Source organism: Dendrobates tinctorius, unplaced genomic scaffold, assembly GCF_039654945.1.
Source record: "Dendrobates tinctorius isolate UK_male_01 unplaced genomic scaffold, ASM3965494v1 ptg000028l, whole genome shotgun sequence".
NCBI lineage: Eukaryota > Metazoa > Chordata > Amphibia > Anura > Dendrobatidae > Dendrobates > Dendrobates tinctorius.
The window spans coordinates 67878561-68022739 of NW_027361696.1; the positions used below are offsets into that span (position 1 = coordinate 67878561).

The 144179-nt window shown below is 47.1% G+C and overlaps 4 protein-coding genes across 4 annotated transcripts in view; 2 read left to right on the forward strand and 2 right to left on the reverse strand.

Annotated features, from left to right (window-relative positions):
- Nucleotides 1-864: 864 nt before the first annotated feature.
- On the reverse strand, nt 865-5771 carry LOC141085501 (ferritin heavy chain B-like). Its single transcript, XM_073570913.1, has 4 exons — nt 5502-5771; nt 1895-2041; nt 1632-1757; nt 865-1190 (listed from the first exon to the last, which is right to left on the reverse strand). The coding sequence occupies exons 1-4, from the start codon at nt 5601-5603 to the stop codon at nt 1035-1037; spliced, it is 531 nt and encodes a 176-aa protein (XP_073427014.1). The 5' UTR covers nt 5604-5771; the 3' UTR covers nt 865-1034.
- Nucleotides 5772-9611: 3840 nt separating this feature from the next.
- On the forward strand, nt 9612-107099 carry LOC141085503 (ferritin, lower subunit-like). Its single transcript, XM_073570915.1, has 5 exons — nt 9612-9732; nt 22142-22178; nt 104089-104235; nt 106015-106140; nt 106808-107099. The coding sequence occupies exons 2-5, from the start codon at nt 22176-22178 to the stop codon at nt 106943-106945; spliced, it is 414 nt and encodes a 137-aa protein (XP_073427016.1). The 5' UTR covers nt 9612-9732; nt 22142-22175; the 3' UTR covers nt 106946-107099.
- On the reverse strand, nt 23365-27236 carry PPP1R15A (protein phosphatase 1 regulatory subunit 15A). Its single transcript, XM_073570914.1, has 3 exons — nt 26987-27236; nt 25077-26173; nt 23365-24168 (listed from the first exon to the last, which is right to left on the reverse strand). Exons 2-3 carry the CDS (start codon nt 26160-26162, stop codon nt 23944-23946), a joined length of 1311 nt encoding a protein of 436 aa, XP_073427015.1. The 5' UTR covers nt 26163-26173; nt 26987-27236; the 3' UTR covers nt 23365-23943.
- A 34578-nt stretch (nt 107100-141677) lies between the features above and the next one.
- The window catches only part of LOC141085504 (ferritin heavy chain B-like), a 2782-nt gene continuing 280 nt past the window's right edge, over nt 141678-144179 (forward strand). Inside the window, exons 1-4 of the mRNA XM_073570916.1 lie at nt 141678-141942; nt 143271-143417; nt 143558-143683; nt 144129-144179. The exon at nt 144129-144179 is cut by the window's right edge and continues 280 nt beyond it. Coding sequence (XP_073427017.1) covers nt 141841-141942; nt 143271-143417; nt 143558-143683; nt 144129-144179 — 426 coding nt within the window. The 5' untranslated portion in view covers nt 141678-141840. The remainder of the gene's footprint in view (nt 141943-143270; nt 143418-143557; nt 143684-144128) is intronic.

Here is a 144179-nt window from a genome sequence, read left to right on the forward strand (position 1 = left end):
CCCAGCCATTGTCTGCCCCCCCAAAACGGATGAGAGCACATGACAAATGAATCCCCCCTTCCGTGCCCATGTACACCTCACACATCCTCTATCCCATGCAGGCACATCTTCCCTCTTAAATGGATAATTGGTATGGAAGTCAGAGAAAATCCAGCGCTTTTGTTTTGACCCCAGGCCTCTGTATAAGGGATCCCTGGTATGGAAGTTAGGACCATTCCACTCAGCGGTTCTGACCCCAGAGTTCTATTAAAGGGATCTCCGGTATGGAATTCAGGGCAAATCCATCCAGTGCTTTGGTTCTGACCCCAGGCTCTCTTAAAGGAATCTATGGTATGGAAGTTAGGGTAAATCCACTTTGTGCTCTGATTCTCACCCCAGGCTTCTATTGAAGGGATCATTGGTATGGAAGTCAGGACAAATTCACTCAGTGCTCTGGTTCTGACACCAGGCTGACGGAATGATGTGGGATATTAGTGGTAGTAGTCCAGTGGCTCTGGCTGACGGGATGATGTGGGGTATTATAGTGAATGCGGCGCTCTACAATCAGCTTTATATCTATATATAATCATAATTTGTTATAACTAACCGTAGTTAGTTTATGCCCACACAGCAACAGGCTCCTCAGCTAGTTTTAAATAAATGTATAAAATTAAGCAATTGTGAGCATTTCTGGGTGTTTATTTTTTTGTTTTATATACTCATGTGAACTTTGCCTCAGGGTATGTGCCAACCGTTTGCCATTGACTTTTCTGGCAGCAAAATACAAACCCCCCCCAATCACTGATCAATTGCTTCCCCCCCAATGTGCTTAATAATCACACATTTGAAGGCTACCTCTGCATAAACTAGAGATTTGACACATGCTGAAATGCAGAAAGATTTTATTGGAAAGCTTGCTGACAAGCACAGTCACGTCTCATCGGGGAACAAAGATCACACCAGGTATAAGAGAAGCCCAACATCGCAGGGGGCATTACATTTCAGATGGACAAGGAGATGCAGACTAGACTGGTGGTATCCAGGAAGGAGACATCTTAGCTGCTCTCTCCCAGGGTGTGCTTGTCGAACAGGTACTCGCCCATGCCGTTCTGGGGTACCCCAAGGCGCTTCAGGTTGGTGATGTAGTCTCCAAGCTGCTTCATAGCCTTCACCTGTTCTTCCAGGTATTCAGATTCCAAGAAGTCACAGAGCTGGAAGAGAAGAGGTCGGTCATTCATATGCAATTACTAGCCCCATTATGGGAACAATATAGCTCAAGTTGATAATACACAGCTGTCTGCTGTCAAAAAAGCCAAATTGTCCAGATGAATTAGACTTGGCTACAATATCCTAATCAACTTCAATAGAGCCCTGCTATAACAATATCAACACTAGTGTAGCACCAAGTTCAGAGTTAACCAGCCATGCTTTTCAAATACTGAGCTGAAGTTTTACTACAAGATGAAGCAAGTCTAGAAATGGGAAGCTTCAGCCATAAGCATTCTAAGACTGTAGTAGCAAATATTAGTGTGCAGAATATACAGGTTGTGTGCGCTGCATACACGAGGAGTACAACAGGGGACACACCATATCAGAGGGTAGGGCGGTGTAGTCCACCTTCCATAGCAGACAGTTTTTCCAGCAGCACTTACATGAGGGTCAACCTTGTCAGAAGCAAATTTGTGAAGATCCAGGAGAGCCTGGTTCACAGTCTTCTCCAGCTCCAGAGCAGCCTGCATGGCCTCCAGGGTGTTTGCCCACTCATCACGCTCAGGTTTCTAAGACAGAAAAAGACAAAATGATCCTCAAAAGTCACTTCACCTCTTGTAGCTTGAGAACGAGGCTCCATGCCTGACAAACCTACACTAATATGTATTAATTTTAAGTCTACTTTCTACATGAGCACAAAATTTACCTTAATGTCCTGTAAGACAACGCGACCCCCACGCTTGTTCTGGTACTTCAGGAACTTCTCCGCATGCTCCCTCTCTTCATGGCTCTGCTCCTTGAAGAATTTAGCCACGTGGTGAAGGGCGACATCATCACGGTCAAAGTAGAAGGACTGAAAAAGGAGAGAAGAGAGTGGTGAGCAACAGTCTGACATGCTGGGGTCTGGAAGCGCGCCGCATGTCTCACTCTGTGGGCCAGAGTGCACGTATAGTGAGCATGGGGTTCCTTGAAATCCCATCCACTATGCTGTAACATCTGGACGCTGCGGATGTATGCAGCGTCCAACCCGCAGTGTTACCGACCATGGGAACAGACCCCAAGGATATGTGCGCACATTGTGGAAATTTCTGCGTTTCTAGGCAGAAAACGCAGTGGAATTTCCATGCATTTTTATGTTAGGATGTTAGCTAAATAAAGTACATAAAAAAAAAAAAGTTTAAAAGTCATTTCCTTACCCAGCCTTCATTGTTGATGTGCATCAACCAAGATGGGCACTATTCTATATTATCCAGCCACACACACACACTTCCTGACATCATTTCCTTTGACAAGTCTGCTGCGTTTTTGGCATCAAGTCCAAAAGCCTTTTAGGCTACGTGCACACTGCGGATTGGTCTGAGGATTCTTATCTGCGGAACCGCAAGTAAAGTGGCCTGAGTTTTGCCACCTGGACAATGGAATAGGTGGCAAACCGCAGCAGAATCCACAGAATCAATTGACATGTCAATTCTTTCTGCGGATTCAAAACCGCAGCTTTTCTGCAGTTAAAAATCCATAGCATGTGCACAGCAGAATGTAAGTCCCATAGGATAAAATGCTACTGTCAGCAGAACTGCTGCAGCCAAAGCCGCAGCGGGACCGCAGGGTGTGCACATAGCCTTACTCCTGCGTTTTTTGCTGCAGATCTGAGTGACTCAATGGAAGTCAGTAGGTGGAAACCGCCGCAAATAAAGACGGAAGTTTCCGCAGCATGTGCACAATTTAGGAATGCCGTTTATTATCGTTGCTTTAAGTAATCCATTGCATTTTTAGAGCATTTCCACTCGGGAAGAGACGCAATGTGCACAGCCTAACAACTGCATCATACTCATGGAGAAGAGGACTACATGTTCATGTGAAACTATTAGGCTAAGTGCACACGTACCGGAACCCTCACGGAAATTACCACAAGAATTCCGGAATTCCAGTCCGCGGGAAAATCGCATTTTAAATTCCTGCGATTTTCCCACGGAAAAACTAGCATTTTGCAAGCGTATTGAGCTTGCAAAATGCTAGCGTTCTCCAAGCGATCTGTAGCATCGCTTGGAGAACTGATTGACAGGTTGGTCACACTCGTCAAACATAGTGTTTGACAAGTGTGACCAACTTTTTACTACTGAGGCCGCCTATGCAGCATCAGTAGTTAAAGATAGAATGTAAAAAAAAAAATAAAAAATAGTGTTATTTATTCTTACCCTCCGACGTCCCGCGCAGGCGTTCCCAGTAATCCTTTGCGAAAATGCCCGCGATGACGTCAGTTTTTGCGGGATCGCGATGACGTCGCGAGAATGACCGTGAGACTTCGCAATCCCGCGAGAACGGACGTCATAGCGGGCATTTTCGCAAAGGACTACTGGGAACGGGAGCGTGGAGAGAAGCAGGAAGACTGCGCGGGACGTCAGAGGGTGAGAATAACAATATTTTTTATAGGGATATGGTACCCAAAGCCCAGAGGACAGTCTCCTCTCCTCCGGACCGTGGGTACCATCCGCAAATGTTCTGCTTACTTCCCGCATGGTGTGCACAGCCACATGCGGAAAGTAAGCGGAACAATGCATTCCTATGGGTGTGGGATCGCCGCGATTCCGCAAATTAATGAGCATGCTGCGGTTTTTACCGCAGCATTACGGAATCCCATAGGAATGCATGGGATGCTTATTTTTCGCGGCAAAATCGCGCGGTTAAAACCGCCGCGGAAACGCGAAAAAAACGCCACGTGTGAACTCAGCCTTAGGGCATGTTCACACTGGGCTTTATGCCAATTTTTACAGTACTAGCAGAGCCATATGAGATTTCCAGAATCTCATGCAGTTATTTGTCATCAGGATTGTGCTTTGCCGCTTTTTTATTTGGACAGGGCATGTCACTTTCAGCATTGGCTTGAATGTGTGTTTAGGAAAAAAAAAAAACAAAAAAAAAAAACACACACATGCATTTTCATTTGCAGTGTTTTTCCTGCAGAAAGTTAATGGACAAAGAGGCACAAAACAAAAACACCTAAACCTGCATTATTGCCACGAAATTGGGTTTTGCTGCAGAAGATTAAAAAAAAAAAAAACGCAGCAGAGACGCCCTGTATGACAGTTTAGGCTAGTTTCACATTAGCGTTTTTTTGCGCAGCGCATCGGGCGCATAAAAAACGCAAAGAAATACGCAAAACAAACGCGCGTTTTTTTAACGTCATGCGCACGCTGATGTGAAAAAAAAACGCAGCGTTGTTTGCGTTTTACATGCGTTTTTTGCATGCGTTGGCGTTTTTTATGCGCATGCGTTTTTAAGTGTGACGTTTTTTCCATTGTCTAGAGAACATTCTAGACTTGCTTCACTCAAAAACGCATGCGTAAAAAAACGCAACCGTGCGCAAGACCATGCGCACGCATGCGTTACCATAGACTTCAATGTGTTGTTTTTGCGCATTCCGTGCACAAGCGTTTTTTTGCCGAGACAGGGCGCACCAAAAAATCCAACATGTTGCGTCTGGCGCACCTGGCGCAAAAGACAAAAAAACGCATGCGCACGAAAACGCAAGTGTGCGCAAAAACATGCGCACGTCATGTTAAACATAGGTGCGCAGTGCGCATGCGCACGGGTGCGCACGATGCGCTGCGCACAAAAGCGCGTATGTGAAACCAGCCTTACTGTAAGGCTATGTGCACACGCTGCGGATTTTTCCACACGGATCCGCAGGTAAAGTGATCTGCGGTTTCACACCTCTACTATGTTAAAGGTGGGAAACCGCTGCGGAATCCGCACAAACAATTGACATGCTGCGGTTTGAAAACTGCGCGGAAATAACCACAGCAGATTTGAAATGCCATAGGCCAACATGGTACTGCACCACGTCTGCGGAACTGCTGCGTTTCCACAGGGCCAGAAACGCAGCAGAATCCACAACGTGTGCACATATTGTAAGGATTATAATGTGCAGTTGACTACTGGGGTGTTCTTATTTTGCAGAAAGGACCCAACAGCTTTAGTAGAAGCCCCAGAGATTGTAACAATGTTCCTTGATTAGTTCAGGGTTTACAGAACAGCTACTGTGAACTGTAGAGAGGAGATTCCATGGAGTCATCATGTACAGAACTGCTGTGCATCACACGAGGGAGTGTACAGAGATCCCAGCAGTGAGCTCATCACTCCGGGGAGGGAGAGGACTAGAAGCACAATGGAGACTTACTACAATGGCTGCAACACAAGGACAGAGGGAGAGGTGGAGACCACGAGAGAAGGAGAAGCTCAGTAATGGCCGCTCTATGCTACGGATGCAGAGAAGACGCCGGCACCATGGACAGGAGACGATGCAGAGCACTCACCATGGAGAGGTAGGTGTAGGAGGCATAGAGCTCCAGGTTCACCATGCGGTTGATGGCAGCCTCGCAGTCGCGGTGGTAGCTCTGGCGCACCTGGGATTCCATTGCGGCTTCTTGGTGGTTTTAGTGGCGCAAAAAGGTTGCAAAAGTCTTCAGGTATTGAAGAGATGCGAGTTTGGAGCCGAGGACTCGGAGAGGGTTCCGTTCAAGCACTGTTGAAGCAAGAACTCTGCTCAGAGTCAGGGATCGTCTGATCTCCGCACCCTGGAGCTCGGGATTTATAGGCTGGGGAGGGGAGTGACGTCATCTGTGTGCAGCCAATCACAGCCAGAGATCGGGCGGAGCGTCCTGCAGGCGGCGTGCACACTCCCTCCTCTGCCAGCTGGGGTCACACACAGGCACCTAAGGCTATGTGCACACGTTGCGGATTCCGCTGTGGTTTTTTCCGCGCGGAAACGCAGGTAAAACCGCAGGTAAAGTGACCTGCGGTTTTCCTGCGGTTTGGTCTGCGGTTTTGCCCTGCGGTTTTGCACCTCTACTATGTTAAAGGTGTGAAACTGCTGCGGAATCCGCAGAAACAATTGACATGCTGCGGTTTGAAAACCACAGCAAAACCGCGCGGAAAAAACCGCACCGTCAGCACAGCGTTTTTGAAACCCCATAGGGTTTCATTGTACTGTACTTGGTCTGCGGAACTGCTGCGTTTCCTCAGAGCCAAAACCGCTGCGGAAACGCAGCAGAATCCGCAACGTGTGCACACAGCCTAAGGGAACATTTCTAGGGTCACATTACTGAAAGTCAAGAGTTTTTTCCAAAAGCTTTACAAAATTGCAAGAAAGTGCATGACTAGCAATCCCCTAATCTGTAATAATAATTATTATCGTTATTGCATTCATTACTATTAGTCTTATAATATCGCTGGGAATTTCACATCAGATAACAAAAGTCTTTTCTCTTTTCTTAGTGAATTGTCTATGTGTCTGTATTCTGCTGCAGATTTGGCGAAAGAGACTGAGGCTGTGTGCACACGTTGCGGATTCTGCTGCGTTTCCGCAGCGGTTTTGGCTCTGTGGAAACGCAGCAGTTCTGCTGACCAAGTACAGTACAATGAAACCCTATGGGGTTTCAAAAACGCTGTGCTGACGGTGTGGTTTTTTCCGCGCGGTTTTGCTGCGGTTTTCAAACCGCAGCATGTCAATTGTTTGTGCGGTTTCCGCAGCGGTTTCACACCTTTAACATAGTAGAGGTGTGAAACCGCAGGCTAATCCGCAGACCAAACCGCAGGTCACTTTACCTGCGGTTTTACCTGCGTTTCCGCGTGGAAAAAACCCGCAGCGGAATCCGCAACGTGTGCACATAGCCTTAAATGTCAGGTCTCATTATTATCCATTGTGTGTTCAGTGCAGATCTTCCAAGGTGAAATCTGAAGCGTTTATTCTGGTTTATGTGCACTTTTTTTTTGTACCCTCCGGAGACTCAACAAAATTAAAATCCCTATTTAAATTAAAGGGAAAAAATCTGCAGCAAAAAACCTGCGTTTTTGGAACAGAAATTGACGTTATGCGGATTTATTAAAAATAAAGAAGCCAATTTCCTCTTGGGTTCCGGCAAAAAAAAACCCAAAACATTGGGAGTCATAATATGGCATCCGTGCACTTTTATTGGGCCGTACTGGACATCCTTGTGTCCCTGATGTCACAGATTTTTTTTACCTTGCCATTTTATATTAATCCAACAGACAAAGGCCATGGCAGTTAGGATTTAGTCTCAGGGCTCCCGCAGACGTGCGGACCACCGCAGCTCTCCCGACCCGAGCAAGACCCTTGTTGTATTGAAGAACTGAAACAAAGTAACTTTTCGATGATATTCTGATTTTGTGAGAAGCAGCTGTATATACAGACGATTTCTAGCATGGATTATAATAAATCACTGACCGCTGTGTAATAATGCAGCTATGGAATCTTCGTGAGATGTCCTGCACTCGCCTTAGGGCGTGAAAACATTTTGTGGCAGTTAGGCCATGTGCACACGGTGCGGAGCCTGCTGCAGTTCCGCAGTGTTTCAGGCTCTGCGGGTCCACAGCACTTTCTGCTGCATTGTACAGTACTATTGTTTCCAATGGTAAAACCAAAAACGCTGCGCACATGCTGCGGATTTTTCCGCAGGTTACAATCCACATCATGTCAATTGTTTGTGCGGAATCCGCTGCGGTTTCACTTCTCCTCCATTGTAGAGGTGTGAGACCGCAAATAAACAGCAGGACTTTTTGACCTTCGGTTTTTACAAAATCCGCACAGAAAATTCCGCACCACCGAAAACTACATGTGCACATAGCCTAAATTGGATTCTTTGCACAATTATGAGAGGTTCTCTTCACTCCTGGATGTAATCATGACTCAGCGGGGAGTGCACAGATGACAAGAGCGGCATGACTAGGCAGAAATGGAGAGCACAATAGTGGAAGTGGGGAGGGACACTGACGGCGCTGCATGTCCTAGTGATTGAGGAGGAAACTACTGATTCCCCGCAGCCGTCACGAGTTTTACCCAAACCAGAATTGTAGCATTTGTCTGTATATAAAATATGCAACGAGTCTAAGGGCCCCGCCACACATAGCGACTCACCAGCGATCCCGACAACGATATCAAGGTGTCAGGATCGCTGGTGAGCCGCCAAACAGAAAGCTTCACCAGCGATCAGCACAGCGACGCCGAGCGGGCGCGTCGCTGTGTACATTAGTTACCAGCGCGCTGATACAGGGAGCTGGTAACCAAGGTAAACATCGGGTTTATAAGCAGCGCGCGCTGCAGAAACCCGACGTTTACCTTAGTTACCAGCGCGCTGATCGCTGGTCTCCCGCCTGTCACACGCAGCGATGCGTGCTGGCCAGCGGGAGACCAGCAATCAAAAAAAATGTCCAGGGCTTTCCAACAACGATCAGCGATACCGGCAGGGGGGCCGGTCACTGATAGGTGTCACACGCAGCGATCTCACTGGTGAGATCGCTGTTGCATCACAAAACTTGTGACTCAGCAGCGAGATCGCTATGTGTGACGGGGGCTTAATTGTATTGATGAAAGATCATTAATAAAAAATGATATATTTATTTTTTGCCACCATAAAAATAATCGTTAGGGCTCATTCAGGCATCAGTTTTTCATGCACATGTTCTAGCTTTGATTTTCACTAACAGAACACGTATCCATTATAACCTATGGAGGTTTTCACGTCTGGGACCCTTTTACATTGTCCGTTTTCCTCCCACTAATAAATGAATATTTTTTTTTGGGGGGGGGGGCGTCACTTCTTAGTCACGTATTTGTTCCCAGAATTTCATGATTGTTGCCTGTGTTTTCATCTCCTTTTATTTGCATAGACTGTAAATCTTCATCCGTGTTCTCACATCCGGAGGTGGAATTTGAAGATTCTGGGTGCCAGATTAATGGTGTCTTCTTTTGTCACAGAGGGTTTTTGGCCCCCTCAGGCACCAGGGCTTGGTTGTGACTGCTATTTCTGAACCCCCCACTTAATATTGAATCTTACTTCTGAAAGCTCTGTTAACATAGACGTGCACCTTACTAAAATATATGTCTGCTCACTTAAAGGGTTATTTCCCAAATCAGAATGTGGTCTAATTCTTGTGCCCACACAGAAGTAATTGTACCAATACAACCTATTTTTCAATCAGCACTGATTTGCAGCGATCTCCGCCAAATGGTGACCCCCAAGGCTCCCTATTCCCTTGGCTGCCTCTGGATCCAACCTCCACTAGTTCTATTGCTATGGAATGAGCATGCTCAGATGCATTTATTGACCCTGTCTAATAAATCATCTGACAGACAAGGTGTGGCACGGCTCAGAGGTGTATCTAGGCTTTCTGGCACCCGAGGCAAGAATTTGGCTTGGCTCCCCCCCAAGCACACATGTGATTTGCTCACTGACTTAGTCATGTACCAACGAGCTGCTCTTCCTAATGCTCTCAACAGAGGCATGACTACCGCGGTCACAGCTGCAATGGGGCCCGGAGTGCTTAGGGGCCTGATCATGGAGCTGCAGCCGCTCATTGGCTGTGCAGCTCCGTGCTTTGATTGGCTCAGGCTGCCAGGCTGCAATTGGCTTGACGCGATGGCTGCTCTGTGCGCACAGGACCTGTGATGAGGTCACAGGAGGGGAGGAGTCAGAGGTCCTTGTATGCAGGACTCTGCTGTGCTGGTTGTCATGGAGCTGGATGAGGGTAAGTGTGTGTGGGGTCAGGAGGGGTTTACAGGGTGGATGTAGCAGAGCCGTGTTTGTACAAGGTGTACGGAGCGGAGCCACATGTGTACAAGGTGTACGGAGCAGAGCCTTGTGTGTACAGGGTGTACGGAGCAGAGCCGTGTGTATACGAAGCATATGGAGCGCAGTCGTGTCTGTACGAGGTGAGCGGAGCCGTGTGTGTACGAAGCGGTGCCTCGTGTGTACGAGGTGTACGGAGACAAGCCGCGTGTGTACGAAGTGTACGGAGCAGAGCCGCGTGTGTACGGAGTAGAGCCGCTTGTGTACAAGGTGTAGGGAGCGGAGATGTGCATGTACGAGGGGTACGGAGCGCAGCCGTGTGTGTACGAGGTGAGCGGAGCAGAGCCGCGTGTGAACGGAGTAGAGCCGCATGTGTACAAGGTGTACAGAGCAGAGCCGCATGTGTACGAGGTGTAGGGAGCGGAGATGTGCATGTACGAGGGGTACGGAGCGCAGCCGTGTGTGTACGAGGTGAGCGGAGCCGCGTGTGTACAAAGTGGTCACCGATGAGGATGGCAGGAATAGGCTAGGCCACCAGGAAGCCAGAGAGGTTGGTAACTTAGCGGATTGCAGACCCCTAATCCTAACAACACAACAAGCAGTAGCCGTGTGGCGTACCTACGATGCCCTAGATGCCTCGGCACAGCCAGAGAGCTAACTAAGCCTAAAGCAAGAAAGGTGAAATCTAAACTGCCCCGGAGTAGACCCCCAAAGGAATAGATAGCCCCCAAACATATATTGTCGGTGAGACAAGATGAGACACAAACGCAGGCAGAAAATAGACTGAGCAAATGATAGGACCCGAACTGATGTACGAAAAACACTGAGGTCTCTCGACTGCTCCCCCACTATATCAGCATTCTGGTATGAACTGTCAGCAAAGCAAAAGAGACTAATATAACAGTATAACAGGGGACTGAACAAACTGACACAAGCTGTAACATATGAAGCGGGGTCCAACAGACGCCAGCAGGGAGCACGCTGAACCATTGCAGCAAAGCAGAAAGAGGCAAAACCAGATCAGATGCAAAGGATTAGCAAATGAACAACTTAACTGAAAAATGCAGGATCAGGCAGGAGACATCAAACATCAGAATGCACAGGAAAAAAACTAATCACCAGCAGGGAACAGGAGGAAGCTTGCACACTTAAATACTCCAATCAGTGACCCCTGATTTCCCATCCTCGTCGTCAGGTGGCAGACTTTGGACAGCTCCACTACCCACAGTAACCACCTGAGGGAGCCCCGTCTAAAAAGTCCAATCGAGATAGTTCACAACAGTACCCCCCCTTGAGGATGGGTCACCGAAAGCTCATCCACACCACCAGGCCGATCATGATGGGCCCCCTGAAAAGCACAAACCAATATCTCGGCATGAATGTCAGAAGCAGAGACCCAGGAATTATCCTCCTGGCCATAACCTTTCCACTTGACCAAGTACTGGAGTCTCCGTCTAGCCAGATGAGAATCCAATATCTTCTCTACCTCATACTCCAAATTACCCCTAACCAATACAGGGTCAAGGGGCGCCTCCTGGGAACTTGTTAGGGGCGGCGGAACGCACTACATATTAAATAACAGAAAGTGCGTTCACCGCCCGGGGTCCACCATGCAGAGGTGTTTAACAGCTGCTATATAATGGCAGACACACAGTATAGCGGTATGGCACACGCGGGTTGAAAGGTCAACCGGCGAATGGTGGCGAACTCTGTTATAATCACAGAGGCGCCTAAGGCATAAACATAAATGCCGAGCCTGTTGACCTCACAGGACTCAGCGGTGTGCATAAACGGTATATGGTCACAGGACTAGGCCCTAGAGTCTGGGTAAAAGTCCGTCTAGACCTACCGTGCGTGCGGCGTCGCTACCGCGGACGCCAGCAAGTGCTGCTGACTGCAGCGTGGCGACTGATCCAGCCGCAATACGACAATGCCCAACTGTATGTGGGACTTCTGGCCATACCGACCGGGAGAGCCAGCCATGGAGAGAAAGGTTGGGTGAAGGGGTGTACAGCAGAAATGTGGAGACTAACAAGGATCTAGTAACACAGTTGGACTGTGACTTAAAGGCCAAAGCTCAAGGCCGACATAAGGACTGCTGGGGGCGGGGGATGCCTAACAGACGGACTCTGAAACGTGAAAGGATAAAATCCGATAATGTGTTGGTCACAGAGAGGGATACAGTGGCAGTGTTGGACTACGTCTCGGGAGCTCAGGCTCAAAGACGACTGAGGGCCCTCTCGACTGGTAGGGCAAGGGGACAAGGGTGCCCGGTCTCGAGGCCCCCGGTTTGTGACAAGTGTTTAACCCCACAAGTTTGAACAGGGGGGGGGGGCATGTGATGCAGTGACCCCTGTGACAGCTAGGGGGCGCTGTATGGGCTTCCCAGGACATGCATGCTGGCGTCTCCTTTATTGTGATGGGGAAATGGTGAGAGGCAGGATTGTAAATTGCCGATATGTATCACAAGGGTGGGTGCCTTGTGATGGAAGCTGGAACGTGTATTGATCAGCAGAGGTACTGCTGAGGGTCTGTTACTGTGTATCAGGGAAAGCTTCCAGGTGACTTGGTGAGATGGATGGGACCAGGCACCTACAAACCCACCCAGGGGCATGTGTCTGAACGCCCAATGTAAAGCCTGTATGTGTGTGGCTGTGTGTGGAATAGGACCTGTAGTGAGGTCATGACCATGTGATCCATACCTCACCTGTGGGTATGGTTATGTACCATATGATGTAGCTGAGGTCTGGTCACAGGGGGAGAGTGTGTACCTGAATGGTTCAGGGTGCAAGGTCCTGGAGGGTCAGTGTTGGGAGATTCTGGGAGAAGAATCGGATCCCTGGAGCACGTGCTGCGACCTTGGACCTGGTGAGGCATGAGTGTTGGACGGTTTCAGGAGGGGACGGACGTCCTGAATAGCACCCGCTGAGGCCCTGGACCTGGTAGCCGGTGTGATGGGAGACCCTGGGAGGAGGGTTGGATCCCTGAATAGCACCCGGTGAGGCCTGTGTGTTGGACGGTTCCAAAATGGGGGCGGACGTCCTGAATAGCACACAGACAGGCCACGTGTTTGCAGAGTCAGTGACGGCACTGCATTGGGGGAGCTACTGTCCGTCTGTGGATCTGGACTGTCAGGTGGCCTGGTGAGCAAGGCGTTGTCCGGGACGGTGATCCCAGTTCGGCAGCTTCCCTGAGAGAGCACTGACAGGAGTCAGCGTGCGGAGCAGGAGCTCCTAAAAGGTAACCCCTGGACAGGGGGGAAATAACTGTTGGTGCTTGTGAGGTTTTATGAACGTTAATGAACTGTTTGGCATGCGGTCGCCCACGGTCACTGGACAGAGAGGGCCAGCGTGTTTAGGGACTGCAAGGAAAAGCCATAACCTGTAAATGTTCTGGACTATGTGCTAAGCCTGTGAAGTGTAACATGGCCTACAGCGGTTTATGCTTGAATAAACCAAAATTGACTGTTTATGTGGAAAAACCTGTGCCTGACCCTATTAATCTGCTGCCAAGTGAGTGTCCCCCAACACAAACAATAAGCGCTACCTTACAACAGTTACAATTCACATGTACAACGTGTCTAGTTTCATAAAGAAGGTGCGCAGAGGAATGCAGGGCACAAGCTAGCCTCCAGCACACCCCCTACATATCAATATTTAGTGTCATGGGGAAAGATTCAATATAACCTTGTATGAGTCCAGTGGGTGGTTCTACTTACTGATTACTCCTTGAGAAAGCCAAGGTGGAAACGTGCGTCGAGGTCTTGGTGTCCTCCTAACTTATGTATTGTTCTCTTTTTCACGGTATGTCGTCTTTTTCTTGATATATAAAGTGTATTTATTCATATTGATTACGTATTTACTGTATATATACTTTTTGCTATATCTTATATACACACAGACTAATTTTTCGGAGAATACAACGCTATTATTTATATGTTACCCTTTCTGATACATTTATCATGAACTTTCTTTTGTCTATTGCTCCCCCCCAAATTTTAATATGTATATTTTAATCCTTATGTACTAATGAAATTATATGTTTTTAAGAAATGTCTATCTTTTTTTGGTTATTCACTTCCTCCCTCTATGTGTAGAATACAATATACCCAGTGTGAATATCCACCTAAATTAATGACATTTATCGCTTGGTGTATTTCTATAACCTTGTATGAGTACAGTGGGCGATACTATTTAGTCATTGACAGCTATGTTAGCACGGAGGGCTGTCAATCACTAAATAGGTCCGCCCACCGGACTCCTATGTGTAGAACGTGCAGATATTTAAATGGATAAAATACAAGTTATATTGAATCTTTTCCCACAAAATTGTATATCAATCAGCTCAGCTCCTCCTGTTCTATACCCTGCGATCTTCAGTTACTGAATTTCCACTAGTGATTTAAAATTCCCCTAGTGTAATATTTACCTGTTATATTCCACCACAGGAAGATACCATCCTATCTGTGGTTCAATCCGTAAAGATTGAAATTATGTATTCCTTGACACATGAATACACCTCCAAATTGTGCATTATACTGACTGGGATTTATCTTTACCTCTGGAATTTTTTGTAACTGTGCACTTGCCAAACTCAGTTTATCTAAGCAGCCCTTTGCAGCATATGGCCTTTTATGTTAGTAGCTTCCCATTTGTAAAGGAAATAACTGAACTGGTTTAAGTGGTGTTTTTTCTCAATTTTGCCGGCCTATAGTGCATTTTTGTGCTTTATTTGCTACCTTCCTCCCTATTATTGGAGGCCTTGCCCTGTCTTTTTAATCAAGTTTTTTTTATATTATTGGTATTCAATAAATATATTAACTTCCTCTCAGCAGTTATCATTACAGCAGTGTAACTGTCACGGCCCCCGATCCCCCTGTCACGCTCCCAGCCCTGCGCCCCCGTGCGCGCAGCTATACTTACCTCGCCCGGCAGCCGCGCTCCCTCCAGCAGCCTCGCTCCCTCCAGCCCCGGCGTCGGCTTCTCTCTTCCTCCGGCCCGCGGCTGGTGACGTCACTGCGGGTCTCGCGCATGCGCTGTAGGTCGCGGCCGGCCCTCCACAGCTAAGCTGGTCTCCGGCGGTGCCCTGCCCCGATTGCACCGCTGGACCAATGAGGGCACAGCGGCAGCCATATCAGGCCGCCCTCCACTAGTGGAGGCGCCTGACCGTGGTTGTTTCTTACAGTACCTCAGGCACTGTGTTCTCGCCTGGAATCAGGCTCCCTGCCTAATCTCTGTGTTTGCTTCCAGCCCTGCTCCTAGTCAGCCCTGCTCCTAGTCCTGTGTCCGTGCCTGCTCAAGTCCTGTGTCCGTGCCAGCTCCAAGTCCTGTGTCCGTACCTGCTCCAGTTCTGTGTCCGTGCCTGCGCAAGTCCTGTGTCCGTACCTGCTCCAAGTCCTGTGTCCCTACCTGCTCCAGTCCTGTGTCCGTACCTGCTCCAGTCCTGTGTCCGTGCCTGCGCTAGTCCTGTGTCCGTACCTGCTCCAAGTCCTGTGTCCGTATCTGCTCCAGTCCTGTGTCCGTGCCTGTTCAAGTCCTGCGTCCGTGCCTGCTCAAGTCCTGTGTCCGTACCTGCTCCAGTCCTGTGTCCGTTCCTGTTCAAGTCCTGTGTCCGTGCCTGCTCGAGCCCTGTGATCCATTCCGAGCCGCCCCTCTTGGTTCCGGCTGCCGTGGCATTCGAGTCTCTGGTCTTGCGCCAAACGATCCCTGTATAGGGGTCGGTCACACCTGGTTGCTCGTCCGGGGCCCCTCGGTGCCACGGTCCAGAGGGTCCACTCCAGGGAAATTCCGCCTTACCGTGTGCGGTGCTAACAGTAACATAATAGATTGTCATGTTTAATCCCAATATGATGCATACAAGAGGCAGGGGATGTGATGTAAGCAGAACTCTCTCCCTGTCAATATGAGGGGTGCTCGATAACCCCATTACAGTTCCTCTTTTCCAAGGGAATGTATAGTAGATAATATAGTCCTATATGCCAAAATGTACTAGCCCAAACTACCATAAGGACACTCCTCTTGGCATCGGAGACCATGGACAAATCTGAGGTATATATTAACCCCTTCACGACCCATGACGCCTACGTAGGCGTCATGAAAAGTCGTGCCCAAACGACCCATGACGCCCCCGTAGGTGTCATGCTATAAATAACGTTCCTGCGGGTCGGGTGACCGGGGTCATTGAAATGTCACCCGACCCGCAGATACAGGACAACATGCAGTTAAGCCCGGGGGGGTGGCTTTGCACCCACGTGGTTAGGATCGCTCTGATTGGCTGTTTCACTTTTAACAGCCAATCAGAGCGATAGTAATATTTCATCAATGAAAATTGATGAAATACTACAATCCAGCCACGGCCGTTGTCATCTGCCCCCCTCCCATTCCCTCTGCTCCCCGCCAGCTTCCGATCCCCCCTCGCCCCCCTCACCCCCGGTACCTTCTGAGTCCCCCTGTCGCTCCCGGTGTCCCGCGGGCCCGGCTCATGGGCGCCGCCATCTTGGAAAATGGCGGGCGCATGCGCAGTGCGCCTGCCCGAGTCTGCAGGCTGCAGATTCCATTCTTTCATTTTGTTCACTCTCACAGTGATCAAAATGAAATAAAAAGTAAATAAACCCCCCTGATTATCACCCCCATAGGTAGGCACAACTAATAAAATAAAGAAAATATTTTTATTTTTCCACTAGGGTTAGGGTTGGAAAGAGGGTTAGGGTTGGAAATGCTGATACATAGGAGTGGAAATTCAGCATAGCCCCAGCAGGGGCAGGCTGACCACACAAGAAACTGAACTGACCAACAAGCGCAAGTGTGAACAATAGCAAAAAACAAACTTAACTTGAGAAGACTGGAAGAGAGCTGAAGTCCAGGACCTGAGAAGCAGACTGAATCACCAGCACTAGAAGAGGGCGTCGGCTGTCTTATATCCAGTCTGATACTCCAGAAATCCAATCGTTATCTTCCTCATCAGGTGGCAGATCACTACCACTTAAACCAACCTCACTACCTCCTGTCACCACCAGAGGGAGAACGAGAGGGGAACTCTCAACTGGCGGAGCCGAAAATGAGTTCATAACAGTTAGGGTGGAATTAGGCTTAGGGTTGGAATTAGGGTTAGAATTAGGGTTAGGGTTGGAATTAGGGTTATGGTTAGGATTAGGGTTAGGGGTGTGCTGGGGTTAGGGTTGGGATTAGGGATGTGTTGGGGTTAGGGTTGATGTTAGAATTGTGGGGTTTCCACTGTTTAGGCACATCAGGGGGTCTCCAAACGCGACATGGTGCAACCATTGATTCCAGCCAATTTTGCTTTCAAAAAGTCAAACGGTGCTCCCTCCCTTCCAAGCCCCGACGTGTGCCCAAACAGTAGTTTTCCCCAACATATGGGGTATCAGCGTGCTCAGGAAAAATTGCACAACTTTTGCGGGCTAATTTCTCCTGTTACCCTTGGGAAAATAAAAAATTGGGGGCTAAAAAATTATTTTTGTGGACAAAAAAATGATTTTTTCATTTTCACGTCTCTGCATTATAAACTTCTGTGAAGCACTTGGGGGGTTCAAAGTGCTCACAACACATCTACATAAGTTCCTTGGAAGGTCTAGTTTCCAAAATGGGGTCACTTGTGGGGGGTTTCCACTGTTTAGGCACTTCAGGGGCTCTGCAAACGTAATGACGACCACAGACTATTCCATCAAAGTCTGCATTTCAAAACTTCACTACTTCCATTCCGAGCCCTGACGTGTGCCCAAACAATGGTTCCCCCCACATATGGGGTACCAGTGTACTCAGGACAAACTGGACAACAACCTTTGGGGTCCAATTTTTCCTGTTACCCTTGTGAAAATAAAAAATTGCGAGCTAAAAAATCATTTTTTGAGAAAAAAAAAAAAAGATTTTTTATTTTCAAGGCTCTGTGTTATAATCTTCTGTGAAGCACTTGGGGGTTCAAGGTGCTCACCACACATCTAGATAATTTCCTTGGGGGGTTTAGTTTCCAAAATGAGGTCACATGTGGGGGGTTTCTACTGTTTAGGCACACAGGGGCTCTGCAAATGTAACATGACGCCCGCAGACCATGCCATCAAAGTCAGCATTTCAAAATGTCACTACTTCCCTTCCGAGCCCCGACGTGTGCCCAAACAGTGGTTCCCCCCCACATATGGGGTACCAGCGTACTCAGGACAAACTGTACAACAACTTTTGGGGTCCAATTTCTCCTGTTACCCTTGTTAAAATAAAAAAATTGCGGACTAAAAAAATATTTTTTTTAGGAAAAAAAATTTTTTTTTTATTTTCACTCGTCTGCGTTATAAACTTCTGTGAAGCACCTGGGGGTTCAAAGTTCTCACTATGCATCTAGATAAGTTCCTTAGGGGGTCTAGTTTCCAAAATTGGGTCATTTGTTGGGGAGCTCCAAAGTTTAGGCACACAGCGGATCTCCAAACACGACATGGTATCCGCTAACGATTGGAGCTAATTTTAATTAGCATACTCAGGACAAACTGGACAACAACTTTTGTGGTCCAACTTCTCCTGTTACCCTTGTGATAATAAAAAACATTGTGCTAAAAAATCATTTTTGAGGGGAAAAAAAGTGTTTTTTTTTTATTTTCACTGCTGTACATTATAAACTTTTGTGAAGCACTTGGGGGTTCAAAGTGCTCACTTCACATCTAGATAAGTTCCTTAAGGGGTCTAGTTTCCAAAATGGTGTCACTTGTGGGGGAGCTCCAATGTTTAGGTACACAGGGGCTCTCCAAACGAGACATGGTGTCCAATAACGATTGGAGCTCATTTTCCATTCAAAAAGTCAAATGGTGCCCTTCCCTTCCGGACCCTGCTGTGCGCCCAAACAGTGGTTTATGACCACATATGAGGTATCCGTGTACTCAGAAGAAATTGCCCAACAAATTTTAGGATCCATTTTATCCTGTTGCCCATGTGAAAATGAAAAAAAATGATGCTAAAAGAAAATTTGTGTTGGAAAAATTAAAATGTCCATTTTTTCCTTCCACGTTGCTTTAGTTCCTGTAAAGCACCTGAAGGGTTAATAATCTTCTAGAATGTAGTTTTGAGTAGCTTGAAGGGTGCAGTTTTTAGAATGGTGTCACTTTTGGGTATTTTCTGCCGTATAGACCCCACACCTGACTTCAAATGTGAGGTGGTCCCTAAAAAAATGGTTTTGTAAATTTTGTTGTAAAAATGAGAAAGCACTGGTCAACTTTTAACCCTTATAACTTCCTAACGAAAAAAAAAATTGTTTCCAAAATTGTGCTGATGTAAAGTAAACATGTGGGAAATGTTATTTAGTAACTATTTTGTGTCACATAACGCTCTAGTTTAACAGAATATTCATAATTTGAAAATTGCAACATTTTCACCAAATTTCTGATTTTTTCACAAATAAATGCAAAAATTATCGACCTAAATTTACCACTAACATGAAGCCCAATATATCACGAAAAAAAAACAATCTCAGAATCGCTAGGATGCGTTCCAGAGTTATTACCTCATAAAGGGACACTGGTCAGAATTGCAAAAAATGGCCCGGTCATTAAGGTCAAAATAGGCTGGGTCATGAAGAGGTTAATACATCCAATGTAGCCAAAATCAAGAATTGAATCTAAATTGTTTAAAACAAAAATATTCTAGTATTAACATTAACTGCATAGAGGAGTCATCTTCTGGCATACACAAAGCCTCATATGATTACTAATCATTGTAGTATACAAAAGTAAGAGTCACCCAGGTGTAGTTTCCAGTCACTGACAGCAAGCATATTAAGTAGACTTGGACAAACATGAAAAAAAAAAAAAAACACACACACACACTACCCCCCCCCCACACACACACACACACACACACACTACCCCCCACACACACACTACCCCCCCCCCCCCCCCCCCACACACACACACACACACACACACACACTACCCCCCCCCCCCCCCCCCACACACACACACACACACTACCCCCCCCCCCACACCCACACACTACCCCCCCCCCCCACACCCACACACTACCCCCCCCCCCACACCCACACACACACTCTACCCCCCCCCCACACCCACACACACACTCTACCCCCCCACACCCACACACACACTCTACCCCCCCCCCCCCCCACACACACACACACACACTCTACCCCCCCCCCCCCACACACACACACACACACACTCTACCCCCCCCCCCCCACACACACACACACACACTCTACCCCCCCCCCCCCACACACACACACACACACACACTACCCCCCCCCCACACCCACACACTACCCCCCCCCCCACACCCACACACTACCCCCCCCCACACCCACACACACACTCTACCCCCCCCCCACACCCACACACACACTCTACCCCCCCACACCCACACCCACACACACACTCTACCCCCCCACACCCACACCCACACACACACTCTACCCCCCCCCCACACACACACTCTACCCCCCCCCCACACACACACTCTACCCCCCCCCCACACACACACTCTACCCCCCCCACACACACACACTCTACCCCCCCCACACACACACACTCTACCCCCCCCCCCACACACACACACACTCTACCCCCCCCCCCACACACACACACACTCTACCCCCCCCCCCACACACACACACACTCTACCCCCCCCCCCACACACACACTCTACCCCCCCCCACACACACTCTACCCCCCCCCCCACACACACTCTACCCCCCCCCCCACACACACTCTACCCCCCCCCCCCACACACACTCTACCCCCCCCCCCACACACACTCTACCCCCCCCCCACACACACACTCTACCCCCCCCCCCACACACACACTCTACCCCCCCCCCACACACACACTCTACCCCCCCCCCACACACACACTCTACCCCCCCCCCACACACACACTCTACCCCCCCCCCACACACACACTCTACCCCCCCCCCACACACACACTCTACCCCCCCCCCACACACACACTCTACCCCCCCCCCACACACACACTCTACCCCCCCCCCCACACACACACTCTACCCCCCCCCCACACACACACTCTACCCCCCCCCCACACACACACTCTACCCCCCCCCCACACACACACTCTACCCCCCCCCCCCACACACACTCTACCCCCCCCCCCACACACACACTCTACCCCCCCCCCCACACACACACTCTACCCCCCCCCCCACACACACACTCTACCCCCCCCCCCACACACACACTCTACCCCCCCCCCACACACACACTCTACCCCCCCCCCACACACACACTCTACCCCCCCCCCACACACACACTCTACCCCCCCCCCACACACACACACTCTACCCCCCCCCCACACACACACACTCTACCCCCCCCCCACACACACACACTCTACCCCCCCCCCACACACACACACTCTACCCCCCCCCCACACACACACACTCTACCCCCCCCCCACACACACACACTCTACCCCCCCCCCACACACACACACTCTACCCCCCCCCCACACACACACACTCTACCCCCCCCCCACACACACACACTCTACCCCCCCCCCACACACACACACTCTACCCCCCCCCCACACACACACACTCTACCCCCCCCCCACACACACACACTCTACCCCCCCCCCACACACACACACTCTACCCCCCCCCCACACACACACTCTACCCCCCCCCCACACACACACTCTACCCCCCCCCCACACACACACTCTACCCCCCCCCCACACACACACTCTACCCCCCCACACACACTCTACCCCCACACACACACTCTACCCCCACACACACACACTCTACCCCCACACACACACACTCTACCCCCACACACACACACTCTACCCCCACACACACACACTCTACCCCCACACACACACACTCTAACCCCCCACACACACACTCTAACCCCCCACACACACACTCTAACCCCCCACACACACACTCTAACCCCCCACACACACACTCTACCCCCCCCACACACACACACTCTACCCCCCCCACACACACACACTCTACCCCCCCCACACACACACACTCTACCCCCCCCACACACACACTCTACCCCCCCCCACACACACACACACTCTACCCCCCCCCCCCACACACACACACACACTCTACCCCCCCCCACACACACACACACACTCTACCCCCCCCCCCACACACACTCTACCCCCCCCCCCCACACACACACACACTCTAGGGACTATTTTTTTTTACAGTGGCAGAGGAATACAGTGCAGAAAGATACCAACCTTCCAGAGCCCCTAGAGAGCAGTGACATCAGCAGATGCTGCTGTTCACCACAGGAGATCATGGGACACTGGTTGATTTCTGCAGATCAGGGCATTTATCAGTTGTTTGTTATTTTAATTTTTTTTTTTTTTTTTTTAAAGATGACACTGGCTTCAGGGATCAAAGTGACAAGTGATGGTGAGTATGTACTCAATGTTATATGTACTGTATGTTGCATGCATGAAGCATGTATGTAAAAAAAAAAAAAAAAAAAACTTTTAACACATTAGCCAGATGATGGGACTACTACTGTCCCATCATTGGCTAATGTGTCAATCACTGTCATTGTAGCAGGTATAGCCTGATGGGACTTGTAGTCCCATCAGACAATGCCTGCACACACCCCCAGCAGGCCCACACAGACTGGATGTACAAGTAAAGGGTTTTTTTAATTCCGATATTTCTGTCCCATTCACTTGAATGGGGTTTCTGGTATCAGAATCAGCAATACCCAATACTTTTTGGGTATCAGTCCAATCCAATACTTCACAATATCAGATGTTATTGCTCAACACTAGTAACCAGTGGTCTTAACCATGGATACCTGAGGTCCAGCAATACCTACACAAAATGAAACCATGCATCAGAAAAACCACCACATTTCTAATTGGAGGCATTTGCTATTATTACCTACTTACTGAGATAGTATCTTTGAGGTAGTTATCCCCCTTTAAGACATTGCTTGCTTTAATAGCTAGTACACCAAAGCCTCATTTGCATATAATTTTTTTGTATTGCAACTTAACCACTAAAAACCCATACTACAGGTGTGACCACATTCATAGGGGGCCAAGTCCTTACATGTGTATAAGTTGTTTAGGGGACTTTTTGGAGGTTCCCTTGGACAGCTTACTGTTCCTGCATAATACTATATCTTATTGCTTTCACTAGATATTGAGGCTTTTCTAGACTCTTGTGACTGATGCAGACATTGACTTTAACACCTTACTTTTATATTTTGTTTTACAAAATTTCAAAAAGCCATCCCCCACTCCACAAAGGATGCACCAGTGCTGCAGTACTGTGGCCAGATGCCCTCTTCTACGGACACACGTAGGCTAAAAACCCCCCACCCAAGGTCACACCTAATGCTGCAGTCAGCCAGCCCCCCACCATGTGTAGTCAAGAGGAGCGCTACACACTGGACTAGATGTCTTGGCTCAACACAGGAACTGCAGCACATCATGTAGCACTGACCAAGCCTCAAGACACTTAAAGCATAAGGCTACACAAACCCTTAGGAAACCAGATCAGCATAAAAAAAAGCCAGAAATGGCCTTGATCTCCAAGAGACAGACCATAATAAATCACCATATCAACAGGATAACAAATTAAATATTTACTTATAAAATTATTATACAAATATAATAATCACATTAAATAAAATGTTGCAGCAAACCTTCCTAACCGGAGTAAAAAAATTGCAGTTTGGCACAGGTGATTTGTGACAACTTTCTTGGGAAACAAAGTGGATAGTGGTCAGATTTACTGCAAGTGTCCATCTGTTTGGAGCAGCCATTTGTTAAGTTTTAGTGCACATTACAGCAATGCCCATGTAATGGCCCAAGTACGGGCAGGGCGAGGTAGATGCAGCCAAGCTCCCTGAGCCACTTGGCTAGTAAGTGTTGTGCCATTTTTTTTGCATTGTATTGGGATATGATCAGTAACATTTATGGGGGAATCAGAACATAAAACAGGTCACATTTTGGTGCTTTCTGGCACATATACATGGAGTTAATGCAAAGTAAATAACACTTTAAAACCATCCACTAATGAAAAACATCTCCCAATAATACTGTCAGAACTGAACTTCCCACCCAGACCCAGTGCAAAGTAAAAGATTACTACAAAGGAGTGCAAAAAAAAAAAAAAAAATAGAAAATCCAAAATCTGACAGAAGAGTTTACATGTCCATAACTGGATACGTGGAGTTTGCATATAATCCAGCCCAGATGTTTTCTCTGTGATGAGGTTTCAGACAAAAGCCAATGGCAGCCTCTGTCTCGGCGATCCGTTTTTGGAAGCGGCTGCGATCTCGGGCGTACACTTCCCATGGTCCTTTCCGGGCCATTCTGTGAGCAAAGCTCCAGGTAATAGGGTGGACAGTGACTTTGGACGAGAAGCGCACCTGAAAGAGAAGGGGTTAAATATAAGATTAAGTTATATAATAAAGCTTAATTATATCAGAGTCTATACATAGCAGGGCTGTGACTCTCTGGGGAGGACAGGCCGCACCATGTGATAATTACAGTCATTACACCTTTAACGAGCCAAGTCATGACGATGACAGCAGTCACCGACTGTCTACTCCCCGAAGTCTCCCACCCATCACCTAATTGTTTCAGAAGATGGCATCATGCCTCATGAGAGACCTTATCCAAAGACCTGAAACTTTAGATCTCAGCACTGACTAAGACTAGTCCCCAGGTAGAAAAGAATTTCTTCCCAGACTTGCCCTAATTATCTCACAGCAAAGACAGCAGGGACTGAATATAGTATATTTTTGGCCACCATCTTTCCTGTAAGCAGAGAGGGTCTCCTTACTCAACCCTCAAGAGTTTGTCACTCATTGGATGTTTGTAGTTTACCATAAAGCCATCCTTGTATTTCCTACTATCCTAGCATGTATTGGGGGTAATCTCCAGACTTTCTTACAAACGGTGGGACGATCAGTTTCAGCCACTCTGAATTTTAGTACCTGATCCTTTGATCTTATGGAGCCAGAGGTGTTGAACACCTGCAGACTCAGCTGATTTACTTGGGTGAGAGAATGCTGTCAGGTGGGTATACAGCACCCCAATGCCTTTACAGGGTCATGAGATGACTACCATCCCTACGTACACAAATTGAGCCATCTGTTGTCAACTTGGGTACACAGGGGTGGGGCAGACATTAGGGTGCTTAAATACCCCCCCCCCCATCACTCCCAAGGTACCCAAATTTGGCTGATTAAAAAAAAAAAAAAAAAAAAGAGGCAAAGCAAGCCTCCCAACAGTTTACTTTGGAGGATCACACCTACTATATCTTATCACTTACTTTCTTGGCGCTGTGGTCCGCATCCTCCTTGGTCTCTTGCTTGGGCAGCGTGCACTTGTGAGTAGACTTGTATCCAGACAGCACTGGTTTCTTACACAAATTAGTCTTCAGTTTTGGTTTTTCAGTAACAGTCCCACACTCCATTTTGACATCACGAGCTTCAGTACAGTCCAAGTTACCCAGGATCTGCTGTGTTTTACCACTTTCAATGGAGACCTCTTTATTTGACCGCTTGGGACCTTTTATAGGCATGGCAAAAGAGAGCGGATTATACGGATCATCAGTGTGACAGAAGGATGCCCACAGGTCATCACTGTCTTCCTGGCATGAATTACTCTCTTCGTCCCAAGAGTCCTCGTCAGACCAATCACTTTCTGCACTGAGGTCCTCTTCACACTTGGACCCTGGAGTCCAGGACTCTAGCATACTGCTGTCCATAGAGATCTCTTCTTGTGAGAAGTCTAAACCTTTAACACTGTCCATTTCAGACTCCTCGGAGGAGTCTGTCTCATTGGTTGGCATGCAGACCATGGACATGACTGAGTTGTTACAAGATGGTAGAACCTGTTCCTTCAACATCTGCTCACATTCACTGACCACCTCCATCTTTGTGATGTTTTCTGCCGTCTCCATAGTTAAACTGCAGATCTCCCCATCCATCATCTTCTCCGGCTCCATCGGACCTTCCCAGTGACACTTAGTGACCATATTCATTGGCTGCTCACTTCTAGACATGGCCACCCTCTTGTAAACATACATGCTCATCAGAAGTGGTAACAGAGCGTCTAGAACACTCCAGCACAGCTCCACGACGGCACGCAAAGCCTTGCTCAAGAATATGTTTGGGAGCATCGTCCAGTACAAGGTGCGCTTCTGCAGCAAGTTCTTGCCCAGGGAAATAATGGTCTGCACGATCCTGGCGGCCATAGTGACTAAAACCACGCCTGACCCAAAGTCTGCAAGGACAGCTGGCAACTGTGGATGATCCTTCAGGATGTCAAACTGAGAAGCCGTGCCTCTATGCCAGCGGCTCGGAGAAGTCAAGTTTTTCCAGTATAAGGAGAAGTTTAGATTGTCCAGTCCCATTCTGTAAAATACTAAAAAAAAATATAAAAGGGGCAAGTTAGAAAAGGGTCGTGAGCAATGTATGAATAGAGCCAGACAAAGGTCCCTGAGAGAACAGAACGCCGAGACCACCCTAGTTTATTAACCTACACTCAGACAGGCATTTTCTGGATTACAGGCAGTCTGGTGGGTTGTGAGTGATCAGACAGAAGTGCTATACAAATCTGGGGTCAGAGGGGGAATAATGGCTCAGTCACCCGTGTTACCACAGTTATGAGTAGTTATCACAGCCTGGACTACACCAGTGCAGCATGTGCCAGTCACACGTGACCCAGCCAAACGTGCCATTCACTTCTGCTATAGAAAGGTAAGGAGTCATTGGCACACCTTACCCAGATATGAGTGAAGTTCCGCTATGAAATGGCGTCATCAGGTGTTCTACCCACAGGACCCCCAGCGACCACAGTGGGGAACACTAATCCCCATTACAGTGGAACAGTAGTGTATTCCGTACCACAGCCCTAGCTCTATGGGGGCTACTGAAAAACCAAGCCCAGTAGCCCCATAGAAAATAAATGGAGCAGCAGTCACTGCCAGGGATAAGAGGGCCACATTGTCAGTGCAGGCCCCAGCAGTCAGGTCATCATGTGGAGAAGGGGCAACTTGTTCCACCCCCATTACTTGCCCTACGTAAAGGGACACACCCTAACATCAATGAATGAGCGCACATCAGCCCCATAGGAAGTAAACAGTCACGTCATCGATTTGTAACAACCCCAGAACCTAAACACAAGTCACATCCGGTCAGGAGTACTACAAATCCCAGAAATACCTCGCATACATACCAGAAGGCGCTGTCAGCCTGTGACCACGGCGCTCCAGCAGAAGTTAGCGGCGGTCTCCTGGGCGGGAGGCTCCTGAATATTCCGGTGGAAGGCAGCGGCGGGTCGCACTTCAGCTCTTCCGACTAGTCTCTTGCTCAGGACACAGCACATTAGGGAGAGGCGGCGACTGTGCGGAGGGCAGCTATCAGTGTCGGCCATGCCTGGTCATCGGGACGCTACGGGTCTCTTATCATCGTGTTTGTGATTCAGGCGTTAAATGACGAAACAGCAGCGGAGCGGTGCTTATATAGGATTCCGAACGGACCAATGAGCGAGCAGGAGGCGTGGTCGTCGGGAAATTACGTGACGTGCGGCTCGTTGTACGATAGTGGGGAGAGCCCTTGTTACCAAGGAGACGGGACGGAAATATCACGTGCTACGTATCGTAACGGTGACGTGAGGAGAATCGAGAAATGACCGGAGTTTGGATGTGATTTCCAGGGGAAAGCCGAGGTCTCACTTTACGGTTGTGATCGACTAATATCAGTCATGGTGAGGAGTAGAAAAACCTCCATGTCTGACGTGTGGCGATAAGATCTTATAGCTCGTGTCTTACCTCAGAACACAGAGAGACACAGCGCCCCCTAACAGAGATACACTGCCCCCATACCGCAGAAACACCGAGACCCCATAATAGAGACACAGCCCCCATACCGCAGAAACACCGAGACCCCATAATAGAGACGCAGCCCCCGTACCTCAGAAACACCGAGACCCCGTACCGCAGAAACACCGAGACCCCATAATAGAGACACTGCCCCCATACCGCAGAAACACCGAGACCCCATAATAGAGACACTGCCCCCATACCGCAGAAACACTGAGACCCCATAATAGAGACACTGCCCCCATACCGCAGAAACACCGAGTCCCCATAATAGAGACACAGCCCCCATACCGCAGAAACACTGAGACCCCATAATAGAGACACTGCCCCCATACCGCAGAAACACCGAGTCCCCATAATAGAGACACAGCTCCCATACCGCAGAAACACCGAGACCCCATAATAGAGACACTGCCCCCATACCGCAGAAACACCGAGTCCCCATAATAGAGACACAGCTCCCATACCGCAGAAACACCGAGACCCCATAATAGAGACACAGCTCCCATACCGCAGAAACACCGAGACCCCATAATAGAGACACTGCCCCCATACCGCAGAAACACCGAGTCCCCATAATAGAGACACTGCCCCCATACCGCAGAAACACTGAGACCCCATAATAGAGACACAGCTCCCATACCGCAGAAACACAGAGACCCCATAATAGAGACACTGCCCCCGTACCGCAGAAACACCGAGACCCCATAATAGAGACACAGCTCCCATACCGCAGAAACACCGAGACCCCATAATAGAGACACTGCCCCCATACCGCAGAAACACCGAGTCCCCATAATAGAGACACAGCTCCCATACCGCAGAAACACCGAGACCCCATAATAGAGACACAGCCCCCATACCGCAGAAACACCGAGTCCCCATAATAGAGACACAGCTCCCATACCGCAGAAACACCGAGACCCCATAATAGAGACACAGCCCCCGTACCTCAGAAACACCGAGACCCCATACCGCAGAAACACAGAGACCCCATAATAGAGACACAGCCCCCATACCGCAGAAACACCGAGACCCCATAATAGAGACACAGCCCCCATACCGCAGAAACACCGAGTCCCCATAATAGAGACACAGCTCCCATACCGCAGAAACACCGAGACCCCATAATAGAGACACAGCCCCCGTACCTCAGAAACACCGAGACCCCATACCGCAGAAACACCGAGACCCCATAATAGAGACACAGCCCCCATACCGCAGAAACACCGAGACCCCATAATAGAGACACAGCCCCCATACCGCAGAAACACCGAGTCCCCATAATAGAGACACAGCCCCCATACCGCAGAAACACTGAGACCCCATAATAGAGACACTGCCCCCATACCGCAGAAACACCGAGTCCCCATAATAGAGACACAGCTCCCATACCGCAGAAACACCGAGACCCCATAATAGAGACACTGCCCCCATACCGCAGAAACACCGAGTCCCCATAATAGAGACACAGCTCCCATACCGCAGAAACACTGAGACCCCATAATAGAGACACAGCTCCCATACCGCAGAAACACCGAGACCCCATAATAGAGACACTGCCCCCATACCGCAGAAACACCGAGTCCCCATAATAGAGACACTGCCCCCATACCGCAGAAACACTGAGACCCCATAATAGAGACACAGCTCCCATACCGCAGAAACACAGAGACCCCATAATAGAGACACTGCCCCCGTACCGCAGAAACACCGAGACCCCATAATAGAGACACAGCTCCCATACCGCAGAAACACCGAGACCCCATAATAGAGACACTGCCCCCATACCGCAGAAACACCGAGTCCCCATAATAGAGACACAGCTCCCATACCGCAGAAACACCGAGACCCCATAATAGAGACACTGCCCCCATACCGCAGAAACACCGAGTCCCCATAATAGAGACACAGCTCCCATACCGCAGAAACACTGAGACCCCATAATAGAGACACAGCTCCCATACCGCAGAAACACCGAGACCCCATAATAGAGACACTGCCCCCATACCGCAGAAACACCGAGTCCCCATAATAGAGACACTGCCCCCATACCGCAGAAACACTGAGACCCCATAATAGAGACACAGCTCCCATACCGCAGAAACACAGAGACCCCATAATAGAGACACTGCCCCCGTACCGCAGAAACACCGAGACCCCATAATAGAGACACAGCTCCCATACCGCAGAAACACCGAGACCCCATAATAGAGACACTGCCCCCATACCGCAGAAACACCGAGTCCCCATAATAGAGACACAGCTCCCATACCGCAGAAACACCGAGACCCCATAATAGAGACACAGCCCCCATACCGCAGAAACACCGAGTCCCCATAATAGAGACACAGCTCCCATACCGCAGAAACACCGAGACCCCATAATAGAGACACAGCCCCCGTACCTCAGAAACACCGAGACCCCATACCGCAGAAACACCGAGACCCCATAATAGAGACACAGCCCCCATACCGCAGAAACACCGAGACCCCATAATAGAGACACAGCCCCCATACCGCAGAAACACCGAGACCCCATAATAGAGACACAGCCACCATACCACAGAAACACCGAGACCCCATAATAGAGACACTGCTCCCGTACCGCAGAAACACCGAGACCCCATAATAGAGACACTGCCCCCATAATAGAGACACGGAGACCCCATAATAGAGACACTGCTCCCGTACCGCAGAAACACCGAGACCCCATAATAGAGACACTGCTCCCGTACCGCAGAAACACCGAGACCCCATAATAGAGACACTGCCCCCATACCGCAGATACACAGGGACCCCATAATAGAGACACTGCTCCCGTACCGCTGAAACACCGAGACCCCATAACACAGAGAGACATGGAGCCCCCATAATAGAGACACTGCCCCCATACCGCAAAAACACCGAGACCCCATAATAGAGACCCAGCCCCCATACTGCAGAAACACCGAGACCCCATAATAGAGACACTGCCCCATACCGCAGAAACACCGAGACCCCATAATAGAGACACTGCCCCCATACCGCAGAAACACCGAGACCCCATAACACAGAGAGACACGGAGCCCCCATAATAGAGACACAGCCCCCATACCACAGAAACACCGAGACCCCGTAACAGAGAGACACGGAGCCTCCATAATAGAGACACTGCCCCCATACCGCAGAAACACCATGACCCCATAATAGAGACACTGCTCCCGTACCGCAGAAGGTGAGGGAGCAGAGGTGATGAGGGTTATTGGACAGTGAGGTGATGAGAGTGTTGAAATAGACTTGTTTGGAGAGGTGAAGGGCAATGTTGTATGTTCTAAGCATAAACTTAAAATGGATGAAATCTTCGGGTAGGTTGGATTTTCTCCACAGACGTTCGGCGCACCTGGAGCACCGCTGCAGGAAACGTGTTTGCACCGTGTGCTAGGGTTGTCGCCGTCTGCGTTGTGGTGTTCTATTTATAGGGGGTGCAAATTCATCCAGGGCACTTTGAAGTGTTTCATTGTAATGCTTCAATGCAGAAATACCCCGAAACAGCTGTCTGTGGATGGATACCATGTTTTGGCATAGGTGGTTTCCTTCATTGGAGACTGCCCTTCCCGTGGTTGTTCCTTCCCGGTGAAAGACCTGGCTGGTCATTGCTTGCGTTGAGAAACGTGATGGTGTCTCCGTGGCTTCTGTTTTGCATGCTTCTGCATATTTCCCATAAGGGATGGGGGCATTGCTCTAGAATCACTGCGTTGAGAAACACGTGATGGTGTCTCCGCAGTGTTGGATGTTGATCTCCATGAGGTCAATCAGCCTCATTTTTCAATGCAGAATCAGGACATGAGAGGGAGGAGATAGGGGCCAATGAAGACTGCAAGTTCTTCATAAGTTTCTGGGTGTTAATGGCCTGTATGTTTCTATAAGTCTGGACAGTGGGGGTGACCTGAGCAGCCTGGCAGTTCTTGATAGAGAATGAAAGAAGATTGTGGTCAGAGAGCGGGAGAGGGGAGTTTGCAAAATCATCCACTGCACAAAGCCGAGAGAAGACCAAGTCGAGGGAGTTTCCGTCTTCATGCGTTGGAGAATTAGTAAGCTGCGAAAGGCCAAATGAGGAGGTTAGAGATAAAAGGTGAGTAGCAGATGGTGAGAAGGGAAGAGCAATGGGGATGTTGAAATCTCCCATGATGAGGGTAGGGATGTCACAGGAGAGAAAATGTGGAAGCCAAGTGGCAAAATGATCCAGGAACTGAGGAGAGGGGCTGGGAGGACGATATACCACCGCCACTCGCATGGAGAAGGGAGTGTAGAGTCTGACGGCATGGACCTCAAAAGAAGGGAAGACTAGTGAGGGTAGTTGAGGGATAACCTGAAATGTACATTTTGGTGATATTTTAAAAGGGAGTGCTACTAGGTACTAACTATGCAGGGTGCCCAAACTTTTGCATTGGCCTATTTTCCTTATTGTAATTTAAAAATGTAAAAAAATGACAATATATAATTTTTTTGGCCTAAAATACAGAGAAAATGTGTCATCTTTTAACTTTAGCCCTTTTAGAGATCATTCCATCTTCAACTTGCTTAACTGGTCACAATAACAGTAATTTTGACCAGGGGTGCCCAAACTTTTAAATGCCACTGTAGATCCTCAGAAAGAAAGAAACAGAGTAAAGGGGGCTTTACACATAGCGATATTGCTAGCAATGTCGCTAAAGCGTCACCGATTTTGTGACGCAGCAGCGATATTGCTAGCGATATCGCTGTGTGATACTTACCTCCGACCAGTTCCCCCGCTGGTTATTGCTGATCGCGCGAGAACGTCCTGGGCCGTTTCTCGTCAGCCGCTTCCTGCTGGCACCGACGAGCGACGCGTGGACGCGGGCGAGAGGACGTCTTCATTGCCGCGTCTGACAGGTAAGTGACGACCGCCGACTGCTGCCTGTCTGGCAGCTCGCTAGCGACCATTTAGCGATGCACCAGCGATCCAGACCGGGTTGTATCGTTGTCGGGATCGCTGGTGCATCGTTAAATGTGACGGTACCCTTAAGCCCCCTTTACATTTAGCGATGCACCAGCGATCCCGACCACGATATGACCCGGTCAGGATCGCTGGTGCATCGCTAAATGGTCGCTAGTGAGCTGCCAAACAGGCAGACTCACCTGCGATGTAGCGACGCAGCAGCGGTCGTTACTTACCTTTCAGACGCGGCGATGAAGGCGTCCTCCCGCCCGCGTACATGCGTCGCTCGTCGGCGCCAGCTGGAAGCCGCCGACGAGAAATGGACCTGGACGATCTTGCGTGATCAGCGGGAGAGGCGGTCGGAGGTAAGTATCACACATAGCGATATCGCTAGCAATATCGCTATAACGTCACAAAATCGGTGACGCTTTAGCGACATTGCTAGCAATATCGCTATGTGTAAAGCCCCCTTTACTCTGTTTCTTTCTTTCTGAGGATCTATTTTGGTGTTTTTAGATTATTGTATGGTGAATGCATCATCTGAGTCTGAAAGCTGCTTCTTTCTCTCTTTTCAACCATTGTTGCAGAGTGTTTGCATCACTTGGAGGTAATTGCATTGCAATGAAATGAATTGCACTGTCTACCCTCTTGTGTATTTAGATAACAAACCCCCCACAGATAGGAATCCCTAGATGATTAGTGTTAGGCTGTGTGCACACGATGCAGATATGCAGCGTTTCCGCAGCGGATTTTACCGCGCAGAAACGTTGCATATCCGCATTGTGATGTACAGTACCTTTAAAATGAATGGAAAAAAAAAACGCTGTGCAGACGCTGCAGATTTTTCCGCGCGGTTTTCCTGCGGTACAAAATCCGCAGCATGTTACTTCTTTTGTGCGGTTTTCTATCTCCCCTGTCTCCAAATCCGCAGGGGGAAAACCGCAATGGAAAACCGCACAAAAACCGCATGAAAACCGCGTGAAAAATGGAAGAAATCCGCAGGAAAAATGCAGGTCATTTGACCTGCGGTTTTCTTCCATTCTGCACGGAAAAATCCACAGGGCTCAAAACTCCGTCTGCACTCAGCCTTAGGGTATGTTCCCATGTAGTTTTTAGTCTCTGCGGATTTTGTAGAGAAAACCGCAGGAAATCCGCAGGACAAAGTGCTGCGGTTTTTCTGCGGATTATCTGCGTTTTTTCTGCGGTTTTGCCCTGCGGTTTTACACCTCATAATGGATGAGGTGTAAAACCGCAGCGTTTCTGCACCAAACAATTGACATGCTGCGGATTGTAAACCGCAGCAAAACCGCGGGGAAAAAAACGCAGCATGTGCACAGCTTTTTTTTATTTCCATAGGAAATAAAGGTACTGTACAACGCAGCAAAATCTGCTGCGTTTCTGCAGAGCCAAAAACGCTGCGGAAACGCAGCAGAATCCGCAGCGTGTGCACATACCCTAATGCAATTACTCAGTAATCTATGAATAATAGATTAGATACTCAGGAAAACAATTTGTGTACACTGAGGAGCAAAAGATCACCATCTTTTTATAGACCATCATCTTGGTTATTTTGTACGTAAATTTGACTTGCCACTATTTAGCTTATGATTAGTTATGCAGATTCTTGTCATGTCACTGTATTGTTATTGTTTTGCTCTTAAAAATCAAAATTTATCTTTTTATTATTTTGTTAGTATTTTGTAAATCCACCTTTTGGCTTTCGACACTTCCCGAATCCTTCTGGACATGTTATCGATCAGATTCAAGCATGTCGTGAGCGAAATCTGATCCCAGGTCTCTTTTACACATTCCCAATGTTGGTGCATACTGGTCGCCTCACTTGGGTTGTGTACAGCTTCTTCTTCAACTCTGCCCACAAGTGTTCGATTGGGTTGAGGTCTGGGGACTGTGGGGGACAATCCAGCACCTCTACTTCATTGTCATTGAACAATTTCTTTGCTAATCTTGATCAATGCTTCAGATCGTTGTCCTGCTTGGAACACTGTTTCATCATTTTCACACCCATAGTGTTCGAGAGAACGAAGTAACATAACAACATAGTTATTAAGGTCGAAGGAAGACTTTATGACCATCTAGTTCAACCCATATCCTATCCTAACCTTCCCTAACATGTTGATCCAGAGGAAGGCAAAAAAAAACCCATGTGGCAAATAGTAAGCTTCACATTAGGGGAAAAAAATTCCTTCCCGACTCCACATACGGCAAACAGACTAGCTCCCTGGATCAACACAATATTAAAGAAACTAATGTATATAACCTGTAATATTATACTTTTCAAGAAAGGCATCCAGTTCCTTCTTAAATTTTAGTAGGGAATCACTCATTACAACATCATACAGCAGAGAGTTCCATAGTCTCACTGCTCTTACAGTAAAGAATCAGCGTCTGTGAGTATGCTTAAACCTTCTTTCCTCCAGACATAGAGGATGCCCCCTTGTCCCCGTCACAGGTCTAAGAGTAAAAAGATCATTAGAAAGGTCTTTGTTCTGTCCCCGCATATATTTATGCATTGTAATAAGATCACCCCTAAGCCTTCGATTTTCCAAACTAAATAACCCCAAGTGTAATAAACTCTCTTGGTATTGCAGACCCCCCAGTTCCCTAATAACCTTGGTAGCTCTTCTCTGCACCCGCTCCAGTTCAGCTATGTCTTTCTTATACACTGGAGACCAGAATTGTACACAGTATTCTAAGTGTGGTCGCACTGGTGACTTGTATAGAAGGTAAAATTATGTTCTCCTCATGAGCATCTATGCCTCTTTTACTGTATCCCATTATTTTATTTGCCTTTGCAGAGCTACCTGACACTGGCCATTAAATGTGAGTTTGTCGTCCACCCATACACCCAGTGTTTTACAATTAAGCACATAATTATACATCTTGTTTGTTCTACCCAAGTGCATGACCTTACATTTATCCCCATTAAAGCTCATTTGCCATTTATCAGCCCAAGCTTCTAGTTTACATAAATCCTCCTGTAATATAAAATTGTCCTCCTCTGTATTGATTACCCTGCAGAGTTTAGTGTCATCTGCAAATATTTAAATTCTACTCTCTATGCCCCCTACAAGGTCATTAATAAATATGTTAAAAAGAAGCGGGCCCAATACTGACCCCTGTGGTACCCCACTGCTAACCATGACCCAGTCCGAGTGTGCTCCATTAATAACCACCCCTTGTTTCCTATCCCTGAGCCAGCTCTTAGCCCACTTACACATATTTTCCCCTATCTCCTTTGTTCTCAATTTATGTATCAACCTTTTGTGTGACACCGTATCAAAAGCTTTTTAAAAGTCCATGTACACCACGTCCACTGCATTCCCTTGGTCCACTCCGGAACTTACCTCTTCATAAAAGCGTATCACATTAGTCTGACAGGAACGGTCCCTCGTAAACCCATGTTGATATTGGGTCATGAGGTTATTCTTCTTCAGATACTCCAGTATAGCATCTCTTAGAAAACCCTCCAGGATTTTACCCACAGTAGAGGTTAAGCTCACAGGCCTATAATTTCCAAGTTCAGTTTTTGTCCCCTTTTTGAATATTGGCACCACATTTGCTATACACCAGTCCTGTGGTACAGACCCTGTTATTATGGAATCTTTAAAGATAAAAATAATGGTCTATCTATGTCTGTACTTAATGTCCTGCAGTACTCGGGGGGTGTATCCCATCCGGGCCCGGGGATTTGTCAATTTTAGTGATTTTTAGACGCCGCCATACTTCCTGCTGGGTTAAGCAAGTGACATTTAATGGAGAATTTTTGTTATCCATGATCATGTTATCCGTCATGGGATTTTCTTGTGTAAATACTGTTCAAAAAAAGTCATTTAGCATATTGGCTTTTTCTTCATCCACCATTTCACCCAGACTTTTTAAGGGGACCAACACTATCATTTTTTAGTTTCTTATTATTTATGTAGTTAAAGAATATTTTGGGATTATTTTTACTCTCTCTGGCAATGAGTCTCTCTGTCTCAATCTTTCCTGCCTTGATTTGCTTTTTGCAGAATTTATTTAATCTTCTGTATTTATTTAATGCCTCATCACTACCTACTTGTTTTAATTCTCTAAATGCTTTATTTTTGTCACTTATTGCGCCCCTTACAGCTCTATTTAGCCATAGTGGTTTCCTCCTATTTCTAGCATGTTTATTCCCATACGGTATATATTGTGCACAGGTCCTATTCAGGATGCTAATAAATGTCTCCCATTTTCTTTGTGTATTTTTATGTCTAAAGATATCGCCCCAGTTAATTACACCAAGATCAACTCTCATCCGTTGGAAATTTGCTTTCCTGGAGTTTATTGTCCTTGTAACCCCTCTACTACACATCTTATTAAAGGATACATGAAAACTTATTAATTTGTGATCACTATTACCCAAGTGACCCCCAACCCTTACATTTGATATGCGGTCTGGCCTGTTGGTTAATATTAGGTCTAGCAGTGCCCCCCCTCTTGTTGGTTCCTGAACCAGTTGTGAAAGGTAATTGTCTCTCATAGTTGTCAAAAACCTATTACCTTTGCTGGAACTGCAGGTTTCGGTTCCCCAACGTATTTCAGGGTAGTTGAAGTCCCCCATAATAATGACTTCTCCTTGAGTCACTGCTTCATCTATTTTCTTTATGAGGATATTCTCCGTTGCTTCCATTATTTTTGGAGACTTGTAACAAACCCCTATCAGTAATTTATTATTTTTTCCCCTCCCCTTATCTCCACCCACAGGGACTCTACATTTTCATTAGATTCACATATGTTATCACGCAGGATGGGTTTTAAGGATGATTTTACATATAAGCACACACCTCCCCCTCGCTTATTTGTATGGTCATTTCTGAACTATAGCCCTTTAAATTAACCGCCCAGTCATTGCTCTCGTCCAGCCATGTCTCGGATATCCCCACCATGTCATAATTATGTTCCAACAAAATTAATTCTAATTCCTCCATTTTGTTGGTGAGACTTCTGGCATTAGTATGCATGCACTTTATGTAACTCTCTGTACCTCTATTCTTTCTTAAATTATTAACTGTTCTAACCCCACCCCCCATGCCACCCCCACCCCCAATTTCATTATTTCTGCCCAGGTCTCTATCTGCAGTGTCTTCCCCTCCTATAAAATGAATACCATCCCCCCAGTTCCTAGTTTAAACACTCCTCCAACCTTCTAGCCATTTTCTCCCCCAGCACAGCTGCACCCTCCCCATTGAGGTGCAGCCCGTCCCTAGCGTAGAACCTGTAGCCAACTGAGAAGTCGACCCAGTTCTCCAGGAACCCAAACCCCTCCTTCCTACACCAATTCTTGAGCCACTTATTAACCTCCCTAATCTCCCATTGCCTCTCTGGCGTGGCACGTGCTACAGGAAGTATTTCCGAAAATACCACCTTGGAGGTCCTTGCTTTAAGCTTGCAGCCTAAATCCCTGAAATCATCTTTAAGGACCTTCCCCCTACCTCTAAGTTTGTCATTTGTGCCAATGTGCACCAAGACCGCTGGGTCCTCACCAGCCTCTCCCAGTAATCTGTCAACACAATCAGCGATGTGTCGGACTCGAGCGCCAGGTAGACAGCACACCGTTTGACGATCCCTGTCTTTGTGACAGATTGCCCTATCTGTTCCCCTAATAATTGAGTCCCCCACTACCAGCACCTGTCTGGCCTGCCCTGCTCTCCTATTTCTCCCCATACTGGAGCAGACACTCCTTCGGCTTTCAGAGGACATGCCTTGCTGCAGCAGTGCTACCCCTGCACTGACACTCCCCTCATCTGCCAACTTAGCAAACTTATTGGGTTGTGCCAGATCAGGACTAGCCTCCCTAGTGCTCTTCCCTCTACCCCGCCTTCTAACTGTCACCCAGCTAGCTGCTTCACGGTACTGCAGCTCCAACCTAGCATTCCCCGCCTCATCTATCCCATTGAGCGTCTGCTAAGTGAGCAGAAGACTCCTTTCAATATTGTCTATGGATCTCCGTGTTGTCAGCTGCACATTTAGATCCGGTATCTGGGCTTCCAAATGCACAACGTGCTCACATCTCGCACAGCAGTATGCACCCTCGACTGGCTGGTCAAGGAGAAGTAACTCGTCTTCTAGGATATTCACATATAGATCAGCATTGAGACCATCATCGATCTGGGTCAAATATCCAATGCCTTCGGCTGTGAAACAACCCCACATCATCAGGCTTCCTCCACCGAACTTGACAGTTCTCTTCCAGACCCATTTGCACCTATCAGTGCCTAGTCTATTGACTTTCGTCTCATTGCTCCAAATCTCCTGTTTCCAATCTTCTATTGTCCATTTTTTATACTTTTTTACAAACTAGAGCCGACGCTTCTTATGATGATAATGAAGTTGAGGTTTTGTCACCTATTTTCTGGCCACCACCAGACTTGTGTAACGTGTCGCACGGTGCTTGCTTGCATGGATGTCTGCGATCTCACTATTACAAAGCATTTGAGCCTCCTCCACTGCAGTCTTTGTGACGTCAGAACTGATAGTCCTTGGGATGAGCCTACTTGCTGACTTTGATATTTTGCCCGGACGTCCACCTCTTGGCTTTTGAACAGATGGATGGACTTAATTTCGTATTCTTCCAATTATCATGGGACTCACATGATGCAGTTTGTCAATTTTCTTGGCCAGATAACAGGAGGATTCCCCGGTGGACCAGGCACTGACACCTGCTGGCACACTGGCCAGCAGCTGCCTAGGGCACCCACTGCTCCAGGGGCCCCCAGCCAGTGGAGAGAAGTGAATATTAATTTCACTTTAATAGCGGGCAGTGTTTTCCGCAGTCTGCACAGTAAACAAAAGTCACGTGTGCCAGCAATGCGCATACTGACCGCTCTCCCCTGTTGTCTTACTGGGCGGAGCAGTGACAAAAATGTCTTTTTATATCACCACTCTTGGTAAGGCCAACACTGATTGTCCGCAGCGCAGCCAAGCAGTGTTAGCTTTGTTTGTGTCCTCTTCTCCCCGGCTGTACAGCACCACTCAGGTAGTGAGCTGTGCTGTCATCCATTACGCACGCTCCCCTCACCCACAGTGTAAGCAGCAGAGGGAGATGTCTCCTTGCTACTGCTGCAATGGTTGAAGAAGGGCCCCCTTGCCAGCATAATAGTAAGTGTAAATGGGTGGCCTTCAGTCTGAGGTGATGGAGGGAAAGGGGCTAAGTTACTTAGGGATGAATGAGGGCCCCATTGCCTCATCTCTCCTTTCACTCCTGACTGACTGCACCCCCTCCCTCTATATCACCCATGACTTCACCCCCTCCTCCGTATCACCCCTGACTGAGCCGCCTCCCCCTGTATCACCCCTGGCAGTGCCACCTCCCTCTATGTCACCCCTGATTGAGCCTTCACCCACTATATGACCCCTGACTGAGCTCTCTTCCACTATATGAACCTGACTGAGTCCCTTCCCTTGTATCACCCCTGACTGCACTCCCCCCGTATCATCCCGGACTCAGCCCCCTCCCCCTATATTACCTCTGACTGTGCCACCTCCCTCTACATCAGCCCTGACTGAGCCCTCTCCCACTATATCACTATATCACTCCTGACTGAGCCCCCTCGCTTGTAGCACCCCTGACTGCCCCCTCCCCCGTATCACCCTAGCTGAACCCTCTCGACCCAAAATCACCCTGACTGAGCCTCTCTACCCCTGTATTAGCCCTGACTGCACCACCTCCCTCTGTATCACCCTGACTGAGCCCCTCTCTCCCTGTATCACCCCTGACTGAGCCCCTCTCCCCATGTATCACCCCTGACTGCGCCACCTTCCCCTGTATCATGCCTGACTGAGCACCTCCCCCTCTGTCTTACCCCTGACTGCACCTCCTAGCTTTGTATCACCCCTGACTGAGCCTCTCTCTCCCTGTATTAACCCTGACTGACTGTGTACCCTTCCCCTGTATCACCCCTGACTGAGCCCCTCTCCCTGTATTACCCCTGCCTGTGTCCCCTCACTCCTGTCTGAGCCCCCTTCCCCTGTATCACCCCTGACTGAGCCCCTCTACCCCTCTATTATCCCTGACTGAGCCCCCTCCCCCTGTATCACCCTTGGCTGTGCCACCTCCCTCTGTATCACCTTGACTGAGCCCCTCTTCCCCTCTATTACCCCTGACTGAATGTGTCCCTCTCCCCCTGTATCATCCTGACTGAGCCCCTCTCCCCCTGTATTACCCCTGACTGACTGAGCCCCTCTCCCCCTGTATCATCCCTGACTGAGTCCTCCCCCTGTGTCACCCCTGACTGCGGCACCTCCCTCTGTATCATCCTGACTAAGCCCCTCTCCCCCTGTATTACCCCTGACTAACTGTGTCCCCTCCCCATATCACCCCTGGCTGTGCCCCCCCCCGTTTCATCTCTTACTGATCCCTCTCCCCCTGTATCATCCCTGACTGAGTCCTTCTCCTCCTGTATCACCCCTGACTGTGCCACCTCCCTCTGTATCACCCTGACTGAGCCCCTCTCTCCCTGTATTACCCCTGACTGATTGTGTACCCTCCCCCTGTATCACCCCTGACTGAGCCCCTCTCTCCCTGTATTACCCCTATGTCCCCTACCCTGGAATCACCCCTGACTGAGCCCCTGTCATTAACTCATTTTCTGCTCCACCAGTTGAGAGTTCCCCTTCCGTTCTCCCTCTGGTGGTGACAGGAGGTAGTGCGGTTGGTTTAAGTGGTAGTGATCTGCCACCTGGTGAGGAAGATAACGATTGGATCTCTGGAGTATCAGACTGGATATAAGACAGCCCACGCCCTATCCGGGTGCTGGTGATTCAGTCTGCTTCTCAGGTCCTGGACTTCAGCTCTCTTCCAGTCTTCTCAAGTTAAGTTTGTTTTTTGCTAATGCTCACACTTGCGCTTGTTGGTCAATTCAGTTTTTTGTGTAATCAGCCTGCCCCTGCTGGGGCTTTGCTGAAATTCCATTTGACAATCTGCGTTTTGTCCCTTATTAGATTGGCCTCTTTTTTGCTCTGTCTCAGAATATTTCAGAGTGCTGATATAGGTTTAGAAGTCTAGTGACTTCAGGGTTAATTTTGCTATCAGAAGTGTTGGACAATATTTTTGTAGTTTTTTTTTGGCAGATTGCAGACAGTGTCTTTCCTTTTCTGTCCTTTTTAGTTAGCCGGGCCCCATCGTTTGCTCAGCCTATTTTCCTGCCTTTGTTTGTATTTTCATCTTGTTTCACCATCAATACATGTGGGGGCTGTCTTTCCTTTGGGGTCTGCTCTGGGGCAGTTAGTTTTCCTCTTTTCCGGCTTTAGGCTTATGTAGTTCTCCGGTTGTGACGAGGCGTCTGGCCCCATTGGGTCGCTGTGGAGGGCCAATCTCTATATCTCAGGTCCCAATGCCCTCACCGACTCAGGAGTCACACTGCCAGGTGCGCGATTTCCTCAGGGTCACTCGGATATTTTCCATGAGTCCATAACTCGAAAGATGTGCTCATAATCCATGATCCTAGGATGGAGTCGGGACGGCTGGGAGAGACAATGGATGGGTATTTCTGTGTCTAGCTGACAGGTATATTCTAATTGAAGCCCCCAGGCCCCTTAATGCCCCATGCTGGCGTGGCTCCTGGTCAAGCTTTGAAGTTCTGTTTTGGGCCTTACCTCATTATCATACTAAAAGGCCTTGCTATTCAACATTGGAGCACTAAATCCTGCTTTGTTCATCACACCTCCCTGCTTTAGAGGGCGCTAGGGGGTATCACATTCCTGTGTTCTCCTATGCGCCCTTCCGCACCCTCTCCTTGCCGTGACAACCCATCAGCGTTACCATGGTCCCTGCCTCTTTTGTGGCGAATGGTGAAGTGATACTGCTGGAGAGCGAGGCTCCAGTGTAGCACATTCATCCCAGAGACCGTGTGTAACCAGCTGAGGGGGTTGTGGTCTGTTTCCACAGTGAATTGGCATCCGTACAAGTATGGCTGCAGACGCTGCAGGGCCCACACAATTGCCAGACATTCCTTCTTCATCGTGTAATAGGCCACTTCCCTCGGCAGGAGCTTCCGGCTCAGGTACAGAACGGGGTGTTCATGGTCCGTAGTGTCGACCTGGCTGAGCACAGCACCGAGGCCGAAGTCGCTGGCGTCGGTCTGCACTACGAACAGCCGCGTGAAGTCGTCCGCCTGTAGTACAGGAGAGCTAGAAAGGGCGGTCTTGAGTGCCTGGAAAGCTGTCTCGCAGGCGACTGTCCAGTCGACTGCGACGGGCAGCTTCTTGGTGAGGTCCGTCAGGGGCTTGGCCAGGGCACTATAGTGTGGAACAAACCTATAGTACCCGGCAGTCCCCAAGAAGGACATCACCTGCTTCTTGGTCCTGGGGGTGGGCCAGGATGTGATGGCATCCAACTTCCCGGGCTCTGGCTTCAGAGCTACCCCACCTACCCGGTGTCCCAGGTAGTGGACCTCACTCATACCCAGCTGGCATTTTAACGGCTTAATGGTCAAGCCTGCTCGCTGGATCCGCCCGAGCACCTGCGCCAGGTGCTCTAGGTGATCCAGGTGGGACTGAAGATGGCGGTCATCTAGGTATGCGGTCACATACCCTTCCAATCCCTCGAGCAGCGTGTTGACCATCCTCTGAAAAGTGGCAGGAGCATTCTTCATGCCGAATGGCATCACCGTGGACTCGTACAGTCCAAATGGGGTGATAAAGGCAGAGCGTTCCCGTGCCCCAAGGGCAGGGGAATCTGCCAATACCCTCTGCTCAGATCCATGATGGTCAGGTACTTGACCCCGGCGAGCTGATCGAGCAGGTCATCGATGCGCGGCATTGGGTACCGCGTAGTTCGGTCCTTTTTAGGGACGAGGACTACAGGCGAAGCCCACGCGCTCTTGGACACTTGGATCACCTCCAGCTTCAGCATCTCGTCTATCTCTTGGCGCATGTGCTGCTGCACCTCAAGAGAGACCCGATATGCTGAACGCCGGATCGGGGGGTGATTGCCGCTGTCCACGTCATGGACGGCTGTCTCAGTCCTTCCGGGCAGGCTGCTGAACAGCTCCCGAAAGGGGTGTAGGGTGACCCCCAGCTGGGAACATTGGTCCTCCGAGAGCTGGTGGCCAACCCCCACATCCTCGATGGACCCACCCGCCTTGGCTTGGGTGAGCAGAACCAGGAGGGTTTCTACCTCTCCTTCCTCGGGAAGGTTGCACACTGGGTGGGCACAAGCCCCCCGCTCATGATGGGCCTTCATCATGTTCACGTGGAAGGCCTTCCTCCTTCCACGGGCGTGGTCCAGGGTGACCAGATAGGTGACAGCGTTGAGCCGCTGGTGCACGAGGTATGGACCCTCCCAGGCCGCCTGAAGCTTGTTTTGAGGAATGGGGACCAGTACCCACACCTTTTGACCCACCTCATAGGTCCACTCACAAGCATTCTGGTCGTACCACCACTTCTGGTCAGCCTGGGCTTGGGCCATATTGTCATGCACCAGTCGTGTCAAGGCCATCATTCTGTCACGGAAGCGCACGACATACTCAATGACCGACACTCCAGGGGTGGCCAAATCCCCTTCCCATGCTTCCTTCACCAGAGCAAGGGGCCCCCGTACACGTCGCCCGTACAAGAGCTCAAAGGGGGAGAACCCCGTTGAGGCCTGTGGGACCTCCCGGTAGGCAAACAGCAGGTGTGGGAGATACCGCTCCCAGTCTCTCCCGTGGGAGTCGACCAACATCTTCAGCATCTGCTTTAAGGTGCCATTGAACCGCTCACACAGGCCATTGGTCTGTGCGTGGTACGGGCTGGCTACCAAATGTTGCACCTGTATCTGCTTACAGAGAGACTCCATCAGCTGCGACATGAACTGGGTCCCTCGGTCGGTGAGCATTTCCTGGGGGAACCCCACTCTGGAGAAAATCTCCAGTAAGGCAGTGGCCACTTTGTCGGCCCGAATGGACGACAAAGCTACTGCCTCTGGGTACCGGGTGACATAGTCCACTACCGTTAGTATGAAGCATTTCCCGGAGCGACTGGGAGTGGACAGAGGTCCAATGAGATCCACAGCCACCCTCGAGAAAGGCTCTTTGATGCTGGGCAGAGTTACCAGTGGGGCTTTGAGGCACCGCCCCGCCTTCCCCACCCTCTGACAGGTGTCACACGAACGGCAGTAGGCAATCACCTCAGTCCTCATTCCCAGCCAGTAGAAATGCTGAGCTAGCCTGGCCCTGGTTTTAGTGATCCCTAGGTGTCCGGCCATGGGAATCTCGTGTTCGATCTGCAATAATTCTGCTCTGAACAGATAGGGTACCACTAACTGTCGGTCCCTGGGCCACGCCTCAGGTGAACCCTGCTGGATCGTTACTCGGTACAGCCGTCCCTAGTCCCAGACCACTCGCTCGCGGTCGGACTCCAGGGGAGGCTGTGCCGCCTGCTCCTTGAGAGCTTTCAGGCTAGCGTCAGCTTCCAACGCTGCCTGAAATCCCTGACTCGATGTGGCAAGAATTGATGAAACTGCCACATCCTCTGTCAGCTCCCCGGGATCTATCTTGACTCGGCAGCCACTTGGTCGGAGGGGGGAACCGTCGGACCTCTGCGAGACCCCTTGGGCTCCGGCGCTCCCACTCCTGGTAACCGGCCACGACCGCTGAGACCACAGGTAGCGCCTGCTTCCCCTCGGGCTCTGACCAAGTCGCCGGGTCAGGCAGACTTCCCTGGCCTCCCGACATCCCGGATGCGGGGAACACCTGCCCTGGGGTCTTACCTGGTGGCTCCTCTCCCGGGACGCCCCCTCCCCCATGGCCTGTTCCTCTTTCTGCAGAGGCCCTAGACTCAGCAGGCTGGATTCACTTAGGGGCCCTACACTGCCCATAGCAGCCCCTCCCTCCACCTCTGAGCTCCCCCCTGAAGTCTTCTCACCTGTCCTCACTGTGAGCACTGTGTGTGTAGTGTGAGTGCATGGCTTCCCATCAGGTTTCACTCCCTCCTCCACTGTTGGAGGCACATTCAACACATTAACATTAGCATTCACAGTAGAGTCATGACATTCTTGGGGAGCCAGACTTGGGGGTTCAGTGGCCACATACTGAGACACTAGCCGCCCCAAATCGGTCCCAAGCAACACATTGGCAGGAATATTACATTACTCCCACCTCCCGCATTCCCCTCCCAGTGCCCCAGTCCAAAAACACCTTGGCGACGGGCAGCGCCGGTTCAACGCCTCCAATTCCGGAGACGTAAAGGGTTTTCCCAGGCACCAAGTCTTGAGGGGACACCACCTCAGGACGTACCAGGGTTCGTTCAGCGCCTGTGTCCCGCAGTCCCATGACCGCTGAGCGGCCGATGGTGACGGGTTGGTAATTGTCCAGGGACCTCCCACCACCCCCTCCCACACACAAAACAGTGGACGGTTTCTGAGATAGGGATGGGGCCTTATGGCACTGGGGACACACAGCTTTAAAGTGTCCTGGCTGGTTGCAATGATGACAATGTCTGGGTTCTGCTCCTGGCCTGGAGAGGGCAGCAGGGGGGGTACACCCCTTGCACTCTGGGGGCTGGGGGGACAGGGGCAGGATTGGTGTTACCCCCTCTCCAGGTGCTGCTGGAAGGCTTCTCTGGCTCAGACGCCCTGTTGTTGGCATACTCGTCTGCCAGGGCGGCTGTAGCAGAAGCCCTCTTTGCTTTCCGGAGGAGCTGCTGGTGGTCCTCTGGGCAGTTCCACAAGAACTGCTCCGTAACGAACAGTTCCTGGACCTCCTGGCGGGTGGTGAGCTCTAGACCCGAGGTCCAGTGCTCCGCAGCTCTCAGCAGTGCCCGCATGTGGTCGGTCCAGGTGTCCTTTGAGCCCCGCTGCAGGCTCCGGAACTTCCTGCGGTACGACTGGGGTGAGGTTGTAGTGCTGGATCAGGGCCCGCTTGATGCTGTTGTAGTCCTGCTCCTCCCCGGCAGGTAAGTCCCCCAAAACTTCCAGGGACTTACCCCTCAAACGGGGGGTCAGGTACCTTGCCCACTGATCCAGGGCCAGAGAGTGTTGGAGGCAGGTTCTCTCAAAGGCCAGCAGAAAGTAATCCAGGTCTCCATCCTTTTCAAGCAGGGGGAAGTCCTCCGCCCGGACCTTGGAAGCCTTGGTCCCCGGTGGGGATGGAGCGTCCAGCGGGAGCCCGTGCTGAGCCATCTCCAGTTGGTGCCGGCGCTCCGCAGCTTCACAGTGTTCTGCATCCTGCAGCACACGTTTGGCATGCTCATGCTCTGCCGCCGCTTGCTCACGCTCCGCTGCTTTCTGTGTCGCCACCAGGAGTCTGTCATGGGCAGCGTCATTACCAGCCTCGAGCTGTGCCATAGTCGCTTGGAAAAGGGCCTCCGATCTGGACAGGCTGGGACGGGCAGGTGGTGGACAGTCCACTGCAGGACTGAGCAGGGGGTCTGGCTCCTTGGGGAGCCCTGGCTGAGCTCCCCCTCGCCTTCAATGGTATTGTCCTCCACCACCTCCTCATAGACCATAGTATTGGCCTCCCCCTTTGCCTTACTCCTGGTGCCTTCCGCCATCTTGGGAACCTCTGGTTACTGACACAGCTGCAACCCCTGACCTCGCACACAACTTATTATATTTGAACTCTGACCGTCTAGTGCTGGGCTGTCCTTAAGACCCTAGCAGTGAAAGTTACCGCTGATAGTCTCTATTGTCTGGGAGTAGGGGTCCCATGCACAGTATTACTCTGATCCCGCCACTGCCACCAATGTGGAGGAACAGGACCCGTTCCTCCCACGTCACCAATGTGACGTAACTACACAGGCACAGCTCTCTGGCGCCCTCTTTGTCTCTCAGGTCAGTAAGGGAACTGCACCTAGAGCAAATGGCGCCGGGGAGGATGTCTAGTTACCCACTGGGTATTCTAAGATTCATAATCAGAGTAAAAGCATCAGCCCAAGATTAATTTTATGGTTTAATTGCCTTAAGGGCGCACTAGATAATTACAGAAATATACAGTAAGCTATACAATGGAATTACAGTGGATTTGCAGTCAGAGTAAAACATAGCAATAAGGGTACAAGACTTAGAGATATTAAGCTGGAGGTCAATTTACCAGATTGTAGGTTGCATGTGGGTGCCGGGAGCTCTGCAGTCCACAGGTACAAGAATCTTAGTTGCCGGACAGACCCCAAAGCGTGGCCGCTGCTCCCCTTGGCAGATCTGTCCCCAGTTCCTTCTTAGATCATCATCGTCTGGTTCTTCTGAGAGAGAGTGAGTGTCTCTGCCATGTGCTGCTGTTCTTAAGCATGCTGGGTCCTTCCCCCTGTGTCAGAGGGTGGGCTAATAATCTCCACCCTTTAGCTCCCTGCAGAACTTATTCCCAATATCTAAGAAAGGCGGTAACTTTCAACAGCATGATCGGATCAGGACATGAGAGGCACCAGTGGATGCGGTTTGTTTTGCCTGTGGAGAGCAAATATGGCCCCATTGGGTCGCTGTGGAGGGCCAATCGGTCCCAGAGCCCTCACCGACTCAGGAGTCGCACTGCCAGATGCGCGATTTCCTCAGGGTCACTCGGATATTTTCCATGAGTCCATAACTCGAAAGATGTGCTCATAATCCATGATCCTAGGATGGAGTCGGGGCGGCTGGGAGAGACAATGGATGTGTATTTCTGTGTCTAGCCGACAGGTATATTCTAATTGAAGCCCCCAGGCCCCTTCCTGCCCCATGCTGGTGTGGCTCCTGCTCAAGCTTTGAAGTTCTGTTTTGGGCCTTACCTCATTATCATACTAAAAGGCCTTGCTATTCAACATTGGAGCACTAAATCCTGCTTTGTTCATCACATGGGCACATAGCCTTAAGCCCCCGTCACACAGCGATCTCGCTAGCGAGATCGCTGCTGAGTCACAAGTTTTGTGACGCAACAGCGATCTCATCAGTGAGATCGCTGTGTGTGACACCTATCAGCGACCGACCCCCTGCCGGGTATCGCTGAATGTGCTGGAATGGCCAGGACATTTTTATGGTCACTGGTCTCCCACTGGCCAGCACGCATCGCTGCGTGTGGCAGGCGGGAGACCAGCGAGCAGGAGCTTGTAACCAAGGTAAACAGTGGGTTTCTAAGTGCCCCGCGGCGCTTAGAAACCCTTTGTGTACCTTAGTTACCAGCGCGCTGATGCAGGGAGCTGGTAACCAAGGTAAACAGCGGATTTCTAAGCACCGCGCGGCACTTAGAAACCCGCTGTTTACCTTGGTTACCAGCTCCCTGCATCAGTGCGCTGGTAACTAACGTACACAGCGACGCTGCACGCTCGGCGTCGCAGGTGCTGATCACTGGTGAAGCTGCCTGTTTGACAGCTCACCATCGATCATGTAGCGACACACCAGCGATCCTGACAAATTGATATCGTTGTCGGGATCGCTGGTGAGTCGCTATGTGTGACGGGGCCCTTACTTTCATTTCTCCCTCACCAGATTGTTATAAAATTCCCTTCCTCCAGGTAGCTTCCTTGCTCTAGCTGTGTGAAACCTGATACCACAGTTGGATTGCAGAGCTTCAGGAGGGCAGCTATAACTGTGCTGGCATCTCAGGCTCATTGTTCCCGAACACATCACACTTTATAAGGTTGGTGTTTATGTTTTTAGTCATCCCAATTGTTTATTTAGGTTGTTTTATGAATGGATAGTGCGAAGTGTGTGGCTATTTCATAGAAATAAGGCAGATTACAAATGAAAGTGTGCTCCTCAGGCACATTGTTCCCTAACACATATTCTTTCTCTTGCTTCAGATTATCTGCTGAAATGGAAAGGAAAATGTATAATTTATCAGAACCCCTTCATGTTGAGGAAGTGAGAGACACATGCTGTTAGATGATGATGATGATGCAGATCCCACACTGAATCAGGATTTAGGAGAAGAAAGTGAGATTGATTCTCATGATGAGATGGAAGTATGTGAAATTGATTCTGAAACAGAGCAAGATGGTGACAGTGATGAGGATGAAGAAGATGGAGAATCATATTATATGGGAAAAGATAGAAAAAAACAAATGGAACAATAAGCTACCCATGAAAAAACGTAGGGAACCTCAAAACATCACTCACCTTCCTGCAGTTATAGGAACAGCAAGTAATGCAAAAACTGCAGCTGAATGCTGGAATAGTTTTCTCACAGATGACATTCTGGACTCTATTGTCACATAAACAAACCAATATATAGACATTATAAAGGACAAGTTCATCTGCAACAGAATCATCAAGGCCACAGATGAAATAGAACTGCGTGCTTTTTTTGGATTGTTATACATTGCTGGAGCTTATAGGGCAAATCGACAAAGTTTGGAGGAACTTTGGAGTAAAGATGGTGATGGAATTGAAAAATTTGGCCTTGTTATGTCTCTAAAAAGATTCAAGGTTCTAATTCGTTGCCTTTGGTTTGACGACAGAACTACCCGAACCGAACATAAAACATATGACTGACTTGCTCCAATTCGCGATTTATTCCAAAAATTTGTGGAAAACTGTAAGAAAAGCTATTGCCCTGGGGCGATTCTCACTATTGATGAAATGCTCCCTGGTTTTCGTGGTAGATGTGCATTTCGTCAATATATTCCATCAAAGCCTAGCAAATACGGAATAAAAATTTATGCCCTTGTTGATGCCAGTAAAGGGGGTTTTACACTAAGCAATATCGCTAGCAATATCGCTAAAACGTCACCGGTTTTGTGACGTTATAGCGATATTACTAGCGATATCGCCATGTGTGATACTTACCAGCGACCGGCTCCCCCGCTGTCCATCGCTGATCGCGCGAGAATGTCCGGCTCCATTTCTCGTCGGGCGCTTCCTGCTGAGACTTCCTGCTGTGACGTCCAGCGACGCTGGAGGCGGGCGGGAGGACGCAGGATCGCTGTGTGTGAAAGGTGAGTATCGTGCGCTGCGTCGCTGCTGCATCGCTGTGAGATCTTTCTGTATGAAAGCTCACTAGCGATCATTTAGCGATGCACCAGCGATCCTGACCGGGTCGGATCGCTGGTTGGATCGCTGGTGCATCGCTAAATGTAAAAGGGCCTTAAGACTTACACATACAACCTTGAAATTTATGCAGGAAAACAACCAGAAGGTCCTTACTGTGTCAGCAACAAACCCAGTGATGTTGTAAAAAGAATGTCTGAGCCGTTATTTGGATCGGGTCGCAATATAACAGCTGACAATTGGTTTTCAAATTGTGATCTGGTTGATTATCTGAAAATGCAGAAGCTTTCATATGTCGGAACTGTAAGAAAAAATAAAAAAGAATTGCCTACACAGTTTGTAAGTATGAAAGGGAGAAAACAGTACAGCAGTATGTTTGCATTCCATATTGGAAAGGTTTTGTTTGACTATGTACCACGCGAAAAAAAAAAAGTACTTCTCTCAACACTTCATGATGATGGTGCCATCGATCCTGAGTCTGAGGCACAAAAAACCTCAGAGATAATTACATTCTATTATGCAACCAAAGGGGGTGTTGATACATCTGATCAGATGTGCTCAACTTTCAGCGTCAGCAGAAACACCAAGCGCTGGCCAATTGTCATTTTTCACTATGTTGAATTTGGGTGTGTGAGGTAGCGCTGTCATTCAAGGTTGGGGGACACTCGCTTGGCAGCAAATAAATCACATCCGGTACGGGTTTTCCATAAAACCATATCAGACCATGAGGTTTATTATTTAGCATAATCCAAAGGAAGCACCACAAAGTTCATATCAGCATAGCGTCCATTATATAGGCTATTCAGCCTCATTATTATCTCACCCATCAGGGTTCCTTATGCAGCTTCACCATCGCATACGTTCCCTCCAGGGAGCTCTCAGGCACACATCGCCAATGCTCACACAGCCGCTCCACAGGCTGTTAGCCAGGAGATCCTTCTCACGGGACCTTCCAAACTGGACCAATCAGGTCCCAGCATTCACCCATGTTACCCACCCTGGCCACCATATATGGTCCGTAGCCACGCCCACCAGGTCACATGGCTATGACCTCATCACAGGTCCTTCACATAGCCTTTTACTATAGGTGTTATCAGACACACCCCTGGGTGGATTTGTAGGTAACCAGAACCCGCCCATCTCTCTAGTTACCTGAAGGCTTCTCCCTAACACAGGCACGAAAGATCAGCTCTGCTGATCAGCACATAACCAATCCTTCATCTCAAAGCCACCCACTTTGAGATACACAACGGCCACTCAGTATTCTGCCACTCATCCTCTCTCTTGGGACATCCACACAGCGCCCCCTAGCGGACACAGTAGTCATTACACCACATACCCCGCCCCTGTGTTCAAACTTGTGGGGTAAACACACAATCTTACACCAGGATCTCGAGACCGGGCACTCATTACACCTTGCCCCATAGGTCGAGAGAACCGTCTCCCTCTGTCATCCGGCCTCATTTCTACGTTAGGTCTCCCCCGCCCCCCAGCGGTCAAAATATCGGTCATTGTCTTTGACCCTCCAGTTGCAGTCTCTGTGTCATCAGACACTGTTTAGTCACCACCCTCCTAGAGTGCGCTTCGTCACCTGACCGTTCTCCAACTGACCGGCTCTCCTGGTTGGTATGGTCCTCAGTCTTAATCGGTCCTACTGTCTGGCCTGAGTCTGACTCAGCGTCTCACAGGAACTAATTTCTCTCAGCTTCGCACGGCCCATCGAACTGCCACTTGCTGACATTCTTCGGCCACCTGCCATGTCACCATTTGGAGGAACCCTTCGGGTCCTTACATCTTGGGTTGGAGGCGGCCGCCACCTGGTATTCCGTATTTCTTTATTCGCCGACGGTCCTGCCTCAACTGCTCAATCTCTTGCAGGTACCCCACTCGATACTCTACGAGCATCCGAAAGTCTCTCAGGCTCTCCGCGGAGCCAACCACCATGATGGGAATTCTACCCACTTCACTGGATACCTGGTCTTCATCATCAGGAGGGATCTTCACCCTCACTACACCTGAGATATTCACAAGGTCTTGCATTACCTTCCCGGATCTTCCAATGATTCTCCCAATCAGAGCTTTGGGTACCGGAACCACGTCTTTCCGCAAACCCAGCCGATCCATAGCCTCCCTGGCTAACTCCAGGCGTCGAGCAGCTTTCACATTACTCTGCCTGACCACTGTTTGACGTGGAGACACTGCAAATGCATCTCTCTCAGGACAGCTACCCGGTTTGCTGTATCTTCTCTGGCGGATATTATCACTAACTGCAGAGTCTCAGGTGCCCAGTGCACCTCACATGCCTTGACCGCCTCTTTGAAAGCCTCATGTACACCTTCCTCCACACAGGCGTCTTGCATGTCTTCTGGAACGTCAATCATAGTCTTGAAGGACGTGGTCTTGCTCTCTTCCAGGCCAGGAGGCTCTGGCCTTACCACGGACACTTCCCTCACTACAGTTGACCCGACCGGGTGACTGTCTTCTTCAGTTCTTAACTCATCAACTTCACACGATTGGATCACTTCATGACCCTTGGCCACTATGGCTACTGGCAGTTTTGTCTTACTATCACTCACGCTCACCCGCGGTAAGTCTTCGTCCAATTTCTCGATACTTTTTACTACTCCTCTGAGTTCCTCCATCTCTTCCTTGAGGCTCTTGTTCACACTTTGCCAGGTGGACAGGTGACCTCTGAGCTCCAAGATCTCTTTCTTGAGCTCCTCAACCCTGTGCTCAGCTGTTTGTCTCAGGACTCTTTCTCGTTTGATACATTCTTCCACTTCCTCTCTGAGGGCCTTATTCAGTCCTTGCCACGTTACCATGTGGCCTTTGAGCTCAGAGACTTATTTATGTAGCCCTTCTAATCTGTGCTCCCTTTCTTTCTCAGAGCCACAGTCACCCCCAGAGATTAAGTCATCCCTCCAGTTACTCACTAACCGTGTGACTACTTCTGCCATCTTATCCACCAGGTCAGGGTCAGTTTTGTCACGAGTTTCAGTCAGCACAGCACTAGATTTTGTCCTAGTGGTGGCTACTGGCAACATCACGTCACAGTCACACCACATCGTACGGTGAACCCCCAAGACACTATCAGTGTGTCAGCTCCGCTCTTTTTGTTTACCACACCATTCTCATTCACACTGTGGTACCCTTCAGGTGACATCAGGTCAGTAAACTCATCTAACGCAATTCTTTCTCTGGTCGCCCCTACGTCTGGCCTGTCCACGTTAGGAGGCGTCAGTGTCTTCGTATTGGTTAGTCCAACAGTAGGAACATCTCCACCCTCGTGGCATATATCATCAAACCTGACAAAGTCCCGGCCCCACTCCAAGGCATACACTAAGTCTGATGGTATACTGCCCCCTTGGCACTCACTGCCTCCAAGCCCCTCAAACATTATTCTGTCTACTGCATAGTTCACTGTGATCCCATGTGCACAGCGAACCTGGACCAATTTCTCGGTCAGACAGAAAGTGAGAGGAGTTCCTACCAGAGTCACCTGACTCTTTGAGTCCAACCGTCCCGAGATTCCTTCCTGGTGCAGCATCACGGTACACACTTGCGGCCAGTCATCACTCGGAAAGAATATCCGACATTCTGGAAATGACATAGATGAACACTGCAGCTTCCCAGACATACCCAGTGAGCCAACCAGTGCTGCCATTTCTTCAAACTCGGCCCCTTTCTGGACCACCACCCCAATTTGGGTTACCTCCTCCTGAGACTCCACCCCTTTTTGGGTTACCACCCCAACTTGGGACTCCACCCCCTTTTGGGACTCCACTTCTTTTTTTGGTTACCACCCCAATTTGGGACTCCACCCCCTTTTGGGCTACTACCCAGATTTGGGTCACCGCCCCCTTTTGGGACTCCACCCCCTTTTGGGATCTCCCCATGTCTGTTATACCGGTCTTCTCAGACCACAGTTCACACCACACAGTTTATGTCTCTTACGATACCACACAAGTCTTTGTTGGCACCACCACAGCTCCTGCTGTCACCGATCACCGGCACCACCGGCTGCTGTTCACAAACACAGAGGCTGGAGTCACTGCAGCTCCTGCTGCGCCGTCTTCGTGGACCCGCCGATCCACCGGAAGCCGCTTGTCACCTTCGTGACCCCACTGAGCCACATCAAGCCGCTTGTCACCTTCTTGCCTCCCACTGAGCCACCGCAGGCTGAGTCGAGAAAAAAGAAGAAAAAACACCACAAAAAACTCACGTGTCCTGACTGTGTGCTATTCAGGACGCTTCTGTCTCCACCTGAGACCGTCCAACACACAGGGCGCACCGGGTGCGATTCAGGGAGCGACCCTCCTCCCAGGGTCTCCCCACACACCGGCCTCACCAGGTCCAGGGGCTCGGCGGGTGCTCTTCAGGACATCTGTCTCCGCCTGAGACTGCCCAACACTCGCGCCTCACCAGGTCCAAGGTCACACCACTTGCTCCTGGGATCCGACTCTTCTCCCAGGGCTGACCCTCCAGGACCTTTCCTCACTGAACCCTCCAGGTACACTGTCTTCCTCACTGACCCAGGTCAGTACCACATGAACACTTGTCCGATACCTGTGTCGGCCACACGGGTCACCGTTTTACTCATTGACCCAGGTCAGTACTGCACGAACACCAGTCCGTTTCTCCTGTGTTGCCCACACAGGTCCTCGAGTACCTCTTCTCCGCAGAGGCACCCTAGCAATTAGCAGTCTCTTTCTCCTGGGGAAGCAGCCGCACTGGGCTCACCAATCCGGACAGTGCCTTACTCACTTGCAGGCCGTCACAGACTCTGCTCACACGTGGCCGGTCAGCAGCACATCACACGGCTTCGACAACCGTCAGCCCTCCTGGCTCAGCGTTGCTCGTTGCCACCAAATTTTGCAGTCCTTATCCGTTGCTCACAGAAACAAGGCTACAACACTGCCCGCATTCTCCACCAATTGTGAGGTGGCGCTGTCATTCAAAGTTGAGGGACACTCGCATGGCAGAAAATAAATCACATCCGGTACGGGTTTTCCATAAAACCATATCAGTCCGTGAGGTTTATTATTCAGCATAAACCAAAGGAAGCACCACAAAGTTCATATCAGCATAGCGTCCATTATATAGGCTATTCAGCCTCATTATTATCTCACCCGTCAGGGTTCCTTATGTGGCTTCACCATCGCATACGTTAGTTCCCTCCAGGGAGCTCTCAGGCACACATCGCCAATGCTCACACAGCCGCTCCACAGGCTGTTAGCCAGGAGATCCTTCTCACGGGACCTTCCAAACTGGACCAATCAGGTCCCAGCATTCACCCATGTGACCCACCCTGGCCACCATATATGGTCTGTAGCCACGCCCACCAGGTCACATGGCTATGACCTCATCACAGGTCCTTCACATTCTCACATAGCCTTTTACTATAGGTGTTATCAGACACACCCCTGGGTGGATTTGTAGGTAACCAGAACCCGCCCATCTCTCTAGTTACCTGAAGGCTTCTCCCTAACACATAGGCACGAAAGATCAGCTCTGCTGATCAGCACATAACCAAGCCTTCATCTCAAAGCCACCCACTTTGAGATACACAACGGCCACTCAGTATTCTGCCACTCATCCTCTCTTGGGACATCCACACAGCGCCCCCTAGCGGACACAGTAGTCATTACACCACAGGTGGTATAAATTCACAAGTCATTTACGTTGAAACCAGCTTGAACCACTTCGTAGACGAGTCTATCTGAAAAAATTGGCCCATGAACTAGTGCTTGGAGAGCTACGGAGAAGTATGAAAACTATCGGTATCCCCTCTCGCCTTCAAGTTCAGCTCAAAAGATTCTGCCCAGATTCTGCTCAAAATCCACCACCTGCACCACCTCCCAAAAGGAGATGCACCACCTGCACCACAGAAAGCGGAAACAGAAGGCTTTCTAATTATGAATGTTACAAATGTCAATGCAATCTGCCTGACGCATGCAAAAATGATGTGTAATTCTTGCTCTTTGCTCTGAAAATGTGTTTTTTTTCTGGGGAAACTTCAGGATCTAATTCTGAATGAATATGTGGGTAATATTACTTTAGGTACCTTTACCCCTTTCCTACATTGGACGTAATATTCTGTCCATGTAACCTGGGACCTAAGTCCCAAGAACGGAATATTATGTCACAGGTGATCAGCGGCGCTCACGGCGGGAGCACCGCTGATCGCGGCCGGGTGTCAGCTGATTATCACAGCTGGCACCCGGCACTATGTGTCAGGGGCGGTCACGGACCTCCCCCGGGGACATTAACCCCTGGCACACTGCGATCAAACATGATTGTAGTGTACGGGGGGCACAGGAGAGAAGCGCGCAGGGAGGGGGCGCCCTGTGTGCTTCCCTGCGACCCCCGGAGCATCGCGATGTGCTGCGTCACTCCGAGAGTACTCCTTGCAGGCCCCCGGATACAATATGGCCGCGGGGGACTTCAGGGTCCTGAAGGGAGGCGTCTTCCTCACTGTCTGCTGAGAGCAGGCAGGAGGAAGCCTGCAGAGCGCCTGTCAGATCGCTGATCTGGTACAGCGCTGTTCTAAGTGTCCGATTGGCGATCTGACAAAAGACTGTGATGTCCCCACCTGGTACAATATAGTAAAGTAAAAAAAAAAGAAAAACGTGTAAAAATAATTTAAAAAAAAATTACAAAATAAATTAAAAAAAATTCCCTAATTCTTTTTTCTCTAAATAAAAAAACAATAAAAGTACACATATTTAGTGTCGCCGCGGCCGTAACGACCCGCTCTATAAAATTATCCCACTAGTTAATCCCTTTAGCGAACCCCTTTAAAAAAAAACAAAGCAAGACGGGGTTTTGTCTTTGGCCAGTCCTGGTCAGACAGGGGTTAATTGTTTCTGCCTCTCTCTGGCAGAGGGCGGCTATTTAGTGGCCTCTCGACCTAGGTCCAGTGTCAGTTATACTCCTGCCCTCGGCTGATTTAGACCTCTTGCGTACGTGTACCTTGTGCCTGATAACTTGTTGCTTGTTTGGTTTTGATCCGGTTCCGTCCCTGTTACGAGTTCTGCCTGTCCCTCTTGTACTGCGCTACCCTCTCTGTATGACTCTCTGCCTGTGACTTGACTATTCTCTGCTCGTCCCTCTGGTACCGCACCGCCCTCTCTGTGTAGGACCTCTGCTTGTCTGACCTGCGTTTCCCTCTCCTCTACTACAGTATCTTTGTAGTAAGTATATTACATCTGCAGCAGTAGGACGCTAAGCCACTCCCCCTGCAGTCACATGATCATAGGTCCTTGTACTCCTTACTACTTTCAGTGTCGCAGGTCCTGTCTGCTTGAACTTTCACTGTAGTATCGGACCCCGGGCCCACCCGTAGTGTGGGTAAGTCACCCTGCTCAGCCGTGGCAGTTTGCCGACGCTGACAGGATCCTGACACAATGCTTTATTATCATACCGCCGAACAAAAAGTGCAATAACGCGCAATCAAAAAGACAGATATGAATAAACATGGTACCGCTGAAAACGTCATCTTGTCCCGCAAAAAACGAGCTGCCATACAGCATCATCAGCGAAAAAATAAAAAAGTTATAGCTCGCAGAATAAAACGATGCAAAAATAATTATTTTTTATATAAAATTGTTTTTATTGCATAAAAGTGACAAAACGTACAAAAACGACATAAATGAGGTATCGCTGTAATCGTACTGACCCGAAGAATAAAACTGCTTTATCAATTTTACTGCACGCGGAACGGTGTAAACGCACCCCCCCAAAAGAAATTCATGAATTGCTGGTTGTTGTTCATTCGCGTCCCAAAAATCGGAATAAAAAGCGATCAAAAAATGTCACGTGCCCAAAAATGGTACCAATAAAAACGTCAACTCGTCCCGCAAAAAATAAGACCTCACATGACTCTGGTTCAAACTACGGAAAAATTATAGCTCTCAAAATGTGGTGATGCAAAAACTAGTGTTACAATAAAAAGCATCCTTTAGCGTGTGACAGCTGCCAAGCATTAAAAACCCGCCATAAGTAGTAAATCAAACCTCCCTTTATCACCCCCTTAGGGAAAAGTAATAACATTTTTAAAAAATGTATTTATTTCCTCTTTCCCATTAGGGTTAGGGCTGTGGTTAGGGCTAAAGTTAGGTCTAGGGCTAAGCTTAGGGTTAGGGGTGTGTTGGGGTTAGGGTTGGAGTTAGAATTGGGGGTTTCCACTGTTTGGCACATGAGGAGCTCTCCAAACGCAACATGGCGTTTGATCTCAGTTCCAGCCAAAAAAGTCAAATGGCGCTGCTTCCCCTTCCGAGCTCTGCCATGATCCCAAATAGTGGTTTACCCCCACATATGGGGTATCGGCGTACTCAGGACAAATTGCACAATATCTTTTGGGGTCCTGTTTCCCTTGGAAAAATAAAAATTGGGGGTGAAAAGATCATTTTTGTGGAAAAATGATTTTTTAATTGTACGGCTGTACGTTATAAACTTCTGTGAAGCCCCTGGGGGTTCAAAGTTCTCACCACCCACACAGCTTAGCAACCAATATGAAGCCCTCATGCTGGAGAACGAAAATGGCACAGCTCAGGATGATACCGTATTTACAAGAGAAGACACACTATCAACAAAAGTTACTCTGTCAACAAAAGCGGAAACAAATGACACTCAAATACACTCACGAGCAACAAGCAGTGCGTCTGGAAAGAAAAGAAGAGTGGTAGTTGTGGGCGACTCACTACTAAGAGGCACTGAGGCAACTATCTGCAGGCCGGACATAACCGCACGAGAAGTATGCTGCCTCCCAGGAGCAAAAATCAAGGATGTGGCCAACAGGATACCAACTATCCTCAATCCAAGGACGACTACCCTTTCCTACTGATACATGTAGGCACAAACACGGCAAGAAATGACCTACCAACTATCTGCGAAGACTTTGAAATTCTGGGGAAGAAAATAAAGGAACGAAACGTACAGGTTGTTTTCTCATCAATCCTCCCAGTCGATGGTCATGGCATCAGAAGATGGAATAGGATACTAGAGGTGAACAACTGGCTACGACGGTGGTGTAGGCAGCAAGGATTTGGATTCTTGGACCATGGCGTGAATTACCTCTACGATGGACTTCTCGCAAGAGATGGGATACACCTCACAAAACCTGGGAAACACACATTCGCCAGAAGACTTGCCACACTCATCAGGAGGGCTTTAAACTAGAAGAAGAGGGGATGGGAGGAAAAACAGCAGACAAGAACATGCAACAGAAGGACAAACTAATCAAGGATACTAGATGTGGTAAAGAGGACCCAAGACAGGGTACTCCGAAGGAAGCTAAGAAAAAGGAAGCAAAACTTTCCTGCGTGCTGACTAACGCAAGAAGCCTGACCAATAAGATTGAAGATCTGGAGTTGGTAATGTATGAGGAAAAATACGACATAGTAGGAATAACTGAGACATGGTTAGACGACAGCTATGACTGGGCGGCTAACTTGCAAGGATATGATTTGTTTAGGAGGGATTGTAAAAAAAGGAAAGGGGGTGGAGTCTGTCTATATATAAAGTCCACTTTAAAGCCCACACGAAGAGAAGATACACAAGAGGGAAATGAAGAGGTGGAGTCTCTATGGGGGGAGATACAAGGAGAGAAAAGTAATAAAATCCTCATAGGGGTTTGTTATAAGCCACCAAATATAACAGAAACCACTGAAAATGTATTATTGAAACAAATAGACAAAGCAGCAAATCACAATGAGGTGATTATTATGGGGGACTTAAACTACCCAGACATAGACTGGGAAACTGAAACCTGCGTATCTCAGAAAGGAAACCAATTTCTGTCAGTGACCAAGGATAATTATCTGTCACAACTTGTGCAGGGCCCAACTAGAGGGACAGCCCTTCTGGACTTAATTTTAAGCAACAGGCCACATAGAATAACAGAAGTACGAGTCGATGGGCACCTAGGGAACAGTGACCACAATATAATACAATTCCACTTGTCCTTCAGTAAGGTGCCCTGGAAGGGGGTTACAAAAACGCTGAATTTCAGAAAAGCAAAGTTTGATCAGCTTAGAGAGGACCATCGCCGAATTGATTGGGACAATGTCCTCAAAAATAGGAGCACAGAAAATAAATGGGAAATATTTAAATCAGTTTTACACACCCACTGCGAGCTAACCATACCGTACAGAAATAAAAGGGCTAGGAACAGGAGAACACCAATGTGGCTAAATAAGGATGTAAAAAGGGCAATAAATAGCAAGAACAAGGCATTTAAGAAGATAAAACAAGAAGGCAATGAAGAAGCATTAAAAAGTTATAGAGAAAAAAAATAAAATGTGTGAAAAACAAATACATTTAGCAAAAGTGGAAACTGAGAGACTCATTGCTAAGGAAAGTAAAACAAACCCCAAACTATTCTTTATTTATATAAACAGTAAAATGATTAAAATTGATGGTGTCGGCCCTTTAAAGAACAATGAGAGTGAAATCATAGAGAGTGATGTGGGAAAAGCAAATGTTTTAAATACTTTTTTCTCAACAGTGTTCACACAGGAAAAGGATTTGCCAGGGGAAATGCAGAGTGATAATGTAAACTCCCCATTAAGTATTACCTGCCTAACCCAGGAAGAAGTGCAGAACCGCCTTAGTAAGATTAAAATTGACAAATCACCAGGCCCTGATGGCATTCACCCTCGGGTATTAAGGGCGTAAAGTAATGTGATAGGCCTCTATTCCTTATATTTAAAGACTCTATAGAAACAGGGTCTGTTCCTTTTGATTGGCGGCAAGCAAATGTGGTACCAATATTCAAAAAGGGGTGTAAAAGGGAACCTGGAAACTATAGGCCGGTAAGCTTAACATCTCTTGTGGGTAAAATTTTTGAAGGGTTTCTAAGGGATACCATTATGGAATATCTCAATGTTAATAAATGTTTAACTCCATATCAGCATGGATTTATGAAGGATCGCTCCTGTCAAACTAACCTGATCAGCTTCTATGAGGATGTAAGCTCTCAAATGGACCAAGGAGAATCATTGGATGTCATTTATCTCGACTTCTGTAAAGCATTTGACACTGTCCCACATAAAAGATTGGTAAGATGAGAAAGCTTGGGCTAGGGGAAAATGTGTGTAGATGGGTAGGTAGCTGGCTTAGTGATAGAAAACAAAGAGTGGTTATTAACCCCTTCCTGACATCCGACGTACTATCCCGTCCACGGTACCCGGGCCCGTATGACCGTGGACGGGATAGTACGTCTACCGCGATCAGCGGCGCCCACGTGGTGAGCGGCGCTGATCGCGGCCGGGTGTCAGCTGATTATCACAGCTGACACCCGGCACAATGTGTCAGGGGCGGTCACAGACCGCCCCCGACACGTTAACCCCTTGCACACCGCGATTAAACATGATCGCGGTGTACCGAGAGTTAAAGGGAAGCATCGGCAGGGAGGGAGCTCCCTCCGTGCTTCCCTGAGCCCCCCACGGCAGCGCAATGTGCAGCGCTGCTGCGGGGGGCTCCTTTCCTCCAGGCCCCCGAATCCAAGATGGCGACGGGGGCCTGAGGAAGCTGGCTTCCTCAGTGCCTGCAAAGCGCAGGCATGAGGAAGCCTTCGGCACTGCCTGTGACAGATCGCTGATCTGTCACAGTGATCTGTGATGTGACAGATCAGCGATCTGTCACAGGACAGTGATGTCCCACCTGGGACTATGTAATAAAGTAAAAAAAAAATTTAAAAAAAATGTAAAAATAAATAAAAAAAAATCGCCAAATAAATTAGTAAAAAAAAAAAAAATATTCCCCAATAAATTCATTTTTTGAAAATAATAAAAAAAACCACAATAAAAGTACACATATTAGGTATCGCCGCGTCCGTAACGACCTGCCCTATAAAACTGTCCCATTAGTTAACCCCTTTAGCGAACCCCTTAAAAAATAAAAATAAAAAACGAAGCAGAAAATAATGATTTATTATCATACCGCCAAACAAAAAGTGTAATTACGCGCGATCAAAAAGACGCATATAAATATCCATGGTACCGCTGAAAACGTCATCTTGTCCCGCAAAAAAACGAGCCGCCACACAGCATCATCAGCGAAAAAATAAAAAAGTTATAGCTCGCAGAATAAAGCGATGCAAGAATAATTATTTTTTATATAAAATAGTTTTCATTGCATAAAACCGACAAAACATAAAAAAAGACCTAAATGAGGTATCGCTGTAACCGTACTGACCCAAAGAATAAAACCGCTTTATCAATTTTACCGCACGCGGAACGGTGTAAACGCACCCCCCCAAAAGAAATTCATGAAACGCTGGTTTTTGTTCATTCTGCGTCCCAAAAATCGGAATAAAAAGCGATCAAAAAATGTCACGTGCCCGAAAATGGTACCGATAAAAACGTCAACTTGTCTCGCAAAAAATAAGACCTCACATGACTCGGTGGGTCAAAATATGGAAAAATTATAGCTCTCAATATGTGGTGATGCAAAAACTATTTTTACAATAAAAAGCGTCTTAGCGTGCGACAGCTGCCAAACATAAAAACTGCCATAAATAGTAAATCAAACCCCCCGTTATCACCCCCTTAGTTAGGGAAAAATAATAAAATAAAAAAAAATGTATTTATTTCCATTTTTCCATTAGGGTTAGGGCTAGGGTTAGAGCTAGGGTTAGGGCTAGGGTTAGGGCTTGGGTTAGGGCTAGGGTTAGGGCTGAGATTAGGGTTAGGGGTGTGTTGGGGTTCGGGCTGGAGTTAGAATTGGGGGTTTCCACTGTTTGGGCACATCAGGGGCTCTCCAAATGCAACATTGCATCTGATCTCAATTTCAGCCAATTCTGAGTTGAAAAAGTCATATGGTGCTCCTTCCCTTCCAAGCTCTGCCATGCGCCCAAACAGTGTTTTACCCCCACATGTAGGGTATCAGCCTACTCAGGACAAATTGCAAAACAATTTTTGGGGTCCAATTTCTCCTGTTACCCTTAGGAAAATAAAAAATTGGGGGCAAAAATATCATTTTTGTGGAAAAAAATGATTTTTTTATTTTCACGTCCGAGCGTTATAAACTTCTGTGAAGCACTTGGGGGTTCAAAGTGCTCACCACACATCTAGATAAGTTCCGTGAGGGGGTCTAGTGTCCAAAATGGGGTCACTTGTGGGGAGTTTCAATAGTTTAGGTACATCAGGGGCTCTCCAAACGCACATGACACCCGCAGACCATTCCATCAAAGTCTGCATTCCAAAACGTCACTGCTTCCCTTCCGAGCCCCGACGTGTGTCCATACAGTAGTTTTCTCCCACATATGGGGTGTCAGCGTACTCATGACAAATTGGACAACAAATATTGGGGTCCAATTTCTCCTGTTACCCTTGGGAAAATGAAAAAATTGGGGACTAATTGATCATGTTTGTGGAAAAAATACGATTTTTTTATTTTCATGCCCGGGCATTATAAACTTCTGTGAAGCTCTTGGGGGTTCAAAGTGCTCACCATAGATCTAGATAAGTTCCTTAGGGGTTCTCGTTTCCAAAATGGGGTCATTTGTGGGTGTTTCCACTGTTTAGGTACATTAGGGGCTCTCCAAAGGCAACATGACACCCGCAGACCATTCCATCAAAGTCTGCATTCCAAAACGTCACTACTTCCCTTCCGAGCCCTGACGTGTGTCCATACAGTAGTTTTCTCCCACATATGGGGTGTCAGCGTACTCAGGACAAATTGGACAACAACTTTTGGGGTTCAATTTCTCCTGTTACCCTTGGGAAAATAAAAAAATTGGGGACTAATTGATCATGTTTGTGGAAAAAATACGATTTTTTTATTTTCATGCCCTGGCATTATAAACTTCTGTGAAGCCCTTGGGGGTTCAAAGTGCTCACCTCACATCTAGATAAGTTCCTTAGGGGGTCTAGTTTCCAAAATGGGGTCATTTGTGGGGGGTTTCCACTGTTTAGGTACATTAGGGGCCCTCCAAAGGCAACATGACACCCGCAGACCATTCCATCAATGTCTGCATTCCAAAACGTCACTACTTCCCTTCCGAGCCCTGACGTGTGTCCATACAGTAGTTTTCTCCCACATATGGGGTGTCAGCGTACTCAGGACAAATTGGACAACAAGTTTTGGGGTTCAATTTCTCCTGTTACCCTTGGGGAAATAAAAAAATTGGGGACTAATTGATCATGTTTGTGGAAAAAATACGATTTTTTTATTTTCATGCCCTGGCATTATAAATTTCTGTGAAGCCCTTGGGGGTTCAAAGTGCTCACCTCACATCTAGATAAGTTCCTTAGGGGGTCTAGTTTTCAAAATGGGGTCATTTGTAGGGGGTTTCCACTGTTTAGGTACATTAGGGGCTCTCCAAAGGCAACATGACACCCGCAGACCATTCCATCAATGTCTGCATTCCAAAACGTCACTACTTCCCTTCCGAGCCCTGACGTGTGTCCATACAGTAGTTTTCTCCCACATATGGGGTGTCAGCGTACTCAGGACAAATTGGACAACAACTTTTGGGGTTCAATTTCTCCTGTTACCCTTGGGAAAATAAAAAAAATGGTGACTAAAAGATCATGTTTGTGGAAAAAATACGAATTTTTTATTTTCACGCCCGGGCGTTATAAACTTCTGTGAAGCAGTGGGGGGTTCAAAGTGCTCACCACACATCTAGATAAGTTCCTTGGGGGGTCTAGTTTACAAAATGGTGTCATTTGTGGGGGGTTTCCACTGTTTAGGTACATCAGGGGTTTTCCAATCGCGACATGGTGTCCGATCTCAATTCCAGCCAAAAACGTCAAATGGCGCTGCTTCCCTTCCGAGCTCTGCCATGCGCCCAAATAGTGGTTTACCCCCACATGTGGGGTATCAGCGTACTCAGGACAAATTGCACAATAACTTTTAGGGTGCTGTTACCCTTGGAAAAATAAGAATTGAGGGTGAAAAGAACCTTTTTTTGGAAAAAATATGATTTTTTAATTGTACGGCTTTATGTTATAAACTTCTGTGAAGCCCTTGGGGGTTCAAAGTTCTCACCACACATCTAGATAAGTTCCTTAGGGGGTCTAGTTTCCAAAATGGTGTCATTTGTGGGGGGTTTCCACTGTTTTGGTACATCAGGGGTTTTCCAATCGCGACATGATGTCCGATCTCAATTCCAGCCAAAAACGTCAAATGGCGCTACTTCCCTTCCGAGCTCTGCCATGAGCCCAAATAGTGGTTTACCCCCACATGTGGGGTATCAGCGTACTCAGGACAAATTGCACAATAACTTTTAGGGTGCTGTTACCCTTGGAAAAATAAGAATTGAGGGTGAAAAGATCATTTTTGTGGAAAAAATATGATTTTTTAATTGTACGGCTTTATGTTATAAACTTCTGTGAAGCCCTTGGGGGTTCAAAGTTCTCACCACACATCTAGATAAGTTCCTTAGGGGGTCTAGTTTCCAAAATGGTGTCATTTGTGGGGGGTTTCCACTGTTTTGGTACATCAGGGGTTTTCCAATCGCGACATGATGTCCGATCTCAATTCCAGCCAAAAACATCAAATGGCGCTGCTTCCCTTCCGAGCTCTGCCATGCGCCCAAATAGTGGTTTACCCCCACATGTGGGGTATCAGCATACTCAGGACAAATTGCACAATAACTTTTAGGGTCCTGTTACCCATGGGAAAATAAAAATTGGGGTGAAAAGATCATTTTTGTGGAAAAAATATGATTTTTTAATTGTACCGCTGTACGTTATAAACTTCTGTAAAGCCCTTGTGGGTTCAAAGTTCTCACCACATATCTAGATAAGTTCCTTGGGGGGTCTAGTTTCAAAAAATGGGGTCACTTGTAGGGGGTTTCCACTGTTTAGGTACATCAGGGACTCTCCAAACGTGACATGGCGGCCGATCTGAATTCCAGCCAATTTTGCATTGAAAAAGTCAAACGGCGCTCCTTCCATTCTGAGCTCTGCCATGCGCCGAAACAGTCGTTCCCCCCCACAAATCAGGTATCAGCGTACTCAGGACAAATTGCACAATAACTTTTGCAGTCCAATTTCTCCTGTTACCCTTGGTAAAATAAAAAAAAATTGAACCTGAAGTACTTTTTTTGTGAAAAAAAGTTAGATGTTCATTTCTTTTTAAATATTCAAAAAAATTCCTGTGACGCACCTAATGGGTTAATAAACTTCTTGAATGTGGTTTTGAGCACCTTAAGGGGTTCAGTTTTTAGAATGGTGTCACTTTTGGGTATTTTCTATCATATAGACCCCTCAAAGTGGCTTCAAATGTGATGTGGTCCTAAAAATAAAATGGTGTTGTAAAAATGAGAAATCGCTGGTCAACTTTTAACCCTTATAACTTCCTAACAAAAAAAAATTTTGGTTCCAAAATTGTGCTGATGTAAAGTAAACATGTGGGAAATGTTACTTATCAAGTTTTTTGTGTGCCGTATCTCTGTGATTTAAGGGCATAAAAATTCAAAGTTGGAAAATTGCGAAATTTTCAAAATTTTTGCCAAATTTCCGTTTTTTTCACAAATAAACGCAAGTTATTTGAATGAAATTTTACCACTAACATGAAGTACAATATGTCACGAGAAAACAATGTCAGAATCACCGGGATCTATGGAAGCGTTCCAGAGTTATGACCTCATAAAGGTACAGTGGTCAGAATTGTAAAAATTGGCCCGGTCATGAACGTGCAAACCACCCTTGGGGGTGAAGGGGTTAATGGTGCATACTCAGATTGGGCCAGGGTTACTAGTGGGGTACCACAGGGTTCTGTATTGGGCCCCCACTATTTAATATATTTATTAATGATCTAGTGGATGGCTTACACAGTAAAATATCAGTATTTGCAGATGATACAAAACTGTTAGGGACGGCGTAACGCACCAAATATAAATAATAGGAGGTGCGTTCGCCGTCCGGGGTCCACCGTGTGGTAGAAGACAAGACCGCTGCTGGACAATGGCAGACTCGCTAGCTGGCGAAGTGCTGCACTCGGGTTAACGGGCGGACTCTGTTAAGCCACAGAAACACCCTAATATAAATTAGGAATAAGCGCTGGGCCTGTTAGCTCTACAGGACCAGCTGGAGTGTGGCGTTACAGCCACGAACGCCAATAAATGGTGCTACTGCAGCGCGGCAGTAACAATAGCCGCTAGACGACGGCGCCGGAAAGTCGGACACCGTCGGACGCTAGTGTACAGTGCGGGAAGCACAGTGGCGCTTAGCTTGCCACAAACTGGAGCTGACTATAACCAATACTCTGTCACCATTCGTAATATCAGAGGGAAGGGGGTTTCAAATAAGTCAGTCACCAGACACATGCATCCATCACCTTTCACACACAGCATAATAGTCTACACTAGCGCATGGCCGATGCTTCCAACCTTGAGCATCCTTCTGGAAAAGGACTGCTCCTGCACCGACGGAAGAGGTATCTACCTCCAGAATAAATGGTTTATCCACATCGGGACGGTGTAAGATGGGAGCGCCAGCAAAATGAGATTTTATAGGTGCGAAGGCCTTGGAGACCTGTTCTGACCAAGCGTTGGGGTTAGCTCCTTTTTTAGTGAGAGCAACTAATGGAGCTACCAATGTGGAAAAGTGAGGTATAAACTGATGGTAATAATTCCCGAACCCCAAGAAGCGCTGCACCGCTTTGAGTGAATGGGGTTCCTGCTAGTCCATTACCGCTTGTAGTTTGGCCGGATCCATAGCCAATCCCTGGGCCGAGATGAGTCCAGGAACGGCAAGGACTCCTGCTGAAACTGACACTTTTCCAGCTTGGCATAGAGAGAATTCGCCCGCAGACGGTCGAAGACTGTCGCAGACACTGCAGACGTCTCTCCGGTGGGTGGTCAAATCTGGCGAGAAGATGAGGATGTCATCCAGATAGACCACCACTGAGGTAGACAGCATGTTGCGGAAGACGTCATTGACGAAGTCCTGAAAGACAGCAGGCGCATTACAAAGGCCGAAGGGCATGACCAGATATTCATAGTGGCCATCCCTGGTATTAAAAGCTGTCTTCCACTCGTCTCCTTTGCGAATGCGGATCAGGTTGTACGCCCCCCGTAGATCTAATTTTGTAAAGATCCGGGCCCCTCGCAACCTGTCAAATAACTCAGAAATCAACGGCAGAGGATATTTGTTTTTGACCGTTATAGCGTTGAGACCTCTATAATCAATACAGGGGCGTAACTCTCCGCTCTTCTTCTGTACGAAGAAGAACCCTGCAGCAGCCGGTGACACCGATTTTCTGATAAAACCTCTAGCGACGTTCTCCCGGATATATTGAGACATAGCCTCTGTCTCAGGGAGTGATAGCGGATACACACAGCCTCTAGTAGGTTCTGTGCCTGGCATGAGATCTATCAAGCAATCGTATGGACGGTGCGGCGGGAGCATTTCCTCAGATTTTTTGGAGAAGACGTCCGCGTACTGGTGGTAGGGTTTAGGAAGCGCGGAGAGATCCGCAGGCACTTCAGGGGAAGCCACCTGAAGACTGCCCCTCAGACACCTTCCCTCACAGTCCTTGCTCCAACCCAGTATCTTCCCTGACACCCAATCAATATGAGGGGAGTGGCAACGGAGCCAGGGAAGCCCAAGAAGCACCTGGTTGATGCCATCAGGCAAAATGAGCAGGGACAGAGTCTCACGATGGGAGGGAGAGATAGAAAGCCCGAGTGGAGCTGTCTGATGGGTCACCCGAGAGGGCAAATGTGCACCGTTAACCACCATGATGGTCAGAGGCTGGGGCAGCAACACCAGGGGAATAGTGTGTTTCTGGGCGAAGGTTGAGGACATAAAATTCCCTGCGGCCCCGGAATCCACGATAACCTCAGCCTCCCAGGTGGAGGACCCACTGTCTAAAATGCCCTGGAATACTGGTTTGGGTGAAAAGGGGTTCAAATTGGACTGACCACCACCTACGGCCACTGAACGTGGGCGTTTTTTCGCCTGCAGAGGACACGTGCTAGCTGAGTGACCAAACTGTCGGCACTGATAGCAACGTACAGAGCTTTGCATCGGACGAGACTTGGGGCCGGTGCGAGATACCTCCATAGGTTCAGAGGATGCAAGCTCCTGTGCAGGGTATCTCAGCGGCTCGGTGAAGGTGGGAGCCAAGTTAACCCTTCGTCTGGACTGTGCACGTTCCAGCCCGCTCTCCGTAAACCGGAGGTCAATGCGGGTGGAGACGGCAATCAGTTCCTCCAGACTTGTGGGAACGTCTCTGGTAGCTAGAGCATCCTTGACGTGCTCAGCTAACCCTCTCCAAAACACCGGGACTAATGCTTTGTCCGGCTACTCTAATTCGGAAGCCAGTGTCCGGAACCGGACGGCATAATGGCTAACCGAAAGTGACCCGTGTTAGGGATAGCAATTGGAGAGAAGTATCGTGCGTGATCCGTGGTCCCAAAAAGACCTGCTTCAGGGCACTGAGCAGCACCCTGAACCACAGGATCATCACGTTACCACAATGGCGTGGCCCACTGTAATGCCCTGCCAGACAATAATGAGACAATAAATCCCACCTTAGCCCGCTCTGTAGGAAATCGTGCAGCCAGTAATTCGAGCTGAATTGAGCACTGGCTAATGAATCCCCTACAGGTGGTGCTGTCACCCGAAAACTTGTCGGGGAGCGGGTGGCGAGAAATTGTCAGCGTGGGCAAAAGTGTGGGCACCCGTGAGACAGCCTCAGCGACTGTCTGAGCAGCAGCTAGTGCAGCATTCGCAGCTGAGTTGGCGCTCTCAATAGCCGCCAACCTGCTCTCCAGCTGCCGAATGTAGCGCTGCAGTTGCTGCATGTCTGCCCTTACCAGCCAGACCCTGGCGCTAGTATAATGTTAGGGATGGTGGAACGCACCAAATATAATTAATAGGAGGTGCGTTCGCCGCCCGGGGTCCACCGTGCTCTAGGTGACAAGACCGCTGCTGGACAATGGAAAACTCGCTAGCTGGCGAAGTGCTGCACTCGGGTTAACGTCACCTGAGGAGTGAAGGCGGACTCTGTTAAGCCACAGAGACGCCCTAATATAAATTAGGAATAAGCTCTGGGCCTGTTAACGCCACAAGACCAGCTGGCGTGTGGCATCGCAGCCGCGAACGCCAATAAATGCTACTGCAGCGCGGCAGTAACAATAGCCGCTAGACTATGGTGCCGGAAAGTCGGACGCTAGTGTACAGTGCGGGAAGCACAGTGACGCTTAGTTTGCCACAAACTGGAGCTGACTATAACCAACACTGTCACCATTCGTAATATCAGAGGGAAGGGGGTTTCAAATAAGTCTGTCACCAGACACATGCATCCATCACCTTTCACACACAGCATAATAGTCTACACTAGCGCATGGCCGAGTCGCCATGCGGGCTTTTTATAGCCATGCGCTTCCGGGACCTTCCAGTACTCTGGGAAGGACCAATCAGATCCGACACAGGACCTGAGCATGTGACCCCTGCTTTCCACTGAGAGGTCATCTTGCGGGCATTCCCAGTAGCATGGCGAGAGGACTTAGCCTCTGGAGCGGTTCCCTGCAGAGCAGGTTACGCTACCATTGCTGCACCAGAGGGGGCAGCAACATCCAGGCTCACAGAGCGAGTCTGAGCACGATGCCTGGATCGCCAGGATTGCTGAGCAGGTCCCTGAGCGGTCGGAGGGGAATGGGAGACCGCTGGATGTACGGCTCTGGATTCCTGTTGTGCTGTCCCAGGAATCCGATGCCTAACATAAAACTATGTAAGGTTGTTAACACAAAGGAGGACAGTTTGCAACTACAGACAGATTTGAGTAAATTGGAGAATTGGGCTGAAAAATGGCAAATGAGGTTTAACACAGATAAGCGTTATAAGGTTATGCACATGGGAAGGAGAAACAGATGCTACAATTACTTACTAAATGGGAAACTGCTGGGGAAATCAGACATGGAAAAAGACTTAGGCATCTTAGTCAATAAGAAGCTAAATTGGAGTGACCAATGTTAGGCAGCTGCCACCAAAGCAAATAGGGTCATGGGATGCATTAGAAGAGGTCTGGGGACACGAGATGAAAACATAATTCTCCCTCTGTACAAATCACTCGTCAGACCACACTTGGAGTATTGTGTGCAATTTTAGACGCCGGTGCTCAAGAAAGACATTATTGCACTTGAAAGGGTTCAAAGGCGGGCTACTAAAATGATAAATGGAGTTGGTTCACTACAATACCTAGAAAGGTTATCAAAATTAGGTCTATTTACTCTAGAAAAGAGAAGACTTAGGGGAGACTTAATATATATGTACAAGTATATCAGAGGGCAATACAGAGATCTCTCCAATGAACTGTTTGTACCAAGGACTGTGACAAGAACAAGGGGGCATTCTCTTCGTTTGGAGGAAAGACAATTTCTGCACCAGCATAGAAGAGGGTTTTTCACGGTAACAGCAGTGAGGATCTGGAATTCTCTTCCTGAGGAAGTGGTGATGGCCAACTCACTGAATGGATTTAAGAAAGGAATGGATGCTTTTCTTGTGAGTAACAGTATAGAAGGTTACAAATAACAATATTATAGGTAGATGGTTGACCCAGTTTAGGGGAAGGAATTTTTTTCCCTATGGAGAAAATTGGCTTCTACTCTGGGTTTTTTGCCTTCCCCAGGATCAACAATGCAGAACAGCTGCACTAAAAATAGATGGACATAAGGTCTTCCTTCAGCCTTCAAAACTATGTTACTATGTTACCACACATCTACATAAGTTCCTTGGGGGGTCTAGTTTCCAAACTGGGGTCACTTGTGGGGGGTTTCCACTGTTTAGGCACATCAGGGGCTCTCCAAATGTGACATGGCGCCCAATCTCAACTCCAGCCAATTTTGCATTGAAAAAGTCAAACGGCGCTCGTTCCCTTCCGAGCTCTGCCATGCACCAAAACAGTGGTTCCCCCCCAACATATCAGATATCAGCGTACTCAGGACAAATTGCATAATAACTTTTGCTGTCCAATTTCTCCTGTTTCCCTTGGTAAAGTAAAAAAAATTGGACCTGAATTAATTTTTGTGAAAAAAAGTTAAATGTTCTTTTTGTTTAAACATTCAAAAAATTCTTGTGACGCACCTGAAGGGTTAATAAACTTCTTGAATGTGTTTTTGAGCACCTTGAGGGGTGCAGTTTTTAGAATGGTGTCATTTTTGGGTATTTTCTATCATATAGACCCCTCAAATTGACTTCAAATATGATGTGGTCCCTAAAAATAAAATGGTGTAAAAAGGAGAAATCACTGGTCAACTTTTAACCCTTATAACTTCCTAACAAAAAAAAATTTTGGTTTCAAAATTGTGCTGATGTAAAGTAAATGTGTGAAATGTTACTTAAGTTTTTTGTGTGCCGTATCTCTGTGATTTAAGGGCATAAAAACTCAAAGTTGGAAAATTGCGAAATGTTCAAAATTTTCGCCAAATTTCAGTTTTTTAAAAAATAAACACAAGTCATATCAATGAAATTTTGCCACTGACATGAAGTACAATATGTCACGAGAAAACAATGTCAGAATCACCGGGATCCATGGAAGCGTTCCAGAGTTATTACCTCATAAAGGGACAGTGGTCAGAATTGTAAAAATTGGCCTGGGCATTAACGTGCAAACCACCCTTGGTAGTAAAGGGGTTAAAATTAAGTTTGTTTCCCTAAATTTTCTTTATAGAGTTATTTGTCAGCGTCAAAATGGGGGCTATTTGGTGGGAGTTTTGAAATGTTTGTATTTCAGAGTTATTACTTTTATGCTAAGTAAATGGTCTTTTTTTGCACCTGATTATGTGCAGTCTCTTATTACATCCCTATGAAGGTCACTGATCACTTTTAGAGCATTGCAAAAATTAGATATTAGAGGTATTTTTCTAGCCTGCGCCTGACAGGCACATTATTCCCTAACTCGTTAGTAAAGATATTGTTCCTGACGTAGGGTTAACCAGTGCACCTGTGATTAATCATTTGGCTACATCTTACTGGCCATATGCTTGTATATATCGATGCTATGGTAGACATTTTAAAACACTCCCCTGGAAAAAGGCATACACCGCTGAAACGTACGTAGGGACGCCTGGCACTGCAATATACTGATGGTATAAACCTTTATTATTTGCTCCTATGCACCTTGCACTTTATGGTTAGTCTTTATCACTATCTTTGTATTTAAAAGGATTTTTATTTATATTATGACACTATAATTGCACAAATTTGCACATATAGTTATACATAAATTTATTTGTTGTAGTTTTACCTCAGTCAAATATATTTTTGCTATTTACTTGTTTGCAGTGCCATCTAATGGCTAACTTTGGTATTTATGTGATTTTATATATTACCGTATTTTCCGGCATATAAGATGACCCCCCAACTTTTCCAGTTAAAATAGAAAATCTTCTTAAAAGTCGGGGGGGTCTTCTTATATGCAGTGTGTCATCTTATATGCCGGGTCTGGAGCAATCTGCATGTGGCAGGGGAGTGGTCCCTATGACGAAGGGAGGGTGTAAGTGGAGTTATCAGCCCCCTTTTACCTCATTGGTGGCAGCGGTGCTATCTGCGGGTCTCTGTGCTGGGGATTGGTGGCTCCTCCATCTGCAGTGTGGCGGCTCTGTGCTGGGGGTCGACGCAGCTCAGGCAGAGGCCCAGGCAGCTCCATTGCTTCGATGCGGTGGCGTCCGGGAAAATGGCCAAAGAGGAGCTGCGTCGACCCCCAGCACAGAGCCGCCACACAGCTGAAGAAGGAGCCAGCGCACCGCTGCCACCAATGAGGTAAAAGCGGGATGATAACACCACTTACACCCTCCTTTCTTCATCGGGACTACTCCCCCACCATATGCACTCGGCGTATAAGACAACCCCCGACTTTTAAGAAGATTTTCAGGGGTTAAAAAGTAGTCTTATACGCCGGAAAATACGGTACTTTTAAATTGTACTAAAATATTAATAGAAGATACAGTATATATTTTATTATATTTTGTTATATCTTGGTTCATTTTTTACTTCCTTTTGCATGATTCATTTTATTATGGTGTACAACCATTTTTTGTCCTATATACTAAGCGTGCTTATACAGTATATGCGTGTGTGGTTACACATATGTATATATATATATATGTGAGTATTGATTAGTAATTCACATTTTGTTGCTTTTACTTTTGAACATACTTTCCATGTCCCTTTCATGTGCCCTAACTTTCATAGACCAGCTCTTCACTAAATGCTTTGCTTTGTCACATCCTGGTCACATGATCTCTATCTGTGAATCTCCTGCTTCATGTGATGTCATCACATATTTGAAAATTGATGGTTGAGGTGTGGCTTGCTGCCCCCTGTGTCTCCAATCATGCTCCCTGTGTCTCCAATCATGCTCCCATATCTTTCAACCTGACCCCTGTGTCTCCAATCATGCCCCCTGTGTCTCCAATCATGCCCCTCTGTGTCTCCAATCATGCCCCGTGTGTCTCTAATCCTGTCCCCATATCTTTCATTCTGCCCCCATATCTTTCATTCTGCCCCGTGTCTCCAATCCTGCCCCCTGTGTCTCCAATCATGCTCCCTGTGTCTCCAATCATGCCCCCATATCTTTCAACCTGCCCCCTGTGTCTCCAATCCTGCTCCCTGTGTCTCCAATCATGCCCCCCTGTCTCCAATCATGTCCCTCTATGTCTCCAATCATGCCCCATGTGTCTCCAATCTTGCCTCCATATCTTTCATCCTGCCCCCTGTCTCCATTCTGCCCCCGGCAGGATGGACACTTGTCTCCATCCTGCCGGCTTGCCTCTTTCAATAAGAATAAAAAAAACAACCTATTTCCTTACCTTTCTGCACTCCTGTGGCGAGCGATCTTCCCTTCAAGCTGAAAGCGCGCACTTGCCGGCGAATGACAATGACGTCAGACACCGGTGACATGCGCGCTGACGTCAGCTGGCAGCCTCCGATTGGCTAGCGGCTTTTACTATTGCCATGCGGGCCCGGGCCCGCATGCCAATAGAGTGTAACTAAACCCTGCATCTCGGACGCAGGGTTAAGTTACTGCACCGGCAAAATCCTGCTACTGGGGCCTGATCAGCAAAAGAGACGGCCCGCATTCTGCTGACCAGGCCCCGTACGCCAGTCAGGGCAGTAATGCCCTGATGGCGGCACTGGCCGTGGGTAACGTGGGCTATAGCGTTTGAACGTTGCGTGGCTGCCAAGCTGTCCAAGCTCATGTGGACACTAGAACACCCTGACCCCGTCTGACCTAACTTCCTACAAGCTCCCCTCTTACTACCCGGAAGCCCCTCCTACAATTAACCTATTGTTATAACTCTATAAACATCCTATCAGCTATACCTATAAGGCCCACTAGTATGCCCCCCATCTAGTGGCCCGCAACAGAACTACACTTACCCATAACTATGTAAACTATATACTAAAGTGCCCTCCTCTAATTTTCCCCCAAAAAGGATGCACTGAATTACCCTAACTGTACATAAACATTAATCACACATATTATACCAAAGGAACAGAAGGCAATATAAAACAGTCCTCTACAGCAGGGGTCCCCATCCGCCGGTCCGCGGCCCAGCACCGGGCCGCTGCAGTGCCCTTGCCGGTCCGCGGACACAAGGGGAGCCAGGGGCGGTCAGTGGCGTAGCAGGGGCTGGGGCGGCGCGCAGCAGTTCTTAGCGGCGTGTGTAGCGGCGGCCAGGGAGCGATCCAAGCAGCTCCGCTGCCTGCAAGAGGGAATAGCAGGAGCGGAGCTGCAAGGACCCGTCCACTGCGTCCAGCTTCCTGCCCGCCGCCCGCGCTTCCTGTCTCTGACTGACACAGAGAGGAGAGCGCGGCCGCTACTGTGTCAGAGCGAGGAAGCGCGGGCGATGCTGCGACAGGTGAGAGGAGAGAGGTGGTGTCTGTGTGTATGTATATATAATGTGTGTGTGTGTGTGTGTGTGTGTGTGTTGGTCTGTGTTTGTGTAGCCTGGCCCTGGAGGAGATGGGGACATGAGGAGAAGGCCACGAAGGCAATGATGGAGAGACGGCAGTGATGGGGTGAAGGCAATGATGGAGAGACGGCAGTGATGGGTGAAGGCAATGATGGGGAGACATCAGTGATGGGGTGAAGGCAATGATGGGGAGACAGCAGTGATGGGGTGAAGGCAATGATGGGGAGAGGGGAGTGATGGGGTGAAGGCAATGATGGGGAGACAGCAGTGATGGGGTGAAGGCAATGATGGAGAGACGGCAGTGATGGGGTGAAGGCAATGATGGAGAGACGGCAGTGATGGGGTGAAGGCAATGATGGGGAGAGGGGAGTGATGGGGTGAAGGCAATGATGGAGAGACGGCAGTGATGGGGTGAAGGCAATGATGGGGAGAGGGGAGTGATGGGGTGAAGGCAATGATGGGGAGACAGCAGTGATGGGGTGAAGGCAATGATGGGGAGAGGGGAGTGATGGGGTGAAGGCAATGATGGGGAGACAGCAGTGATGGGGTGAAGGCAATGATGGAGAGACGGCAGTGATGGGGTGAAGGCAATGATGGAGAGACGGCAGTGATGGGGTGAAGGCAATGATGGGGAGAGGGGAGTGATGGGGTGAAGGCAATGATGGGGAGACAGCAGTGATGGGGTGAAGGCAATGATGGGGAGACAGCAGTGATGGGGTGAAGGCAATGATGGAGAGACGGCAGTGATGGGGTGAAGGCAATGATGGAGAGACGGCAGTGATGGGGTGAAGGCAATGATGGGGAGAAGGGAGTGATGGGGTGAAGGCAATGATGGGGAGAGGGGAGTGATGGGGTGAAGGCAATGATGGGGAGACAGCAGTGATCGGGTGAAGGCAATGATGGAGAGACGGCAGTGATGGGGTGAAGGCAATGATGGAGAGACGGCAGTGATGGGGTGAAGGCAATGATGGGGAGAAAGGAGTGATGGGGTGAAGGCAATGATGGGGAGAGGGTAGTGATGGGGTGAAGGCAATGATGGGGAGAAGGGAGTGATGGGGTGAAGGCAATGATGGGGAGAAGGGAGTGATGGGGTGAAGGCAATGATGGGGAGACAGCAGTGATGGGGTGAAGGCAATGATGGAGAGATGGCAGTGATGGGGTGAAGGCAATGATGGGGAGAAGGGAGTGATGGGGTGAAGGCAATGATGGGGAGAAGGGGGTGATGGAGCACTCATTCAAAACCTATGGTGAGTTGAGTCACATTATAAATGTTATTTAATTATAAGTATGCACTGCTACACTACAACCGTGTCCATAGCCCCGCCCACTTATGACCAAAGCCCCGCCCCTGCCACACCTCCATCCCCGCCCTGCCGGGCCATGGAAGAATGGTCTTGCTTGAAACCGGTCCCTGGTGCAAAAAGGTTGGGGACCACTGCTCTACAGAATGGTAACACAGATATACTTGTGGCAGTACCATAAATGACGAGCGATAATACATATTACTATGTAGCAGTACCGCAGGCATTTGTCATAAACATTATCAATTAGCCATATGTACATATTAACCCCTTCCTGACATCAGACGTACTATCCCGTCCATGGGACCCGGGCCCCTATGCTCATGGACGGGATAGTACGTCTAGCACAATCAGCGGCGCCCACGATCAGCGATCTGTCACAGGACAGTGATGTCCCACCTGGGACTATGTAATAAAGTAAAAAAAAAAAAAGTGTAAAAATAATTTTAAAAAAATCGCTAAATAAATTAGTAAAAAAAAAAAAAAATATTCCCCAATAAATTCATTTTTTGAAAATAAAAACAAAACAAAACAATAAAAGTACACATATTTGGTATTGCCGCGTCCATAGCGACCCGCCCTATAAAACTGTCCCATTAGTTAACCCCATTAGCGAACCCCTTAAAAAATAAAAAACGAAGCAAAAAATAATGATTTATTATAATACCACCGAACAAAAAGTGCAATGACGCGCGATCAAAAAGACGCATATAAATATCCATGTTACCGCTGAAAACGTCATCTTGTCCCGCAGAAAACGAGCTGCCATACAGCATCATCCGCAAAAAAATAAAAGTTATAGCTCGCAGAATAAATCGATGCAAAAATAATTATTTTTTATATAAATTTGTTTTCATTGCAAAAAAACGAAAAAAACATAAAAAAACGACCTAAATGAGGTATCGCTGTAACCGTACCGACCCGAAGAATAAAAACGCTTTATCAATTTTACTGCACGCAGAACGGTGTAAACGTACCCCCCCAAAAGAAATTCATGAAACGCTGGTTTTTGTTCATTCCGCGTCCCAAAAATCGGAATAAAAAGCGATCAAAAAATGTCACATGCCCGAAAATGGTACCAATAAAAACGTCAAGTCGTCCCGCAAAGAATAAGACCTCACATGACTCGGTGGGTCAAAATACGGAAAAATTATAGCTCTCAATATGTGGTGATGCAAAAACTATTTTTACAATAAAAAGCGTCTTTTAGCGTGTGACAGCCGCCAAACATAAAAACCGCCATAAATAGTAAATCAAACCCCCCCCGTTATCACCCCCTTAGTTAGGGAAAAATAATAAAATTAAAAAAAAGTATTTATTTCCATTTTCCCATTAGGGTTAGGGCTAGGGTTAGGGCTAGGGTTAGGGCTAGGGTTAGGGCTCAGATTAGGGTTAGGGGTGTGTTGGGGTTAGGGTTGGAGTTATAATTGGGGGGTTTCCACTGTTTGGGCACATCAGGTGCTCTCCAAATGAAACATGGCGTCTGATCTCAATTCCAGCCAATTCTGCGTTGAAAAAGTCAAATGGTGCTCCTTCCCTTCCAAGCTCTGCCATGCGCCCAAACAGTGTTTTACCCCCACATATAGGGTATCAGCATACTCAGGACAAATTACAAAACAACTTTTGGGGTCCAATTTCTGCAGTTACTCTTAAGAAAATAATAAATTGGGGGCAAAAATATAATTTTTGTGGAAAAAAAGGATTTTTTTATTTTCACGCCCAGGCGTTATAAACTTCTGTGAAGCCCTTGGGGGTTCAAAGTGCTCACCACACATCTAGATAAGTTCCGTGGGGGGTCTAGTTTCCAAAATGGGGTCACTTGTGGGGAGTTTCAATAGTTTAGGTACATCAGGGGCTCTCCAAACGCACATGACACCCGCAGACCAATCCATCAAAGTCTGCATTCCAAAACGTCACTACTTCCCTTCCGAGCCCCGACGTGTGCCCATACAGTAGTTTTCTCCCACATATGAGGTATCAGCGTACTCAGGACAAATTGGAGAACAACTTTTGGGGTCCAATTTCTCCTGTTACCCTTGGGAAAATAAAAAAAATTGAAGACTAATTGATCATGTTTGTGGAAAAAATACGATTTTTTTATTTTCATGCCTGGGCATTATAAACTTCTGTGAAGCCCTTGGGGGTTCAAAGTGCTCACCACACATCTAGATAAGTTCCTTAAGGGGTCTAGTTTCCAAAATGGGGTCATTTGTGGGGGTTTCCACTGTTTAGGTACATTAGGGGCTCTCCAAAGGCAACATGACACCCACAGACCATTCCATCAAAGTCTGCATTCCAAATCGTCACTACTTCCCTTCCGAGCCCCGACGTGTGCCCATAAAGTAGTTTTCTCCCACATATGGGGTGTCAGCGTACTCAGGACAAATTGGACAACAACTTTTGGGGTCCAATTTCTCCTTTTACCCTTGGGAAAATAAAAAAAATGGGGACTAAAAGATGATGTTTGTTGAAAAAATACGATATTTTTATTTTCACGCCCGGTCGTTATAAACTTCTGTGAAGCACTGGGGGGTTCAAAGTGCTCACCACACATCTAGATAAGTTCCTTAGGGGGTCTAGTTTCCAAAATGGGGTCATTTGTGGGGGGTTTCCACTGTTTAGGTACATCAGGGGCTCTCCAAAAGCAACATGACACCCGCAGACCATTCCATCAAAGTCTGCATTCCAAAACGTCACTACTTCCCTTCCGATCCCCGACGTGTGCCCATACAGTAGTTTTCTCCCACATATGAGGTATCAGCGTACTCAGGACAAATTGGAGAACAACTTTTGGGGTCCAATTTCTCCTGTTACCCTTGGGAAAATAAAATAAATGGGGACTAAAAGATGATGTTTGTTGAAAAAATACGATATTTTTATTTTCACGCCCGGTCGTTATAAATTTCTGTGAAGCACTGGGGGGTTCAAAGTGCTCACCACACATCTAGATAAGTTCCTTAGGGGATCTAGTTTCCAAAATGGGGTCACTTGTGGGGGGTTTCCACTGTTTAGGTACATCAGGGGCTCTCCAAAAGCAACATGACACCCACAGACCATTCCATCAAAGTCTGCATTCCAAAACGTCACTACTTCCCTTCCGAGCCCCGACGTGTGCCCATACAGTAGTTTTCTCCCACATATGAGGTATAAGCGTACTCAGGACAAATTGGACAACAACTTTTGGGGTCCAATTTCTCATGTTACCCTTGGGAAAATGAAAAAAATTGGTGACTAAAAGATCATGTTTGTGGAAAAAATATACGATTTTTTTATTTTCACGCCCGGGCGTTATAAACTTCTGTGAAGCAATGGGGGGTTCAAAGTGCTCACCACACATCTAGATAAGTTCCTTGGGGGGTCTAGTTTCCAAAATGGTGTCATTTGTGGAGGGTTTCTACTGTTTTGGTACATCAGGGGCTTTCCAAACGCGACATGGCGTCCGATCTCAATTGCAGCCAAAAACGTCAAATGGCGCTGCTTCCCTTCCGAGCTCTGCCATGCGCCCAAATAGTGGTTTACCCCCACATGTGGGGTATCAGCGCACTCAGGACAAATTGCACAATATCTTTTAGGGTCCTGTTACCCTTGGAAAAATAAGAATTGAGGGTGAAAAGATCATTTTTGTGGAAAAAATATGATTTTTTAATTGTACGGCTGTATGCTATAAACTTCTGTGAAGCCCTTGGGGGTTCAAAGTTCTCACCACACATCTAGATAAGTTCCTTGGGGGATCTAGTTTCCAAAATGGTGTCATTTGTGGGGGGTTTCCACTGTTTTGGTACATCAGTGGTTTTCCAATCGCAACATGGTGTCCGATCTCAATTCCAGCCAAAAACGTCAAATGGCGCTGCTTCCCTTCCGAGCTCTGCCATGCGCCCAAATAGTCATTTACACCCACATATGGGGTATCAGCGTACTCAGGACAAATTGCACAATAACATTTGGGGTCCTGTTACCCTTGGAAAAATAAAAATTGGGGTAAAAAAATCATTTTTGTGGAAAAAATATGATTTTTTAATTGTACCGCTGTACGTTATAAACTTCTGTGAAGCCCTTGTGGGTTCAAAGTTCTCACCACATATCTAGATAAGTTCCTTGGGGGGTCTAGTTTCCAAAATGGGGTCACTTGGGGGGTTTCCACTGTTTAGGTACATCCGGGGCTCTCCTAACGTGACATGGCGTCCGATCTGAATTCCAGCCAATTTTGCATTGAAAAAGTCAAACGGCGCTCCTTCCCTGCTGAGGTCTGCCATGCACCGAAACAGTGGTTCCCCCCCACATATCAGGTATGTGGGGGGGAACTTACAATATCTTTTGCAGTCCAATTTCTCCTGTTACCCTTGGTAAAATAAAAAAAATTGAACCTGAAGTATTTTTTTAGTGAAAAAAAGTTAAATGTTCATTTTTTTTAAATATTCAAAAAATTCCTGTGACGCACCTAAAGGGTTAATAAACTTTTTGAATGTGGTTTTGAGCACCTTAAGGGGTGCAGTTTTTAGAATGGTGTCACTTTTGGGTATTTTCTATCATATAGACCCCTCAAAGTGGCTTCAAATGTGATGTGGTCTGTAAAAATAAAATGGTGTTGCAAAAATGAGAAATCGCTGGTCAATTTTTAACCCTTATAACTTCCTAACAAAAAAAATTTTTGGCTTCAAAATTGTGCTGATGTAAAGTAAACATGTGGGAAATGTTACTTATCAAGTTTTTTGTGTGCCGTATCTCTGTGATTTACGGGCATAAAAATTCAAAGTTGGAAAATTGCGAAATTTTCAAAATTTTTGCCAAATTTCCGTTTTTTCAGAAATAAACGCAAGTTATTTGAGTGAAATTTTACCACTGACTTGAAGTACAATATGTCACGAGAAAACAATGTCAGAATCACCGGGATCCATGGAAGCGTTCCAGAGTTATGGCCTCATAAAGGGACAGTGGTCAGAATTGTAAAAATTGGCCCGGTCATGAACGTGCAAACCACCCTTGGGGGTGAAGGGGTTAACATTCGAATATAATAATAAATTTTATTTCTATAGCGCCGACATATTCCCACTTTACATTTCAGAGGGGACTTGTACAGACGATAGACATTACAGCATAACAATAATCACATAGATTATAACAAATACCAAGAGGAATGAGGGCCCTGCTCACAAGCTTACAGTCTATGAGGAAAGAGGTAGACACGAAAGGTGGGTGGTAACAGTTGCCCTGATTGTATGGACCAGCCATAATGTTAAGTGTGCAACAGTACAGACACAGAGGGCTAATGGATGCAAAAAGCATGTGGGAACATGATGTGGGGAACCTGGTTATGGTAAAACTTTTGGCTTCTGCAATTCTTGTGTTGAGGCCATAGGCCAGTCTGAATAAATGCGTTTTCAGGGCACGCTTAAAATTGTGGGGATTGGGGACTAATCGTATTGACCTGGGAAGTGCATTCCAAAGAATTGGCGCAGCACGTGTAAAGTCTTGGAGACGGGAGTGGGAGGTTCTGATTATTGAGGATGCTAACCTCAGGTCATCAGCAGAACGGAGGGTGCGGGTAGGATAGTATACTGAAACAAGGGAGGAGATGTAGGGTGGTGCTGAGCCATGGAGGGCTTTGTGGGTGAGGGTAATAAGTTTATACTGAATTCAGGAGTGGATGGGTAGCCAGTGTAATGACTGGCACAAGGTAGAGGCATCGGTGTAACGATTGGTGAGGAATATGATCCTGGCTGCAGCATTCAAGACAGATTGGAGAGGGGAGAGTTTTGTAAGAGGGAGACCGATTAGAAGAGAGTTACAATAGTCGAGACGAGAATGAATAAGAGAAACAGTAAGAGTTTTTGCAGAGTCAAAAGTAAGAAAAGGTCGAATTCTAGAAATGTTTTTGAGGTGCAGATGACAAGAGCGAGCCAGTGATTGAATGTGGGGGGCAAAGGAAAGCTCGGAGTCAAGTATAACCCCAAGACAGCGGGCATGTTGCTGGGGAGTAATAGTGGAACCACACACAGAAATGGCAATGTCAGGTATAGGTATGTGGCGCCCCTGAGGCTCAGTCGCCACAGAGGTACTGCACCTTCAACTAAGGTGCAGTCCCCCACCACCTAGGTAAGTTGGGAGCTCCTTTCCACACTCCAACACTCGCATCCCACACAACAGTGTAGTTCTGCACAACCACATTGCGGCTCAGTGCTTAGAGAGTAGCAGAGCACCTCTGGTGGTTCCCTGCATGGAACACTGGATGTGTTGGGAGGTGGGTGGAGTTGGGATCCATATAAAAGGTTGGGAAGGTTTAGAATTATGGATCAGTCAAGGGTCAGTCTGACGGAAGGTCAGGCGGGAGGACAGTCAGTCAGGGGAGTCTGAGGACGGGTCCGAGAGAAGAAGGAGTGCTGCAGCTGCCTCGGTGATCGGAGCCAGCTGGCATGGGAAAGGAACAAGAGAGAGAAAGACGTAGAACTGCAACCTAAGCTTCCATAGGAAAGAGACAAGTACGGAACGAAGGAGTAGGAGAACAGAGAGGAGTTGTGGGTCGGAAGAGGAACCCTGCCTATAGGTTCTCAGCGCAAGGCCGGGGCCCGGTCCCCGAGGTTGTATGGATGCTTATGGTTCTGCAGCAGACACCGGTGGAGTAGATGGCTGTAAATGCACTACTCCCATTTAAGACTTGGGGCACAACAGCAACTGAATAGAGAGCCAGGACTCTGGAGAAGGGAGTCCCCGAGAGAGGCTACAGCTGTCTGCCATACGAGTAGAATTGTTAGGAACATCTGACAGGAGGAACTCCAGAGTACCACGGTACTGGAGCTCTTCACATCTTTAGGCGCAATAGAGGAGTCGTTCAGGAAAGGTACATGTTGGCGGAGTGTTGGAGAGGAGAATCCTGACTTGCCCAGGAGGTTGATTGAGTCTCTGCCCCGGAGGACACGGCACGGAGGCAGGCACCAGGTGTGTACCACGGACTGTGAGTAAAGCTTTGGAACTGCAAGCCCTGGTGTCTTCCATTCATTTGTGCGCGAACACCGTCAGCACCGCTACATCTGGGTACCAGCATTCCTCACACCGCCTGCGCCTATCCTCATCTATTGCAATTACACTGCCATGGGGTTACAGCTTCACCTGTGGGGAGCTACACCATCTATGCTGCAACACACCCTCAGCCCCAGAGGATCTGCACGCAGCGTTGGCTTAACATCTTGCTTGCCAAACACAGGTGGCGTCACGAACTGTTCACACCAACTATATCACAAACCACCATTGATTTGGGCGCCCAGGGCCACGGACCGGGTCACCGCTGCTGTGACACATTTCCCCCCGACACCGGCCCGGTATCGAGTACCCCACAGCCCTGGGAGGGTGACCAAGGTACATTAGTAGAGGGAGGAAACACAAGGAGTTCAGTCTTTGACAGGTTCAGTTTCAGATATAGTGAGGACATGATGTTAGACACAGCGTTTAGACAATCGCCGGTGTTTTCTAGAAAGGATGGTGTGATGTCAGGAGAAGAAGCGTATAATTGGGTGTCATCAGCATAGAGATGGTACTGGAAACCAAATCTACTGATTGTTTGACCAATAGGGGTAGTGTACAAGGAGAAGAGGAAGGGGCCTAGAACCAATCCTTGAGGAACCCCAACAGTAAGGGGAAGGTGAGAGGAGGAGGAACCGGCAAAAGATACAGTAAAGGAGCGGTCAGAGAGATAGGAGGAGAACCAGGAGAGAACGGTGTCCTTGAGGCCAATGGAACGGAGCATAGTGAGGAGGAGCTGATGATCCACAGTGTCGAATACTGCAGAGAGATCCAAGAGAATTAGCATGGAGTAATGACCATTTGATTTAGCTGTTAGTAGATCATTAGAGACTTTAGTAAGGGCAGTTTCAGTAGAGTGTAAAGAACGGAAACCGGATTGGAGCGGGTCGAGAAGAGAGTTATCAAAGAGATAGCGGATAAGACGGAAGTGGACCAGGCGTTCCGGGAGCTTAGAGATGAAGGGAAGGTTAGAGACAGGTCTATAGTTAGCGGCACAGTTTTGGTCGAGGGATGGTTTTTTAAGTAGTGGATGTATGATGGCATGCTTAAATGAGGAGGGAAAGATACCAGAAGAGAGAGAGAGGTTAAATATTTTAGTTAGGTGAGGGGTGACAGCAGGGGAAAGGGACTGGAGGAGATGTGACGGAAATGGGTCACTGGTGCAAGTGGTTGGGTGAGAAGATGCAAGGAGCCTGCTTACTTCTTCTGTGACTGGTTCAAAATCAGAGAGTGAGCTAAATGCAGTGGGGGAGGGAGGACAGTGTATGGTATGAGGTGATTGGGAGATAATTTCCTGTTGAATCTGGTCAATTTTTTCTTTGAAGTAATTAGCCAGATCGTCAGCTCGAAGCTCCGTGGTTGGGGACTGTACTCTTGGGTTGAGTAGAGAATGAAAAGTGTCAAAGAGACGTTTCAGGTTATTGGACAGTGAGGTGATGAGAGTGTTGAAATAGGTTTGTTTGGAGAGGTGAAGGGCAGTGTTGTATGTTCTAAGCATAATCTTATAATGGATGAAATCTTCGTGTAGATTGGATTTTCTCCACAGACGTTCAGCGCACCTGGAGCACCGCTGCAGAAAACGGGAAGGGGCAACCCGAGGAAGGGAAGCAAGAAAGACATCATATCTCACTCCCTTACACATACACCAGGATGAGGGGCATATACCAGGATAGGGAGCATATTCCTATATTGATAAGGTGCCTTTTAGGAATGTCTTTTTCTAATGGACTTAGAGAAAATAAAAGTGGGAGAAATGAAACCTAAGGAGTAGAAACACACCTAAACTTTTCAGCTGGGTGTAGAATTACCTTTAGAAAATGAGATATATGTATGCTAATGTCAGCACATATTTAGAGATAAGCCGATCAATTATATTGTTGACATGTTAAATACCTATAAAACCCTGACCATGGTATGCAATAAAGAGAGCCTTGCTTTGATGCTCAACGCATCAGCGTGGCTGAATTTGAGTTTTACTATTTCAATTGGAACACGCACAACGTCTCAGAACATCCCACAGTATGTGGCAACGACAAGGTATACGGCATCTTGGCACTGGCTGGTGTTGGGAAGGAATTGCGCAGTCCCTGAAGACAAGAGGTCTGAGTTTGGTCTCATTCAGAAGCCAGTGTTTCACGTACATGTTCTATCTGTGTTTTTTCATGGATAGAACACGTACAAATTATAGACTGTGAGCATGTTCAAATGTCTGATTTTTTTTCCTGGACTGACTGGAAAAAAAATGAAGACGTCGTTTTTGATCCGATTTGCAGATCAATCTTGCCCACTCAAGTTAATGAGTCAGTGGAAAAAAAACAAACCACAGGACTCGGATGCCATCCATGTGTCATCTGAATGCTCTCTGTTTTTCAGTGTTCAAGGGCTCATGCACACGTCAATGATTTTCTTGTTTAAGAAAGTCGATCAGAGTTTCATTGGCGTTTTTTTGATCAGAGTTTCACAGTTTGATTCCTCTGCTGAGGAAAAAAAAGTTCCCCTATCATCTCCTATCTATTAGTCCCTCAGATAGCATCCAGGTGCTGTTGTTTTTTTGTGTTGAGTTTGATCCGACACTTAGATCAACATCGGACATGTCTCAGCAATTTTACATGGATCATTCTGTCCTTAAAAAAATCACAGACATGTGAATGCCACCCCCCCCCAGACTATACTAGGTATGAGTGCGATTTGTGAAAAACATGAGAAGTGCTCATACCTGAAAACCTGAACCCAAGGGTATGTGCACACTTTGCGGATTCTACTGCGGATCCGCAGTGGATTTGGCCCTGCGGGTCCGCAGCAGATTCTCCTGGGTTGTACAGTACTATTATATCCTATGTAAATTGAAAAATATTGTGCATATGCTGCGGAAAAATCCGCAGCATAAACGCTGCAGGTTCATTTCCACAGCATGTCAATTCTATGTGCGGAACTGCAGCATTTCTGCACCCATTGACTTGCATTGAGTCGGGCACATCCGCAGCAAAACCGCAGGTCTAAAAAAGTTTTGCTGTGGATGAAACACTGCAGATCGGGAGGAGGTAAGAGTGTGGGCGGTGACTGTGTGCGTGTATGGTGTGTGGGCGGTGACTGTGCGTGTATGGACCTATGTGTGTGTGGGGGGTCTGCCGGGCTGTGCGGGGGTCATTGAGCTGTCTGGGGGTCTGGTCTTGCGGGGGTCTGCCGGGGCTATGCGGGGATCATCGGGCTGTCCGAGGGTCTGTCCCGGGGTCTGCCGGGGGCCTGCGGGGCTCTCTGTGGGTCATCGAGCTGTCCGGGGGGTCTGCAGGGCTGTGCGTGTGTGTGTATGTGTATGCAGTCTTACGGGCTGGCGGAACGCACCAAATAATATAATGATAGTAGGTGCGTTCGCAGCCCGGGGTCTACCATGCAGAGTTGGTAAACTGCTGCTTAGTAATGGCGGATGTATATAGCGGTATACAAAGGTCAAACGCGGGTTAACGTCACCCGGTGTGAACAGGAGCGGTCTCTGTTACGTCACAAAGCCGCAGTACCACGAAACTTAAATGCCGAAGTCTGTTAGCACTCAGAGCTCGGCAAGGGGGTGCTCAAAATGTGGTCACGGAACTCTGCCCCAAGGACACGGGGTCAGAGTCCCTCTAGACCTTCTGAGCATGTGGCGTCGCACCTGCGGACACCACTATAGACGCTGACCTTGGAGAAGTGTCGAGCACGTGCACCGTGGAGTGTAGAGCCAGCGGTGGAAACTGATTCTAGTCTCTGACTCAGTCTCTACCTACACCTAGACCTGGGCGCTTGACAGGCTAGGCTGCACAACACATGCGTACCAAGGGTAGGGGTTTCCAATGAGTCATTCACCAGAGACATTCATACATGCATACAAGACTCCACATGGTCTAATCTTTGTCTATACTAGCGCATGGCCATGCGGCCATGCGACTCTTTTATGGCAGCGTCCTTCCGGGACCTTCCTGACCTTCTTGATGGTCCATTCCGAGCTGGAGAAGGACCTGAGCATGTGACCTCCAAACTCCAATGAGAGATCGTCCCACGGGCATGCTCAGTGGACCGAAAGGAGGACTTAGTCCCTGGAGAAGCACGCTGCTGACCAGCCTGCGTTGCTATTGCTGGACCAGAGGTGGCAGCAGCGACCAAACCTACAGAGCTGATCTGAGCCGAGCGCCTGGATCGACGAGTCCGCTGAGCAGCCTCCTGTGCGGCCGGAGAGGAATGGGAGACCGCCAAATGCAAGGCTCGTAACTCCCACTGTGCAGCGACCAGAACCCGACGCCTAACATGCAGGCATCATCCGATGGGACTACAAGTCCTATTGGGCTATGCCTGCTACACTGACAGTGAGTGACACATTAGCCAATGATGGGACAGTAGTAGTCCCATAATCCAGAACCTGACACCTAACATTACCCCCCCTCCTAGGGCCCCCTCCTCTCTGAGCCTTGCTACGCTCAAATGCCACAATAAGGAGCGTAGCGTGGATGTTCTCCACTGGCTCCCAGGTCCGAGCCTCTGGACCATGACCCTTCCAATCCACGAAATAAAACTTTTTGCCCCGCATCCCCTTGCATCCCACGATGGCATTGACCTAAAACTCGTCCGAAGACAGGTCTGATGTCCCGGCAAATTACTCGGAGAACCAGGACATGTGAACAGGCTTAAGGAGGAACACGTCAGAGATAGTCAAGTGTGGTGGAAGGGCCAGACGGTAGACCACAGGGTTGATCTGCTCAAGGACCTTGAAGGGGCTAATGTAGCGCGGTGCAAACTTAGCGGACTCAACCTGCAGCCTGATGATTTGGGCGGAGAGCCACACTAAGTCGCCAGGGGCAAAGGTCGGAGCAGGGCGCCGGTGTTCATCAGCGGAGGTCCTCATTCTCTCCTTGGAGGCCCGGATAGCATCCTGATTGCAATCCCAAATGTCACGTGCCTCCACCGCCCAGTCTGCCACCCTAGAGTCGGTGGACACGTGCATGGGCACAGGGACGCGCGGATGCTGGTCGTAATTTAGGAGGAATGGGGTCTGACTGGTGGAGTTGGCCACAGCGTTGTTCAAAGCGAACTCCGCCCACGGCAGCAAGGATGCCCAGTCATCCTGCCTGGCCGAGACAAGATGTCATAGATATGTGACCAGGGTCTGGTTGGCTCTCTCTACCAACCCGTTCGTCTCGGGATAATAGGCCGAGAAGAGATTTAGCTCAATGCTGAGCAGGGAACAGAGCTCTCTCCAGAACCGAGACGCAAACTGAGGACCCCGGTCGCTGACAATCTTATCTGGCATGCCGTGCAGGCAGAAAACGTGCTTAATAAACAACGCTGCCAGGCCCTGTGCAGAAGGTAGCCGAGAGAGTGGTACCAGATGCACCATCTTGGAGAAATGGTCGGTGACAACCCAAATAACGGTGCTGCCACTGGACTTGGGTAGTCCCACCACAAAGTCCATACCGACCATCTCCCAGGGCCTGTCCGCTACCGGCAGGGGGTAGAGTAGCCTAGCGGGTCGCTGCTGAGAGGACCAATTCTGGGCGCAAGAGACGCACGCCTGAATATAGTCCCTGACGTCATGGGCCATATGCGGCCACCAGCACGTCCTCGCCATTAGCTCAGAGGTCCGTTTTGTCCCAAAATATCCACCCACCCTGGACGAATGAGCCCAAGAGAAGACCTCCGGTCGCAGACGGGCAGGGACAAAAGTCTTGCCCGGAGGTACTGACTCAAGGGCGACCGGAGCCACGGTCCTCAGGCTCTCAGATGGGACTATCAGCCGAGGCTCCACCTCCTCCGATGACACCATGGAGCGGGAGAGAGCATCGGCCCGGACGTTCTTCTCCCCGGAGAGAAAATGCAGGGTGAAGTGGAATCGGGAGAAGAACAAGTACCATCTGGCCTGGTGAGAATTCAGCCGCTAGGCTGTTTGTAAATAAACCAAGTTCTTGTGGTCGGTGAACACCTGGAAAGGGTGGCGAGCCCCCTCCAGGAGGTGTCTCCACTCTGAAAAGGCCAACTTCATTGCTAGCAACTCCCTGTCCCCGATGGAATAATTCCTCTCTGCCGGTGTGAAGGTCTTGGAGAAGAAGAAGCATGGGTGCTTCCGACCTTGTGAGTCCTTCTGGAACAGGACCGCTCTAGCACCTCTAGACCTTCTGAGCATGTGGCGTCGCACCTGCGGACACCACTATAGACGCTTACCTTGGAGAAGTGTTGAGCACGTGCACCGTGGCGTGTAGAGCCAGCGGTGGACACTGATTCTAGTCTCTGACTCAGCCTCTACCTACACCTAGACCTGGGCGCTTGACAGGCTAGGCTGCACAACACATGCGTACCAAGGGTAGGGGTTTCCAATGAGTTATTCACCAGAGACATTCATACATGCATACAACACTCACTCCACATGGTCTAATCTTTGTCTATACTAGCACCATGCGGCCATGCGACTCCTTTATGGCAACGTCCTTCCGGGACCTTCCTGATGGTCCATTCCGACCTGGAGAAGGACCTGAGCATGTGACCTCCGATCTCCAATGAGAGATCGTCCCACGGGCATGCTCAGTGGACCGAAAGGAGGACTTAGTCCCTGGAGTAGTGCGCTGCTGACCAGCCTGCGTTGCTATAGCTGGACCAGAGGTGGCAGCAGCGACAAAACCTACAGAGCTGGTCTGAGCAGAGCGCCCTGATCGACGAGTCCGCTGAGCAGCCTCCTGTGCGGCCGGAGAGGAATGGGAGACCGCTGAATGCAATGCTCGGGACTCCCGCTGTGCAGAGACCGGAACCTGACACCTAACATGCAGGCATCGTCTGATGGGACTACACGTCCCACTGGGCTATGCCTGCTACACTGACAGTGAGTGATACATTAGCCAATGATGGGACAGTAGTAGTCCCATCATCTGGCTAATGTGTTGAAAGTAAAAAAAAAACATGTAACACATAGCATAGAGTACATACTTACCAATCATCTAATTCCCCGATGCCCTCGTCTCCTTAAATAAAATAACAAACCAACCTATACTTACCTTTCTGCTGTAGTTCAGTTAATAATGAGTGTCCCATGAATCGGGTGATGTCACTGCTCTACAGGGGCTCCAGCGATGAAATGACAGGCGGAGGTAATCCTCTGCCGCTGGGAAAGAGGACCCGTAACCCTAATTCTCATGCAGCATTGCTGTAAAGTGAGACCCTGAACTCAGGTAACCTCAGTGATGCACTGCAGAAGCCATTGTCTCCTGTCAGTTCATTACTGGGAGGCCCTATAGAGCAGTGACATCATCTGGAAATTGTCGTGGGACACTCGTTATTAATTGGACTGCGTCGGACAGGGAGTATATGGTTGGTTTATTTTTTTATTATAGGAAACTGAGGGTGTCGCTTGGATCTGGGAGTGCATTAAAAATATGAAAACCATGTTGTGTTTTATTTCAATAAAATACTTTATTCTTATGTGTGTGTTTTTTTTTAACCCTTTCCAAAGATTAATAATGGATAGGTGTCTTATTGACGACTCTCCATTATTAACTGGGCTTAATGTCACCTTCCAATAGCAAGGTGACATTAACCCCTTATTACCCCATATCCCACCGCTACATGGGAGTGGGAAGAGAGGGGCTAAGTGCCAGAATTGGCGCATCTTAGAGATGCGCCATTTCTGAGGTGGCTGCGGGCTGGTATTTGTAGCCAGGGGGGTCAATATCCATGGCCCGTTCCTAGGCTATGAATATCAGCCCGCAGCTGTCTGCGTAGCCTTTCTGGCTAAAATAGATAGGGGGACCCCACGTCATTTTTTTTAATAGCTAGTAAAGGCTATGCAGACAGCTGCGGGCTGATATTCATAGCCTGGAAAGGGGTCATGGGTATTACCCCCTTCCCAGGCTAAAAATATTGGCCCCCAGCCATCGGCTTTCCCCCTCTGGCGCAGAAAATTGCGTTGGAGCCCACGCCACTTTTTTTTTGTTTTCATTTATTTTCTAATGAAACATGTTGTTCATTAATAAACATGGATATGGATATATCCATGGATATATCTATGGATATATCTATAGATATATCTACGGATATATCTATAGATAGATATAGATATATGGATAGATATATCTATCCATCCCATATCTACAGTATCTCTATTATCATCTGTCTATCTGTGTGTGTAATGGAGTGTGGGTTGGACAAAAGTAAAAGAGGAGGTTGGACAGAAATGACATCACAAATCTTTTCTTTTTTGTTAAATAACATATCTTTATTTAGCTTACAAAAACGCATACAAATCCGCAGGCAAAACCGCACTGAAAAACCTCATGAAATCCGTGTAAAAAATGCATCAAAAACGCACTTCCGTTTTCTGCCAAGAGATGCAGATTTTGTGCAGAAAAATCCGAAGTAGAATCTGCAACGTGTGCACATACCCTAAATCCTCATTCACATGTCCATTTTTGGAGTACGAGTGCTATCTGTGTTTTTTTACGAATAGCACTCATACCTATGATAGTGAATAGGGTCACACATTCCGTGGACTGAACGCTCGGTACAAAATGGTGTGGACATATGTTTAATGTTGATCCGAGTGATGGATCAAAATTCACAATGTAAGTCTATGGGTTGATGAAAAAAATCAGACAGCACTTGGATGACATCAGAGTGCAATTCGATTTTCATAGAATGTTAGACAAGAGAAGGTGGAGAAACTTTTTTTCTTTATGTGCAAGAAAAACTGTGATTGAAATCGCTGATGAAACTCAGCCATAGAAGAAGCTTGTAGATTTTTTTTTTTTTATCTTTTTCTTGCTTATAAGACAATGGATAATCCTACACATGGAAGAATATCATATCCAGCACACTTTTGAAAAAAAAACAAAAAAAAAAATTTTTCATGAACACACATAAAAATTGGACATCTTAATGAGGCAATAGTGGTCTTATTTAGCACTGGCCAGATGGTGCAGCTGTTTTTTTATATTTTCCCATTTTTTATGCATTTTTGATGGAGATTTGATGCAGCTTTTGGTTGATTTTTAGTGCAGAAATGCTACGATTCTCAACTTTAAAAAAATTGTGTTTTTTTATGCATTTTTCAGGCTCCTCATAGTTACTTAGAGGGAAAAAAGGCAAAGTTTAATAGCGTCTTTAAAAGCAATATTTATACGAGTATCCATTAAATCACGTCCATTTTGCTTGAACTATTATTATTCACGGACAGAGAGAAAATCGCAAGCATGTCCGATTTTGATCCGAGGGTCAGATAAAAATTGGCAATGCAAGTCAATAGGTCTGTGACAAAAATTGGACCGCACTCAGATAATCTCGATTTTCACTGGACCGCCAGAATAGAGAAGGGTAAGAAACTTTTTTTTTAATTTCTCCACGTACTAGAAACATGGATGACACTCGGACCAAACTCTGATCAAAGTCTGATCAGAATAATCAGTCCGCGTTTCTCGTACATAGAAAAATGGGATGTGTGAATAAGCTCTTAATAGTAGCAGATTTTCCGCACACAAAAAAACGGCATTTTTCCTATGGCCTTAGGATATGTTCATACAGAGATGTATGAATTGGATTTCGGAGCGGATCCGCTTAAAAAATTCTATCCAGGTTCAGTATTTGGTCAGTATTTTACATCAGTATTTGTAAGCCAAAACCAGGAGAGGAACAATCAGAGGAAAAATATAAGGTTTGGTTAACACATGCGAGAAACTTGCACGAACACCCGGCACTGCCGCCGGCATTCGGACCGGAGCGTGCAGCAGCATAGAAATACATGCTGCATCATGCTCTGGTCGAAGCGTCGTCAGCAGTGCCGGGTGTGACTCCGGCCTAATACAAACACATCACCACTTCTGGTTTTGGCTTACAAATACTGATGTAAAATACTGGCCAAATACGGAATGTGTGAACGTGGTCTAAGGAGGTTTCCCCATGATAGAAATGTTTCACCTTTCCAAACGACAGATGAAAAATATCTGATCCCAACGCTGGGATCCCAAGTGTTCTTGTCATATGTCATTCATGGGAAAATCCCTTTAAGGCCGAGGTCACACTTGCGAGAAACTCGAACGAGTGTCACGTCTCAATACCCGGCACTGCCGCCGCCACTCGGGACCGGAATGTGCGGCTGCATGTATTTCTGTGCAGCTGAGCGCTCCAGTCCGAGTGCCGGCGGCAGTGCTGGGTATTGAGACGCGAGACTCGTTCGAGTTTCTCGCAAGTGTGACCCCTAATGAGAAGTCTTTCCAAAGTTTGAACGGCCCATTATCAGGTCCACGTAATCACTCGCACATCATGGGCTGCAGGCATGCATGAAAAAAACAGGAATTTCGTGCAACGTTCACACACACGACGCCTTCCTTCAACTAAAATATTTATATATTCAAAAATATAAAAAATGATAAATATTTATATATAAAGAAACTTGAAAACAATTGACTTGTATGGCACTAATGCAGGGTTCCCCAACTCCAGTCCTCAAGGCCCACCAACAGATCATGTTTTCAGGATTTCCTAAGTATTGCCCAGAGGTGATAATTGCTTCACCTGGGCAATACAAAGGAAATCCTGAAAACATGATCTGTTGGTGGGCCTTGAGGACTGGAGTTGGGGAACCCTGCACTAATGGATATTGAGCAGGTCTGGAGCTGTGTTCTTACTAATCCCTCGTTTTACTTTGCCGTCTAGTTTACTGTTGTGCTCGGTTTGTGTCCCTTGATCGTATAAGGAAACCCTGTTCTGCAGCCACTTTGATCCAGTGCGACGTTTTACAGAACAATATTTACTTCTATGGGTAGATACAAAATAAAAAAATAGCTTTTATGTACTAAAATGTATCCTTCAAGTCAGGGCTGACCGCAGGTTTATGTGGATGATCATCTCCAGCTTTGGACTGGAGTGCCAATACCAGTTAGGCCGGGGTCACACTAACCAACGAGAAATACGGTCCGTACTTTCCATGCGTAATACGGAGACATGTCCCCTAAATAGTGATCTGTATGTCATCCATAATCAAGGTGTGGTCGTGTTTTTTGCGCATGGAAGCATCCGTATGTAATCCGTATGGCGAGATTTTCTGGCCACCTTGCAGAATGGACATTTAACGGTTTTAAGGCCTGCAAATTATTTAAATCATCAGCCTACACCCTATTTATTCAAAACACAAGCCGCGGAGACACCATCACATGTTTCTCAACGCAAGCAATGACTAGCCAGGTCTTTCCCCGGGAAGGAACAACTACGGGTAGGGCAGTCTCCAATGAAGGAAACCACCTATGCCAAAACATGGTATCCATCCACAGACAGCTGTTTCGGGGTATTGCCCCTCCTCAGTGTGGAGTAGGAAACTGGCCAGTAGGAGCAATGCCTAGTAAAAGACTGTGGAAAATGAGGATGAATGAACTCATGGAGATCAACATCCAACACTGCGGAGACACCATCACATGTTTCTCTATATATACTGAAGCCCCAGAAAAATCTCAATGTTTTTCAAGGCGTGTCACCATGGTGGCATGGCCTTTCCAAACATTGAGATTTTTCTGGGGCTTCAGTATATCAAAACTGTTGTTATTTTGCTGAATAAAGGAAATAAGGGAGCGTATATGGCAAGCTATTCTGCTGGTTGGATATTATATGGCTTATGTTGGAGAAAGAGGGATGCTAGATTGCCTGTTGCTTTCAAGTGTCCGGTCTGGTATGAGGTGATTGAGAAGTTTGTGAGGAAGCATGATTTACTGAGTGTACCGATGAATGATTTTAGAATGGCTAAGAATGTGATGAAAATAATACGGAAGAATGATGTGGAATGTAATATTGTGGGGTTGAGAGGGAATGAAGTTTCGGTTGCATGGAAGAGTTTGGGAACGCACGGGATGTCTAATAAGACAAAGGGATATTGTATGGATGTCCTTGCACAATATTTTGCCTGTGCGACAAGTTCAGAAGAGACGAGGTCTGACCAGAACTGATGTGTGCCCGAGGGAAGGATGTGGTGGATGTGAGACTGTGTGGCATACTATGTGGGACTGTGATTACGCGTGCAGTGTGTGGAAGTGTGTAGGTGGGTTGTGTAAGGAGTTAGCAGGTGTGAGTTTTATTGACTGGCGTGTTGCAATGTTTGGAATTGGTGCATGTGGTCGTGTGAAAAATAGAATCATATGGTTAATTATGACTTGTGTGATGCAGAGTTTATGGGATGTGAGGAATTTAGGAATTTTCAAAGAGAAGCATGTATCTGTGAATAAGTGTGTCGGGCTGATCCTTTCCAGATTATACTTGATTTATAAATTAGACAGCGAAGGCGGTGGTGGTTCTGATGCAGAGGGTGTCTGGAAATTTAAAAAATGGCAGCACCTGATCAAATATCAGTGAATTTTAGTGATGTTTATTGATGTTCAAGATGTCTTTTGTGTATACCCTTGGTTTGTTATACTAAAATAAATATGAACCATGATGATGAGAATTGAAACAACGACGTTTAAGTTGATGAGCTTATATTGAGTTGTTTATAACTAACCTGAATGGTTTAAAAAAAAAAGAAAAGAAACAGCTGTCTGTGGATGGATACCATGTTTTGGCATAGGTGGTTTCCTTCATTGGAGACTGCCCTTCCCGTGGTTGTTCCTTCCAGGGGAAAGACCTGGCTAGTCATTGCTTGCGCTGAAAAACATGTGATGGTGTCTCCGCGGCTAGTGTTTTGCATGTTTTTGCATATTTCCCATAAGGGATGGGGGCATTGCTCTAGAATCACTGTGTTGAGAAACGTGATGGTGTCTCCGCAGTGTTGGATTTTGATCTCCATGAGTTCATTCATCCTCATTTTTTACACCCTATTTATTGGCTCAGTAACAGGTGCCTGCCTCCAATCTGTCCATTTTTTACCTTGCATTGTTTTGGTGTGTTGGTGTTGTTTGGCCAACATGACTGACACACTTAGTTTCAACCCTACTGAGCAGGTTCTCTTCAACTGGGTTTTGTCCAGGCGCTTTGGGCATCCATACCCAGTGATGGTGGATCCGAGGAGGAGGAGACGAATGTGGGTCCATCCGCTTTTGAGGCAACGCCTCACAAAAGTTCATTTCCACCGGCTCTATTCTTCTCTGCGGGATCATCCAGAAAAATTCTTCCAATATTGTCGCATGAGCCTGGATACCTTTGATCTACTGTTGGAGACAGTGCGCCCTGGGATCACTTTTCAGGACACCAGGATACGCAAAGCTATATCTGCTGAGGAGCGACTTCTACTTTACGGTATGTATTCCTCAAACACATTCTCTATGTTCATGATGTCTCGGCTAAAGTATGTTTATTTTCTTCTTTGTTTAACATTTGTTGTCCTCATCTTTGGCCAGATATCTTGTAAATTACATACCAGAATATTATGTGTAGTATTAAATGTATAGCATATAGGCATTATTCTTAGAAAAAGGTGTATGTTTTAACAGATTTAAAATGATACTGTGTTCTATTGATGTAGCTATTATTTAGCAATTTTTTTAATACATTTTGTTCAACTTTTTTTCTCCAGCTTCCTGTCCACTGGCCTGTCACTTTCCTCACTCCATCATGAGTCTCTCATTGGAAGATCTACCATTTCGGGCATAGTGAGGTCTACATGTAGTGAAATCTAGTCAAGACTACATCAACTCGTCATGCCCGAGCCCAGGATGGAAGACTGGCTGAGGATCTCAAGGGACTTTGAGGAGTAATGCCAGTTTCCAAATTGTATTGGTGCCCTGGATGGGAAACATATCATGGTGCGTAAGCCGCCGAACTCAGGCTCACAATTCTTCAATTATAAACAACACTTTTTTGTTTTGTTGGCTCTGGCCGACCCTCAATACAAGTTTATAATTGTAGACATTGGGGCCTATGGAAGGACCAGAGACTCTAGAGTCTTCAATACTTCCATTATGGGTCGGCGGCTGCGCAACAACCAGTTGGATCTCCCCCGCCACCACCACCACCACGGCAGCTACCTGGCTCGAATCAACAATCTGTCCCTTATCCCCTTGTGGCCGATGAGGCCTTTCAATTAACACGCCATGTCATGAGGCCATATCCCCGTCGCTACCTTGACCACCGGCGTAGAATATTTAACTTGCGCCTATCACGTGCCCGGCGACTGGTGGAGTGTGCCTTTGGCATTCTTTGTGCCAAATGGCGTGTTCTCCAGTCAGCCATTCAGCTGAGTGAACAAAATGTCAATGAAGTAATCAAAGCATGTTGTGTGGTCCTACATAATTTCACCAGGATTCATGATTGATCAGCCTCTGATGGTGTTGTGTGTGTGACGGACAATGTGCATAGGGTAAGACCACATGTCAACCCTCATCATCGTCCGCTCTCTGGTCTCAAAGTGTGTGATATTTACACAAATTATTTTCTGTCACCTGAGGGGGAAACTTCATGGCAAGAGGATGCTGTGTCTATGTTGTAATTGGTGTTTTTTGTCTTTGTTAATATATATATATTTCAACCCCTTTTGTGTTTCTCTGTTTGTAAATCAATGTTTAAGCATATGGCAGTATGTCGTGATGTAAGTGCGTCATTGATAATGAGACAAAAAATAGAATTTTTGAAATTTTTATGTAGCCTTTTTTTGTTTTTTATGGTTGTGAAACCATACAAAAGATTACAACAAAATTATAAATTGTGGTATGTAGGGGGTGGAGAAGGCGCCAGCCCAGCCTGTGTTGTCTGCTGGCTAGTTTCGCCAACTTGTCCCTCGGCCTGTGTGGGGGCATACGCTTGCCAATGATGGAGGTAGTGGGCCGGATCATGGGATTGTGGTGGATACTGGGCACTCTGATATTGGAGACGACTCTCCTGTTGGGGCTGGTAGGGCCGGAACTCAAACCCCCCAAAATGGACATGTCCCCAACCAGATTGGGACCAGCCTTCAATACTGGCTGGGAACAAGTGGCCATATTGGTGTGCTAGGTTATACCCTGACATTTGGGAATGATGTTGCCAGTGTTGGGTAGGTGGGGGAAGGGGGTGAGGTGTAGGTCCACGTGTAGGAGGATCCTCAGACCCTGACTGAGCAAGCACTTGGGGGTGGCGGTTAAGACGCATAAGATTCCTGGGTGACAGCTGCAACCTCTCCAGAAACTCAAACACCTCACAAGGGGTATTGGGGGGGTGCATACGTCAATTAGGATATGAATGGATCCTTGCACACATAGCCGCACCTCACAGGGACGGGAACAAAGATAATGGGCAAGGCTGCGTGAGTACGCCTCCTCCCCATCATCATTGGCAACTCTTGAAATATAATTTAGGACCCCTGTGTCCACATTGGTTCTGGTATCTGTGGCAGGGATATGGCCCGTTTGTCTACCTCGCTGGGATGGCACAGCAGGCTGGGGGGAGCCCTCTAGGCGAACAGTTGGGCTGCTGCTGTTGCCCTGTTCATCCTGGATGTCAGGATGAACATCAGGATGTCAGGATGTTCATCCTGGATGTCAGGTGGTGCTGCAGCTGACGGTCCTTGTAGTGGCTCTGTTCCTGGTGGTGGTGTTTCTGGTGCAGGTCCAGGTCCTAGGGCAGGCTCAGGTCACGCAGGAGAAGTCACTTGGGCCGTGCTCCATGGAGGGTCACAAGATGGGCCAGACACCTCAACCCCTCCACCCACAGGATCGAGGATGGCCTCAGAATCAGACCCAGTCTCCCTTTCAGTGAGGTTAGACTGACTTCTGTTATCAAATATAAAATGCAGAAAATTGAAAATTTATAAAATAAGGATAATTAAAGATTATGTTCAAACAAGTTTTGGAAATAATATCAAAGTCATGTGGCCTACTAGGGTGTCAGTTCTACCCAGGGTGGCATATATCATTGGTGCAACCAGGCCAGATGCACAGGGTCATACTAGCTCAGGGGGAAGTAGCAACTCTTAAACTGGTTTGGCTAGGCATTCTGAGGAGCTTGTGGACAGGGGCCAATTCTCTCTGGGTCAAACAGTGGGTCCAAAAAGAATCTACAGGCCACAAGAGGCCAATATCACAAGCACAGGATGGGGGGGCCTACTTGTAAAATCATTTTTTGATTGCAGGTAATTTTACATACATACCGTATTTTTCGCTTTATAAGACGCTCCGGATTATAAGACGCACCCCAAATTTTGAAGAGAAAAATAGGAAAAAAACTTTATTTTTAATAAAATGGTGGTGCATCTTATAATCCATGCGTCTTATTGCTTTCCAGGGGTGGTGATGGAGGAGGCCGGAGTGGAACATTGCTGCTGGGATGAGGGGGTGTTTTGATGTGCAGCGTGCCGCTGCCGGTGTCTGTTACTGCCGCCGCCCTCTGTCCCCTGATGCTTGCCACCACCGCCACGCTCTGTCCCCCGGTGCCTGCTTGCCACCACCGCCGCACTCTGTCCCCCAGTGCTTGCCACCACCGCCACGCTGTCCCCCGGTGCCTGCTTGCCACCACCGCCGCGCTCTCCCCCGGTTCTTACCGCCACCACCGCGCTCTGTCCCCCCGGTGTTTGCCGCCATCGCCGCGCTCTGTCCCATTCTGAGGGTACTTGCCGCGGCACTCTGTGCCCTGATGCTGCCGCTGCGCTGTCCGCCACCGCCGCGCTCCTGTCCCCCGGTGGTTTCTTCCGCCCCACCGCCGCCGCCGCGCTCTGTCCCGTTCAGCGTGGGGGGTCTCTGTCGCTCCATGCCTGCTTTCTTCCTGGAAAATGGCCGCCGCGCATGCGCAGACGGACATCTCGGCACTGAAATCTCGGGAGATGAGATTTCAGCGCTGAAATCTCATCTCCCGAGATTTCAGTGCCGAGATGTCCGTCTGCGCATGCGCGGCGGCCATTTTCCAGGAAGAAAGCAGGCATGGAGCGACAGAGACCCCCCACGCTGAACGGGACAGAGCGCGGCGGCGGCGGTGGGGCGGAAGAAACCACCGGGGGACAGGAGCGCGGCGGTGGCGGACAGCGCAGCGGCAGCATCAGGGCACAGAGTGCCGCGGCAAGTACCCTCAGTGGCAGCGCAAATGTATATCCTCTTTGTAAGACGCACCCCCTTTTTCCCCTCAATTTTGGGGGAAAAAAAGTGCGTCTTACAAAGCGGAAAATACGGTAATTTATTTCCACTTACTCAGGTGCTGCTGCTCCTCACGTGGCCGATCACCAAAAACTGGAAACATTTGGCGACATATGCGCCTCCATGCCACCTCCTTTCTGGCCCGGTCGGCATAATGTGCATCCCGTTGGTCCCATAATTCCGGCCGCTCCTGCACAAGCACAATTAGCATCGCCACATTGAGGTAGTAGTGTGCCATGCTGCTGTACTCCGTGGATGCGTACTTCCTGGATGTCTGGAGCGCTTTTTGAGCTAATTAGCATGTCTAAGCTTCCTGGTAATTGCTTGGACCATTTCCTGTCACCTGCCAAAGTCGTGCGTATTTCTCGCAAGTCACATGTGTGATCCGTGTGTAATGCGTATTTTTTGCACACCCATAGACTTGCATTGGCGTATTTCGGGCGGAATACGCTGACAATCGCAGCATGCTGCGATTGTCTCGGCCCGTAAAATAAGCACGAGAAATATACGGCTGATGGGAGCTACCCCATAGAGAATCATTGGTCCGTGTGGTTTTTACGCCTCTCACTCGTCCATATTTTTTCCCGGCCTAACATTGACTCTGGGAGCCACGGTTCAGCTTCATTCAAATATTACATTCCTCTGTCTCATTTCTCTGCTTCTGGGTAGTTTTGTTGATTGAGATGTTGTTTCAGTCTGTACATGTAGGAGGAGAGGCCTCCACCGAGTACCCGGGCCGGAACCTAGAGGACCGTCTTCTAGGTTCCTGGGGTATCTGTTTCCAGGGAGCAGAGCTAGGGAATGGACCACTGAGACTGACAGGGCAGTTGGGGGAGGAGTCCAGATAAGAGGGGCGGAGAAGGCCAGACTGAGTGAGTCAGCAGAACGAGGGAGAAGCAGGTGGAGACTTGGTGAGGGCCAGAGACCGAGAGCCACGAGCAGCTTCCAGAGAGGAGGACAGCGACAGGAGGGAGACTCTTGGTGGACCGCAGGGAGACGGCGCCGAGCTTACCGACAAAAGGAGACTGCTGCCTCACTCCAGCTCTCAGCCGCGGCCTACTCGCAGCCATCCGCGGCCGACGCCGCCTCACTCCAGCTCGCAGCTGCGGCCTCCTCGCTGCTGCCCGCAGCCTCTACCGCTTCACTCCCGACCACGGCGGTGACTTCTCCTCTGCCACCCGCAGCTGCCACCGCCCCCTTCCTGTCCGTGGTAGGGGCTGGGCCTGCGCCCGCAGTGGATCCTCCAGTGCGGCCGCAGGCTGCGCCTGTGGCCTATCAACTGCCACTTATGACCGCCGCTGCCAGCCCCTGTCAGGGAGTTGCAACCTCCACTCTCCCACTCCCAGGTGGTATCCCGCTGCTTCCGCTGGGGGACATCTCGCCAAAGAACTCTCCGCGGGCCTGTTGTGCCCCTGCTTCTCCTGGGCGTTGGAATGCCCGAAGACTACGCCAGATCTTCAGCGGCTGGTCCCAGTGGCTGCAACGCCGACACACCGTTGAACAGGATGCCGAGGGACGTCAGGACGGATAAGTGACACATAGTAACTAAGGACCCGTAGTCGGTCATTCCACGGCCCTATAGTGACCGGTCTTTGCCGGAGTAGTCGTGTTCTCCCAATACTTGTTTATGTGTATTTGCTCCCTGCGAGGGCAACTACTCTTATTCTGTTGGTTGCATAAAATAGCCCTAACGGCATTTATCTATAAAAGTTACTGTCTAAAGTTTTATCTGTCTCGCGTCTCGTCACTGCATCCTGCGCACCTGCTATTACCACATACATTAGTGTAATAAGTGTATTGTACCAACTACTATTCATATAGGGCTGCGGAATATATGTCGGTGCTATAGAAATAAAATTATTATATAGGGGCAATCCTGCACTGGAGCCCACCAGGGGATTCTCCTGTTCCCTGGTGAGCCAGTCCGAGACTGACCAACTCAGTGGGCTCCTCTTTCAATCTTGCAAGATCGATGCAAGCTGTAACTTACCGTATATTAGTACTATTTTGGGGTCAATATGGATTTCTAATCTTTATTTTTGGGGAGACAGTCACCTTAGTTATTTATTAATTATATTTATAGAATAATATAAACATATATTGTATAATTCCATTCACTGTGTGGGATAAATATATTTTATTTTGTTACATACAAGACAATACCAAATGTTGCTCTTCTACTTTTTTAGGCTGGAGGTAATATCCACTTTTATAGAACTATAACTATCAGGCTGCCTCAATCTAGATCCGTCTGCTGGTCTTTATTCTTTTATGCGGCCTAGTTACAGATCTGTAATCCAGTCCCCATTGACTACTATGGTGTGTAACCTTTACATTCACTCCACGGTCACGTAACACTCTCTTCGTTCTTTTCTCCTAATAGGCCTCCTATTTTGACCGCGATGACGTAGCACTTGCCAATTTCTCCAAGTTTTTCCACGAGCGTTCAGAGGAGGAGACGGAACACGTAGAAAAGCTCATCAAGTATCAGAACCAAAGAGGAGGACGCGTCTTTCTCCAGAGCATCGAGGTGACACGGCGGCCCTTATATATTCGACGTTGGCTGATTTGTGCGGGGGATTAATGCCGGACATGTAACTACTGCAGAAATGTGTTCTGCGCATTTGCCATTTAAATGATGACCTCTGCAGGATTGTGACAAGGACCCATAACTCGCTTCTTGCAAAGGCGTAGTGTCTGCCCCTGATGGGAGCTATCTTTTTAAGAGCTGAGCTGTTTTTCTATTCTTCTGTTATCTAGTAAACCATGACCTGGTCCTGCGCTATCTCAGAGTGCCAGAGGGCCATTTAAGAGTAGATCTGGAGACTTCATCTACATGACTTACAACAAAAATATTATTTTCCCCATTTTACGTTTTTTTATCCCAATTTGTCAGGTCAGCTTCTTGCTGTAGCACATGGCCACTGGCGGACACCTACAGAAGAGGCCCATGTGCAAGAACAATATATGGTCCCTTTGCAGTCCAACAGCTCATCATAATGCACAGTTCTGATATAGAGGTGGAAATGGGCCCCTCGCTTTTTGGGCCCTGCTGCACAGTGTGGTAACTAGCAGGTACGCAGAATGCAGTGACAGGCAGGAGGCAGAGCAATGGTTAAACTCAAGTCTTATATATATATACCTTACATTATAGATCAAAGCTGACAAAGAGTTTTCCACGCAGGGAAGTAAAAAACTAATACAAAATCCTACACAGAATAAACAATACGGGGAGAAAGCTGACCGTTATGCGGCCACGGTCAGGGCAACTAAGGAACCTTGGGCTAAAACGGGGGAAGGAACAACGGAGAGTCACATATCTATCTCTGATGTCCTGCAGAGTTGGTGTTCGAGGAATGTCCTGGCACTCAGTCGATGTGTCCAGCCGAGGAAGCGTTGCCAGAGGGTCTGGAAGTTCTTACGCTCCGGTACCGTGGGGTGTACACAGACCCCGCGTAGCTCCCTTGTCGCCAGACCCCTTGCAGTGGGACACAGAGCAGAGACCGCGGGCCCCAGTGAGGAGGTCGCAGCAGCGGCGTGGAGCAGGGGGAAGGCGGCCGCGGGTCCCGATGTGGAGGCCGCAGCTGCTGTTTGAGGCAGAGCGGAGGCGGCCACGGGGCTCGATGTGGAGGCCGCAGAGGGGAGGCGGCCGCAGGGCTTGATGTGGCGGTCACTGGCGGCGGCCGGACTGCCCTCGGTGAAGAGCCGTCTGGTGCACGGGAAGTGCCGCGCCTGAGGATGAACCGTGTCCCGCGCCTTGCAGCAGCTCGGGGAGAGACTTCTGCTCCGGGCGCGCAGTCAGGGCCTTCCGCTCGGTCGGGTCCTGTCTCCTCTCTCCGAAGTGCTGACTCACGTTCCCAGAAGGAAGTCTGCTAGGCTCCTCCCACCTACCTCTCGTCCCTCTCCCCGCCCAGTCTCTGTTGTTCTCCTGCACTGCCCGTCTTAAAGTCGACCCATCCCCTTTCTGCCTGGTCAAAGGTCGATCCTGGTCTGCAATCATGCCCCCCGGGAACACGGGTGACAGCCCTCCTAGTTCCAGCCCCGAGACACGATTGGTCCATTTTCCTGGACCCACTCCCCTACAACAGGTTGCACCAATGATATGTCCGCCCCTTCACATGGCATCCTGGAACTCTCCTGGATATCCAGAACTCCCAGCCAGACATCCGTGCCAAGTACATGGCCCCAGATCTTAACAATTGGCAATGCAACTTTTTTTTTTTATTCTTCACCATCCCCCACACTACACCATTAAGTGGCTGCACACAACATTGATCTTTCATCTTTGATCTTTCATCTCTTCTATTAGAAACCAGAAAAGGATGTCTGGACGAATGGCTTGGAAGCTCTGCAGACTGCGCTGAAGCTGGAGAAGACTGTGAACCAAGCACTGCTGGATCTACATCGTGTCGCAGGGGATAAAAATGACCCTCATGTAAGAATCTGTCACTAAAGCTTCCCACTATCGCGTGGAGTCTGTATACACTTGAACTTAAAGGAAACCTGGCCTGTCGAAAAATGTGATCTGATCTTCAGACAGGAAGAGCGGATCAGAATGACTGACACTTTTGTGTGAAGCTTCAGTGAAACGTCAATTTTATTAATTTGAAATTCCTGGTGGTCCTCCTGATGGCTCCCTAGTGGGTGGTCCTACTGATGGGTCAGTCTTCACTTTATGGCTTCTCATGCAGAGATGGCTGCCAATCACTAGTAGGACCGCCCACTGGACTTGTACCATACAAACACCAGGGATTCAGCTACCGGAAGCCAGCTCTTTGTGTGACTTCACGATAAAAAGATCTAGTCTTGTAGGAAAAGTAATTATGTCCGAGAGTATGGGGAAAATGACTCTTGTCTTGTGATTGGCTTGGAAAAAGCAAGGAAGCCTCTGTGTATCATTAGCGGTATTCACAGTTGAGAAATGTATGGCATTTCCTCTGGATATGTCCCACAGACATGGGTCGCATCTTCAGGATCTGTGTATGGAGTTGAGCAAAAAAAGTGAATTTTTGAAGTCTGTTTTGCTTGTGGCTACAATGCATCAGAATGCTGTTTTCATTAGATGACCCCTTTAGTGTTCAATATTTTCTTCTTTTCTGCAGATGACTGACTACTTGGAGTCTCCATTTCTATCTGAAAGTACAGAGACCATAAAAAAGCTCGGGGATCATATAACCAGCCTGAAGAAGCTGTGGAGCAACCACCCCGACATGGCAGAGTACCTGTTCAACAAGCACTAGCTAAGCTGAATCCTCTTCTGTAATAACCCACCTCTCGTTGCCCCAGAATGTCGTTTGTAGGCCATAAAAAAAGAAACATGAATTTTATTAGGGGAAAAAAAGAACCACCTATTTCTACCAGCGTCGCATTGTCAATAAAATATTTGATACTAAATCTGTTTTGGCCATTTTTGTATTTCTCACCACTGATGTTGCCAGCAGCTGCCGCTTCTCGCAGAAAGTTTCAGTATTTATTGCCGACAAACTTTTTTTTATTTTGTACCTTTTTAGCAAATATTGGTGGTGCTGTGGTATTTTGTGTTTTTTTTTTTAAAAAACCTTTTAAAGCCTCGTGGGTTCCATCAGTAGGGATTTGACTTTGCTGATTCCTGCAACTTAGAAGTGTGGCTGATCGGTCATATGTGACGTTATTTACTCAGGATGGCGAAGAGCGCTCCAGCTGTTAACGGGCCATGTCGTCGACACTACAAAGCATTTATGAGGTTTGTATGAGATTCAGGGCTCCTATGATCATGGATCTCCAGTGCGTGTACTGGACCGCTGCACCATTAATTTCCTATGACGCCAATGGAAAGAGTCGGGTACAGCCCCATGGGGAATAAATGGAGCGGTGTTCCAAAAAGCTCATGGCACCATTGTAACGGGGATAATAGTGCCCCGTTCTGCCGATAGGTCGGGGTCCCAGTGGTCTCTGTAGACAATGACTTGTGTCTATAGGGATAATCAAAGAATAAAAAATTCACAGCAACTCATAGCAGGGGGTCAACTTTACCCATAATAGAGGCGCACGTCAATTCCAGAAGGTCCTTCCCGGAAAATATCCAGATATTCTTTCAGTTTCTTTCTTCTGCCCTCTGTGGCGACGTTTCGATCTTACATGATCTTTTTCAAGCAGAATAAAGAAATTGAAAGAATTTTTCACCAAATTTTGAGGCGCTGTCTTCATTTTCTATTTGGATGTTTGTCTATAGGGATGTCAAGTGGCTGCCATTGGACAGTGTAACAAAGTGATATGGGGGTCACTATAGACCCAGCATTTCAGTCATGAAATAGGTTGTCCTGGAATAAAAAAAAAGTCTTCCAACACAGCACCACCCCACTCTACAGGTTGTGTGTGATATTGCTTCTGTGCAATATTCATGTCAATGGAACGGAGCTGAAATACAAGAAACAACCTTGATTCAGGAGCAGCTCTATTTTTGGAAGAAGGCAGCCATATTTTCCTTATCTCAAGTGGTCGACCCAGTTAAAGGGACCCCGATAGGAGATTCATTATGCCAGAACCACGGGCAGCATCACTCACACACTGAATGTTATTTGCAGCCGTGAAAGTGTTAATCTGAGACTGCCGTGTTTCAGAGAAAACATACATTTAAAGTCCGGGACGATTTACTTTTGCATTTGAGCGCATTTCTTATTTTCTACGTTTTTAGTGATGTTTTTAGTGTCTTATTCTATTTTTTAGGCCGGGATCACACATGCGAGGAATATGGCCGAATCTCGCATGTTAATACCCGGCACTCGGCTCGGAGCGTGTGGCCGCATAGCAATACATGGAGCCGCACGCTCGGCTCCGGAGTGCCAGCGGCAGTGCCGGGTATTAACATGCGAGACTCGGCCGTATTCCTCACATGTGTGATCTCGGCCTTACTTCGAGTCTTTTTCAACACTTTGTATTTGCCTGTTCTGTTATGTTCATCATTGTGGGCGTGATTTTGATTTTCTAAACATTTTCAGCTAATTCACCAATTCTGACTTTTTAAAAAGTTAGTAACATTTCTTGCAAATGTTCTCCAGTCCTTCTCTGGAGTGATTATATGTATATTAGGAATTTGGGCTCAAAATTTGCAAAATTGTGCAAAGCATTTTTGGCTAAAAGGTCATAGACAGAAATACAATTCTTGCTTTTTTTCGCACAAAATTCATCGACTTTTTCTGCCATTTTGAACAATTTGCTGCAAAAAACTTCAAGGAAAAAAAGTCTTTAAAAATGCAAAAAAAAAACCTTAATATTTGACGGGGTCACAGAACAGAATGTCTCACAAATTTGCAGCCCTTACAAAATTACAGTGGGGCAAAAAAGTATTTAGTCAGTCAGCAATAGTGCAAGTTCCACCACTTAAAAAGATGAGAGGCGTCTGTAATTTACATCATAGGTAGACCTCAACTATGGGAGACAAACTGAGAAAAAAAAATCCAGAAAATCACATTGTCTGTTTTTTTTTCATTTTATTTGCATATTATGGTGGAAAATAAGTATTTGGTCAGAAACAAAATTTCATCTCAATACTTTGTGATATATCCTTTGTTGGCAATGACAGAGGTCAAACGTTTTCTGTAAGTCTTCATAAGGTTGCCACACACTGTTGTTGGTATGTTGGCCCATTCCTCCATGCAGATCTCCTCTAGAGCAGTGATGTTTTTGGCTTTTCGCTTGGCAACACGGACTTTCAACTCCCTCCAAAGGTTTTCTATAGGGTTGAGATCTGGAGACTGGCTAGGCCACTCCAGGACCTTGAAATGCTTCTTACGAAGCCACTCCTTCGTTGCCCTGGCGGTGTGCTTTGGATCATTGTCATGTTGAAAGACCCAGCCACGTTTCATCTTCAATGCCCTTGCTGATGGAAGGAGGTTTGCACTCAAAATCTCACGATACATGGCCCCATTCATTCTTTCATGTACCCGGATCAGTCGTCCTGGCCCCTTTGCAGAGAAACAGCCCCAAAGCATGATGTTTCCACCACCATGCTTTACAGTAGGTATGGTGTTTGATGGATGCAACTCAGTATTCTTTTTCCTCCAAACACGACAAGTTGTGTTTCTACCAAACAGTTCCAGTTTGGTTTCATCAGACCATAGGACATTCTCCCAAAACTCCTCTGGATCATCCAAATGCTCTCTAGCAAACTTCAGACGGGCCCGGACATGTACAGGCTTAAGCAGTGGGACACGTCTGGCACTGCAGGATCTGAGTCCATGGTGGCGTAGTGTGTTACTTATGGTAGGCCTTGTTACATTGGTCCCAGCTCTCTGCAGTTCATTCACTAGGTCCCCCCGCGTGGTTCTGGGATTTTTGCTCACCGTTCTTGTGATCATTCTGACCCCACGGGGTGGGATTTTGCGTGGAGCACCAGATCGAGGGAGATTATCAGTGGTCTTGTATGTCTTCCATTTTCTAATTATTGCTCCCACAGTTGATTTCTTCACTCCAAGCTGGTTGGCTATTGCAGATTCAGTCTTCCCAGCCTGGTGCAGGGCTACAATTTTGTTTCTGGTGTCCTTTGACAGCTCTTTGGTCTTCACCATAGTGGAGTTTGGAGTCAGACTGTTTGAGGGTGTGCACAGGTGTCTTTTTATACTGATAACAAGTTTAAACAGGTGCCATTACTACAGGTAATGAGTGGAGGACAGAGGAGACTCTTAAAGAAGAAGTTACAGGTCTGTGAGAGCCAGAAATCTTGATTGCTTGTTTCTGACCAAATACTTATTTTCCACCATAATATGCAAATAAAATGAAAAAAAAACAGACAATGTGATTTTCTGGATTTTTTTTTTCTCAGTTTGTCTCCCATAGTTGAGGTCTACCTATGATGTAAATTACAGACGCCTCTCATCTTTTTAAGTGGTGGAACTTGCACTATTGCTGACTGACTAAATACTTTTTTGCCCCACTGTATATAGTCTTCCTTACAGTATTATGGTTACCACATAGTCCTCCATACAATATTAATTGCCCAATATAGCCCTCCACACAGTATTATGGACGCCACATAGTCTTCCATACAGTATTATGGGCACCATATAGTCCTCCTTACAATATTATGGTTACCACATAGTCCTCCTTACAATATTAATTGCCCAATATAGTCCTCCTTACAGTATTATGGACACCATATAGTTCTCCTTACAATATTCATTGCCCAATATAGCCATCCATACAGTATTATGGGCACCACATAGTCCTCTACACAGTATTATAGGTACCACATAGTTCTCCATACAGTATTATGGGCACCCCTAAGTACTTCATGTAGTATTATCGGCACCCCTTAATGCTTTATACAGTATTATAAGCACCACATAGTCCTCCAATATTATAGGTAGTCCTCTGTTTAGTATTATGGACACCATATAGTCTTCCATACAGTATTATGGGTACCACATACAGTAGTCATCCATACAATATTAATTGCCAAATATAGCCCATATTATGGGCACCACATAGTCCTCCATACAGTATTATGGTTACCACATAGTCCACCATATAATATTATGAGCCCAATATAGCCCTTCACACAGTATCAAGGGCACCGCATAGCCCTCCATACAGTATTATGGGCACCACATAGTCCTCCATTAAGTATTATGGGTACCACATAGTCCTCCATACAGTATTATGGGCACCCCATAGTGCTGCATGAAGTATTATGGGCACCACATAATCCTCCATACAGTATTATGGGCCCCACATAGTGCTCCATACAGTATAATGGACCCCACAAAGTGCCTCATATAGGAAAATGGCCCCACATAGTGCTCCATACAGTATAATGGGCCTGACATAGTGCTCCATACAGTATTATGGGCCCCATATAGTGCTCCATACAGTATTATGGGCCCCATATAGTGCTCCATACAGCATTATGAGCTCCACAAAGTGCTCCCAATAGAATAATGGCCCCACATAGTGCTCCATACAGTATAATGTGCCCCATATATTGCTGCATACAGTGTAATCGGCCTGGCATAGTGCTCCATACAGTATAATGGTCCCCATATAGTGCTCCATACAGTAATGAGCCCCATATATTGCACCATACAGTAAAATGGGCCCCATATATTGCTCCATACAGTATTATGGGCCCCACATATTGATCCATACAGTAAAATGGGCCCCATATATCGCTCTACACAGTATAATGGGACCCATATATTGCCCCATACCTTATAATGGGACCTGTTGTGTTTCTGGCCTCACTCTGGTTACTACTGAAGGTAGTGGCGCTGGTCAAATTGACAGAGGGGTTGCGCGTTCTCTTTCTGGGCTCCCTCTTGTGGTTACTGGAGGTAATGGAGCTAATCTGATTAACAGAGGCTTGCCACATGATAATGAGGACGACGATTGGAGATCTGGGGTTTCAGATTGGGATTTAAGACAGCCGACTCCCTCTATCCCTGCTGGTAGTTTTCTTCCTGCCTCCTGAGGTCTTAGTTTCTTAGTTTCCAGCTCAGTCCCTGCATGTTCAGCTAAGTGTTCATTTGCTATTCTGTTTACATTTGATCTGGTTTTGTCTATCTCAGTTTTGTGTGGGTCAGCCAGATTCGGCTGGGGCTGTGCTGAATCACCATCCATATGTTACTGCTTGTGCCAGTTTGTTTTTGTCCCTTATTAGATTGGCCTCTTTTTGCTGTGCTTTCAGAATATACCAGAGTGCTGATATAGTGGGCGAAGTCGTGCGACTTCAGTATTTTTTGCATCAGACGTGTTGGACTTTTTTTGCAGGGTTTTTTGCGTGATTGCAGACAGTGTCTTTCCTTTCCTGTCCTGTCTAGTCAGTGTGGGCCCCATCATTTGCTCAGTCTATTTTCCTGCCTGCGTTTGTGTTTTCATCTTGTCTCACTGACAATATATGTTTGGGGGCTATCTATTCCTTTGGGGTCTGCTCTGGGGCAGTTTAGATTTCCCCTTTCTTGCTTTAGGCTTAGATAGCTCTCCGGCTGTGCCGAGGCGTCTAGAATCATCGTAGGCACGCTCCACGGCTACTGCTAGTTATGTGGATAGGATCAGGGGTCTGCAATCTGCTTAGTTACCAACCTCTCAGGTTTTCTGTGGCTTAGCTTGGGCTTGCTCTCCTTCTCGGTGAACCAATCTTAACAGAATCACCAGCCTAACTGCAGACTCTAAGGTACTCAAAAGAAGGAAAGAATTGTAAAAAAAAAGTGTCAGAATTTTTTAATATATCTTTTCCTCTTTTTCTCTGGGGCCGTAGGAGGATTTTTTCTTTAATGGACATTAAGCAATTGTCCGATCGTGTTGAGCAGCTCGCTGCTGAAGTGCCGGGAATTTCTGCCTATCTCGATCAATCATCTGCTTTTGAACCAAAAATTCCTACTCCTGATGTGTTTTCTGGGGATCGGTCTAAATTTTTGAATTTTAAGAATAATTGCAAACTATTTCTTGCCTTGAAACCTAACTCATCGGGGAGCTCTGTACAGCAGGTTAAAATTGTCATCTCCCTGCTGCACGGTGATCCCCAGGATTGGGCTTTTTCTCTGACACCTGGAGATCCTATTCTGGCTAATGTGGATGCATTTTTTCAAGCCTTGGGGTTGTTGTATGATGAACCTAATGCTATTGATCAAGCTGAGAAAACCTTATTGGCACTGAACCAGGGTCAGGATTCTGCAGAGTTATATTGTCAAAAATTCTGAAAGTGGGCGGTCTTTACTAAATGGAATGACGATGCCCTAGCAGCTCTCTTTCGGAAGGGTTTGGCAGAAACTGTAAAAGATGTTATGGTGGGATTTCCTGTTTCCTCTGGTCTTGACGATTCTATGTCATTGGCCATTCAAGTTGATCGGCGTTTACGTGAACGTGGAACTGCACGAGAGGCGTTGCCGCCTTTTAAACGAACGTCTGAACCCATGCAATGTGATAGGGTTTTGTCTAGGGCGCAACTTCAGGAGTTTAGAAGGCGTAATTGTCACGGTCCTGTTAAGGTCGGCGTGCAGCCACCGCTGAGCAAGGACTCACCCACACTGCAGAGGGGCCCGGGGTCAGACACAACCGGATGGTTGAAGGAAACAGGACCTGGAGAAGCTAAAGTCAGTGAGCAGTGAAGGACCTACAGTCATGTGACCACAAGGGGGCGGGACTTAGCATCCTGCTATCAGAGATAGGCAGAACACTAATACAGGAATTCTCAAAGTCAGACAAACCGGGTCATACACAGAGATAACAGTAAAGTACCAGGGATGAGACAGAACGGAGAGTCGGGGCCAAGCAGAGATCAAAACCAAACAGACATAGAAGGTACCAAGCAGAATCCAACAAGCAGTATCCAGAGAACAGACCGAGTCATACACAGAGTATCAGATAAACAAGAACACAGCACAAACACACTCAGGGGTCACCACACTATGCCAAGGGCGAAAGTATAACTGACCGGGATGGGAGCGTCCTGAGGCTATAAGAAGCTATCCCAGAATCAGGGAGAGGACACAATCATAAGCCCCAGGTGTGCAGGTAAGCCTGCACTGGGATCACAACCTTTAACCCCAGAAATGCCAGTCATAGGCACTGGTTGCAGACATTAACCCCACGTGTGCAAGTCAAACCCGCACTGAGATCATGACAGTACCCCCCTCTCAACGGGGGGCCTCTGGACCCCCAGGCTTGCCCGGGTACTTAGCATGGAAAGCCCGCACCAGGCGATAAGCATGTATCAACCGGGCCTGTACCCAGGACCTGTCTTCCAGTCCATACCCCTTCCAATGAACCAGGTACCAACCGCCGTACCAACCTGGTATCTACGATATGACCAACCTCGTACTCCACCTGCCCCTCGACCAAAACAGGAGGAGCAGCGGACTCGGAGTCTCCCCGGACTGCTTCAAAAGGTTACAGTAGAGATTTGTGGAAGATGTTAGGGATCTTGAAAGAGGGTGGAAGGCACAGCCTATACGCCACTGGATGGATTTTTTCCACAATCTTGTATGGGCCAATGAATTTGGGCCCCAACTTGGCTGAAGGAACCTTCAACTTAATGTTTCGCGTGGAGAGCCAAACCTTGTCTCCAACCTGAAATGTGGGCCCTGGTGTTCGTTTCCTGTCCGCGAAAAACTTATACCTGCCCTGAGACCTAGATATACTCCGCTGAACTTCTGCCCACGTATTCTGTAATCGCTGAACAGAGCCCTCAGCCCCGGGACACCCTGAGTCCAGACGAGAAAACTCACCAAAATGAGGACTGAACCTATAATTGATCAAAAAAGGAGTCATACCCGTGGATTGACTCACCCGACTATTGAAGGCAAATTCAGCCAACGGCAGTGCATCGCACCAGTCATTCTGTCTAGCAGAGGTTAGACACCTGAGGATCTGTTCCAGGGACTGGTTAGTGCGCTCCGTCTGACCATTGCTCTCAGGATGGTATGCAGACGAAAAGGACCGAGACATGCCTAATTTTTTGCAGAAAGCACGCCAAAACTTAGCCACAAACTGCACACCACGATCAGACACCACATTCAGGGGTACCCCATGCAACCGGATCACATGCTGCACAAACAACCTGGACAACGTCTCAGCTGACGGAAGTGCGGACAGGGGTACAAAATGAGCCTGCTTAGAAAACCTGTCTACCACTACTCATACCACTGTATTACCCTTAGATGGAGGGAGATTGGTAACAAAATCCATGGATAAGTGAGTCCATGGTCTTTCGGGCACTGCCAAGGGCATCAGCTCCCCTGCGGGCCGGCTATGAGAGCTTTTAGAACGAGCGCAGACCCCACAACCAGCAATTAATTTTTTTATTTCCGAACCAAGGGTAGGCCACCAAAAGATCCTAGCCACCACCAGACGTGTGGCTGAAATACCAGGGTGAGCACTCAGCTTGGATTCATGGAACTCCTGCAAGAGTTTCAGGCGAAGTTGCTCTGGGACAAACAATTCCCCTCCGGCTTGGCCGCCGGGGCCCGCGACTGGGTCCCCTGAATCTCCCGTTCCAATTCAGACGAGACCTCTGCTATCACAACCCCAGGGTGAAGAATGGAGGACGGTGGCTCAGGGGGAGACACCGGCTGAAAACTGCGCGATAAGGCGTCAGCCTTGACATTCTTAGACCCTGGACGAAATGTAATCGTAAACTGAAAACGGGAAAAAAAAAGTGACCAACGGGCCTGTCTGGGCGTTAGTCTTTTAGCAGACTCAATGTATGACAAATTTTTGTGATCCGTGATCACCGTAAGCGGGTGACTGGCCCCCTCCAAAAAGTGCCTCCATTCTTCAAACGCCAATTTGACCGCAAGAAGCTCTCTGTTGCCTATGTCGTAATTTCTTTCCGCAGCAGAGAACTTCTTGGAAAAGAAAGCACATGGCCTGAGGTTGGTTAGAGTGGCAGGCCCTTGGGACAACACCGCCCCCACCCCCACCTCAGAGGCGTCCACTTCCACGACGAATGGTTTGGACGGATCTGGCTGTACTAACACGGGAGCAGACATAAAGCTTCTTTTCAGGGTCGCAAAGGCCTCTTTTCCGAGCAAGGACCAGTTTCTCACATCCGCACCTTTACATGTAAGATCTGTGAGTGGTTTGACCACCTGTGAAAACCCCCGAATAAATTTGCGGTAATAATTGGCGAACCCCAAGAAGCGCTGAAGACCCTTAAGGTCTCGGGGTTGCACCCAATCCGCAATGGCCTGCATCTTCTTGGGGTCCATGCGAAAACCCTCACAAGACACACTTAATCCCAAAAAAGACAACTCTTGAACAAAAAACACACATTTCTCCAATTTGGCATACAGATGATTTTCCCTCAGGCTTTGGAGAACGATTCGCACATGATTCAGATGAGATTGACTGTCGGGAGAGTATATCAGAATATCGTCTAAGTAAATGACAACAAAACGACCAATGAGATCCGAGAATACCACGTTGATGAAATTCTGAAATATGGCTGGGTCATTGGTAAGACCAAACGGCATGACTACATTTTCAACCAGTCCCTCGGTCGTGAGGAATGCGGTTTTCCATTCATCCCCCTCCTGGACCCTTATCAAATTATATACCCCCCGAAGATCCAGTTTGGAGAACCATTTTGCCCCTGAAAGTTGGTTACACAAATCGGGAATCAACGGAAGGGTGTATGTATTTCGTACAGTAATCTTGTTGAGCTCATGAAAATCGAGGCAGGGACGTAAACTGCCATCTTTTTTCTTTACAAAAAAACCCCCTGCCGCCACAGGTGAGACTGAGGGACATATGTGTCCTTTGCGAAGACTCTCAGCAATGTAATCTTTCATGGCCAAGCGCTCTGGGCCAGATAAATTAAACAGACTGGCTTTAGGAAATTTAGCCCTCGGGACTAACTCGATAGCGCAGTCAAAGGGTCTATGTGGCGGCAACGTCTCGGCCTCGCTTTCAGAGAAGACATCTTCAAATTCTTTCAGGTACTCCGGAATACCTTCCAGCTCGACAGATGACACAGAAACAGATTTAACAGGTTCAACCAGCAGTGCAGACTTATCACATAACATCGAATCATTAAACCCCCACTGAACAATCTCCCCGTTTTCCAGTTAATGACTGGGTTATGGCGTTGTAACCAGGGCATGCCCAACACCAATCCTGCAGGTAGATTGTCCAGAACCAAACAACTTAAGTTTTCCACATGGGTAGCGCCCACTTTGAGCGAAAACAAGTCAGACATAAAGAGAATTCCCTCTTTAGTGAGGGGGGAGGAGTCAATGGCCACCACTTTGATCGGAACCTTAAGTCTAACTGTCCCTATCTTACAGCATGTGACCAATTGGGAGTCAATAAGATTGATGGATGATCCGCAGTCCACGAAAGCTGTAGAGGGAAAAAAACAAACGTCCACTAACAGTTCCACATGAAGCAACACCTTAGAAAACGAGGACCTGAGGGTCTGAGTAGTCTCCCCGCTGACTACCCAGACCTAGTCGTTTCCCGTCGACCGGGTTGAGGATGGACAATCAGGACACTCCCTTTTCCAATGTCTCGTTTTACCACAGTAGAAGCAGAACTGCTTTTCTCTCCAGCGTTGTCTCTCCTTTTCCTTCAGGGAGAGAGCCCCTACGTCCATGGGCACAGAAACAGTCTCTTTTCCACTGTGGAACAATGGAGTTTCCGCCTGCATCATCCCCCTGGCCCGCAGCCTGCGGTCCATCCGGGCGGCCTGGGTCATGGTGTCCTCGAGAGAGTTAGGTGGGGGATGTAATGCCAAGGCATCCTGTAGCCGCTCGGACAAGCCTCTGCGAAAGAGTCCTCGAAATGCGGCGGTGTCCCAAGAGCCCTCTGCGGCCCAGTGGCGGAATTCTGTACAAAACCACTCAGCCGAGTGTTTCCCCTGACAGACACTCATCACCATGTCCCCTGCCAACCGCACTCGGTCAGGCTCATCATATATGTGTCCGAGGGCCTCAAAAAACGCATTCACAGACACTCTCTCAGGGGCAGTGGGAGGAAGGGAGAAAGCCCAAGCTTGTGCGTCCCTGTCTATGCCAATCCTCACTAAGACTGAAGTCTCCATCTGAATGGGAACCTATGAAAAATCCTCTGTTTAGACTGGTTTATATCTCTGTGGAGGGGAAGTGGCCTTGCTTTGATTAACCCCTTCCTGACATCAGACGTACTATCCCGTCCATGGGACCCGGGCTCCTATGCCCATTGCCCATGGACGGGATAGTACGTCTCATCGATAAGCGGCGCCCACGTGGTGAGCGTCGCTGATTGCGGCCGGGTGTCAGCTGATTATCACAGCTGACACCCGGCACAATGTGTCAGGGGCGGTCACGGACCGCCCCCGACACGTTAACCCCTTGCACACCACGATCAAACATGATCGCAGTGTACCGGGGGTTAAAGGGAAGCATCGGCAGGGAGGGGGCTCCCTCCGTGCTTCCTTGAGCCCCCCACGGCAACGCAATGTGCAGCGCTGCTGCGGGGGGCTCCTTCCCTGCAGGCCCCCGAATCCAAGATGGCGACGGGGGCCTGCAGGGAGCCGGCTTCCTCATTGCCTGCAAAGCGCAGGCATGAGGAAGTCTGCAGCAGTGCCTGTGACAGATCGCTGATCTGTCACAGTGATCTGTGATGTGACAGATCAGCGATCTGTCACAGGACAGTGATATCCCCCCTGGGACTATGTAATAAAGTAAAAAAAAAAAAGTGTTTAAATAATTTTAAAAAAATCGCCAAATAAATTAGAAAAAAAAAATTCCCCCAATAAATACATTTTTTTGAAATAAAAAAAAACCAAAAACAATAAAAGTACACATATTAGGTATCGCCGCGTCCGTAACGACCTGCCCTATAAAACTGTCCCATTAGTTAACCCCTTTAGCGCACCCCTTAAAAAATAAAAAACGAAGCAAAAAATAATGATTTATTATCATACCGCCAAACAAAAAGTGCAATAACGCGCGATCAAAAAGACGCATATAAATATCCATGGTACCGCTGAAAACGTCATCTTGTCCCGCAAAAAACGAGCCGCCATACAACATCATCAGCAAAAAAATAAAAAAGTTATAGCTCGCAGAATAAAGCGATGCAAAAATAATTATTTTTTATATAAAATAGTTTTCATTGCATAATACCGACAAAACATAAAAAACGACCTAAATGAGGTATCGCTGTAACCGTACTGACCCGAAGAATAAAACCGCTTTATCAATTTTATTGCACGCGGAACGGTGTAAACGCACCCCCCCAAAAGAAATTCATGAAACGCTGGTTTTTGTTCATTCTGCGTCCCAAAAATCAGAATAAAAAGCGATCAAAAAATGTCATGTGCCCGAAAACGGTACCAATAAAAACGTCAATTCGTCCCGCAAGAAATAAGACCTCACATGACTCGGTGGGTCAAAATACGGAAAAATTATAGCTCTCAATATGTGGTGATGCAAAAACTATTTTTACAATAAAAAGCGTCTTTTAACGTATGACAGCTGCCACATATAAAAACCGCCATAAATAGTAAATCAAACCCCCCATTATCACCCCCTTAGTTAGGGAAAAATAATAAAATTAAAAGAAAATGTATTTATTTCCATTTTCCCATTAGGGCTAGGGTTAGGGCTAGGGTTAGGGCTGAGATTAGGGTTAGGGGTGTGTTGGCGTTAGGGTTGGAGTTAGAATTGGGGGTTTCCACTGTTTTGGCACATCAGGTGCTCTCCAAATGCAACATGGCGTCTGATCTCAATTCCAGCCAATTCTGAGTTGAAAAAGTCAAATGGTGCTCCTTCCCTTCCAAGCTCTGCCATGCACCCAAAGAGTGGTTTACCCCCACATGTAGGGTATCAGCCTACTCAGGACAAATTGCAAAACAACTTTTGGGGTCCATTTTCTCCTGTTACCATTAGGAAAATAAAAAATTGGGGGCAAAAATATCATTTTTGTGGAAAAAAATGATTTTTTTATTTTCACGCCCGGGCGTTATAAACTTCTGTGAAGCACTTAGGGGTTCAAAGTGCTCACCACACATCTAGATAAGTTCCGTGGGAGGTCTAGTGTCCAAAATGGGGTCACTTGTGGGGAGTTTCAATAGTTTAGGTACATCAGGGGCTCTCCAAACGCACATGACACCCGCAGACCATTCCATCAAAGTCTGCATTCCAAAACGTCACTACTTCCCTTCCGAGCCCCGACGTGTGCCCATACAATAGTTTTCTCCCACATATGGGGTATCAGTATACTCAGGACAAATTGGACAACAACTTTTGGGGTCCAATTTCTCCTGTTACCCTTAAGAAAATAAAAAAATTGGGGACTAATTGATCATGTTTGTGGAAAAAATATGATTTTTTTATTTTCATGCCCGGGCATTATAAACTTCTGTGAAGCCCTTGGGGGTTCAAAGTGCTAACCACACATCTAGATAAGTTCCTTAGGGGGTCTAGTTTCCAAAATGGGGTCATTTGTGGGGGATTTCCACTGTTTAGGTACATTAGGGGCTCTCCAAAGGCAACATGACACCCGCAGACCATTCCATCAAAGTCTGTATTCCAAAACGTCACTACTTCCCTTCCGAGCCCCGACGTGTGCCCATACAGTAGTTTTCTCCCACATATGGGGTGTCAGCGTACTCAGGACAAAATGGACAACAACTTTTGGGGTTCAATTTCTCCTGTTACCCTTGGGAAAATAAAAAAATTGGGGACTAATTGATCATGTTTGTGGAAAAAATACGATTTTTTTATTTTCATGCGCGAGCATTATAAACTTCTGTGAAGCCCTTGGGGGTTCAAAGTGCTCACCACACATCTAGATAAGTTCCTTAGGGGGTCTAGTTTCCAAAATGGGGTCATTTGTGGGGGTTTCCACTGTTTAAGTACATTAGGGGCTCTCCAAAGGCAACATGACACCCGCAGACCATTCCATCAAAGTCTGTATTCCAAAACGTCACTACTTCCCTTCCGAGCCCCGACATGTGCCCATACAGTAGTTTTCTCCCACATATGGGGTATCAGCATACTCAGGACAAATTGGGCAACAACTTTTGGGGTCCAAATTTCTCCTGGTACCCTTGGGAAAATAAAAAAATTGGTGACTAAAAGATTATGTTTGTGGAAAAAATACGAATTTTTTATTTTCACGCTCGGGCGTTATAAACTTCTGTGAAGCCCTTGGGGGTTCAAAGTTCTCACCACACATCTAGATAAGTTCCTTGGGGAGTCTAGTTTCCAAAATGGGGTCATTTGTGGGGGGGTCCACTGTTTTGGTACATCAGGGGTTTTCCAAACGCCACATGGTGTCAGATCTCAATTCCAGCCAAAAACGTCAAATGGCACTGCTTCCCTTCCGAGCTCTGCCATGCGCCCAAATAGTGGTTTACCCCCACATGTGGGGTATCAGCGTCCTCAGGACAAATTGCACAATAACTTTTAGGGTCCTGTTACCCTTTGGAAAATAAAAATTGGGGGTGAAAAGATCATTTTTGTGGAAAAAATGATTTTTTAATTGTACCGCTGTACGTTATAAACTTCTTTGAAGCCCTTATGGGTTCAAAGTGCTCACCACATATCTAGATAAGTTCCTTGGGGGGGGTCTAGTTTCCAAAATGGGGTCACTTGTGGGGGGTTTCCACTGTTTAGGTACATCAGGGGCTCTCCAAACGTGACATGGCGTCCGATCTGAATTCCAGCCAATTTTGCATTGAAAAAGTCAAACGGCGCTCCTTCCCTTCTGAGCTCTGCCATGCGCCAAAACAGTGGTTCCCCCCACATATCAGGTATCAGCGTACTCAGGACAAATTGTACAATAACTTTTGCAGTCCAATTTCTCCTGTTACCCTTGGTAAAATAAAAAAAATTGAACCTGAAGTATTTTTTTTGTGAAAAAAAGTTAGATGTTCATTTTTTTTTTTTAAATATTCAAAAAATTCCTGTGAGGCACCTAAAGGGTTAATAAACTTCTTGCATGTGGTTTTGAGCATCTTAAGGGGTGCAGTTTTTAGAATGGTGTCACTTTTGGGTATTTTCTATCATATAGACCCCTCAAAGTGGCTTCAAATGTGATGTGGTCCGTAAAAATAAAATGGTGTTGCAAAAATGAGAAATCGCTGGTCAATTTTTAACCCTTACAACTTCCTAACAAAAAAAATTTTGGTTCCAAAATTGTGCTGATGTAAAGTAAACATGTGGGAAATGTTACTTATAAAGTTTTTTGTGTGCCGTATCTCTGTGATTTAAGGGCATAAAAATTCAAAGTTGGAAAAGGGACAGTGGTCAGAATTGTAAAAATTGGCCCGGTCATGAACGTGCAAACTACCCTTGGTGGTGAAGGGGTTAAAAATGCCTGCGGCTAACAGGTGGAGTGCTCAGTCAGAAGGTCCCTGTCTATGCCAATCCTCACTAAGACTGAAGTCTCCACCTGAATGGGAACCTATGAAAAATCCTCTGTTTAGTCTATATCTCTGCGGAGGGGAAGTGGCCAAGCTTTGATTAAAAACGCCTGCGGCTAACAGGTGGAGTGCTCAGTCAGAAGGTGACTCTGGACATTTGCTGGTGTATGTCTACTGACTGTTTTACATATGGATTAAATATTTAAATAAATATCATGATTAATTTTCATGCATTTTAATGGAAAATGGTGAGTGCAACAACATCTTTATCTTTCTTGGCACATACTGTGTTTTAATTTAGTCCACCTGTTTTATACAGTTAGTATTACAGTATCTTAAATTATATTTAAAACATTTTTTGTGAATTTGAAATGTTTTGATACATTTTGCACCTTAGATAAAATGTTGCTTTAAAAAAAAAACAAAAAAAAAACTTAACGGTCAGATATAATGTCACGGTCCTGTTAAGGTCGGCAAGGACTCACCCACACTGCAGAGGGGCCCGGGGTCACACACAGCCGGATAGTTCAAGGAAACAGGACCTGGATAAGCTAAAGTCAGTGAGCAGTGAAGGACCTACGGTCATGTGACCACAAGGGGGCGGGACTTAGAGTCCTGCTATCAGAGATAGGCAGAACACTAATACAGGAATTCTCAAAGTCAGACAAACCAGGTCATACACAGAGATAACAGTAAAGTACCAGGGATGAGACAGAACGGAGAGTCGGGGCCAAGCAGAGATCAAAACCAAACAGACATAGAAGGTACCAAGCAGAATCCAACAAGCAGTATCCAGAGAACAGACCGAGTCATACACAGAGTGTCAGATAACCAAGAACACAGCACAAACACACTCAGGGGTCACCACACTATGCCAAGGGCGAAAGTATAACTGACGGGGATGGGAGCGTCCTGAGGCTATAAGAAGCCTCTCCCAGAAACAGGGAGAGGCCACAATCATAAGCTCCAGGTGTGTAGGTAAGCCTGCACTGGGATCACAACCTTTAACCCCAGAAATGCCAGTCATCAGCACTGGTTCCAGACATTAACCCCACGTGTGCGAGTCAAACCCGCACTGAGATCATGACAGTAATAAGCTGTGTTTTTTATGTGGGGACGCCTCTCATACTATTTCTGTTTTCCCTAAACGAGAATAACGTTTTGCTCACACATTTGCGGTGGGCAGTGTACAGCCTAAGTTCCTTTTGGCAATTACCCTGATCTGCTCCTTTCCTCTAAGGCTTTTGTAGATTAAGGAGCAGTCTTGAATCAGATAGATTTAGACTTTGCTAAACGTTGTGGTTTTCCCATGATACCCCTGCCGACTACTATCCATTTGAGGGGAGAATAAACCACAGTTTTGCACCCAGGTGATATTGCGGGTCTCCCCAAACCACCAAGAAAATTGTAAATTTTTGGTGTTGCACATTTTGCATGATACTATTGTTCTGGGTTTTCTCTGGTTGCAAACTCATAATCCTGTTTTGGATTGGAAATCTGTGTCTGTGGTGAGTTGGGGTTGTCAGTGTGTTCTTAGTGACGCTCCTGTTTTCTCCACCTCTCCCCAGTCTCATGATATTCCTGACTATTTGGCTGATGTTTCTGATGTATTTAGTGATAGTAAGTCATAGAATCATAGAATCATAGAATCATAGAATCGTAGAGTTGGAAGGGACCTCCTGGGCCATCTGGTCCTACCCCCTGCTCAAAGCAGGATTTGCTAAATCATCCCAGTCAGATGTCTGTCCAGCCTCTGTTTGAAGACTTCCATTGAAGGAGAACTCACCACTTCTCGTGGCAGCCTGTTCCACTCATTGATCACTCTAACTGTCAAAAAGTTTTTTCTAATATCTAATCTGTGTCTCCTCCCATTCAGTTTCATCCCATTGCTTCTAGTCTTTCCTTGTGCAAATGAGAATAAAGTTGATCCTTCTACAATGTGACAGCCCTTTAGATATTTGTAGACAGCAATTAAGTCTCCTCTCAGTCTTCTCTTTTGCAAACTAAACATTCCCAAATCCTGCAACCTTTCCTCATAAGACAGGGTTTGCAGACCGGTCACCATTCTGGTCGCTCTTTTCTGAACTTGCTCCAGTTTGTTGATGTCTTTTTTAAAATGTGGTGCCCAAAACTGGACACAATATTCCAGATGAGGTCTGACCAAAGAGGAGTAGAGGGAAATAATGACTTCACGTGATCTAGACTGTATGCTTCTGTTAATACATCCTAGAACTGCATTTGCCTTTTTTGCTGCTGCATCACACTGTTGACTCATATTCAGTCTGTGATCTATTAGTATACCCAAGTCTTTTTCACATGTGCTGTCACTTAGCCCTATTCCTCCCATTCTATATATGCTTTTTTCATTTTTATTGCCCAGATGTAGTACTTTGCATTTCTCCCTGTTAAAAACCATTCTGTTAGTTACTGCCCACTTCTCCAGTTTATTTAAATCTTTTTGAATCCTCTCTCTCTCTTCTCTAGTATTAGCTATCCCTCCTAGCTTTGTGTCATCAGCAAATTTAATCAGTTTACCCTCAATTCCTTCATCTAAATCATTGATAAAGATGTTGAACAATACAGGGCCCAGGACAGAGCCCTGTGGTACCCCACTTGAGACATTCTTCCAACTGGATGTGCAGCCATTTACGACCACTCTTTGGGTCCGATCACTAAGCCAGCTATGAATCCACCTAACAGTTGCCTTGTCCATTCCATACTTAGTCAAAGTCTGCGTCTTTGCCTCCTCATAGGAGTTATGACTGTGCAATTGAGTTAATGCCCGGGTGTAAATTTCCCAAGGGTCGGCTTTTCAACTTATCGGTACCCGAACATGATGCTATGCGATCTTATATCAAGGAGTCATTGGAGAAGGGTCATATTAGACCATCCTCTTCACCTTTTGGTGCTGTTTTTTTTTTTTTGTGGCCAAGAAAGATGGTTCATTAAGGCCATGCATTGACTATTGTTCCCTTAACAAAATCACTGTTAAATATCAGTACCCGTTACCCCTGATTTCTGATTTATTTTCCAGAGTTAAAAGTGCCTGTTGGTTTACCAAGCTTGACCTCAGAGGGACGAATAATCTTATTCGCATCAAGCACGGGGATGAATGGAAGACGGCGTTTAATACTCCGGCGGGACATTTTGAGTACCTGGTGATGCCTTTTGGGCTCACTAATGCCCCTTCTGTCTTCCAATCTTTTATGAACGATATTTTCCGGGACTTTGTGGATAAGTTTTTGATCATTCATCTGGATGATATTTTGATCTTTTCCAGTGATTGGGATTCTCATGTGGAACATGTCCGGTCTGTGTTCCGGATTTTGAGGGAAAATTCTCTGTATGTTAAGGGATCGAAGTGCCTCTTTGGTGTACAGAGGATTTCATTTTTGGGATTCATTTTGTCCCCGTCTGCTATTGAAATGGACCTGGCTAAGATACAGGCCATATATGATTGGGTTCAGCCCACTTCTTTGAAGCCTCTCCAGAAGTTTTTGGGTTTTGCTAATTTCTACCGTAAATTTATAAGTAATTTTTCTGGTATTGTCAAACCACTAACTGATCTGACCAAAAAGGGTACTGATGTGGTGAATTGTTCTCCAGAGGCAGTCTCGGCATTTCAGGAGCTTAAGCGGAGATTCACTTCTGCTTCGGTTCTACGGCAACCTGATGTCTCACTCCCATTTCAGGTGGAGCTAGATGCTTCTGAGGTTGGTGCAGGAGCCGTTTTGTCCCAAAAAGATCCGGTGACTTCTAAGATGAATCCCTGTGCCTTCTTTTCTTGAAAATTCTCCCCATCTGAACGTAACTATGACGTGGGAAATCGGGAATTGTTGGCCATGAAATGGGCATTTGAAGAGTGGAGACATTGGTTGGAGGGAGCTAGACATCAAGTTGTGGTCCTCACTGACCACAAGAATTTGATTTATCTTGAATCAGCCAAACGCTTGAATCCTAGACAGGCTAGGTGGGCCTTGTTTTTCACACGTTTTAATTTTGTGGTGTCTTTTCTTCCGGGCACTAAGAATGTTAAGGCGGACGCCTTTCTAGGAGTTTCTTTGCAGATTCTCTTACTGTGACCGAGCCTACTACCATTCTAAATGAGGGTGTAGTTCTTTCTGCCATCTCACCCGATTTGAGACGTGCCCTGGAGGAATTTCAGGAGGACAAACCTGAACGTTGCCCTATGGGAAAATTGTATGTCCCTGACCAGTGGAGGAAGAGAGTAATGTCTGAAATTCATTGCTCCGCGTTGGCTGGTCATCCAGGTATTTTTGGTGCCAGAGATTTGGTGAGTCGGTCTTTTTGGTGGCCTGCCTTATCTCATGATGTCAGGAATTTTGTGCAGTCCTGTGGGACTTGTTCTCGGTCCAAGCCCTGTTCTCGTTCTAGTGGGTTGTTGATGACCCTGCCAGTGCCAAGGAGGTCATAAACCCATATCGCAATGCATTTTATTTCCGATCTTCCTGTCTCTCAGAGAATGACTGCTATCTGGGTGATTTGAGATAGATTTTCTAAGATGATCCATCTTGTACCACTCCCAAAGTTGCCATCGTCTTCTGAGTTGGTGCCCTTGTTTTCACAACAGGTTGTTCGGTTGCACGGGATTCCTGAGAACATTGTGTCGGACAGAGGAGTCCAGTTTGTTTCCAGATTTTGGAGAGCTTTTTGTTCCAAACTGGAAATTCAGTTATCTTTCTCCTCTGCATTTCATCCTCAGACCAATGGGCAGACTGAGAGAACAAACCAGACTTTGGAGTCCTATTTGAGATGTTTCATATCTGCTGATCAGGATGACTGGGTCTCATTTTTGCCCTTGGCCGAATTCGCGCTAAACAATAGAGCTAGTTCTGCCACTTTGATGTCGCCCTTTTTCTATAACTTTGGGTTTCATCCTCGATTTTCTTCAGGGCAGGTGGAATCTTCGACTTGCCCAAGTGTGGACACTGTGGTAGATAGAATGCAGCAGATTTGGGACCAAGTGGTGGATAAGTTGTCCCTCTCTCAGGAAAAAGCCCAACGGTTTTCCAACCGGCATAGGACCATTGGTCCCCGGTTTAAAGTGAGTGATATGGTTTGGTTGTCGTCAAAGAATATTCCTATGAAGGTTGCGTCTCCAAAATTCAAGCCAATATTCATTGGACCTTCTAAGATTTTGGAGATCCTTAATCCAGTTTCTTTTTGATTGGCTCTTCCAGTTACATTTAAGATCCATAACGTGTTTCATAAATCTTTGTTGAAGAGGTTTGTGGAGCCAGTAGTTCCTATGGCGGCGCCTCCTGACCCTGTATTGGTTAAAGGCAATGTGGAATATGAGGTAGAGAAAATATTGGATTCTCGTTTTGCTAGACGGAGACTTCAGTACTTGGTCAAATGGAAGGGTTTTGGCCAGGAGGATAATTCTTGGGTCTCTGCTTGACATTCATGCCGAAAGATTGGTTTGTGCTTTTCACCGGGCCCATCCTGATCGGCCTGGTGGCGTGGATGAGGGTTCGGTGACCCCTCCTCAAGGGGGGGGGTACTGTTGTGAATTCGCTTTCTGGCCTCCCTCTGGTTACTACTGAAGGTAGTGGAGGTGGTCAAATTGACAGAGGGGTTGTGAGTTCTCTTTCTGGGCTCCCTCTGGTGGTTACTGAAGGTAATGGAGCTGATCTGATTAACAGAGGCTTGCCACCTGATAATGAGGACGACGATTGGAGATCTGGGGTTTCAGATTCTGATTTAAGACAGCAGACTCCCTCTATCCCTGCTGGTAGTTTTCTTCCTGCCTCCTGAGGTCTTAGTTTCCAGCTCAGTCCCTGCATGTTCAGCTAAGTGTTTATTTGCTATTCTGTTAACATTTGATCTGGTTTTGCCTATCTCAGGTTTATGTGGGTCAGCCAACTCCGGCTGGGGCTGTGCTGAATCACCATCCATATATTACTGCTTGTGCCAGTTTGTTTTTGTCCCTTATTACATTGGTATATTCTGAAAGCAGAGCAAAAAGAGGCCAGAGTGCTGATATAGTGGGCGAAGTCGTGCAACTTCAGTATTTTTTCATGAGACGTGTTGGACTTTTTTGCAGGGTGTTTTTTGCGTGATTGCAGACAGTGTCTTTCCTTTCCTAACCTGTCTAGTCAGTGTGGGCCCCATCATTTGCTCAGTCTATTTTCCTGCCTGCGTTTGTGTTTTCATCCTGTCTCACCGACAATATATGTTTGGGGGCTCTCTATTCCTTTGGGGTCTGCTCTGGGGCAGTTTAGATTTCCCCTTTCTTGCTTTAGGCTTAGTTAGCTCTCCGGCTGTGCCGAGGCATCTAGGATCATCGTAGGCACGATCCACGGCTACTGCTAGTTGTGTGGATAGGATCAGGGGTCTGCAATCGGCTTAGTTACCAACCTCTCTGGTTTTCTGTGGCTTAGCTTGGGCTGGCTCTCCTCCTCGGTGAACCAATCATAACAGGGACCTATATATTGCTCCATACAGTATTATGGGTCCCATATATTGCGCCATACAGTATAATGAGCCCCATATATTGCTCCATACAGTATAATGGGCCCCATATATTGCTCCATACAGTAATGAGCCCCATATATTGCTCCATACAGTATTATGGGTCCCATATATTGCTCCATACAGTATAATGGGCCCCACATATTGCTCCATACAGTACTATGGGTCCCATATATTGCTCTATACAGTATAATGGGCCCCATATAATGCTCCAAACATAAAAAATAATCAAATACTCACTGCTCCTCATTCCGCTTTGCTCTCGTCTCCTCAGCGTTTTCTGATCCTCTGCATTACTCGGCACAGAGGGCGCACTATACTGATGTAATTTCATCCTCTGCGCTGAGGCGTCTCAGAGGTCAGACGCTGGGATGCCGAAACAGTTGAAAGTACGACGCGGCGCTGGGGTGATGGGAGCTCACAGTCACAGCGTGGTCTGCCGCCATTGGCGGTACACCACTGCAAATAGTGAATCAGGCCCTGTGTGTCTCAGATGACTAGTCCAGGGCCGCTCCCCAGTTGCTTCTCCCTGCCCTGCTTTTCATAGTTTAAGGCCGGGGTCACACTAGCGTATGGCATCCGATGCGATATTCTAATGACCCTCGGCTCCTGCTCTGCTGTGAGAGTCATCCAAGTGTCATGCGATTGTGCTCAGAGCCTCTCACACAGAAAGAATCGGAGCACAGCAGCGGAGGAGGCGGAGAAAGTAATTTCTTCATTTCCTCCATTGCCGGGGTCAGCGTATATCGCACAGCACTCTGATGATATCTGAGTGATGTGCGCTGTCTCACTTGCACCCATAGACTTATATGGGTGCGAGAGAACCCCAATCAATGCATGCTGCGATTTCACTTACCCGTAGAATACAGGCGAGAAAAAAAACGGTGATGGGAGCTGCCCCATACATTAACAGTGATCCGAGTACATGCGATGTTTTATCGCCTAGCACTCGTCCGTATTCAAGGCAAGTGTGACCCCGGCCTAACAAAGATTTCTGTAATGACACAGTCAGTGCCTGAATCATGCTGCCCATGGTTTGGGGCACAGTGAATCTACAGTCTGAATCTCCTTACAGGGAGGGTACCATAAAGAAATCAACAATTGAAAAAATGTAAAGTAGTTATGTTTTAATTTTTATTTAAATAATAACTTTTATGGTATAAAATATGAAAAATAACTAAAGTTTTGATATTTTCCACTTTTAAACACTAGGAGAAGCAGCTACTGAAACTTGTCATGAAAACCTAGTGAACCGCTAGCTCGCTTTACGACTGCAGTAAATTGGGATGGGGTTCTCTCAAATGTGTGATGTCACTCCTCCAGTCCCCTTCTGGGTATCTACAAAGGGATAAGGAAGAATGAAGTTTAGGTATTTTTACCATTATTTGTGAGGTCTCAGAAGGTCAGAAATCATATATAGACCTAATTACTTTAAAATATACAATTTTTATTTAGGCAAATTTAAAAATACCCTATATTGGCACAATGGTCCTACAAACAAGCACTACATACAAATGCAAACAACGCAGAAGATAAGACTTAAAGTGTGTACTTAGTAACCCTATTAATTATGCTCCTGTGCTTTACACCTGCCTAGTGGTGGAGGTTGGCACCCTAGGGGGATCGTTTTGTCACCCCCGCTCCTTGGCAGCTGACCCTATAGGGCCCTAGATAACCCCTAACTCGGACACCATCTGCAATCTCCTGTGTCCAGGGGCTGCCGTATTTGCAGTGTATAAGTGTCGCGCTCAGACACTTCCACAACAGCAAATAAAATTGGCAGCTCCTCATCAGAGGCAGAAATAAATAAAAATTGAAAAAAACACTAAATTTAATTTTGTATTAAAAAGAGTTGATTATACAATCAATAATTATTGATGCAAAAATAAAAATTGCGGCACCTTCCCTTTATAAGGGGGTAAAGTCCTCCAGTTATGCTACTAGTGAAATTGGCGCAGGGTTGAAATTGAACCGATCAATCTCTCCAATACTAGTCTATCATGGCCAGGACAGAGGAGCCATCCAAGTGACATCCTAGCTCTGACCATTTACGTTATAAAACCTTCATACAAGAAAAAAAAATCCCCAAAAAACTGATAGTAAAAACTGACATATGGACCAAACACTGAGACGAGAGATCGGTAAGTTCTTCACGTTCATGCAGACATGGAATCGCTCCATTGTAAGCTATGATATAATTATAACCTCCAGCCTCAGGCAAGGTTCACATTGTACAATGACTCCACATTTTCCTCTGACGTTTATTCTTTCACATGAAAACATTCTACCATGAGCAGCAAAGTAAATGTAGTTTCCACCAGATCTCTGCGGATTGCACAACAGACTCTGATTACACAACCTCCATTGTATCACAAAGGCAAATTGTGTCTTAGGTGAATATACTGTATGTAACATGTGCAAAGCGCCTGCTGGTGTACAAAGTGCACAGAAGCCTTAAAGGGAATCTGTCACCAATTTTTTTTGCCTATAAGCTGCCGGCACCACCATCAGGGGCTTATCTACAGCATTCTGTAATGCTGTAGATAAGCCCCCGATGTAACCTGAAAGAGGAAAAAAACAAGTTATATTATACTCACTGGGGGGCGGTCCGGGTCCGGAGGGAGTCTGGTTCGGCGCCTCCCATCTTGTAGCGATGACGTCTTCTTTGCTGCCCGTCGTGGCTCCGGCGCACTGCAATACTCTGCTCTGCCCTCAACAGGGCAGACCAGTGCGCCTGCGCCGGAGCCACGACGGGCAGGAAAGAAGACGTCATCGCTACAAGATGGGAGGCGCCGGACAGGACCGCGACTCCCTCTGGACCCGAACCAGACTGCCCCTGGGCGAGCATAATATAACTCCTTTTTCTTCTCTTTCAGGGTACATCGGGGGCTTATCTACAGTATTACAGAATGCTGTAGATAAGCCTCTGATGGCAGTGCTGGCAGCTTATAGGCAAAAAATTGGTAACAGATTCCTTTGAAAGGGGTTGTCCACTACTTTTAGTAGTGACCTGCTCTCAGTCTAGCTCATCAATATATGACATAGGTGGGGGGGTCGGACACCCAGAACCACCCTCCATCAGCTGTTAGCAGCTCCCACAGTTGTCGGAAATGGACAACACGCATTCGAACCATAGGAGCTGAGTAGTTGTAGTAACCAAGAAAGGCAACAACAGCTGCATAGTGCCCCGATTGGTGGGGGAGCTGGGTATCAGACCCCCACAGATCTGATGTTAATGATCTATACTAGGTCATCAATATCAACTTTTATATCAAACCTTTTAATACATTTGGTGCATTTTACTACAATGTACTTTGGTTTGAGACTGGAGTATAAATAAGTTTGCAAGAAGAACTACTGATTGACTGCAGCGGTCACCGCAATGCAATAATGACATAATCGCAGCAGCCTGTCAACAATCAACGGGAGCAGTGACAGGGTGGCAGCAATAGAGCAAGGGCTGATGAGGTTATCAAACTTCTGTTTCTTAAGGCCCTTTTACATTTAGCGATGCACCAGCGATCCAACCAGCGATCCGACCCAGTCAGGATCGCTGGTGCATCGCTAAATGATCGCTAGTGAGCTTTCATACAGAAAGATCTCACAGCGATGCAGCAGCGACGCAGCGCACGATACCTACCATTCACACACAGAGATCCTGCGTCCTCCCGCCCGCCTCCACGCGTCGCTGGACGTCACAGCAGGAAGTCTCAGCAGGAAGCGCCCGACGAGAAAGGGGACAGCGGGGGAGCCGGTCGCTGGTAAGTATCACACATAGCGATATCACTAGCAATATCGCTATAACGTCACAAAACCAGTGACGTTTTAGCGATATTGCTAGCGATATTGCTTAGTGTAAAACCCCCTTTAGTTTTAACACTTGCCTATGGATAAAAAAAACCTTTAGCCCCTTAACGACCACAGATATGCCTTTTAACGGTGGTAGTTAAGGGTACTTAAACCACACCGCCGTGAACTCACGGCGCTGTGGAAAAAATATATAGTCCCTCAGAGTCGGATTTTCTCTGGGGTGTCGGCTGCTGGGGGTAGCCGAGACCCCAGAGAACATGATTCGGGTCGGTATTTTACCGACCCCGCTTTTGCGATCGCCCGGCGACGGCAAAAAAAAAGTCAGATGTGTCATTTAACTTCTCTCTCCTCTGATGTGATCGCACATCAGAGGAGAGTGATAGGGTCCCCGATTCCCCCCCGCTCCTCCCGGTGGTCCTCTTCCCACGTGCTTCCCCTCCATGGGTGCCGCCATCTTCTTCCAGGAAGAAAATGGCGGGTGCATGCACAGTGCTTCTGCCGAGATCTGCCGGCCGTCACCCGGCAACAATAGGAAGATTTTTCCTATTGGTTCATTTTGGTCACTGTGATAGACCCTATCACAGTGATCAAAATAAAAAACTAGTAAATTAATTTATCACCCCCATAGGTAGGGAAAAATAATGAACTAATGAAAATATATTTATTTTCATTTTTCCGTTAGGGGTAGAATTAGGGTAGGGGTTTGAATTAGGGTTATGGTTGGGATTAGGGTTAGGATTAGGGTTGGGATTAGGGGTGTGTTGGGGTTGGGGTTAGGGTTATGGTTAGGGTTGGGATTAGGGTTTGGTTTGTGGTTGGAGTTATGGTTAGGGTTGGAATTAGAGTTAGGGGTGTGTTGGGGATACGGTAGAAGTTAGAATTGAGGGGTTTCCACTATTTAGGCACATCAGGGGGTTTCCAAAAGCGACATGGCGCCACCATTGATTCCGGCCAATTTTGCGTTCAAAAAGTCAAATGGTACTCCCTCCCTTCCGAACCCCCGACGTGTGCCCAGTGGTTTACCCCAACATACGGGCATGAGCGTACTTGGAACAAATTGCACAATAACTTTGGGGGTCTAATTTCTCCTGTTAACCTTGGAAAAATAAAAAATTGAGGGCTAAAAAATGATTTTTGTGGAAAAAAAATGATTTTTTATTTTCACGGCTCTGCGTTATAAACTTCTGTGACGCACTTGGAGGTTCAAAGTGCTTACCACACATCTAGATAAGCTCCTTGAGGAGTCTAGCTTCCAAAATGGGGTCACTTGTGGGGAGTTTCTACTGTTTAGGCACATCAGGTGCTCTACAAACGCAACATGACGCCTGCAGACCATTCCATCAAAGTCTGCATTCCAAATGGCGCTCCTTCCCTTCCGTGCTCTCTCATGCGCTCAAACAGTGGTTCCCCCCCACATATGAGGTATCAGCGTACTCAGGACAAATTGCACAACAACTTTTGTGGTCCAATTTCTTCTGTTAGCCTTGTGAAAATAAAAAATAGTGGGCTAAAAAATCCTTTTTGAGGAAAAAAAATGATTTTTTATTTTCACGGCTCTGCGTTATAAACTTCTGTGAAGCACTTGGGGGTTCAAAGTGCTCACCACACATCTAGATAAGTTCCTTAAGGGGTCTAGTTTCCAAAATAGTGTCACTTGTGGGGGGTTTACACTGTTTAGGTACATCAGGGGCCCTCCAAAAGTGACGTGGCGTCCGATCTCAATTCCAGCCAATTCTGCATTGAAAAAGTCAAACGGCGCTCCTTCCCTTCTGAGCTCTGCCCTGCGCCCAAACAATGGTTTACCCCCACATATAGGGTATCGGCATACTCAGGACAAATTGAACAACGACATTGGGGGTCTAATTTCTCCCGATATCTTTGTGAAAATAAAAATTTGGGGGCGAAAATATCATTTTTGTGGAAAAAATGATTTTTTATTTTCGCGGCTCTACGTTATAAACTTCTGTGAAGCACTTGGAGGTTCAAAGTTCTCAGCACACATCTAGATAAGTTCCTTAAGGGGTCTAGTTTCCAAAATGGTGTCACTTGTCAGGGGTTTCCACTGATTAGGCACATTAGGGGCTCTCCAAATGCGACATGGCGTCCAATCTCAATTCCAGCCAATTCTGCATTAAAAAAGTCAAACGGCGCTCCTCCCCTTCCGAGCTCTGCCGTGCGCCCAAACAGTTGTTTACCCACACATATGGGGAATTGGCGTATTCAGGAGAAATTGCACAACAAATGTTGTGGTTCACTTTCTCTTTTTACACTTGTGAAAATAAAAAAATTGATTCTGAATTAAAATGTTTGTAAAAAAAAAAAGTTTTTTTACTTCCACATTGCTTCAGTTCCTGTGAAGCACGTAAAGGGCTAATAAACTTCTTGAATGTGGTTTTGAGTAGCTTGAGGGGTGCAGTTTTTAGAATGGTGTCACTTTTGGGTATTTTATGTCATATTGACCCCTCAAAGTGACTTCAAATGTGATGTGGTCCCTAAAAAAAAATGGTTTGGGAAATTTTGTTCTAAAAAGGAGAAATCGCTGGTCAACTTTTAACCCTTATAAGTTCCTAACAAAAAAAAAAATTGTTTCCAAAATTGTGCTGATGTAAAGTGGGAAATGTTATTTATTAACTATTTTGTGTGACATATCTCTCTGATTTAAGGGCATAAAAGTTAAAAGTTTGAAAATTTAAAAATTTAAAACATTTTCGCCATATTTCAATTTTTTTCATAAATAAACGCAAGTCATATAGAAGAAATTTTACCACTAACATGAAGCACAATATGTCACAAAAAAAACAATCTCAGAATCAGCGGGATCCGTGAAAGCGTTTCAAATTTATAACCTCATAAAGTGACAGTGGTCAGAATTGTAAAAACTGTCCTCGTCATTAAGCTGCAAATTGGCTCTGCCACTAAGCTTTGTTGACCACTGCGACTCAAAATACAGGACAAGGCAAGTGTGAACATAGTCTTATGAGTGCTGAGAAAATGAGCAGGGTGGTAGACCTTCTGCCTGCCTCTTATAAGTGATGGATTACAACAGACCCCCCTTGAGTGAAGCGGATTACCTGGAATTGAGTGATATCAGTGTATGGGTTGCGGTGACACCACTAGTCTCATTGTTTACTTTCACTAGTCTGGTTCTTAAGGGTAGTAGTCATTTTCATTTAAATAAAAACTATAATACTTAAGAAAATAAGCAACTTTGTAATATATCAGAGAAATCTGCTTCTTTCATTCTCAATTCATGGGTAAAAGCAGTAAAATCTGTATTCAGTGCAGACAGATTTACTCATTACTGAGCTAGGAGATGACAGTTGGTGTTTTTAAAACTCTATGGAGTAGGGAGGAGCTAGTGGAACACACAGACATTCTGCTGCAAGTTCTCCTGAAATGACAGATACAGTTCTCCATAGAATTTTATAAGCACTAACCGTCATCTCCAGCTCATGAATAAGAAATTTTGTATCCACTGAAGACACATTTTACCCGTGAATTGAGAATTTTGAGAATTAAACATCAGTCCAGGAGGAGAAAAAAAACAGATTACTACAATAACATACATTACAAAGTTTCTTATTTTCATGTGAACTATTGATTTATTGAGGAAAAAAAATATTAAAACGACAGTTACCTTTTAAATCAGGCAAGATTAGATTTTTTTTTGGTACACAGACTTGAGGTACATGTGGAAAAAAAGCCCATGTGCACTAGTACGTTGGTCCATGTGCTGTCTACGTGCAGGCTCTTGCATATATTCAGCAAAAATATACTCGTGTGAACATGGCCGTAGGTTTTTCTGTGAAACCTCTTTTTGTAACAAAATTCTTAAAACAATTGTCATGATTGTGCCCTGACAGATGAAAAAAACATCAAATATTCGGGATTAACACCGGGTTAGAAAAAATATGAAAGAACATTCCAAAGGCATAGGGAATGTAGATTGTGAGCCCCATCGGGGACAGTGATGATAATGTGTGCAAACTGTAAAGCACTGCGGAATATGTTAGCGCTATATAAAAATAAAGAAAAGAAAGATTATAACATTCAGAAAAAGTCTTGTGAAGTCTAGGTCTTATGAAATTCCACATGATATTTCTGCAACTCAACAATGAAAACTGTGGCGCTATTTACAGAGGCGCCATATGGGGGCGTACGGCGCTTTATTAGGTATTTGGTTATGGGGGTTATTATATATGTATTGGTTCTGTAATAGTGAGCTATGGATTTAACAAAGTAGCCTGAGTGTAAGCTATAAATATAGTGCATATTATATCATCCCCCTCCCCCCCAGATTTTTTTTTGCAAACTTGTAGTCATCGTGCTCCATAGGTCATCAGTTTCGCTTCTTTTTTTTCTTTGGAAATACGCCACAGGAAAGACATCAGATGCCGAGTTTACATGATCGTCAGTCCCAGAACTAAGCAGCTCACTTGTCTTTTGCCAAGAAATTAAAGAGTTTTTCTCACAATGGAAATATCGTTTTACAAACCATAATATGCATTACTATTGTTAATGTACAGTATAAGCCCAACATAACGTTTCTTTTTTGTACCTTTTGTGTCTTTTTTTTCATCTCCTTCTGCCCCTATGTGAATCTAGCTAAAACTACATTTCCCAGCAGCGCCCTTCTTCTCCTCAGTGCTGCAGGCCCCTCACTCTGCTTTCCTGTCTGTTTCCTGTTAGAGGTAGATCGATCTCAACATGAACATTTTTTAGTTATATGGATAAAGTGATCATTGATCATTTTTAATGTAGTGACTCCGACCCACTGTGCGACCAAAATTCATTACTCTCTACAAACTCCAAATTTCAGTGGTGTTTCATGAGGATCTTCAGAGAAATAGTACTCAATCATGTATGCACTGAGTATAGAATAGAGGGTCTCTGCTACAACATGGGGAATGAAAATCCTATGGGACTATCTGGGGGGCTATCAGATAGGGTCATAAATGCCTGTTTTTCATTAATTAGCCAGGGTCATTAGGTACAAATACAGCCGGTATCAGTGGGATCTTCAGCACAGCAAAGTTGAGTTGTGCTGCACCCCAGCAATTTGGGCAATGAGGATGCCGTGCAAAGGTCCGTTATTAGACAGGGTCATAGATGCATCTGTTTTTCAAGAAATTGATAGGGTCATTAGGTCCAAATGCAGCCGGTATCAGTGGGATCTTCGGCATAGCAAAGCTGAGCTGTGCTACACCCAGGAAATCTGAGCAATGAGCATGCCATGAGAAGGTCTGGGAAGGCTGTTATTAGACAGGGTCATAGATGTATCTGATTTTCATGAATTACAGAGGGTCATTAGGTGCAAATGCTGCTGGTACCAGTGGAATCTTCGGCATAGCAGAGTTGGGCTGTGCTACACCCAGGAAATCTGAGCAATGAGGGTGCCATGAGAAGGACTGGGAGGGTTATTATTAGACAGGGTCATAGATGCATCTGTTTTTCTTGAATTACGATCAACAGGCGCACATGCAGATGGTGTCAGTGGGATTTTCGACATAGCATAGCTGAGCTGTGCTACACCCTGGCTCTCCAAGCAACCAGGATGCTGTGGAAAGGTCAAGGAGGTCTTTTATTAGACAGTCATTGGTGCATCTGTTTTTTATTAATTAGACAGGGTCATTAGGTGTAAATGCAGCTGGTACTGTATATGTGAGATCTTCAACATAGTGTAGTTGAGCTGTGCTACACCTTGTCTGTCAGCTGATTTATTAGACAGGGTCAATAAATACATCTGAGCATGCTCATTCCATAGCAATAGAACTAGTGGAGGTTGGATCCAGAGGCAGCCAAGGGAATAGGGAGCCTTGGGGGTCACCATTTGGCGGAGATCGCTGCAAATCAGTGCTGATTGAAAAATAGGCTGTATTGGAACAATTACTTCTGTGTGGGCACAAGAATTAGACCACATTCTGATTTGGGAAATAACCCTTTAAGTGAGCAGACATACACTCACTGGCCACTTTATTAGGTACACCTGTCCAACTGTGTGTTAAGACTTAATTTCTAATCAGCCAATCACATGGCGGCAACTCAGTGCATTTAGGCATGTAGACATGGTCAAGACAATCTCCTGCAGTTCAAACCGAGCATCAGTATGGGGAAGAAAGGTGATTTGAGTGCCTTTGAACGTGGCATGATTGTTGGTGCCAGAAGGGCTGGTCTGAGTATTTCAGAAACTGCTGATCTACTGGGATTTTCACGCACAACCATCTCTAGGGTTTACAGAGAATGGTCCGAAAAAGAAAAAAAATCCAGTGAGCGGCAGTTCTGTGGCCGGAAATGCCTTGTTGATGCCAGAGGTCAGAGGAGAATGGGCATACTGGTTCGAGCTGATAGAAAGGCAACAGTGACTCAAATTGCCACCCGTTACAACCAAGGTAGGCAGAAGAGCATCTCTGAACGCACAGTGCGTCGAACTTTGAGGCAGATGGGCTACAGCAGCAGAAGACCACACTGGGTACCACTCCTCTCAGCTAAGAACAGGCATCTGATGGCTACTTTCAGCAGGATAATGCGCCATGTCATAAAGCTCGAATCATCTCAGATTGGTTTCTGGAACATGACAATGAGTTCACTGTACTCAAATGGCCTCCTCAGTCACCAGATCTCAATCCAATAGAGCATCTTTGGGATGTGGTGGAACGGGAGATTCGCATCAGGGATGTGCAGCCGACAAATCTGCGCCAACTGTGTGATGCCATCATGTCAATATGGTCCAAAATCTCTGAGGAATGCTTCCAGCACCTTGTTGAATCTCTGCCACGAAGAATTGAGGCAGTTCTGAAGGCAAAAGGGGGTCCAACCCGTTACTAGCATGGTGTACCTAATAAAGTGGCCAGTGAGTGTATATTTTAGTAAGGTGCACGTCTATGTTAACAGAGCTTTCAGAAGTAAGATTCAATATTAAGTGGGGGGTTCAGAAATAGCAGTCACAACCAAGCCCTGGTGCCTGAGGGGGCCAAAAACCCTCTGTGACAAAAGAAGTCACAATTAATCTGGCACCCAGAATCTTCAAATTCCACCTCCGGATGTGAGAACACCATACCCCTGTAAAAAAAAAAAAAAAATAAAATAAAAATCGGGGTATAGTTACCTTCCGACGTCCTGCGCTGCATTCCCGGCCTCAGCGTTCCCAGTAATACCTTGCGGCAAGGTCCTGTGATGACGTAGTCTCGCGAGATCGCTATAGTAACGCGAGACTACATCATCACAGGTCTCGCAAGGCATTACTGGGAACGCTGAGGCCGGGAATGCAGCGCGGGACGCCGGAAGGTAAATATACCCTGATTCTTTATTTTTTTATCATTTTTAACATTTTATCTTTTACTATTGATGCCGTATAGGCGGCCTCAATAGTAAAAAGTGCTCACAGTGACGAGTGTGACCAACCTATCAATCACTTTCCAAGCGATGCTTCAAATCGCTTGGAAAGTGCTTGAGAAAATCGTGGTAAAATCGCTGTGAAATCGCGCGGAAAAAAACGCGATTTCTGGGAAGGAGTCCAGTTTTCATTGTGCGTTTTAAAACGCTACGTGGGCACATAGCCTAAGGATTATTTTTTCTTAATGATGTTTCATCAATACAATTAGACTTGTTGCATATTTTATATACAGACAAATGCTACAATTCTGGTTTGGGTAAAACTCGTGACGGCTGCGGGGATCGGTAGTTTCCTCCTCAATCACTAGGACATGCAGCGCCGTCAGTGTCCCTCCCCACTTCCACTATTGTGCTCTCCATTTCTGCCTAGTCATGCCGCTCTTGTCATCTGTGCACTCCCCGCTGAGTCATGATTACCTCCAGGAGTGAAGAGAACCTCTCATAATTGTGCAAAGAATCCAATTTACTGCCACAAAATGTTTTCACGCCCTAAGGCGAGTGCAGGACATCTCACGAAGATTCCATAGCTGCATTATTACACAGCGGTCAGTGATTTATTATAATCCATGCTAGAAATCGTCTGTATATACAGCTGCTTCTCACAAAATCAGAATATCATCGAAAAGTTACTTTGTTTCAGTTCTTCAATACAACAAGGGTCTTGCTCGGGTCGGGAGAGCTGCGGTGGTCCGCACGTCTGCGGGAGCCCTGAGACTAAATCCTAAATGCCATGGTCTTTGTCTGTTGGATTAATATAAAATGGCAAGGTAAAAAAATCTGTGACATCAGGGACACACGGATGTCCAGTACGGCCCAATAAAAGTGCACGGATGCCATATTATGACTCCCAATGTTTTGGGTTTTTTTTTTGCCGGAACCCAAGAAGAAATTGGCTTCTTTATTTTTAATAAATCCGCATAACGTCAATTTCTGTTCCAAAAACGCAGGTTTTTTGCTGCAGATTTTTTCCCTTTAATTTAAATAGGGATTTTAATTTTGTTGAGTCTCCGGGACAAAAAAAAAGTGCAGAATAAATGCTTCAGATTTCACCTTGGAAGATCTGCACTGAACACACAATGGATAATAATGAGACCTGGAATTTCAGTCTCTTTCTCCAAATCTGCAGCAGAATACAGACACATAGACAACTCACTAAGAAAAGAGAAAAGACTTTTGTTATCTGATCTGAAATTCCCAGCGATATTATAAGACTAATAGTAATGAATGCAATAACGATAATAATTATTATTACAGATTAGGGGATTGCTAGTCATGCACTTTCTTGCAATTTTGTGACCCTAGAAATGTTCCCTTAGGTGCCTGTGTGTGACCCCAGCTGGCAGAGGAGGGAGTGTGCACGCCGCCTGCAGGACGCTCCGCCCGATCTCTGGCTGTGATTGGCTGCACACAGATGACGTCACTCCCCTCCCCAGCCTATAAATTCCAAGCTCCAGGGTGCGGAGAGCAGACGATCCCTGACTCTGAGCAGAGTTCTTGCTTCAACAGTGCTTGAACGGAACCCTCTCCGAGTCCTCGGCTCCAAACTCGCATCTCTTCTATACCTGAAGACTTTTGCAACCTTTTTTGCGCCACTAAAACCACCAAGAAGCCGCAATGGAATCCCAGGTGCGCCAGAGCTACCACCGCGACTGCGAGGCTGCCATCAACCGCATGGTGAACCTGGAGCTCTATGCCTCCTACACCTACCTCTCCATGGTGAGTGCTCTGCATCATCTCCTGTCCATGGTGCCGGCGTCTTCTCTGCATCCGTAGCATAGAGCGGCCATTACTGAGCTTCTCCTTCTCTCGTGGTCTCCACCTCTCCCTCTGTCCTTGTGTTGCAGCCATTGTAGTAAGTCTCCTTTGTGCTTCTAGTCCTCTCCCTCCCCGGAGTGATGAGCTCACTGCTGGGATCTCTGTACACTCCCTCGTGTGATGCACAGCAGTTCTGTACATGATGACTCCATGGAATCTCCTCTCTACAGTTCACAGTAGCTGTTCTGTAAACCTTGAACTAATCAAGGAACATGAGGCTGAAGTTGGTTTCTTATTTGGCAATTTTTTTTTTTTTTTTGTGTAGGTTTAACAAAAAAAATAAAAAATCATCACAATAATAGCGTGCAGTGAGGTGCCCTAATGTATATACACTTAAAAACGGCTACAAAAACTATGAAACTGGCCCTAATGAAAGGGTTAAGTTACTTTGGGCCACTGATATCAGTGCAGACATGTAGAACAAGGAGCCCCGCATCCAGACCAGGTCTCTCCAGCCTGGCACACATGGGTTGTGGATATCTGAACTGACCACAAAGTGGGCAGTTGACTTTGGCCATTTGAACAACTAACTGGTGTTTTAAGGGGGTTAAATGACTTTGAGCCACTGATCTCACACTAAGAATGCACTTCTGTATATTTTTAGTGTGAGATCAGTGGTCCAAAGTCATTTAACCCCTTAAACATCAGTTACTTAGCCAGTTGTCCCAGAGTCGAATGTATGCCGATTCTGATGCCCATTTGGGCCAGGCTGGAGGGACCTGGGTTTGATATGGGGCTCTGTTCTATGTCTGCACTGTGCTATCAGTGGCCCAAGTCATGTAGCCCTCTCACTAATGCTCTTCGGTGCCCATTTTTGTGCCAGTTTTATAACTGTTGTAGCTGATAATGCAGCGAGGTGCCCTGAGACTACACTTCTGTTATTGTGATGCTTAATTTTTCGTTAAACCTATAAAAAATAAAGACAAAATTGCCAAATTAGAAACTGACGAAGAGGAAACCAACTTCAGCCTCGTTCTAGCTACATTGTAACAATCTCTGGTGCTTCTACTAATGCTGTTGGGTCCTTTCTGCAAAATAAGAACACCCCAGTGGTCAACTGCACATTATAATCAGTACTGTACAGTAAACTGATGATACACTGTTTCCTTCTATACACCTGCTAAATAACTCACATGAACCTGTTGTCCTCTTCTCGGAGAGAATGATGTAATTAAACTTCCGTTCTCTTTCCAGACTGTTCCTCACCACTGTCTTCTCTCCTTTTTCAGTCCTTCTACTTTGACCGTGACGATGTCGCCCTTCACCACGTGGCTAAATTCTTCAAGGAGCAGAGCCATGAAGAGAGGGAGCATGCGGAGAAGTTCCTCAAGTACCAGAACAAGCGTGGGGGTCGCGTTGTCCTACAGGACATTAAGGTGAATTTTGTGCTCATGTAGAAAGTAGACTTAAAATTAAGACATATTAGTGTAGGTTTGTCAGGAATGGAGCCTCGTTCTCGAGCTACAAGAGGTTAAGGAGTGATTTTTGAGGATCACTTTGTCTTTTTCTGTCTTAGAAACCTGAGCGTGATGAGTGGGCCAACACCCTGGAGGCCATGCAGGCTGCTCTGGAGCTGGAGAAGACTGTGAACCAGGCTCTTCTGGATCTTCACAAATTGGCCACTGACAAGGTTGACCCTCATGTAAGTGCTGCTGGAAAAACTGTCTGCTATGGAAGGTGGACTACACCGCCCTACCCTCTGATATGGTGTGTCCCCTGTTGTACTCCTCGTGTATGCAGCGCACACAACCTGTATATTCTGCACACTAATATTTGCTACTACAGTCTTAGAATGCTTATGGCCGAAGCTTCCCATTTCTAGACTTGCTTCATCTTTGTAGTAAAACTTCAGCTCAGTATTTGAAAAGCATGGCTGGTTAATTCTGAACTTGGTGCTACACTAGTGTTGATATTGTTATAGCAGGGCTCTATTGAAGTTGATTAGGATATTGTAGCCAAGTCTAATTCATCTGGACAATTTGGCTTTTTTTTTGACAGCAGACAGCCGTGTATTATCAACTTGAGCTATATTGTTCCCATAATGGGGCTAGTAATTGCATATGAATGACCGACCTCTCCTCTTCCAGCTCTGTGACTTCTTGGAATCTGAATACCTGGAAGAACAGGTGAAGGCTATG

Bases quoted from the DNA above. Each gene is read 5' to 3' on its own strand.
- LOC141085501 (XM_073570913.1), bottom strand. From the start codon at position 5,603: ATGGAATCCCAGGTGCGCCAGAGCTACCACCGCGACTGCGAGGCTGCC. The intron at 1,758-1,894 runs GTAAATTTTGTG...TTTCTGTCTTAG, and splicing joins TTGTCTTACAGGACATTAAG to AAACCTGAGCGTGATGAGTG. The intron at 1,191-1,631 runs GTAAGTGCTGCT...CTTCTCTTCCAG, and splicing joins CTGACAAGGTTGACCCTCAT to CTCTGTGACTTCTTGGAATC.
- LOC141085503 (XM_073570915.1), top strand. The intron at 104,236-106,014 runs GTGACACGGCGG...CTCTTCTATTAG, and splicing joins TCTTTCTCCAGAGCATCGAG to AAACCAGAAAAGGATGTCTG. The intron at 106,141-106,807 runs GTAAGAATCTGT...TCTTTTCTGCAG, and splicing joins GGGATAAAAATGACCCTCAT to ATGACTGACTACTTGGAGTC.
- PPP1R15A (XM_073570914.1), bottom strand. From the start codon at position 26,162: ATGGGACTGGACAATCTAAACTTCTCCTTATACTGGAAAAACTTGACT. The intron at 24,169-25,076 runs GTAAGTGATAAG...CTTCTCTTTCAG, and splicing joins CGGACCACAGCGCCAAGAAA to GTGCGCTTCTCGTCCAAAGT.